This window comes from Pelmatolapia mariae, linkage group LG9, assembly GCF_036321145.2.
Source record: "Pelmatolapia mariae isolate MD_Pm_ZW linkage group LG9, Pm_UMD_F_2, whole genome shotgun sequence".
Taxonomy (NCBI): domain Eukaryota; kingdom Metazoa; phylum Chordata; class Actinopteri; order Cichliformes; family Cichlidae; genus Pelmatolapia; species Pelmatolapia mariae.
This window is the reverse complement of record NC_086235.1, coordinates 7,560,720-7,673,749: the sequence shown is the minus strand read 5'-3', so window position 1 is coordinate 7,673,749 and position 113,030 is coordinate 7,560,720. Positions and strand designations below refer to the sequence as shown.

Sequence of the window (113,030 nt, the reverse complement as noted above, 5' to 3'; positions counted from 1 at the left end):
AGAGCAGCTCACAACCCAGGACCAGCAATTCAGAAATAGGACGTCACTGTTCAAGGACCAGCTCTCCAGAGGAAACGCGTCGCTCCAGCTGGCAGGGGTGCAGGTTCACGATGAGGGCAGATACAGCTGCTACATCAGCACCAATAACAGAGAGAAGGAGTCATTTATCGACCTCAAAGTGCACAGTAGGAGAAACCAAAGTAGTAAATAGTAAAATTTATATGAATATCAAAAAAGATTCTTTTAGAGATCCAGTTAATAACCTGGGGCTTTGTGTCTCCTAGTATATGTAGTAAATGTGTTGTTAAGATGGTAAATTTGGGTGTTTAACAACAAATTATTAAATGTTATTTCAAAATATTAAGTTTGCTTGTTTGTTTGTTTTCTCCTTTGCAGCCCCAGTCAAAGTCAGCATTCAGCATGTAGGAAACAGGATCACCTGCAGCTCAGAGGGCATCTACCCTAAACCTGAGCTCACCTGGTCAACCAGACTTCCATCCAAGGTGAGCTTCAAGAATACAACAACAGTCGAGCAGACCAAGCAGCAGCTCTACAACATCAACGGTTCTTTGATAGCTTCACTCAGTGAAAGTGATCGAGTCTACAGCTGCACTGTGAGCACTCAGAGAAACAGGAGGAGAGCCAGTCTGAGGCAGCTACGTGAGTGTGACCTCTCATATGAAAACTGAAATATTGTTGTATATTTTTATTTGCTTTAATTGTTATGAATTTATGTGGTGCATGTGTTTTTTACCTTTGCTGCCGTGATGCCAGGTCTCTCTTGGACATTACATTTTTACTATCAATTAGATTTTTACCTCGATAAATAAAGGATGAATACATTTTTAAAAATGAACTAGGAAATGAGTTTTATAGCTGCTTTTTGTTGAATATTGAATATTTCCTGTTTTCAGAAGAAAAAAAGATCACGCCTTGAATAAGGCTTCTGCATTGTCTCTGATTAAGAGAAAAAAAATCCTTTATTTTGTGCATAAATGAGCATAACTGACAAAGTGGTATAGATCATGTAAATTTACAATCATACATATGTTTAGGATTATTATTAAATTCATTTTTACTTCAGGTCAGCTGGATGTAAGCTCCAGGATCCCCTTTTCCAAAAGTATGAGAGTTAAAAAGTAAAGTGATATCAAGAGCAAAACAAAGAAATTAGTTAAAAAGACTTCAGCATAAAAATCTAACTTGAATTATCCATGTCACATACCAAAATCAGAGCTGTACAAATTAAATTGTGAAATAGCAGATAATAATAATTACAAATGTACAGATGCTGTAAGAGTAAGCTATGCAATAATTAATCAGCGCTCTTAGCTATCAGCTTGCAGGAGCTCGAGATGACTACTATGCCCAGCTGTCTTGTATACTAAAAGCCATTCCCAAAATGAAGCAAAGGAAAGAGAAAGCTTGAGAGAAATGTGGACTACTGTACAACTGGAACATACTACTGTCTGTTCCAGTTGGTGTGAAAGTCCTGGTGCTAATATGCTGCATTTGGTTTTTCCTAAATGTGACAGTGTGCATTATGGCTGAGGTCTGTAGAGTCTAAGATGTAGTTCTTACAATTTTTTGTTTGTCTATTTTGGGTTTTTTGGAGTTTCACTGAGCATTTCACAGTTTGACCTTAAAAAACACAACCCAGTATAATAGGCTTTGTTTTATATTGTTGTTCTTTTCAGGATGTATTTAAATAATCTCTGATCAGATGACTTTTATTGTGTCATGATATGTAAAACCACCATTGAAACAGGGTGTACTTTTTCACGAACCTTGTGAAATAAGAATGTAAATTTCAAAAGAGATATAGAAAATGTTTTAGACTAATTTTAGACATTTGTATGTTAAAAAAAAATGTTTTCCAAAAACTACTTTCTGTGTCCTGCAGTTGGTGGTACAGTGGTTAGCACATCACCTCACAGCAAAAAGGTCCTGGGTTTAAAACAATCAGCCTGCTCAGACCTTTCTCTCTGGGATTTGTGTGTTGTGTGTCCTCTTGTGTTGTGTGTGGGTTCTCTCCAAATTCTCCAGCTTCCTCCCACAGTCCAAAGCAATGTATGGAGTTAGGCTAACTGGTGATTCTAAATTTGCCATAGGTGTGAATGTGAGCTTGAGCTGTTATCTGTCTTTCTGTGTTAGTTTAGAGATAAGACTACTGGCCTGCCCAGGGTGTGCTCTGCTTCTTTCCATGTGACACATATTTGGCTCCAGCCACAACTCTTCTCTGAATTTAATAAGTAAAGTAAGATTAATGGAATGGACTTTGTAAATTCATACTAACATCTAGACTCAGCCTTCCTCTGAAGATCAGTGAAACTTATGCACTTTTACAACCTACATATATAGGAAATGTTTAAAAATGCTGCTGAAATGTGTGTTTCACTAGTTTAATGTCACCTGCATCATTTTAATTTGTTTTCTTTGGAGATTCAACCACAGCCAGATTATTGTGAGCAGGTCTGGACCCAGTGACAACTATACAGTCTCAGAGAGGTGGAAGCAGCATGTGAAGGGTGTCTCAGAGTCAGGCAACCTCATTTTAAAGTATTTGTCTTCAGATCAAGATGGAATATACTCATGTGAAATCAGTGATGCTGACGAAACAGTCATAACTGAAACGTGTGTGAGGATAAGTGAAGGTAATGTTTAAACTGTTGAAAATTGCTAACATTTTAGCAGCTTATATTTTAAAGATAGGATTCTTGCAAACATATACAAACAGCTTTGTGAAGCATCAAAGAACAGCTCAGTTAACTGGCTCGTTTTTTATTATTATTCCAGGTAATTCGGCGAAGGTTGGCGTCACCATCGGGGTGGTTTCAGTCCTAACCCTGATACTGTGCTATAAAAAGAAAAGAGATAAAACGATGCTCTGGCTTTACTTTGTGATTCATTTTGTGTGGGATGTTTGTTTTGATGTATTCTTCTTTCCCCATTTCTTAGGATAACCAGAAAATGATAAGGTCAAATAGTAATGAAAAACAAAATCATGTAAATCATGTACATAAATATTAAAATGGTCTGATGCACTGCGTGAAATGAACAATACAAAACATTACATTTTTGTTCTGGTTTGGTTTTTTGCTATGAAGATACAGCCAGCTTTCTAACATGAATCCAATGTATCGTCTTATGATTTCTTATCGTCAGATAAATTAACTATAACTACTATTCCAGTTTTACATTTTCTTGAAATTATTGAAGTCAGCTCAGGGTTCAGGTTCAAACACACTCTTCAACATCAATATGACAGGATAACATTACACACACTGAAATGACAACAAAGCAACCAAATTAAGGAATTTTTATTGCTGTACAGAAGTTGGTCTTCATCATGAGTACATTTTTCTGAACCATTTGTTTTCAGATGTGTTAACAGATAAACTTAAAGATAAATAAAGTAAAATCTCCAGTGAAACATCTCCCTCTTTTTATCAGCCACTGCTTCAGTTGAATGTCTCTGAAGGAAAAAAAGAAGAAGACGACAATCACATCTGAAGTGCAAAGTTGACTTATCACACTAAAAAATGTGAGCGAAATGGAAGTGACAAAGTTAACTGCAAGTTAATTGTAATTAGTAATAGTCTTTTAATCTTTTGTAAAATAAACATTAGTGTTGATAATTTTATACATTTTAAAAATTGTTTATAATTTTATAAATTAAGAAATGTTTTTTTGTTCCTTGTCTAGTTACTGTTGTCTCCATGTTCCCTCTGTCTCCCCAGTTAGTCGTGTCTCTATATCTCAGTGTCAGGTCCACGTCTTTGTAAATGTCTCTTGTTTCCTGTTTTATTTTGATAGTCCTTGTCCTGTGTGCAGTGTATCTAGTTTTGCTTCTCCTTGTCTCATTAGTCTGATTAGTCCCAGCTGTGTTTCCCTCCTGTTTCCCATTCCCTCGTTATTCCCTTGTGTATTTAAACCCTGTGTTTTCTTTTGCCCTTGGTCATGTTGTGCCACCTCAGGTGTCACAAGTCACTGTGTGGGTCTAGTTTCTCAGTGTTTTCTTCTTAGTTTCTTATTCAAGTTTTTAGTTTGTTTTGTGCGAGTTTATTTTTATGGAGTATTGTTTCCCAGTGAATAAAGCTGCTATTCTAAGTTTACCTTTTTGTGTTTGAGTCCTGCATTTGGGTCCACTTCCTGCCTGCCACAGCCACACATGACAACAGTGAACACACTGACTTTGACATTTGTCAGATTTTTTCCTTCTTTCTTCTGCTTTTTCATTTTCTCCTGTTGTGGCATGATAGTCTGCCACTGTAACTTTTCCCAAGGCTATCTACACGCTGTTCAATACAAAGTGTAGATAACTGTTGACACACGAGGTTGCAACACACATACCGAGGGAAAAGCACCTGGCTGTGAGTCATCTGCCATCCAAGGCAGCAATGAAAAAAATTGCCCCACCTCTTTGTAATTTCCACAAAAACGCAAGTTGAAATTTGAACGCCACGAGCCAAAGTAGAACTGCAAAAGTTTTCAAATTAAGTACTAGTACTGTTAATACTACTTCTATTACAACTACTAAAAATTGAAATTACTATTCTTATTAGTAGTTGGTGTTAATGTTATTATTAGGCTTGACCCTGAAGTAAACTGGATAATATAAAGTCCTGATTTGTAGTACAGTGCCCTGGGGTCTGGAACTTTACCCTCTTTGTTTTTTTGAACCTCAGTAATTGTAGCTGTCACAGAAGAAAGTAGAGATTATAATCATGTTTTGGCAAATTTGTTTACTCTACTGACAGTGCTGCTAGCTTATTGGTAGACTTGATCTTGATCCGTATAATTGAAATTGACGCGTTTTGCTTTGTTTTTTGGGTGTGATTGGGTGTCAAGAAAAAAAATGTGGTACTGCGTGAGGAATTCAGAAGTGGCAAAAAAATATGTGAGGCTGGTATTGCATATGTATGAGGACAGTAGTGAGGTGTGTGGTTGGAGTGACAGATGAGTTCATTGGGTATTGGCCCCGAGTCCCTCATTGTTTGCAGCGGTGGTGGACAGGTTGATATCTGGCACGACGCTCCACAGACCACGATTTGTACAGATAACATTGTGATCTGTAGTAAGAATAGGAAGCAGATAGAGGCCAGCCTGGAGAGGTGGAAGTATGCACTGGGAAGAAGAGGAATGAAAGTCAGAAGAAGCAAGACAGAAAATGCGTGTGAATGAGAGGCAGACAGGTGGAAAGGTGAACGTGCAAAGAGTAGAAATAGTGAAAGCAGATGAGTGTGTAGCAAAATGAATTTAATATATCAATAATTGATTATTAATCACATTGATAGCCAATCACAGAATATGGTGTTACTATAAATAGTAGCTGCCATCTGAGCATCTCTCAATCTCTCACCTGTTGCCGTATGCATGCAGGCCTTCGGCCACCTGACTTCCCCAGCTGTTACAGGTAGGAGTCATATACAGTGGCTTGCAAAAGTATTCGGCCCCCTTGAACTTCCCCACATTTTGTCACATTACAGCCACAAACATGAATCAATTTTATTGGAATTCCACGCGAAAGACCAACACAAAGTGGTGTACACGTGAGAAGTGGAACGAAAATCATACATGATTCCAAACATCTTTTACAAATAAATAACTGCAAAGTGGGGTGTGCGTAATTATTCAGCCCCCTGAGTCAATACTTTGTAGAACCACCTTTTGCTGCAGTTACAGCTGCCAGTCTTTTAGGGTATGTCTCTACCAGCTTTGCACATCTACAGACTGAAATCCTTGCCCATTCTTCTTTGCAAAACAGCTCCAGCTCAGTCAGATTAGATGGACAGCGTTTGTGAACAGCAGTTTTCAGATCTTGCCACAGATTCTGGATTGGATTTAGATCTGGACTTTGACTGGGCCATTCTAACACATGGATATGTTTTGTTTGAAACCGTTCCATTGTTGCCCTGGCTTTATGTTTAGGGTCGTTGTCCTGCTGGAAGGTGAACCTCCGCCCCAGTCTCAAGTCTTTTGCAGACTCCAAGAGGTTTTCTTCCAAGATTGCCCTGTATTTGGCTCCATCCATCTTCCCATCAACTCTGACCAGCTTCCCTGTCCCTGCTGAAGAGAAGCACCCCCAGAGCATGATGCTGCCACCACCATATTTGACAGTGGGGATGGTGTGTTCAGAGTGATGTGCAGTGTTAGTTTTCCGCCACACATAGCGTTTTGCATTTTGGTCTCATCTGACCAGAGCACCTTCTTCCACATGTTTGCTGTGTCCCCCACATGGCTTGTGGCAAACTGCAAACGGGACTTCTTATGGTTTTCTGTTAACAATGGCTTTCTTCTTGCCACTCTTCCATAAAGGCCAACTTTGTGCAGTGCACGACTAATAGTTGTACTATGGACAGATTCCCCCACCTGAGCTGTAGATCTCTGCAGCTCGTCCAGAGTCACCATGGGCCTCTTGGCTGCATTTCTGATCAGCGCTCTCCTTGTTCGGCCTGTGAGTTTAGGTGCACGGCCTTGTCTTGGTAGGTTTACAGTTGTGCCATACTCCTTCCATTTCTGAATGATGGCTTGAACAGTGCTCCGTGGGATGTTCAAGGCTTGGGAAATCTTTTTGTAGCCTAAGCCTGCTTTAAATTTCTCAATAACTTTATCCCTGACCTGTCTGGTGTGTTCTTTGGACTTCATGGTGTTGTTGCTCCCAATATTCTCTTAGACAACCTCTGAGGCCGTCACAGGACAGTTGTGGAGCTGTTTTGCAAAGAAGAATGGGCAAGAATTTTAGTCTGTAGATGTGCAAAGCTGGTAGAGACATACCCTAAAAGACTGGCAGCTGTAATTGCAGCAAAAGGTGGTTCTACAAAGTATTGACTCAGGGGGCTGAATAATTACGCACACCCCACTTTGCAGTTATTTATTTGTAAAAAATGTTTGGAATCATGTATGATTTTCGTTCCACTTCTCACGTGTACACCACTTTGTATTGGTCTTTCACGTGGAATTCAAATAAAATTGATTCATGTTTGTGGCTGTAATGTGACAAAATGTGGGAAAGTTCAAGGGAGCCGAATACTTTTGCAAGCCACTGTACATGTCGCTGCTGCCTCAACCTGAATTGGCTACACTTGGCGAGATCACCTGCAGATTATTTCCCCTCAAGCCCTTTAATCGATTGCTGATATGTTTTTATTTTGTGCCGTATGTTTATTATTTTACTTGGTAGTAAACAGTTGTGCTTATTGGTTGTAGCTCCAGAAGCCTCCTATTGGCCTCTTTGTTTGCAAATTGGGCATTGTGTGACGAAGTGGTCAAATGGGTTATATAAAAATTTTAATATGACAACGCCACCTAGGGGAATTTCACCCACAGGAAATATAGAGTCTTTTTAGAAACCAGAAAAGAATACACAGGTTCAAAGATGCACAACTGAGACAGATCCAGTATTAACATGTCTTTAATTATATTTGTAAAAATGTCAAAATAAAATAAAGTAAACAATAAAAGCTGAGTGTGGTGCAGCCTATTCTGTAACAGTGTCCAAAATTAAATAAAACTGAATTCAAATTTGAATTGAAATGAACTGGACTCTTCTGTAATCCTTGACATGCACTTTTAATGTACATGTGATTTTCCCCCTTTTCCCTATGTAGAGCTTCTATTTATAAATGAGCATTAAGGCCACATTAAGAAAAGAAACATTTTAGTGATCATTTTGATAATAAAGTCAAAATTTCAAGATTAAAGTCAAAATGATGTATTTGTAGTTGTTTATTTTTTATTTTTTTTTTATGTTTTGCTTGTCCTATCTGACACTGTAATAATCCGAATTATTGTCTGAAGGCCAAGAAAAATGACCAACAGATTTATTTTCCCAAATAGATCATTATGGCTGTTGCCATACTGGGCAACTTGATTGTCATATTTATTTATTTTACTTGTAATAAGTTATTGCAGTCGAAACAGACAGGACTGGGGGATAGGACAGAGAAAGACAAAGAAAAGAGAAGCCGGGAAGAGGCTCAACAAAAGGAGAGGAAAAGAAAAACAGAGGGGAAGAGAGAGAGACAGAAAAGACACTAAAAATCCGCTAGATCACCTGCTGGATGTTTTGTGTTTTCAGAATAATATTTCAGCTTCTGAAAATGTGCATGAGTATGACAACACAATCTCATGCGGTCCCTCAAATATTCATCAGGTCATCCTGAATGGGACTCAGACCAACTACACAATCTCAGAGAAATGCAGCAGAGGTTTTCAGGAGGGAATTTACACATGTGAAGTTGGTGATGCTGAAGAGACGACAAAAACTTTTAGAAAAAGTAACTACCCATTCAATAAATCAAATTAATTAGTTTATTTTGTTTAAGGTTGTTTCAATCTACTGTCATTGAGTCAAAAAAGACAAAGAAACTGATTACTATCTTAATATGAACTGCTGTAGTGCTAAACATTGAATTAAACCAAAAGAATACATATTTTTTCCATTTTTTCCTAGTACTTATTATCTAGTAAACATTTCTAAAATATAAGCAACTCTTGTTACACTCAATCACTTTCTTAATTGTCTGATTACACCATCAACATGATGCCATTTAATGTTAGCTAACATGTTAGCTTTCAGGTTAAGTGCAGCTGTTTAATGCCAGGTTATTAAGAAGCAAAAGTGTTGAAAACAGTGTTATGGTCATGAAGATGTCTATAATGACTCTAATTAAACTGCTGTCTAGTCAAAATGATTTAATAGTGTGTCAGACTGAAGCAGCGTTCAACAACATCCATGACATGAAAAAACAGAAAGCCTCTTTCTCTTTAGATTTAAAGGCACAGTCAATAAAACTAACACAAAGTATACGTAACAAATTATTAAGTTGGGAAATTAAGCAGCTTTGATCAAAGCATTGTGTCTTTAAGGCATAAAGGTGAAATGAAAGATATAATTATTATGGGTTTTTCATTGTCTGAAATGTTCATAGTGAGGCACTGCAACCTTCATTTTTTCAAAACTTTTGGATCATTATTTTCGCAAAGACAGCAAACTGACCTAAAACATTCAACCAGGATATTGAGAAATTAAATAATTTACTATTTTACTTCAAACTTTAACTTTTTTTTTCTGACATCTATTCTGTTTTCTTTTGCCATTGTTATTGATTAAAAAACAAGTTACCAAATTCCACCAATTCCAAAATTTTAAATGTGTTTCAAACAAGAAAAGGGGCGGATTTTCACATGTTCATGATTCTGAATAGTTTGAATTCCTAAATTTGTGTGTGTTTGTGATTTGTAAAAAATGTTGCTTAGACATTCAACCACGGTACCATTGTGACTTGACCTGGAAGTAACAAATACTACACAGCCAAAGAAAAGCAGCATTAGCAGCTGCAGAATGTATCTGTCAGGTAGCTGCAGGACTTATTTTCAGAACATGAGGGAACATACATGTGCAAAGGCAGCGGTGCTGAGGAAACACTAATAATTGATATACTGCTGAGCATAGTTAATATGTCAAGGTAAAGTAGTTCAGAGAACTATTTCAGAGAACTCCACCAGTGTTGCTTCATAGCCATTATAGGATGGGTGTTTGCAGTGGTTTAGCAGCAGTAGTAATACTGTACTATAGACAATCTGCCTACACTGCTGAGCTCTGTATTCATTTTAGACATGTGCTCATAATGTCTCATGAATATAAAACATTATTCAGGTCATACAGTAATGAAAGTGTCATATTCCCTGGAGGGCTAGTGAACTCAAAAGCAGATGAAGAAAATAGTGAGGAACTTCCAGTGTTCATCACAAAACTGCTGAGATCTGGGACTGAGGTCATGAGGTGCCGGGCTGCACCAGTGAGTAGAAGTGGGGTGAAGCATTCCTTCAGAGTGTGAGTTGTTTTTTGAACAATCTCCAGGGATTTGCTCCGACAGGCTCTTCTGACAAGAACACAGAGAGAGATCTGAGGTGGAGAAAAAGACAATCAAGTACTTGTGGGAAAATCAAGCTACAAAACTGACTTGTCACATCACTGGACAAGCTAAGAACAAAAAAACATGAGTCTAGTATGTTATAAGAAAAAGTTAAAAGAAGACAAAGCTTTGAAAAAAAAATTCTTATATTTGTGTTTTGTCCTATTTTTGTAACAATTCACAGATTACCCATAAACACGTCGCATGGAGGGAATCGTAACATTACTGTACTGAAAAGAGGACTGCTGTGGAAAACAATAATGAATCTGTGTATGCCTGATTATGCCTGACAGTTTCAGACCATCACAGTGACAAAGTCTTAGCCGGTTCTCTTTTAAAGAAATAGGAATAACATGCCTTGGGAAACCAATAATTTTCTCTCAAAGATAAACATCCCTGCTTGTGTGAAATGGAGCAGTGACTCTAGAGGAAACACTTTAATGGAGAATATCTTTCAGGTAAACTCTGAGAACAGATTATCCAAAAAACAAACAAAACAAAAACTAAGAAAAATAAACCCACCTGACAAACTCTGGACTGCAATTTAGAAGAACGTCAAACACAATCATGTGTGTTAAAATGCTCTGGTGTCTCTGGTGGATACTTTTGTTATGCAGAAGTATTTTTTTTATTTCTTTAATTGTTAAAACATACACTGAATTGTTATCAAGGTTTAACTGAATAGCAGCTTATACAGACACAGTTTTTTAATTAAAGTACATTTTAGCTACTTTTTCTTTACAATAGAAAATCTTCCTAACTGCTTTAAATAAAAATAGAAAATCATTTTAACAGCACAAAAACATAAAAACAATATAAATGTAGCTAATACAGGTAATGTATCAGGTATGTTGGGAAGTTCCAACATGGCCTCAGGCAAGTATGAAACGCCTTTGAAAAAATGCACGAATCGTAAAATCCTATTCTCCTTGGTGAAAGCAGTGTGCCAAAACCTCAGTGCCTTATTTTTTTGACAATTGTTGTGGTTCATCCAATTCAGTTCAATTCAGTGTTATTTATATACCAACAGATCACAACAACAGTTGCCTCAAGTCACCTGGATGCTGCCTATTTCCAGAGAAGGCGAGAAAAGCATTGAATTTGCTGTCACCACTGTGGGGAAAAGACTGAGTTCAAAATTCTGCTGTGTTATTGCAGCATATCGGACGAGTCACAAAAAGTCACAAGCATCAAAATTAAGAATTTTTTTCCTCCATACAAGACTCAACAACAATCACTAGCACAGAAATGAAAGCGTGTTGCTTGAATATCTGTAGACGATACTGTGTCATGGTTAAAAACAACAAATGCAAACCAGTGTCTCAGATGACATCTTGCTGAATATTCTCTGAGAAAGTAAATTGGATGTTTTTTCTTTGCTTCGAGCAGTGGAGAGCTCATTTACCCTTTAACTAAGAACTAAAATCATCCGTAATGTGGCGATGACACCATCACACTGTGGTAGTAACGTGATGCAGCGGGTTAACGAGGTACTGCACGTTTACCGTTAGTAACTACATGTTCACGTGACTGTGAAGTTTTGTTACTAGTTGTTGTCGCTGGTGCAGCTGCTGACGTGTAGCTTTCATTTAACACATTTTCCTGCATCTATTTCTAGTTTATTATCCTCTCTGAGCTTTTAAACTAAGCGTTTTCGCTTTTGTTTGTTCATCTTTATCAAACACTTCTTTCACAATAAACACTGTGGAGGCCTCGGTTGCGTTAAGAAATTTGATTGGACAATCCAGTGTCAGTACAGGAAATAAACCAATGGGCTGTTTTCAGTGCTTGTATGTTATTTATGCAAGCCTGTAGTCTCTATAATTATATCGATAAAGAAAATAATTAATCTGAAACACCGTGTCGATGCCTGTGTGTCAGGTTAACAGTCCAGCTTTGGCTTAACTTTATATGGAAATCTTCGCTGTTTTAATGAAAACAGAATCTAAATTTCTTATTGATGCTCGTCAGAAAAACCAGAAACTTTCTGCCTGCACTCCAATCTTCACGGGATCTTGGAGGAATGACACGCTCCTTCCAGTCCGTAGGCGGTGCTTTCGCATTTAGTTTTTCTCGTGTCTGGAACGAACGTCTGGAGCGCAGAGAGTCACATCCACAACACATACAAACTCCGGTGTAAAATGTGGAGCTACTTCACGGAGTGCTAAATCCTGCCTCGTACTGTTCTCCGGTGGGTTTCTGCACACAGGCTGTCGGGAGAGTTATGAAACTAATGTGTGGGTGAGTGATTCTCATTTTCTTGTTCCTCGCTGTGGTCTGACTGGGTTTGATTTCATACTTGCTTCTTTCATTTTAAGTTTCTGGCATTTGAGATCTAACTAACTCTGTTACTTGTGAACCAGATCGTCTGGTTCTAGGTTCGAGACTGTTAAACTCTGCTCATTGACATACATTTAAAAAAAAAGTCTGTTTTAATCGTTTGTTGTGTTGATTTCTGATACAGCAACTGAAAAAGTAATGAAATCAGCACACATCTGGGATGTTGTAGAAAATAAACTAATCACCGAAACATGTAAAACACATTTTTTGTTTAATGGTTCGAGTTTCTGTCTTTGTGAGACATACAATTTAAATAATAACTTATTTGTTGGATGTTTTTTGCAGATCAAGTAGAAAAACGTTGGAATCGCTAACAAATGCATTACACTGAGTTCTTTGTTGAACCTCGGAAAAGCAATAGTCTCTTTTGAGTTTGTCCCACTTTTCTCCAAAAGCCACTGACAGATCAGCTTTACAACATTTTCATGGGCCATTTTTTTTCACTGTCCCCAATGAAATCAGTCCAATCAGGACTCAGACAGTTTTTGACTGTGTCACTGAAATTTCAGTGTACACATGTGAACTTACTGTTGAGTTACTTACTCCAGTGTCCTCTGGTCCTTTACCTCACATGCAGCCCCCAATCATAACTGAGCAGGAGAATTTACTTGTTTTCTTCAGGAAGTCATCTGGATTTGTTTTGGCTTTTCTGGATGTAAATTCCATTTCATTCCTTCAGCTGTTGTTGGGCATTTTCTATTTTCAGGACATATTCCTGAGAATTTTCTGACTTCCATCTACTCATATCTACCTGTAATCTTCCTATTTAGGTTATGCTTGCTTGATGTCTTACATACCACTAGCTGGGAAAATCTATAGATAACTTTGCTACAGTCTGTGTTGGATTTCCTTCTTGAACGACTTTATATAATCATTCAGTTTTTTTCAACTGACAGCTTTCTTGTTGGGGTGATGTAGCAGCTAATGAGATCTGTAGACACTCTTTTAACAGCAGACTGTGTTGCATGTGTTTATTTTTGTAGGTATTTTCTGTGAATGCACATTAGACATGTGTGTTTTTATGTACATAACCTAAAACACCTGTCATATATTAAAATTATTTAAACATTTTTAGATATGTTTCACCAAATCACAATGTTTAACATTTGAAGCCACTAAACAAAAATGGTGTCTGTGATTTGTAGCTTTACTTTCTTCCCTGTGTTTCAGGCATGTTCAAACTTGTCTTCAGGTAACACACAAAGAATGAAAAACCCGCCTATCTGGATGTAACTGCCAAACCGAAGGTTAATGTTTTCTGTTCACTGCTGCACCGTCGCATGAAATGTTAAGAAATATGACCAGGGTCTGCTTCACTATGTTTTTGGTGGTCGTGGAGTTTCTGTGGATACTGAGTGTTTCCAGAGGAGGTAAGTGAAGCAAATGCCAGAGCAGCATGATGCCAAAAATATTTACTTTGCTTAAACTTGCCTTTGACATCAGAATATATTCAACTCTTAAGTGTTAATGAAGTGAAACTTTGCTATTTGACTGAGTTTATTAAATCACTACCAAGTATGTACAAGCGTATGCACACATTAATGCACGTTACATAAAAGCAGCATTATCATAGCAAATACACAGCTTTCTTACTTCTGTCAAGACTGACAGTGTGAAAGAGAAACGTGTTGTAAATATTTAAAAATATCACTATGTTTCTATAAATTTGTAATTCACCAGATAATACTGTAACAGCACAATAATTAAAAGTAAATATCTGCTGTAAATGTGATGTCATCTCCCACTAACACAGTCTTTAACTGAATCTCAGACTCTCAGGTCTCCTGTATTTTTATGGAGAGATGCATCTTGCCGTGCAGCTTCAAAGGTGGCTCTGAACCTGTTGTCCACTGGATTAAGACAGAAGGAAACTTTTATGTCCATTCATACTACGCTGAACAAGACCAGCTTGGAACACAAAACCAGCGCTTCAGAAGTAGGACTTCACTTTTCAAGGATCAGGTCTCCAGAGGAAACGCCTCACTCCAGCTGACAGAGGTGAACGTTCAGGATGAGGGGAGATACCAGTGCCACACCAGCACCATCAGTGGAAACACAGAAATGTTCATCATCCTGAATGTGGACGGTAAAGAAATAAATATATATATTTAAAAAAAATTTAAAAATCAAGTGACACCTTCTATGCAGTCAAAGCATCATGATCCATCCATGGAACATTATACATGTTTGAATACTTATTTACACATGTAAAGTAAATACCAACAGCACAATACTCACAAGGTAATGGATAAAAGGCAAAGGCACCTGCAGTAGCACCCAAAAGGCAGAGGAAGATGCTAAAGAAAGGTAGAAGTTACCATATTTTTGGACCATAAAGCTCACCGGATTATAAGGGCATATATAGGCACATTAAGCAAAACAAAACAGATGAGTCAAACTTTACTCAACTCATTCTTCTTGCTTCCTCCACTTCCGTACCATTGATTCATTAATGTTGAATTCTCTCGCAGCGGCTCTATTCCCGTGTTCTGGCCCTGAAAACAGGGCTTGATCTTTAGTTTCATTCTAAAATACTGGACTTGTTTTTCTATGAAGGTTTGAACTTTGAGAGTGTTTAAACAAGAGAGAAATGTGTGAAAATGTTCACGCCTGTCTGAGAAAAGTATATAAAGTGTGTACTGAGGGGTTTTACAGCCTTAAAACATCGATAATAATTGTAAAAAATAAAGTTGGCTATTTGGCGGATTTCACCTATAGCGGGTTATTTTTAGAACCTAACTCCCACGATAAACGACAGAACTCTGTATTTTGTTGAGGTCTGAGATTCAAGAATTACACTTTTGTTTTTTTGGTAAATAAAACATTTTAACATGAAATAAACAGAAAAGACAAACTGACACTGTTGTGTCAAATCTCTTTCTGGCTTTTTTATTAATGTTTTTTCTTTGATATTTTTTTCCAGCTCCAGTCTGTAAAGTTAATCTCCAACAAGTAGGACAAAGGATCACCTGCAGCTCAGAGGGGATCTACCCTCAACCTGAGCTCACCTGGTCCACCAGCCCTTCATCGAGCATCACCAACAACAACACAACAGCCCATCAGACTGACCAGCAGCTTTACAGCATCAGCAGTTCTCTGATACTTCCAAAGAGTGACATGGATCTGAATTACAGTTGTGCAGTCAGCACTCGCAGAAACAGGAAGAGAGCAACCTTCAGGCAACAAGGTGAGTTTAACATCTCATTCTGAAGATAAAACAGTTCCTCCTTTTAAAAGCTTCATTTAGGGAGTTTTTGAAAAGTCGTTGAGGTCATTTTGTTCTTTTTTTCTAAATCTTACATTACTTGTTTTGTATTTCATGCAATCCAAAGGAAATATTAGTCTATCCTTCAGAGTTCGGTAAGTCATGTCTTAGGATAAGTCTCTACAGATATTAGAGAATGGGAAAATTGAGCCACATTGTAATAAGTCATCAGCTTTAACACCCTAGAAAGGCGAAACTAAACATTTTAAATTAGAATCAATTAAAAAAATGTTTTGTTTGTGTGTTTATTCTGTTTTTTCAGCTTCAGTGACTGAGAGCCAGTCTGAAACAACAATCCACTGTTCCCCCTCACACATCCCTGTAACAAACCTCATCTGGAGATTCGACCACAGTCAGATCATCCTGACAAAGACTGACAGTCAGTACACAGTCTCAGAGGAGTGGAAGCAGCATGTAAAGGATGTGTCAGAGTCAGGCAGCCTCACACTGCAGGACTTCTCCTCAGATCAGGAGGGAACATACACGTGTGAACTGGCTGATGCTGTGGAGACTAAAATAACTAATATCCTCGTGAAGATCAATGAAGGTAAATTAACATCATTATTTTCCTTTTTGGGGTGGGGGGTGTAAGCATAGCAAAAACAACGCACTGCAATACACTCAAAAAGCTAAAGGAACATTTTGAAAACACATCAGTTATCAGTGGGGAAAATGTTTTGCTTGATACCTTTACTGATATAACTGAGTAATCTGTCAGGAACACTGTCAATATTTTGTTTTGTTCTTTTAATAAAAATGTTTTTCCCTGCGTGTGATGATGATGGTGGAGTGGACTGAGCTGATTAAAATGACTATTTTCTTCCCTCCTCTTTAAAGATTACTATCACGTTCCACACTGACATTTTTATATCCCCTGGTCCACATTTATTTACAATTTATTTACCCGTTGCCATGGTGAACTGTGCTATTAAAGCTCCATTGATGATGTTTTGCTGTCAGACTCAGAGTTATTCATCACAGAGCTAATAAACTCAAAATGCATTTGTTGAACAGACTTGTTGTCACGAGGGAGCAGGGAGGACTCGGCGCAGACTGAAATCACAGAAAACTGGTTTATTTACACACTCCTGGTGCACTATATACAGGTGAAGGAGAAGGGGGCCAGGGTTCCCAGGGGTACAGGGAAGAATCGGGAAAAGTGTCCTCTCTTACTCCGCCCCACTCGGGCAGAGCGGTGCACTTGGAAAGGTCCTTTCCTCACACACGCCACTCTCACTGCAGCACTCACGAACAGGCTTAGGTGTTCAGATCTCCAAACCAAGCACGAGAAATCTGTATACAGAGAACAAGAGTTAACACAGAAAACTTTCACGAAGAGAGTTCAAAAACTGGCTGAGGCTAAAGTGGCACTGACGAGCGTTACTCAATAGTCCAGCGGCGAGGTGCTCTCAGTCACTGCCTTAAGTAGCGAGAGCAAACAAGGTGAGGAGCCACAGGTGATTGCCTACAGGTGGTGAAGGCCAGGAGCGGGAGCCCACTATGAGCTCCGCCCAGGCAGCGAGTAGAGAGAGAGGAGAGAGACAAAAACAACACATGTAGCCACACAGGGCCAGCCGAGCAGGCACGGGGACCATGACACTTGTTGGAACAGCGCTACAAATCAAGCAACCGAACAAGCAAGATTATTAAACTTGCAAGGAAAAAAATCAGTTATCTGACCTCTTTTTCATTTCAGGGAATTCATCTAATGTTGGAGCAATCGTAGGAGGGGTCATTGCAGTCATTGTAGTTTTAGCCTTATTAGTAACTCTCCTGGTACTGCAGAAAAATCAGGTAAAAAGACATTTTACACACAGTATTTAATTCCATCTTAATATTGTGTTTGTTGTTTGTATTGATGATTTTTCATGGTTTGTAAAACATTCCTCAGGTTACAAAGAAAATGTGTGAAAACTTTGAAGAGTGAAACCAGAACATGATTAAATCTTATGTCTTAAAACACAGAGCAGCTCTCTGTGAACAGTGTGAAATCTAAAGGTCCAAACTGTTCTCTACATTCAGTCTAGTTTCTAGTTTTTTGATATGCTTTAATAAATAATTAATAGATTATTACTAATTCATTTGAATTCAGGATTGAAATTGTTTCACCACTATGCATAACTGATATGATATCATAGAAAATCAAACAGCTGGAATCACTGCATCTTATTTAAATCTGTAGAAGTTGTGCTTCATGATGAATACACAGTATGTGATTGTTTTTATTGTCATTTAATAGAAATGCTGCTTTTCATGAATCACTGAAGCCAGTTTTCCTGTGAGGAAAGAAATGCCATGTGACACCAAACAATATTTACAAAGGAGTCTTAGGGTCACATGAAGGTAAAATAATGTTTTATCAGTTTTTACACTAAAAGTGTGCCACAGAGTGCTGCGACTTTTGTCCAAACTGCAGTATTAGTGAAAAACCTCAACAAGCAGACAAGTGAGGACTTTGATGCTGGGAAGGAAACAGAAAGAAGAGTCTGTCTGCTGAATTCAAACTGGGAGCTGGTTCCACAGGAGAGGATTCTGAAAGCTGAAGGCTCTGCCTCCCATTCTAGTTTTAAAAACTGGGAATCACCAGTACGACTGCAGTCTGACGGCGACGTGCTCTGTTGGGATCATGACTGGTAGGACTGATGGTAGCGCTCACCTTTTCTTCTCCGGACAAGCCTTTTTCCAGATGCCGCAAACAATCGGAAACAGGCTTCATCGGAGAAAATGACTTTGCCCCAGTCCTCAGCAGTCCATTCACCATACTTTCTGTAGAGGATCAATCTGTCCCTGATGTGTTTTTGGAGAGAAGGGGCTTCTTTGCTGCCCTTCTTGACACCAGGCCATCTTCCAACAGTCTTCGCCTCACTGTGCGTGCAGATGCGCTCACACCTGCCTGCTGCCATTCCTGAGCACGCTCTGCACTGGTGACACTTCGATCCCGCAGCTGAATCCTCTTTAGGAGACGATCCCGGCGCATGCTGGACTTTCTTGGACGCCCTGAAGCCTTCTTATCAAGAATTGAATGTCTTTCCTTGAAGTTCTTGATGATCCTATAAATTGTTGATTTAGGTGCAATCTTAGTAGCCACAATATTCTTGCCTGTGAAGCCATTTTTATGCAACGCAATGATGGCTGCACATGTTTCTTTGCAGGTTAACAATGGAAGAACAATGATTTCAAGCATCACCCTCCATTTAACATGTCAGGTCTGTCATCCTAACACAATCAGCCTGACATGATGATCTCCAGCCTTGTGCTGAGTTAAGAAGACGATTACTGAAATGGTCTCAGCAGGTCCTTTAATGACAGCAATGAAATGCAGTGGTAAGGGTTTTTTTGGGATTAAGTTCATTTTCATGGCAAAGAAGGACGATGCAATTCATCTGATCACTCTTCATAACATTCTGGAGTGTATGCAAATTGCTATTATAAAAACTTAAGCAGCAACTTGTCCAATTTCCAATATTTATGTAATTCTCACCATGACTCTTAAAGGAATCACATCCTGACTCACTATTGATCACATCTGGACGTTCACTCAGAGAGACTCTGCTTCAGTTATAAATACACTGGGTGCCCCCATCAGCTCATTAAAGGGGGTACCCATGAAAACCATTCATGGCGTTTTCAAGAGAATTAAAATATTTTAGTAAGCTTTCTACTGTTTTACATTTCAGTCATTTCATATGAAATATGTCTGTTTAATGTGAGGTAGACGAGGACACTGACTTTGTTGCTCCTTGGCTGTTATGGTACAGTGCAGCTTTTTGAGTTTATTATCTAACACTTAATGAAAACACTTATTCAAAAAATATTTTTGTTTATAGTTATTTTTATTATATTTTGTTGTATATATATTTTTTGTTTTTTGCCAAATACAGTATGTTTCACACTTTCAGGTCTGGTCTCTGTTGTTGATTATGTTCTATAGATTTAAATATCTTAGACTTTTTATTTTTTGTATCACCACCTGGTAAATCAGTCCAACTGTAATCCAAGTGTTATTTTGGAGGAAAGACAGAGTGTTTTTGTTTTTCCTTGGATAAAGCTTGATGTCAAGCAAACAACTACGGGATACAACTGAAATACTTATTCACAACATCTTAATTATATACATAAAATAAAACAACCGAAACATGTCGAACCCCAGAAGCAGGAACTATTTAATATACAAAACCTGAGAAACAGATGAAAGGCTGCTGAACATGGATGCACAGCAGGCGAGGAGGAGCTCGGTGGATAGATTCATGTTTATATAACTGCTCGATCATATATTCAGTCAGAAGTAAAACTTCACTTTCCAAGGATCAGGTCTGCAGAGGAAACGCCTCACTCCAGCTGACAGAGGTGAACATTCAGGATGAGGGGAGATACCAGTGCCACACCAGCACCATCAGTGAAATGTTCATCATCCTGAATGTGGACGGTAACAAAACTCTTTTTAAAAAGACAGGAAAGACTAAAGCTGCCATATTTACAACCGACGCAAGAAATTGAACCACAAACAACCTGAAACAACATCATGAACCCGTATTATTAACTAAATAATTGTAATAGTCTGAGTTGTTACTACAATACCTAATCAGTGATGTGGTTATTCAGCATTGTCATTACCAAATCATATGACCTCTGACCTTTGACTTATAGTTGTTAAAGTGTGTCAGAGGAATTCAGCTGAGAGCTAAAAGGACTTTCTGAGGTTTGAAGCCCCGAGGCCTGTCTGTGACACCAGGACTGATCCAGAGTCATTTTTATAACACTTCAAATACATAAAGAATACATGACATGTTACATCATTAATCATTATCTGTATTTAGAAATGCTGTCTCAAAACACTAAGACAAATGTTATATTTTACTGTGGTCTGAGATTCATGTTTACATGATTTTTATTCAATTAAATCATGTTAACATAAAATAAACAGAAAAGGAAAATTGTGACAAAATCTCTTTCTGACTTCTTTAGAAATATATTTTTCTTTTGGTTTTTTTATTCTTTGATATTTTTTTCCAGCTCCAGTCTGTAAAGTTAATCTCCAACAAGTAGGACAAAGGATCACCTGTTGCTCAGAGGGGATCTACCCTCAACCTGAGCTCACCTGGTCCACCAGCCCTTCATCCAGCATCACCAACAACAACACAACAGCCCATCAGACTGACCAGCAGCTTTACAGCATCAGCAGTTCTCTGATACTTCCAAACAGTGACATGGATCTGAATTACAGCTGTGCAGTCAGCACTCACAGAAACAGGAGGAGAGCAACCTTCAGAAAAGGGTTTTAAGTTTGACCCTGAAACCAGAGGATCTTTCTGTCTCTTCAGATTCACTGTAATGGGAGTGATTTCAGTCCTGAGTGATCACACTGATGTTTGCACAGAGCAGATAATTTAGTAAATGTTTTGGCACATTGGTAACAGTGATACAGTTTATTAGTAACGTGGGATCGTTTGTGTTCGGAGTATGAATTGAGATTCCTGAAGCTCTTGTCACACTGGTCACAGCTGTAGTTTACTTCCACATGTGCACGTTCATGGTTGTTACGATGACCTGATTGTGAGAAGCTTTTGTCACAGTGTCTGCACTTGTATGGTTTCTCTCCTGTGTGGACTCGCTTGTGTGTTTTAAGGTTACTTGCAGTGGTGAAGGATGACCCACACTGATCACAGAGGTGCTTTTTAACCCCACTGTGAATCAGTTCATGTCGTTTTAAGTTATGTGATGTGGTGAAGCTTCTCCCACATTCTTTGCAGTATTTCACTTTGTCTCCAGTGTGTCTACGTTGATGTTTTTTTAGGGAGACTTGCCAACTGAAAGTTTTTCCAGAGAGGTCACAACGAAAGTCTTTCCCACCACCACAGTGATGACAGGGTTGAGAACTGGATCCATCTGTGTCGCTCTGCTTCTAAACAAAGACACAAAGACAGTGTAAGTCAGTCCTTCAACACTTTTATCCTGAGCGTCGCCTGAAATAAAGAGCATCTCTGCAGACGTCCAATTACATTTTACTGTTTCAGTTAACACAGATAACAATATAAATACATACCTCACAGTAACTGCACTTGTAGAGTCTCTTTCTGGTGTGGATCTGTTGGTGTTGTCTCAGGTGATGTGGATATTTAAAAGTCTTCTCACACAGGTCACATTTATAAGGTCTCTCCTCAGTGTGGGTCAACATGTGGCGTTGTAACTGCCTGTTGGTTGTACACTGTCTGCCACACTGATCACAGCAGTACACATCATGTCCAGTGTGAATGCGTAGGTGTGTATTTCGGTTCCCTATCTGACTGAAGGTTTTTCCACAAATGTCGCAGCTGTATGCCTTAATTCCAGAGTGGGTAACTAGATGCTTCTGTAAGTAGCTACTGTGAGTAAAAGCTCTGCCACACTGATCACAGCTGTACGCTTTAACTCCACTGTGGATGAGTTGGTGTCTTCTTAGAGCATCCTTCCAGGAAAAAGTCTTTCCACACAAGTCACAGCTGAACGGTCTCTCTCCAGTGTGGATGACCTGATGCTGTTTTAGTGAAGCCTTCTCAGTAAAACCCTTCCCACACTCATCACAGCTGTATTTGTTCTCTCTCTTTCTTCTGTGAGGTTTGTCGGCCTCCTGAGAGCGCTGACTTCTCGCTCCATGTTGGTCCTGCAGTGACAGAGATACAAACAGAGGCAGTGAGTGAAATGCAGTCGTGGAACAAACTGAACCTTCAAACTCCCTCCATTAACACTAGTTTTAAACCTGAAGGTGGAGTGTGGCACCAAACACCTTAAAGGTCTCTTATCCCCACCTGCTGGTAGTAGAAACACATCACATCCAACCTGGTGTTAAAAATAATTCATGACTGTTCAAACGTTTCACTGTAGAAAACATTGGATTCATTTTTGATTAATGGCAATTAAATGTCATTCATTTTCAATCTATATTAATCACATTTCAATTTGCATGAGCAAAAAAACTCAAAAAGGGGAAAATATACACACTTAATGTGTTTACTGCCTGATATCGGACTACCGTTGTGGTGCTTTGGACGTATATTTTTTGGGGTGATGAAACAATATTAAGTCTGTTCGAACATCAATAACACCAATAATAATATTATTAATAGTAATCATAATAATAATAATAATGTACTTCCACAGCATGTCTTTTATCCCAACCACTCTCTGCAGATGGCCCCGCCCCTCCCTGAGCCTGGTTCTGCTGGAGGTTTCTTCCTGTTAAAAGGGAGTTTTTCCTTCCCACTGTCACCAAAGTGCTGCTCATAGGAGGTCATTTGATTGTTGGGTTTTCTCTGTATGTATTATTGTAGGATCCACATTACAATATAAAGCACCTTGAGGCGACTGTTGTTGTGATTTGGTGCTGTATAAATAACACTGAATTGAATGAAAATTGAATTAATAACACTACTACTAATAATAATATTAAAGAATAATAATTGCTTTTGACTTCTTAATGTTTGTAAACACAATTTAAAAATAGTATATAATAAAATACAACACAGTCATATAACAGGTTGGGAGTATGAGAGTTTTAGACGTGACTGATTATTTGGTGAAACTGTGATATTTTCCTCACCTTCTGTGTTGAGCTCATTGTTTCCTCTGTAGTGACTCAGCTGAGTCCAGATGGCTGAAAATGTTCCTCTGCTGCTCCGTCAGACTCTTCTCCTCCTGCTGATCAGCTGGGACACAAAACAGATCTTTGTTAGGCTCCACACTGCACTGAAGAGTCAAAGTGTCTCATATGTTCATCTGACAACACAAAGTACAAATTTCACTCTGATTGGTTGTAGAAATCTTGTGAGACATGTTGTGCTGCAAAGTGAGGTAACTCTCTCACTCACTTATACTTCAGGAGGAACTTTGTGACATTGGCTCTAATATTCTAAGCAGCCCTTTACTATGACAGGGCCAGAAAGTCATATTTGAGGGTTTGGGAGAAGGACCATGTTAAAGGTGGATTGGGGTTTATACACTTTGTTATGATACAGGTAAGGCTGTAAGAGCCTGAGAAGGTGTCCTGAATGAACCTCTAAAACCAGTTTTCAGCTAACGACTCTGCTTCAGTCTGGAAAACAGCAACTACAAGTTTAAAGACTCCATCAACAATTCACACCCAGCCAACAGCCTGAACAGCTCCTCCTGTGGTTTCCACAAACAGGGACAGACCTGTTACTCCCCCACCCCACACTTTCCACACCTTCAGCCCCCCAGTCCCACCACCTCCACCATTCCCTAAAGTTTGATTCTGTTCATCTGGACGTAGCTTTTGCAGTAGGAGAAACGTTTCGTCACTCATCCAAGTGACTTCTTCAGTCTCAGCTGACTGCAGGGGCTTTTTGGCCAGTACAACAGCAAAACTGCTCAGACAGATTGGGATCAAAGGTCAGGCGCAACGGCAGGCTGACGTCACTTGGGCAGCTAAGGCAGTAAACTAACCACGAGAAACACGCCTAGGATTGATCAGGGGGCGTCCCTTTTCTGGGAGGCAGTTGTTAACATCTTCCTGTGCATCACTTTACAGCAGCCAGACTCATTAAAATGAGACTTTGTAGGAGTTCACTTCCTCTCATGTGTTCATCTACAGCAGCTGGACAATAAAGTTTATTGTGACCCTGATACTGCAGCAGATCGCTCTCATCCATTTCCTGTTATCACTTCAAATAGAAATGAGGCTGTAGAGGTTTGGTGCAGGCAGAAAAACAGCTGCAGGGACAATGAAAAGACTTTTCTGCTCCAACTTCTCCCAGCATGCTGAGCTAATGATTAGTTGGTGTTTTTCTCCAAACACTCTCTCACTCTTCTCTCAACGTGTTCACAATAAACTGTGAACAGACACCGAGGAGAGCAGCAGAAGACCTCATTCAGGAGCTAAACTCAACATGAACTGAACTCACAGTAAAGTTAGCTCGGTGCTTACCTTTAGATGAGCCCACAAACCGAGAGAAACTCCGTGATGAAGCTGGAACTCTTTCCAAACACAGGAAACAGATCAGGGAGCAGAGACCCACGTGGTTCACGCTGATCTCAGCTACGATCCAGGAGACAAGGGTGGGCAGATCGATGCAGATATCGATCCAAACGTTGGTTTAGTTTGTTTTATCATCCAAATTCACTATTTTACTCGCTATAGGTGAAAAAGTAGCTCCGTCTGTCATCCCGGAACGCGCTTCTTCTTCTTTATATTGTTGGCAAACAACAAAATGATGAATTACCGCCACCAACTGGTGCGGAGTGTGAACTGGAACATCGACCCTCATATCCTCCCAAACAATTTTCTCTCTTTTAAAAACTAGAATAAGGCCTGATAACTTTCACTTCTTGAGTCCTTTTGCAGTAAATCAATAAGATCCAGTTTCATTTTTATGTTACTGAGGTTTTGGATCAGTTACCTTCTCACAGTGTAATATAACATGTTCTATAGTTTCTTCTTCTCTTTTTTGAATGATTTGAATGGAGGTTATAATCCACCATCACTGAACTGAAACAAATCTCTAAGTAGGAAGTTATCAGTTCAGTTTTTGATCAATTTGAGTGTATTTTACTATGCAGGCTGAGTTTGATTAGATGAGATAGGTTTGCTTAGTGGTTATATTAATGTCATTAAAAAGTTTTTAATTAGTCTTTTTTTTCTTATTAATGCATGCATGTATTTCCTTTTATATATAGCACTAATTTACAATGGGAGTTTCCAAGGTGTGTTATTGCAAGGTAAATGTCATTTAGACTTTTGTAAAAAATATTCTAATTATATCTTTTAACGGGAGTGACTGATTTTAAAAATGGGATTCTTTATGTCTGTGTAATATTTCATTAATCTCTGTTACTCTGTTATTTCTCTCTATACTCAACCTTGAATTTGTTTTTCCCTATAACACACAGTTATACATCAAATATTATAAATCTTACTTTGATAAATATTTAGATCTTCACACATTTCAGGGTCCAAGTGTGGGTCGACTGAAGTGTTTGTTTTTATCCCCACAACATCCTAAACATTTTACTGTTATGCATTAACGGAGCGAAAAATCTAAAACATGTTATATGCATTACTGTCTTCAGCCTCTAGGGGCTGACAGTACTAGTACTATTTAAAATACAAAACCTGAGAAACACAGAGGAAAGGCTGCTGAACACAGATGCACAGCAGGTGAGGAGGAGCTCGATGGAAATTAGGAAATAGTGCTTGAACACAAATTTTGTTTTGCTGGAAAACTGAACAACCCAGTGCATTCAGGAGTTCAAGAACACAGAGCACACAGTCAACACTGAACTCGAGTCTTTACAGTGAGAAAACTCCCACTTTGGAACTAAAAGAACAAAAATGCTTGATTCATTATCATTTCCTTTATTTACTTTATATTTAAAAATATAAAGGATATAATAAAGGCTTATCGTATTATTTTATTATATTATTTTACTGTATTATTTTATTTATCAAAATTGATAGAAAAGACCAATGAGACCATCACATAAACTGATGATGATCTTTATGTCATGGTCCACAGTGGGTGGACCTGGGCAGGGCCACCTCCTCCAGCTCCTGCACACCTGGAGCCAATTGCAGGCAATCAAGCCAGAGTGATTTAAGCCAAACGCTGACCTTCATTCACCGCCAGTTTGTCATCCGCCCATGTTGGGAAACATGCCCTCATGTTTCAGGTTCTCGCTGTGATTTACATTGTTACTGAAACTTTCTTGTGCTGCAATTTCTGGATTCAACTTGGCTCAAACCCTTGGCTCATGCTCTACCTTCAGATTCAGGATACCAAGCAATCATTCTGAAAATCACTCTGTGCCTCACCTGCCTGCCCTCCTGCCATCACACTCCTTCTGAAGACTCCGCATCTTAGGTCGGCCTTTCAACGCCATTCAGCTCCCCTGGATTCTTGTCACCCCCCTCTCAACGCTCTGTTTCCCCTATCGCAAGTAAGAATTGCTATACTTACTACTTACCACTTCAGGGCAACCTCCACTACCTCACTAACTCCACCGTCTCTCTCTTCAGTGTGACTGTATCCTGCCCAGCTCCACTCTGCATCCCAGGCCCCGTTCCCTCTCCACGCTCTGCGTTTTATTGCTTTTTGTCCTTGCCACGTTTCCAGAGCTTAAGCCTAATAAAATATTGTTGAACCATCTGGGTTTCTGTTCTGGGTTCAGTACAGACCACCTGGTCACGTGACACTTTTTTACTTATACAAGGAGGCAACTTCCAAGAACCGACTTGTATATGCCTCAAAAATCAGTGTCGTTCTCAGTCATGTTGTTACAGTTGGTGCATGTGCTCAAAGTTACTATTAACTAAATATTTATAATGGGCTTGGTTGTTACTACAATAATGTGGTTATTTAACATTATCATTACCGAATCATATGACTTCATCTTGACTTACAGTTTAGTTTACTATTCAGCTGAGGGTCAGAGGGACCTGTCTGTAACACCAGAGCTCTACATCACACCTTTAAAAACTATTTACTTTGCCTTGTTTGGTATCATTCTTCTCAGCACAACCTCACATGCCTGAATTTACAGTTGTGTTTTCATGTTGACATACTGTATTAACACAATAGATCTAAAATCAGACAGAAAACATAAAATCCGTGTAGAAAAAGTTATATTATTTACTGTAACAACCACAAACGTGTTTATTGAATCATATTTCATAACTTTCATAACTTTAAAGTCAATTAAATTGTCAATTTTAAAATCCTATGCACAAGTTTTTCAAACAAAGTTTTTGCAGCCATTTACCTTTTTTAAAAATAACCACTTCAAACTATTTACAGAACAGATTTATTTACAATTCAGCTGTTCTGCATTCAATAAGATGCCACACAAATTATTTGTGCCACTCCAAAAAAATAATTTCTGTCCACTATAAAGGAGAACATCACAGCCTGATACCTGCAGGTCTGACAGCAGCAGGTGTATCACTCCTGTTTCTACCTGGAGACAGCAGTCACCTCATTGTTCTGACACACAACACAAAACTATCTACAACACTACACACTAACTACACAAGACAACACATTAACTACACACTCCAAACACGCTAAACGTCACAAATCTCTCACATCTCAAAACTGTCTCTCTCTCTCTCTCTCTCTCTCTCTCGCTGTCATTCCTAAAACTTCTCCCTCTTCCTAAACAACCAAATGTCACGTTGCCATATCATTTTTGATTGGTGGACATGGTGCATTTTCCACCAACACGAACGGGCTGTTTTTTGTTTGCTCATAAGCAGAGAGTGCTTGCTGCGCTGTCCTTAGACAGTAAACGTGACCAAACTATTGAGGAAAAAACGCCGCATATATTGTTTATCATGACTCTGGTTTTACGTGGCCTATCAACACAATTTAAAAACTGGTATATATCACCTTGTTGCTTTGTCATCTTAAAGTGGTTATGTGATTGGCTTACAACGACTACTTTATTCTTCCTCAGTCAAACAGCAGCAGTCATGCGATTATTTTGCCCCATTAGCTCCAGGTGTTGTGCCAAAAAGTGATCGTTTGCAAGAAAGTGAATGCTGTCCGCGGGAGCGCGCAGCTGCTTAAAGCTGTAGCGCCCAGATTACTTACAGCTACTTCTGTGCAGCTGATACAAGCTGCGGTAACCTGAACACAGTTTCAGCCGGCTGTTTGTTGAAAAATAGTAACGCGACGGCGCTGCATTTTCTTGTTAGTAACGGTAACGTTGTAACGACAGAAATAGAAATTAGTTAGATTACTCGTTACTGAAAAAAGTAACGCCGTTCGTAACGCCATTGTTCCCATCACTGGTACTCATGCACGTGCTTAACTCGGGGTGAACACACCCTCAGGTGAACTAACTCTGATCAGCTGTGCTGGAACAAAATGAACTCAGAGTTAATAAACTCTGAGTTCATTTTTAAACACAGAGTTTGTTGAACAGGCTTGTTGGAATAGGGCTAAAAATCAAGCAACCAAATAAGGAAGATTATAAAAACTTCCAAGGAAAAAAATCAGTTATCTGACTTTTGTTTCATTTCAGGGAAATTCATCTTATGTTGGAGCAACTGTAGGAGGGATCATTGCAGTCACTGTAGTTTTAGCCTTATTAGTAGCTGGATGGCTGTGGAATAATCAGGTAAAAAGACATTTTACACAAAGTATTTATTCCATCTTAATATTGTGTTTTTCATGGTTTCCAAAACATTTGTCAGGTTACAAAAAAGTGAGAGAAAACCTTGAAGTACATGAGTATATCTAACATGTGAAAACACAGAGCAGCTCTCTATGAACAGTGTGAAGCAGGGGTGTCAAACTCATTTCCATCAGCGTAAAGAAGTTACATATTTAACTGTTTTTCTACATGATGAAGAAAAAGCTGCTGTCAGCATGACTCTGCATCAAAGTGGAAAGAAATGTGCAAAATTACAGAAAAAGTTCTTGTAGCTTATTGCACAAACGGAAAATAGAAACTTTTCTTTCATTAATTACTTTGTGTAGTATGAATGGCCATAAGGATGGTTTTTATCCGTAGGAAATGCTGTAAAACTTGAAAGTCTGCTTGTGCTTGTTTGCAGTGAGCAGCAGATCAAACAAGTTAAGAATTATAACTGGCTTCAAACACACATTCAGGCCTGTGAGACTCATTCAGACACTCAGTGAGCCACGACTCAGTGTTACAGGCACACATTTCTGTCACGGTCCTGGGTCTGTGTCCCTGTGTTTTGTGTCGTTGGGTTAATTTTATTCTTCAAATTCTGGTTTTCTGTTGTGTTTATTTTTTTATTCATGTGAGTGAGTGATTCGTATCACTACCCGATCGGTACCGGAAACCCGATCGGTACCACACATGCGCAAATCTTACAAATCTTATTAAAGTCCTGTTTGAGGCACATTGGTATATGTGAGGGGGCAAACTCCTCGAGATGGGTGGTGACCATGGTGACCATTTAGAAGTTGGCCATCTTGGATACAACTTTTGTTTTTTCAATAGGAAGAGGGCCATGTGACACATCAAACTTATTGGTAATGTCACAAGAAAAACAATGGTGTGCTTGGTTTCAACGTAACTTTATTCTTTCATGACTTATTTACAAGTTTCTCTTTGGTTCACAGCCATTGACATGTCGAAGATGCTAACACGTGAGGAGCGGATCGAAATTGTGTTGATATCTGGTGAACGCAGTAACCGGGTCATTGCAGCAGATTTCAATGCAAGACACCCTACGAGACCACCCATCTGCCATGCTACAGTTAGCAAACTGCTTGCTAAGTTTTGTGAAACTGGTTCAGTGTTGAATTTGCCAAAATGTGGACGCAAGAAAACTGTCACTAATGAAGAAACACCAGTGGCTGTCCTAGCTTCATTCAGCAAGAGCCCACAGCGTAGCACTCGCTGCATGTCATTGGAGAGTGGCAGTAGTCGAACAACATATTAGCTACTCACAAATGGCACCGTTACAAACTCCAGCTACTGCAGCATCTCAACGAGGATGACCCAGATCGGCGCACAGAATTAGCAGAATGGGCAAAACAAAAATTGGAACAGGACCCAGAAGATTTTGTTCAGTGATGAGGCAAACTTTTATGTGAATGGTGAAGCTAACAAACAAAACCACCGCTATTGGTCTGACACTAACCCACATTGGATGGATCCCTAAAATGAAACAAAAAATAAATAAAAATGAATGAAAAACAAGGAACAGAAATAAAGAAGACAAGGGGGATCATAAAATCTCTAAAAGTGAGGTTCCATAAACAAGACACATAACTTAAATAAGGGGCTAAGAAAAATCAAACTCTTCTAAAAATCTATAGAATTTGATTGCTTGGGGCTTATTTATTAGCTTCAGAGATTTACGGAGCAGGGAGAGTTCGTTTTTAAGCACAAGCCATGAAGGGGGAGATTTAGCATATCGGCATTTATGAATGTAATATTTTATTATAATAATGAGATTGTTAACTAAAAATTCCCTATTTTTATCCTTATGGATTACTCCAATTTGAACATTTTGAAAAGACCAAAAACTCCAAGAGATAAAGAAATAAATAAACTAATAATAAATAAATGAATAGAAAAATAGAAAACGCATATATATACAAATTGTCACATGTGAAATAATTTTTGGAGAGAATCAGGGCCGAGACAGTTTGAATCCATAGCTCAGCGCAAAGAACCAGGAATTAAACTGACTAGAAAAACACATGGAGGCAATGTAGACCAGCTTACACTCAATATTAATCTGAATACAAATACATACATGCAATGAAGACATGCTTACACTGATGAATGCGAATACATGACATAAATGCTAAGTGGTGGAGATTTAACACACTTAAAGCCTGAAGTTGAGGAATAACTCAGGGGAGTTGCATGACAATAGAGTGACTTTTGTGAAAAGGAAAAAGATAAACCAGTGATTAAAAGCTTGAAGTAGTTTTAAAATAGTGAACTGGAAGTGCTCTTGTGCCGTTTGACCAAAAGAAGTGATTGATGTAGAAAGAAAATAAAAATAATTTAATCATGTAGTAATGTTTTAAATATTTCTCCAAAAGTTGATTCTTTTCATCTGGATGTAGCGTTTTGTGGGAGAAACGTTTCGTCACTCATCCAAGTGACTTCTTCAGTCTCAGCTGACTGCAGGTTTCCCCAATCTTATAAACAGTACATTTGCATAATGACTGAAACTAGAACCACTGAAGGAACAATGGGCTGGGAGGTCAGTTCCTTAATCAAAATTATGCAAATTCTCATGACCACTGATCAACCACTGACCAAAACCCACTGATCAAAGCCCACTGATCAATGGCCATGAGTCCCATTCACAGAGAGTTGGGGAATGGCTGCAATCACAGCATTGTAAGATGGTGAAAGATGTACCCTTAGGCCCCCTCCTCGATTCAGAGATGGTCTTTCCCTTTTCACGTAAATGGCCTCCTTGACTCCACGCTCAAACCAGCGTTCCTCCCTGTGTGTCCTCCCTGATGTGGGGAAAATGAACAGAGGGAGTTATTTCAGACCATGTAAGTATTAGTTAAGCAGGAGTAGGGCAAAACTTTTATGGCCCGGAAAGTTCTAATTCCCACAACATATTGTTAGATTAGTAAGCAAAACCTTTGTGTGAGTAAGATTTTTGGGGTTGTTGTTTTAGTGATGGGCTAATTCTGACAGTTAGGTTTGGGTTGTTTTCTTATTTCAATGGAGCGAGTAAATGTTGGCAAACAATTCAAGAGAAGAGAAGGGTGAGAAGGGTGGATGCTTTGCTTTGTTTTGCTTTTGCCAGGGGCAGGAGGAGAAGAGAGAACAGAGGGGAGACTGAAAGGTTCACATGAGCGTGGAGCTGCAGACTTAATCTTTCGGCTGCTGATTTTGGGTTGCTGATGTTTGCTTTAAGAAAATTCTGTTTTATTGACTGGGTTTAGATTATGGTATTATATTATATTGTTGGGAAAATGCTAAATGCTAAAGGGGAGAAAGTTTTTGATATTATTGATGTTACCCATATTATTGAAGTGACAGCGCCACCCACAGGTCTGTGGGTGGCGCTGTCACTTGGTGTTTCGCTCGCTTTGTGGTAGAATATCACTTCCTGTTCCTGCTCAAACACAGTGGTGTTTCTGAGTAGCTTTTCTGCTTAGCAATTTAATTGAAATCTTTTGATACATCCCTTTTTCATAGTATAATCTTAACGTGCTTCATCTGAATCACCCTTTCTGTGTGCTCACTACCTAATTTATAGCCAAAGTATTCACTCACTGTCTCTTTACTGTTTCGCTAGCTTAGCTTAGCTCGTAGCCGACTCGTTAGCACCATGGCTACTTCACCTGTCCCTGTTTTTTTTTTTTTTTTTTTTTTTTTTGTAAACCTGTCCCGTTTGGTTCTTTTGCCATCAGAATTATTGTCTAAAGGCGAAGAAAGATGCCCAACGGATTTACTTTACCAAATGGACCATCCCAGCCTTGCCGTAATGGTCCATTTGATTTACCTTTTATTGTTTATTTTATTTTATTTTATTTTTTTTTACTGCTAGATACGGGACAGGGGAAAAGAAAAGGGAGAAAGAAAGAGGGGGGAAAAAACAAAACAAACAAACAAAAAAAAAAAACAGCGGAGAAGAGGGACGGGGATAAAGGGCAAAAAACAAAAACCAACAAAATAAGCAGACAAAAAATACATATATCGATCACCTGGATCACCTGTTGAGAAAGAAAAAAGAAAACAAGCAGAAGAAAACGAGAGTAATAGAATAAACAACATCACAATGATATATGGGAATATAACACTGCATACTTAATATTAAACATTATTGTGCAGCACGTAAGATCGACAGCGCACAGTGTGCTTTGAGGTAGGAGCCAAAAAGGGTGTAGTTTGTGTGTGTGATCACCTGTGTGTACACCTGTGAGCATGAGCGCGCTTGTATTTAAAAGGTTCCTTAATGTAATGATCTGCTAGAGGGTGTGGGGGGCCACAGTCCCATCCTCCAGGGCATGAAGCAGGTATGGAGGAGATCAAAACTCCAGACATCCAGAGGCCCCCAGAACACAAGAGACCAAGGAAGACCAACAGAGGGGCAGTCGCGCCACTGTCCCAGAAAGAGCTGAGGAGAGTCCCAGATGAGGGATCACTCAGCAGCCGCGGAGCAGAAGCCAGGGGGGGTTGCAGTGACGTGCCCGTGAGCTCCGCCGGCAGCCAGCTGTGCCTGAGTGACCGAGCCCCAGGCCGAGAGGCCGAGGGCACCCCACCCCCGAAGTGGCCCGAGCGAGCCCCAGGTTCCAGGCCCCGATAAGCAGCCACCAAGGAGTGAGCCGGTGTGTACCCGGACGCCCACCCCCGGACACAAAGAACCACCAACGCATCGATGTCTGAGGGCGTCTGCCACCGGCAGGTGAAGTGGTGGGGGGAGATAGGCCTCCAAACCTTGGAGGGCCTGAGATGTCCCCAGAGAGGTGGCGTCTGATACCCAACCTGACATATAGACACAGACATACAGGCACACTCAAATACAAACATCCATTCCCACCCTCATGCTCTCATAGGCAATTACTCCACACTCAACCAACGTGGAGACAGACATAAAGAGACGCTGTACACACAATCACACTCCCCAAGCGTACTCTAAGAACCGGGTCTAGGTACCCTTGCCCCTGGAGGGGGAAACTGCACCCAGACCCAGGTGGTGTTACCCTTTTCCCTGCAGTGGGGAGAAGCAGACTGCCCCGACTCCGCAGCAGCAGGGAGGCCCCACACCCCAGACCCCAGTCGGACGGCCAACTCCTCCTCCTAGCCCCCCCGCTCCAGCAGGCCGCAGAGACCGGGGGTGTGAGAAGACTCCAAACCTCCCTCTACCCGCTCATATGTAGTGTTGATGTATATGTGTTCTAAGGTGCAATTAAAACCCAGGAGGGCATGGAGCTACCTGCCAGAGAGCAGCAGGTAAGCGCATAGCCCCTCCTGATAGCCCTCAATGTCTACGTGTATTTAAAATTGAGAGGTGGGCAACGACGCCAGGGGTGAGGTGTACACCCTGATGGTAATTTGGAGTCCGTGTTGTGAGCCCACCCCCAAGATCCTATATGTATGTGTTATGAGAGTGTGAGTAATGTGAATGTCTAAGTTGTGAGATAAAATTGAGGCAGAGGCAGCCAGAAGGGGACAGAGGGGGGGATGCCTCCTCTGCACCCTGGTGACACACCCCTACCCCAAGGCCCCGCATGTGTGGGTGATTGTGGTGGAGCGGGAAGAGGGAGGCAGCTGGAGATGGGGAGGGAAGAAAGGGAGGGGCAAGTGACCCCTCCCTGGGGCCAGCTCCCCCGCTGACCCCAGTAGGTACCCCCATGCTCTGCAACCCGCCAGGGAAAGGGGGCCCAGGCCCATCCGGACCAGGGCCCAGTGCAGCAGCGCCGCCCGGCCCCACAGAGCCCGGGACAGCCCACCCGACCCCACTACAGAGAAAACTGCACCCACCCCATCATCCACTCATCTTCCAGACTACACAAGACAATAGACGCCCAGGCTGAGATCTTCCTCCACCTCTCCTATATCTCCCCCTCCTGCAGAGAGAATTCCTGAGGAGAGGAAAGCTCCTGCAAGATGTGACAACCTCCCCCACCAGTTGAAGAGTCCCCCAGGTGGCTCGATGCACTGGCGGCGCCCTGCGCCAGGACCGGGCCCCCATATACCCACCCGCCCACAACCCCAGCAACACACCAACCAGGACCCGAGCCCCCGAGGCCCGGCCAGGGCCCCAGCCCAGAGACGGAGCGCCCCCAGAACCTCACGCCCGTCCCGGACCCACCCAGGGGCAGCCAGGCTACCAGGTCAGTAACCCACGTCCGTCAGCACAGACCCTCCCCTAGCCCCGCTGCACGCAGCCACGAGGAAACCGTCACCTAAGAGCCAACAGAGCCCTTAATTGGCCATGACCGCTACCCCGGGTTGAGCCCCCCAAGGAAGATGCTCCTGGGGAACCCCCCGACGCCCTAAGCCTGTCCCTACCCCCACACCAATCACAACAGTAAAGGTGGGACCAAACTATGACCCCCCACCCCCACTAGGTGATGGAGTTGATCAAAGGAGCCCAGAGCAATTGATCTGATGTGGTGGCAGAGGCTGTATCAAGACTAATGTAATCTAATAGATAATTTCTATACTGGTTAGAATTAAGATTATTTTTATTTTTCCAGTTCATGAGGACTGTTTTCTTGGCTATGCATAGGGCAGTGAAAACCATGTGGGCTATATTCTTTTCTGAAGTGACATTATCTAAGCTGCCCAACAAACACACTAAAGGAGAAGTTGGAATGTTACACTTCAGACACTTCGATAAGTCTTCACATATCTCACGCCAAAACTTCTGAACTGGTGGACAGAACCAAAGAGCGTGGATATAATTGTCCAGTGAATTGGTTTGGCAGTGTGAGCAGTTGTTGGTAGACGTAAAGCCCATCTTGAACATCCGATGACCTGTATAGTGCACTCTATGTAGTATTTTGTATTGAATTAATTGAAGACTGGGATTTCTAATTAGATGAAAGGTTTTTAAGCAAATCTGAGACCAGAAGTTTTGGTCTAAGTTAACTGATAAATCCGCTTCCCATTTTGCAATAGGAAGTGATATTGATTCATCTATTTTAGAAAGCATTCTGTATATTTTGGATAGTAATTTGGGGGTTTTAAGAGTAAGAAATTGAACCACACTTGGTGGTGTTTGTAGTTCAACTTGACCCGGTTTAAATTTCTTTTTTACTATGGATTTAATTTGTTGATATTCTAAAAATCTTTTCTTGTTGATCCCATATTGTGTAACTAGTCTGTCAAATGAAATAAATTCTGTTCCTTCTAGTATATGTTCTAAATATTTGATTCCTTTACCACTCCAATCTGAAAAGTTTATCATATTATTGTTTTGTAATATGTCAGGGTTGTTCCAGATAGGTGTACGTTTGCATGGGATTAATGAAGATTCTGTCAACTTCAGAAACTCCCACCATGCTGTCAGAGAGGAGCTAATGTTGACGCTTTTGAAGCATTCATGTCGTTGAATGTTTGAGCTGATAAATGGTAGATCTGAAATCTCTAGATTATTGCAAAGTGCTTGTTCTACATCTAGCCAAGGTTCATCTAAGAGGGTATGTTTTAGCCATCCTGAGATAAATTGGAGCCTGTTGGCTAAGAAGTAGTGCTGAAAGTTAGGTAGTTCTAATCCTCCTTTATCCTTGGTCTTTTGTAGTGTTTTTAAGCTTATACGTGGGGGCTTATTTTTCCAAAGGAATTTGGACATATATGAATCTAGAGATCTGAACCAATCTTGTGGCGGTTTAGTTGGGATCATTGAGAATAAATAATTTATTTTTGGTAAGACCATCATTTTTATAGCGGCAACCCTTCCCATGAGTGATATGGGTAGACATTTCCACCTAGCCAGATCGCCTTCTACTTTCTTTAAAAGTGGGATATAGTTTAATTTAGTTAGATCTGCAAGCTTGGGAGAAACATTAATACCTAAATATTTTATATTTCCCGATTGCAGTGGAGTAGAAGAGGAATTATGGAAGGAGCAATTAATCGGAAGGACTGTAGATTTTGACCAGTTAATTGAGTAATCTGATATTCTTGCAAAAGAGTTTATCAATTCAATCACCCCAGAGATATTGGTTTGTGAATTTTGGAGAAAGAGTAGCACATCATCCGCATAAAGGCTGATTTTATGTTCCACGTTCTTGCATTTTATGCCCTTAATTACTGAATTCTGTCTAATTGCTGCTGCTAGTGGTTCAATAAAAATTGCAAACAGTGAAGGGGAGAGTGGGCATCCCTGCCTGGTGCCCCTCAGGAGACAGAAGCTGGAGGATGTCTGGTCATTTGTTCTGACACAAGCTGTTGGGGAATTATATAATATTTTTAACCAGCTGATGAAAGAAGATCCAAAACCAAATTTGTGTAAAGTTGCAAATAGAAATTTCCAGTTAACTCTGTCAAACACTTTTTCTGCATCTAAAGAAAATATTGTAGTTTCAAGGTTTTTACTGTATGAGTAGTCTATCAAATTAAGTAATCTACGTGTATTTGTTGATGAGTGCCTACCTTTTATGAAACCAGTTTGGTCAGGATGAATTAAGAGGGGGGTTATTTTCTCTAGTCTCTTCGAGAGAGCTTTGCAGATTATTTTAAGGTCTACGTTTATAAGGGATATTGGACGATAGCTTGAGGGATATACAGGGTCTTTGCCTGGTTTTAGCAGGAGATTAATGTTTGCAGAATTCATATTTGATGGGAGTCTGCCATTTTCTTTGATTTCCAACAGCGTTCTGTAAAAAATTGGGGCTAAAATCGTCCAGAATTCTTTGTAGAATTCTGCAGGAAAGCCGTCTGGACCTGGAGCCTTATTATTGGGCATACTTATCAGGGCTTCCTGGAGTTCACCTGGTGTCAGTGGCGAATCCAATGCCATTGCTTGAGAGTCTAATAATTTTGGGAGAGTTATGTTGTCTAAAAACTGATCAATTTCCTTTTTAGATGGGTTTATTTGTGGTGAATACAACGTTTTATAGAAATCCCTGAAGATGTTGTTTATTTGTTTCGGGTCATATACTGTATTCCCAGATGAGTCTTGAACAGCACATAGAGTTGTTTTTTCTTTATTTATTTTTAGCTGGTTTGCTAGAAATTGACCGGATTTATTACCATGTTCATAATTTTGTAAGCGTAGTCTTTGTACTAAGAATTTTGTTTTTTTATCAATTATCTCATTTAATTCTAGTTTTGTTTTGCGTATTTTGTTCAATGTTTCCTGATCTTGGTCGGACGCATAGGCTTCTTCTAGTGATTTGATGGTTTTTTCTAATTCCTGGATATTTTTGTTTTCTTTTTTCTTTTTATGTGATGAGAAAGAAATTATTTTACCTCTCATCACAGCTTTCCCTGCTTCTCCCTGGTGGGGTGAAGGGAGCGCCATGCATCGCAAAGACCAAAGTCGCTCATATACTGTTTGATTATATTTATGGACTGCCAATTACGCTGAGTTCCTGCTGTATTGAGCCTATCCATTTCTTCATTTAGTCCAAGGTTGAGGTCGCCTCCAAGAACAAGTGTGCCATCTAAGTGTTCGGAGATTGCACTGAAAAAACCGTGAAAGAATGAGGGATCATCAACATTTGGACCATATACACTTACAATACATAGCTTTTTATCAAGTATAGATAGTTTAATGATTAAGAATCTGCCCTCTGGATCTATAACTGTATCGAGTACTGTGAAATTAATTTTTTTATGGATTAAAATTGCTACTCCCCTTTGTCTAGAATTATAACAAGCTGAGAACACATTAGGAAACTCAGGTGTTTTAAGTTCATTCGAACCTCTAAGAGGTCTGTGGGTCTCTTGTAAAAGGACAACATCTGCCTGTAGTTTTTTGAGTTGGTTAAATATTTTTAACCTCTTTTCTCTGGAGCCAGCTCCATTTACATTCCATGTAACGAATCTTAGTGCACCCATAGATGTCTGTGTATAACTAGGGGTGTGCGCTGTGTGTGTCGCTTAGACAGGTGGAGAGAATACATCACTTGTTCGTAAATAAAAAGAGGGGGAGAGAGAAAAAATGTGTGGTGAGATGCTCCCTGAGTCTGACTATGTGTGTGCATATTTACTAATATGAGTACGCTTGGTTTAAGTGTGTGTATCCTATACGACTGTGTGCGCTGTCTGATGTAAATGTGCTGCCGTTGAGCGCATGGCTGTGCGTGATCGTGCTGTGCGTATGTGTCCAAATAAAGGATGTTGTTTGTGGATGAGTGTGGAAGCAGGTGATCGAAGCAGTGAAAGAAAGAAAGAAACCAAGGACAAGGGTGAGCAGCATAAAAACAAGAGGGGGAAAAAAGAGAACAAAAAACGAGAAGAAAAAAAAAAAAAAAAAAAAAATCCGGAAACATTCCGATCAAACCATTGACGGAGAGTGACGGTGTTAATTCTGCTATGAAATCACACCTAAGATGTGATTTGATACTAGTAAGTTAAACAGATGTTAATGCAAGTTAGTGTGAGTGGGTGGGGAAAGGGTGTAGCGGATTCTTATCTGGTGTGAAGTTAATACAGCCACGGAGTGATGTCGGGGTCGCGGTGGAGCTGTCCGTCCACGTACAGCCGGTCCACAGCGATGACAGCGCGGGAGCCCTTCTGGATAAAGCTACGTCGGATTGGGAAGAGGACCCTGCGTCGTTCCAGGATCTCTTTGGGGAACTGGTCGTTCACGCTGAAGTCCGTTCCTTTTAATTCCCTGCCGCGGCTTTTCACCTGTTCCTTTTGTTTGTAGTGGCCGAATTTGGCCACGATAGGACGTGGTCTCCCGGCCGCAGCCCGAATGGGGCCGAGGCGATGCACCCTATCAAAGACGATGTTCTTCACCGTGTCCTCCGGCAGCTTCAGGTGGGTTTTGATGAAGCTTTTTACCGTGGTCTCCGCGTCCTCTCCAGCGGCTTCTGGAATACCAGAAAATACCAGATTATCACGCATGCTACGAGCTTGTAGATCAATAACTGTTTCTTTTATTTTTTTATTTTCTCTATTTAGCTGAGTAACATTGTCTGTGAGACATTTCACCGACTCCCTTAGCGTGGCATTTTCAGCAGCGAGCGTTTCCACCTGCTGCTGGCTGAACTCCAGGGACTCTCGCAAGGATTTAAATTCCCGGTGAAGAATCTCCACCAAGGACAGCCTTGCATCGAAACTGGACAGTCGTTGGTCGATTGACTCCAGTATGTCGACAATATCTTTGCCGGCTGGCGATGTTGTGCCGGGGGAATCTGCCGGGCGAAGTCTTTTCGACGACGGCGTGTCAGGTTTGGCCGGGGAAGCTGCACTCTGAGCCTTCTTCATCACGAGATCCTGGAAGTACTGATCAATGTAATCTTGGAGAGCCTCTAAACTCTCCCCGTTGTCCTCCAGGGTGTTGGAGATGATTTAGACAAATGTTGTTAGTTATAAGACAATTGATAAGTGTATTTGGTTATACTGAAGCTTAAAGGAATTTATTCAAATCTAAACTACCATTCGCTTTAATTTTCCGCCAAAATCTCCGGCGTCTGACGTCAGTTACAACATGAGTCGCTTACCTTGTCCGTCACTTCCGTCACTTACCTCTCCCCCGTCACTTGTCCCTGTTGCACTTTCCTGCTCATTGTGTCAGATGTTTAGTTACTCCTCGGCCTCCTTTAGCAGTAATGATACCTGTAACAAATGTAGCATATTTGCAGCTCTGGAGGCCAGGATTACTGAATTGGAGACTCGGCTTCGCACCCTTCATTCACCCGTAGCTAGCCAAGCCCCTGTAGCTGGTGCAGCCGACGATAGCGTAGGCCCCGCTAGCTCTCCCCCGGCAGACCCCAAGCAGCTGGGGAACGAGGGCGGTTGGGTGACGGTGAGGAGGAAGCATAGTCTTAAACAGAAGCCCCAGGTACACCACCAACCTGTTCATGTGTCTAACCGTTTTTCCCCACTAGGCGACACACCCGCCGGGGGTCAAACTCTGGTAATTGGTGATTCTGTTCTCAGACATGTGAAGCTAGAGACACCGGCAACCATAGTCAATTGTCTTCCAGGGGCCAGAGCAGGCGACATTGAAGGAAATTTAAAACTGCTGGCTAAGGGTAAACGTAAATTCAGTAAGATCATAATTCACGTCGGCAGTAATGACACCCGGTTACGCCAATCGGAGGTCACTAAAATCAATATTGAATCGGTGTGTAACTTTGCCAAAACAATGTCGGACTCTGTAGTTTTCTCTGGTCCCCTCCCCAATCAGACCAGGAGTGACATGTTTAGCCGCATGTTCTCCTTAAATTGCTGGCTGTCTGAGTGGTGTCCCAGAAACGATGTGGGCTTCATAGATAATTGGCAAACCTTCTGGAGGAAACCTGGTCTTGTTAGGAGAGACGGCATCCATCCCACTTTGGATGGAGCAGCTCTCATTTCTAGAAATATGGACCAATTTATTAAACCCCCCAAAATATGACTATCCAGAGTTGGGACCAGGAAGCAGAGTTGCAGTCTTACACGCCTCTCTGCAGCTTCTCTCCTCCTGCTACCCCCCCCAAAAACCCATCTCCATTGAGACTGTGTCAGCTCCCAAAAAGACAAAAAACAAACCAAAAACCAGCAATAAAAAACTTAAACATAAAAAATCAAAAAGAAAGAACAATACAGAATCCACATCTGAACCAAAGAGTAAAACAGTGAAATGTGGATTATTAAATATTAGGTCTCTCTCCTCCAAGTCTCTGTTAGTACATGACTTAATAATTGACCAACAAATCGATTTACTCTGCCTTACGGTGTGTTCACACCGAACGCGATAGGCGCGGGCGAAAACGCTCCAAACGCCCCTAATTTGACGCGTGCACATTCGCACCTCAACTCGTGTCCAACAGAAATCCATCGCGCCTCAAAATTGCATCGTCTCACGCGCGTGAACCGGAAATGTGGGAGGAATGTGGGAGGAAGTTGTGCCAGACGGTATCTTTGCTAGATGGCAGCTGTCGAGCTAGCGCTTGAAGAGAGAGTCTCCCTTCTCTATTTACTGTGGAGAGCAGAGCAGCGGCGTTAAGGACGTCCTCGCCGTACCTGGTTCCAGTCCTCCAGAGGCGTGAGCAGTTTGATGAGTTTCACCACTTGCCCCAGGAGCTGCGCCTGGATGACGGCGATGACAGCGATATCACTGTCTTTTCACTTGCCCAGTTTGAGGACCTGCTGTCCCGCGTCGGTCCCAGAATCGCCCGCCTAGACACCAACTACAGGCGCTCAATCCCACCTGCAGAGCGCCTGTCCATCTGCCTGAGGTTAGTAAAAGTGTTTAATACAGTAGTCCTTTATTGATACCTGTGCTAATATATGCTAAACCATCCGTTTATACACTGCTAACATGGCTGTGGTATGCTAACAGTGAATGCCGTCGGTGTTTACTGATAGCAAACTGGTACGGAGACGACTGTTTATAATATTTCTAGTGATACTCGAAAGGTCTCATCAAGTCCCGATTTAATTTGATTTATGCTGTTATCAGTGTTAGCAATGATAGCATGGCTGTGGTGTCTATCAGTGTATGCTCTCGGTGTTTGCTGATATCAAACTGTGGTATGAGGCCCACTGTTGGTAATCTTTGTAGTGATACTCACTCCTTTTTTTTATTTACACCTGGTTTAATTCTGGTATAGTTGAATATTTGTATATAATCCCTGCAGCTGTCAGACTCTATAACAGGGGTCACCAGCCTTTCTTAAATCTGAGAGCTAGATAAATTGTGAACAGTTTGGTTCATCTTTAGTTATATGGTTCTATCTAGCATATTCTATCTTGATATGCTGTCTTATCACAGGTTAATTTTTCAAAAATATTAACAATGATTTAAGCAAGGAAAGGGCTACATGTCAACATACAACTCTTTATTTCTATTAATGTCTTACTTCATTCCTACCTGATTGACATGTCTAGGAATTATGAGTGATTGGCTCACTGTAGTGGTAAAAGTTGCTACCAATCAAATTATGATATGTTAAAGTTAAAACAAAACAACTGTTTTATATTATATCTAATATATATTATGTAATTATCCTTATAATTACAAAATGTTTTATGTAAGATTTGTTTTGTAATTTAAATCTGACATCACAAAAGTGTTTTGGAATTTGAATAATGTATTTTGTAACTGCAGTACACATAATACTAATTTTGAACAATTTTGTCCAGGTCCCTTGCCACCGGGGACTCCTTCAGGACCATCACGTTCAGTTTCAGAGTCGGTGTGTCCACGGTGTGCCAGATCACCCCCCCAGGTAGCGACGGCCATCTGGGACTGTCTAGTGGACGACTTCATGGCTGTGCCTTCACCTGGAGACTGGCGGTCCATCACAGAGGGATTCCAGGAGCGCTGGAACTTCCCTCTCTGCTGTGGAGCTCTGGACGGGAAGCACGTCCAGACAAAGGCCCCTCATATATCATATAGGAGACACACACATTGATATACACTAAATATTTATTTCATTTCTTTTTTTGTGGTGCCCAAATTTATGCACCTGCTTGATTTTGTTTAAACAATTATTGCACACTTTTTGTAATTCCAGTAAACTTCTTTTCACTTCTCAAATATCAATGTGTGTGTCTCCTGTATGATATATTTAACTGACATTTTTTATTGTAACAACCAAGGATTTATACAGGAAAATACTGGCTATTAACAAGGTTCCCCAAACTTTTGCATCCCACTGTATTAGTATATTTTGTCATTAGTATAATATGAAATAAATTCTACATGTGTCAAGTCGTGTGCCAACATTTGCTGTGTAGTAGAACTGAGACATTAGTCATTATAAAAATTTATTTGAAATAATATTACAATTCTCAAACAGAAAAACATAAATATATAAAATATAAGCATTTACAGAGAGACAGGAATAAAAAGGACCCAGCAGCTCTCCAGAGCAGGAACAAGGCTGTGGAGGAAATGCTCCATTGGAGACTGGCGTGGCCTCTTCAGGAACTCCAGGATGGCCAGCTCCACCGCCGATGGACCGTCCTGGGACCCGTCCTGGGACCCGTCCTCCTCTCTGGGCCTGTAAAACAGCACAAAACACAAAGAAATGAGAAGGCTGATGCTAGATTTTCATTTCAACATTGAAAAAACAAAACACAGGATATAATCAGATTGGTTGTAGACATTTAGTAAAGTGATCACAAGGGAATCCCACCGAGTAAAAAGTTATCAGTGCGTGCTGTACATCTGATGCTACAATTACATACCTGTGGGTGCAGCAGCAGGAGCTCAGGGACTGGGGAGCCAGGAAAAGCAACAGGGGATGCTCTGCCGCAGATTCAGTTGGTTCTATCAAGACAATATTAAATGTTAACAGGTTGAATACAATAATCATAGAGAAAGTATATACAGTGGTCCCTCATTTATTGCAGCAGGGGTTGTCAGGATAACTAGCCCCTCGCCACGCACTTTATACACTTTTTCCCCACACACATGAACATTACTCACAGTTCTCACAAGTTGATTCTCAAAGTGCAAAACGTAAAAGTATTATTATGCCGTGTTTTGTCTTCGTCTGCCTGCCACTTTCATGCGCCTTTTTCCCTTGCGGTGCAGGTGTCTATTTCCGAACGAGGGTCATAGTTATGGGTGTTTTTGTGCTGTTTTTTCTATTGGACGTGATGGTTATCAAAACCAAACATGATAAATTTGGCAAGTGCAGGAGACACAGCACGGAGGAGATTTGTCAATCAGGCTGCAGAATGCAATGCTGTACTGTGCAATAAAAAATCTGCGAAGAAGCGAGGCAGTGACGGATGAGCGGGACCACTGTGTGCTGTTTATTAATAAACTATATTCCTATATGACAACATGCATAAAAGCAGAACGGTATTTGTACATCAGTGGGAAAATAGCGGGACAGTAGGCGGGCTTGCTAGCTTTTGCGCGGCTTCATCGGGTCAGTCTGAAAATTAAAAAGAAGAATGAATGAACTTACCAGGTTGCCCGATCTCCTCACTTATGTGCCTCCAAGCTCGGTCCTTTTTATTCCTGTCTCTGTAAAAGTAGCAGCTAGCATCATATAGCTCTGGATGATTAGCCACGGCACTGATGAGCTTTTCCTCCATACTGAATGAAGAATGAAGGGCTTTGGCTGGATCTGCCCCTTTGACCTAGGTCAGAGCCACGTCACCAGGCTCCTGATTGGTTGTCGCGGCGCGATTTGACGCTGGAGTTCAATTTTTCCAACTCGAGCGGTAGAGGCGAAACACGCGTATGCACAAAATGCAACACAAAAATTCACGCGCGTGGTTTTTTTCGCGAGTCAAACGCGCCCCACGCGCTACACTGACACGCGTTTCAGGCGTTTTGGCGTTTTGGCGACGCAAATCTGCCTCCGAATTTTCGCCGGACGCGCAATCGCGTGTCATCGCGCCCTTTCCATTGACTTTACATGTAAACCTGACGCTCTGGCCGCCTCTATCGCGTTCGGTGTGAACACACCGTTACAGAAACCTGGTTGCAGCAGGATGATTATGTTAGTTTAAATGAATCAACACCCCCGAGTCATTCTAACTACCAGAAACCTCGAAGCACAGGCCGAGGGGGCATTGTGGCAGCAATTTTTCACACCAGTCTATTAATTAACGAAAGACCAAGACAGACTTTTAATTCATTTGAAAGCCTGATGCTTAGCCTTGTCCACCCCAGCTGTAAAACTCAGAAACCAGTCTTACTTGTTATCATCTATCGTCCACCTGGGCCTTACACAGAGTTTCTCTCTGATTTCTCAGACTTTTTATCTGATTTAGTGCTCAGCTCTGATAAAATAATTATTGTGGGTGATTTTAACATCCATGTAGATGCTAAAAATGACAGCCTCAACATTGCATTTAATCTGTTATTAGACTCAATTGGCTTCTCTCAAAATGTAAAAGAACCCACCCACCACTTTAATCACACTCTAGATCTTGTTTTAACATATGGCATAGAAACTGAACATTTAACAGTGTTTCCTGAAAACCCTCTGCTGTCTGATCATTTCCTGATAACATTTACATTTACAATGATTGATTACACAGCAATGGAGAGTAGACTTTATCAAAGTAGATGTCTTTCTGAAAGTGCTGTAACTAAGTTTAAGAATATAATCCACCCACTGTTATCATCTTCAATGCCCTGTACCAACATAGAGCAGGGCAGACTGACTCCGTGGTATAATTCTCAAACACGTAGCCTAAAGCAGATAACTCGTAAGCTCGAGAGGAAATGGCGTGTCACAAATTTAGAGGATCATCATTTAGCCTGGAGAAATAGTTTGCTGCTTTATAAGAAAGCCCTCCGCAAAGCCAGAACATCTTACTATTCGTCACTGATTGAAGAAAATAAGAACAACCCCAGGTTTCTCTTCAGCACTGTAGCCAGGCTGACAAAAAGTCAGAGCTCTACTGAGCCAACCATCCCTTTAACGTTAACTAGTAATGACTTCATGAACTTCTTCAGAAATAAAATTTTTATCATTAGAGAAAAAATTACCAATAATCATCCCACAGATGTAATATTATCTACAGCTACTTTTAGTACCATTGATGTTAAGTTAGACTCTTTTTCTCCAATCGATCTTTCTGAGTTAACTTCAATAATTAATTCCTCCAAACCATCAACGTGTCTTTTAGACCCCATTCCTACAACACTGCTTAAAGAAGTCCTGCCATTAATTAATTCTTCAATCTTAAATATAATCAACCTATCTCTAATAATTGGCTATGTACCACAGGCCTTCAAGGTGGCTGTAGTTAAACCCTTACTTAAAAAGCAATCTCTAGACCCAGCTGTCTTAGCTAATTATAGGCCAATCTCCAACCTTCCTTTCATATCAAAAATCCTTGAAAGAGTAGTTGTCAAACAGCTAACAGATCATCTGCAGAGGAATGGCTTATTTGAAGAGTTTCAGTCAGGTTTCAGAGCTCATCACAGCACAGAAACAGCTTTAGTGAAGGTTATAAATGATCTTCTTATGGCCTCTGACAGTGGACTCATCTCTGTGCTTGTCCTGCTAGACCTTAGTGCAGCGTTCGATACTGTTGATCATAATATCCTATTCGAGCGATTGGAACATGCTGTAGGTATTACAGGTACTGCGCTGCAGTGGTTTGTATCATATCTATCTAATAGACTCCAATTTGTTCAAGTAAATGAAGAGTCCTCTTCACACACTAAGGTCTATTATGGTGTTCCTCAGGGTTCAGTGCTAGGACCAATTCTATTTACATTATACATGCTTCCCCTAGGCAGCATCATTAGAAGACATAGCATAAATTTTCACTGCTATGCAGATGATACGCAGCTCTATCTATCCATGAAGCCAGGTAACACACACCAATTAGTTAAACTGCAGGAATGTCTTAAAGACATAAAGACCTGGATGGCCGCTAACTTTCTGCTTCTTAATTCAGATAAAACTGAGGTTATTGTACTCGGCCCTGAAAATCTTAGAAATATGGTATCTAACCAGATTCTTACTCTGGATGGCATTACCTTGGCCTCCAGTAATGCTGTGAGGAACCTTGGAGTCATTTTTGACCAGGACATGTCCTTCAAGGCACATATTAAACAAATATGTAAGACTGCTTTCTTCCATTTGCACAACATCTCTAAAATTAGAAATATCCTGTCTCAGAGTGATGCTGAAAAACTAGTTCATGCCTTCATTACTTCCAGGCTGGACTACTGTAATTCTTTATTATCAGGATGTCCTAAAAACTCGCTGAAAAGTCTTCAGCTAATCCAAAATGCTGCAGCAAGAGTACTGACAGGGACTAGGAAGAGAGAGCATATTTCTCCTGTTTTGGCTTCCCTTCATTGGCTTCCTGTTAAATCCAGAATTGAATTCAAAATCCTGCTCCTCACTTACAAGGTCTTAAATAATCAGGCCCCATCTTATCTTAATGATCTTGTAGTACCATATCACCCTATTAGAGCACTTCGCTCTTGCTCTGCAGGCTTACTTGTTGTCCCTAGGGTATTTAAAAGTAGAATGGGAGGGAGAGCCTTCAGTTTTCAGGCCCCTCTTCTGTGGAACCAGCTTCCAGTTTGGATTCGGGAGACAGACACTATCTCTACTTTCAAGATTAGGCTTAAAACTTTCCTTTTTGCTAAAGCATATAGTTAGGGCTGGACCAGGTGACCCTGAATCCTCCCTTAGTTATGCTGCAATAGACGTAGGCTGCCGGGGATTCCCATGATGCATCGAGTTTTTCCTTTCCAGTCACCTTCTCACTCACTATGTGTTAATAGACCTCTCTGCATCGAATCATATCTGTTATTAATCTCTGTCTCTCTTCCACGGCATGTCTTTATCCTGTTTTCCTTCTTTCACCCCAACCGGTCGCAGCAGATGGCCGCCCCTCCCTGAGCCTGGTTCTGCCGGAGGTTTCTTCCTGTTAAAAGGGAGTTTTTCCTTCCCACTGTCGCCAAAGTGCTTGCTCATAGGGGGTCATATGATATGATTGTTGGGTTTTTCTCTGTATTTAATATTGTGCTATCTACTGTACAATATAAAGCGCCTTGAGGCGACTTTTGTTGTGATTTGGCGCTATATAAATAAAATTGAATTGAATTGAATCAAGGACACATCTAAAAACTGCAGGGACAGCGGCCCTCGTGGACTGAGATTGGGGACCCCTGGTGTTTACACTGTAAGGCAGGGGTGGGCAACTCCAGGCCTCGAGGGCCGGTGTCCTGCAGGTTTTAGATATCATTCTGGGCCAACACACCTGAGTCAAATGATTAGTTCATTACCAGGCCTCTGAAGAACTTCAAGACATGTTGAGGGGGTAATTTAGCCATTTGAATCAGCTGTGTTGGATCAAGGACACATCTAAAAGCTGAAGGACACCAGCCCTCGAGGCCTGGAGTTGCCCACCCCTGCTGTAAGGTATTGTACTTTACATGCAATCATTTTATATCTTTTACATTTCAAATATTGTAGACATATTTAAAATATAGTGTGAAAGACATTAAGTGAAAATTAAAATTTAAAATAAAAGTATTGTGAATGTGATATTACCCATTTAAATGTAATTGACTCAGAGTTTATTATAAATTTTTTATTCAGAAAAATAACTTTATCCAATGTTTTTGCATTCAGTCTATTGCGTTTATTTGACACCATTTCCCCAGCGTTGGAAAACACACGCTCACAGGGCACAGATGAAGCTGGGGTACACAAAAACTGTAAAGCCAGGTGGAAAAAGTTCAGATAAGATGTCTACCTATTCCCTCAGTACGTTAAAGGATCCTCTGATGTTGGAAGGTTTCTCTCCACAAAGTAGTGCTGGACCTCAATGATGGAGTCCACTGTTACATTGTTGGTTTGTCTGCCACAGGTTTTCTGAAATAATAAAAAATGCATGGCCATTTTAGCTTTTGTCATCTACTCCAAATTAGTACCCATGAGCATCAAAATAAATGTACGGATAAGCTGATAATACTGAACTTGCCTGGAACAGGGGACTGCTCTGATGAAGGTCCAGGCTGTGGCTCAGATGTTGTGGGGGCAATTACTGCAGACCACTCCATTTTCACTTGTTCGAGTTCCTCCGCATGTTTTTTGACTATCAATACCTTGATGGTCTGAAGATGAAACTAAATTAAATCAGTATGCAGGACTTAACATCAGCTACCTGATGAGACATTGTCTATATAAACCTTTCTGGTTGGCAAAACGTATGATGGATCAAGGACCTGAACCAGCTCTTTGAACCCCTGACTCTCCACAATACTAAGGGGTTGGCAGTCCTTTATAATAAATTCAGGACTGCCTGGTCCAGAACAGTCTTCCTACATGCTTGATTTCAAAATAATAAAACACATGCTACTCAATGTCTATACAGGCCTACCAGTGTTCATTCTTGGTGTGTTTGTCTCCTCATTTTCATGTTTGGCTCTGTGATGCCTAAACATTGAGGAGGTGCTTTTGTTGGTGTAAGAAAGCTCCACAGAACAGATGCGACATTTAACTTCCATAAAATAAATAAATACACTGCAAGTCACATTGCTGTTTTTGCTATGTTGCTAGATTACACTGAAACAAAGACAAACAGTTACCTTATTTGCAGTTAAAACTGAAGTATTTACTTTTTACAGTAACCTTTATAAGTCTTCATACTCAGAACAAAATGTCACCTCCGTCTTTGACAAAATCAGTAATTGGATTCCAGTAATTGAGGATAATTTTAGAGAAATTTGTGATGAAGACCTAACTATAGAAGAATTTGATTTTGCTATTAAGAGCATGGCATCTGATCGCTCACCGGGACCAGATGGAATAACAACTAATTTCTATAAGCACTTTTGGGAAGATCTAAAATTACTATTGTTCAGTGCGTTAAATGAATGTATAAATCAAAAGGAGCTTATGGTAACAATGAAACAAGGAGCTATAAAATGAATTCCAAAACCGGGGACAGATAAGAAAAAACTAAGTAATCTAAGACCGATAACACTTTTAAATACAGACTACAAAACTTTTACAAAAGTTTTAGCAACAAGACTAAAAACAGGCATTTCTGAAATAATTAGCCCAACACAATCAGGATTTCTCAAAGGACGGTTGATCCAAAATAATATCCGCTTGGTTTTGGACCTTATCGATTATGATTACCTAATTAAGGATGATGGTTTTATGTTGTTCTTGGACTTCCATAAAGCATTTGATTCTATCGAACACACTTTTATTATTAAGACATTTAAACATTTTAGGTTTGGAGATGCATTTCTGGATATGATCACTATGCTATACACTGATATTAATGATTGTGTTTCTCGTTCAGAAGGCACATGTCCCAGGTTCAGGGTGGAGAGAGGTATCAGGCAGGGCTGCAGCATCTCACCTCTTTTATTCATTGTAGCCACTGAACTACTTGCTATTACTGTCATAAATTCAAACATCAAAGGATTAGACATAAATAACCACAAATTAATAATAAGTCAGCTTGCCGATGATACAACAATCTTTCTAAAAAATAAAGAACAAATTCCATTGGCCTTAGATACAATAAAGATCTTTTCTGATGGACTACGCCTGAACCTGGACAAATGTGAACTCATGAGTATCTACAATTGTTCTCACTCTTCTTTGTACAATATACCTGTCAAAAATGAAATCAAATATCTTGGAATTTGGGTAACTAAATGCATGGCTGATAGTGAAGAAAAGAATATTCAGAATACAATTGACAAATGCAAAAAAACTCTAAACCATTGGCTACAGAGAGATTTAACGTTGTTCGGCAGGATAATGTTGACCAAGGTTGAATCTTTGTCCAGATTAATCTATCCAGCTTATTCCCTAGCCATCCCACCAAGAATTATAAAAGACATCAATAAGGTGAATTTTAATTTCATATGGAAAAATAAACATCATTATATCAGTAACAGGGACATTATATCAGTAAAAGACTATGAAGCGGGGGGTTTAAAACCAATCGATTTTGAAATAATGAATGCCATGTTAAAGATTAATTGGCTCCGATCTTTCTTAAAAAATGATAATGAGATCTGGTTCTTGATACCATCTCTTATTTTCAACAAAGTTGGGGGGATCCAATTCCTTTGTTTGTGGAAGAATGGATGACAAAACAAATTTGGTCTGTGACACATATAATGGATGAAAATGGAGATATACTTGAATTAAACAGGTTTAATGAAAAATATGACATGAGTTGCTTATTCGAGCTCTATAAAAAGGTTTCACAGAAAATCCCAATAGTCCTTGTCAATACGATAAAGAACCATTTTTCAAATATACCGACTCCAAATTTACATAAAATTAAATTAGATGGTCTTGACTTGGTTAATGAAAAATGCAATAATCAGTTTTTGAGGAGGTATTTGGTTAACATCTTATATCCAGGTAGGACCAAACATTCACTCATCTTTAAAGATTATAACAAATCTGAGATCTCGTTGATCAGAACCAAATATTTAAAATTTCCAATTCCCCCCAAATTTAAAGAAGTCCATTTTAAAACTACAAAAAATATTTACCCCTCCAATGAATTTATGAGAGACAGATTTAAATTTGTGTTAGACAACTGTTATATTTGTAAAACAACCCCGGAAACAACAGAGCACATGTTTTATGGGTGTGTGACAATCCAGAACTTATGGAAATCCCTCCATGTCCTAATATTGTCCCAGTATGGAAATATTGATTTTTGGTCTTTTCAAAATATTCAAATTGGAGTAATCCTTAAGGACAAAAATATTGAGTTTTTAGTTAACAAAGTATTACATTCATAAATGCCGATATGCTAAATCCCCCCCTTCATGGCCTGCTCTTAAAAACGAACTCTCTCTGCTCCGTAAATCTCTGAAGCTAATAAATAAGCCCCAAGCAATCAAATTGCATAGATTTTTAGAAGAGTTTGATTTTTCTTAGCCCCTTATTTAAGTTATGTGTCTTGTTTATGGAACCTCACTTTTAGAGATTTTATGATCCCCCTTGTCTCCTTTATTTCTGTTCCTTGTTTTTCATTCTTTTTTATTGTTATTTATTTGTTTTTATTTTTTTTTGTATTGGTTATTCATCTTTTTATATTATTATTATTATGTAGATGTGTGTGTATAAATGTGTATGTATGCATATGTATGTGCATATGTATATATGTATGTATGTTTACTTTCAGTTATTGTCGATTTCATTGTGGTGTACCAACTGCACTGTGGCAATGATGTGTATTCCTCTGATTGGGAGAAAAGAAAAAGGAGGTGTGATTCTGTTCTGAATGATTATGTCGCTTGTCTTTTTGAGATGGTCATTGTTATTGTTCTAAGTAAAGTTCATTAAAAAAAAACAACTTTAAAACACAGTTTGGCGCGTTGGCAATGAGCGATACAACAGCTGTATCGATCACGTGACTTTTTCTTAAAGCGGCACGCGCACTGATACAAGCTTCGCTCTGTGAGCTTGATACATGAGCCGGTGCGTCAGTGTTGCTGGACCCATCAAGCTCTACGTTTTATTGCTTTTTGTCCTTGCCACGTCTCCAGAGTTTAAGCCTAATAAAATATTGAGTTCAAAACCTGAGTTCAGTTCACTACAGACCACTTGGTCACGTGACACTTTTTTCAACAACTTCAAGATGTGACAACAAAATCTCTTTCTGACTTTTTTTAGTAATATATTTTTCTTTTGTTTTGTTTTGTTATTCTTAGTTTTTTTGTTCTTTTTTTCAGCTCCAGTCCGTAAAGCCGATCTCCTGCAACTCAGAGGGAATCTACATTTAACCTGAGCTCACCTGGTCCACCAGCCCTTCATCCAGCATCACCAACAACAACACAACAGCCCATCAGACTGACCAGCAGCTTTACAGCATCAGCAGTTCTCTGATACTTCCAAAGAGTGACATGGATCTGAATTACAGCTGTGCAGTCAGCACTCGCAGAAACAGGAAGAGAGCAACCTTCAGGCAACAAGATGAGTTTAACATCTCATTCTGAAGATAAAACAGTTCCTCCTTTTAAAAGCTTCATTTAGGTTTTGAAAAGTCGTTGAACTAATTTTTTTTTAATCGTACCTTACTTGTTTTGTGTCATGGTCCTGGGTCATGTGACCCAGTGTTTTGAGTTTTAGTCTATTTTGATGTTTATTGTTTGTTTCGATTCATTAAGTCTTCTAGCCCATTTGTCCTTATGTTGCCCTTGTATTAAGTCTCCCTTGCCCTTCATGTGTTTTTGTCTGTGTGTCTTATGTTGCCAAGTCATGTTGTCGTTTCTGCCATCTTCCCCTGTACTCAGTCTCCCTGGTTCCATGTCTATACGGTTATGTTAAGTTCATGTCATGTCTTATCTCCATGTCTAATCTTCATGTTTCCTGTTTTACTTTGAAAGTCTGTATTCAATGTCAGTGTATTTAGTTTCACTTCTCCTGTCCTGTCGTTAGGTTCATGTGTGTCAGCTGTGCTCCCATGTGTGGCCACTTCCCCTGATTATCCCTCATGTGTATTTAGTCTCTGTGTTTCATGCAGTCTGTGTCGCGTCGTCTGTGTTCCCACCCTCCATGTTCTCGCAGCCAGTCTGTACAATCTTCGCCATGGTTTTCTGAGTCTCCTTAGTTTATCAGTATCTGTTTCCCAGTTTAGTTTAGGTTCAGTTTAGTCACGCTGTTTCTGCCTTGTTTTCACCAGCCACAATAAAGGCTCGCTTTTGGTTTAAAGTTCACTCCGTATCCTCACTTGTGTTCACACCTGGGTCCATCACGCACACCACCGCACGGTCTGTCACCTCAGATCGTGACAGTTTTGTATTTCATGCAATCAAAGGAAATATTAGTCTCTCCTTCAGAGTTTGGTGAATCACGTCTGAGGATAAGTCATTAGAGAGAGTAGAGAACAGAGAAATTAAGTCACATTGTGATAAGTCACCATCTTTTATACCCTAGAAAGGTGAAACTAAAAATTTTAAATTAGAATCAAATAAAAAAAAATCTTTCTGTTTTTTCAGGATTAGTGACTGAGAGCCAGTCTGAAACAACAATCCACTGTTCCTCCTCACACACCCCTGTAACAAACCTCATCTGGAGATTCGACCACAGTCAGATCATCCTGACAAAGACTGACAGTCAGTACACAGTCTCAGAGGAGTGGAAGCAGCATGTAAAGGATGTGTCAGAGTCAGGCAGCCTCACACTGCAGGACTTCTCCTCAGATCAGGAGGGAACATACACGTGTGAACTGGCTGATGCTGTGGAGACTAAAATAACTAATATCCTCGTGGAGATCAATGAAGGTAAATTAACATCATTATTTTCCTTTTTGGGGTGGGGGGTGTAAGCATAGCAAAAACAACACACTGCAATACACTCAAAAAGCTAAAGGAACATTTTGAAAACACATCAGTTATCAGTGGGGAAAATGTTTTTGCTCGATACCTTTACTGCTATAACTGAGTAATCTGTCAGGAACACTGTCAATATTTTGTTTTTTTAATAAAAACGTTTTTCCCTGCGTGTGATGAACTGATGATGATGGTGGAGTGGACTGAGCTGATCAAACTGACTATTTTCTTCCCTCCTTTTTAAAGATTAATATCACGTTCCACACTGACATTTTTATATCCCCTGGTCCACATTTATTTACAATTTATTTACCTGTTGCCATGGTGAACTGTGCTATTAAAGCTCCATTGATGGTGTTTTGCTGTCAGACTCAGAGTTATTCATCACAGAGCTAATAAACTCAAAATGCATTTTTAAACTCAGAGCTTGTTGAACAGGCTTGTTGGAATAGGGCTACAAATCAAGCAACCGAACAAGCAAAATTATTAAACTTGCAAGGAAAAAAATCAGTTATCTGACCTCTTTTTCATTTCAGGGAATTCATCTAATGTTGGAGCAATCGTAGGAGGGGTCATTGCAGTCATTGTAGTTTTAGCCTTATTAGTAACTCTCCTGGTACTGCAGAAAAATCAGGTAAAAAGACATTTTACACACAGTATTTAATTCCATCTTAATATTGTGTTTGTTGTTTGTATTGATGATTTTCCATGGTTTGTAAAACATTCCTCAGGTTACAAAGAAAATGTGAGAAAACTTTGAAGAGTGAAACCAGAACATGATTAAATCTTATGTCTTAAAACACAGAGCAGCTCTCTGTGAACAGTGTGAAATCTAAAGGTCCAAACTGTTCTCTACATTCAGTCTAGTTTCTAGTTTTTTGATATGCTTTAATAAATAATTAATAGATTATTACTAATTCATTTGAATTCAGGATTGAAATTATTTCATCACTATGCATAACTGATATGATATCATAGAAAATCAAACAGCTGGAATCACTGCATCTTATTTAAATCTGTAGAAGTTGTGCTTCATGATGAATACACAGTATGTGATTGTTTTTATTGTCATTTAACAGAAATGCTGCTTTTCATGAATCACTGAAGCCAGTTTTCCTGTGAGGAAAGAAATGCCATGTGACACCAAACAATATTTACAAAGGAGTCTTAGGGTCACATGAAGGTAAAATAATGTTTTATCAGTTTTTACACTAAAAGTGTCCCACAGAGTGCTGCGACTTTTGTCCAAACTGCAGTATTAGTGAAAAACCTCAACAAGCAGACGAGTGAGGACTTTGATGCCGGGAAGGAAACAGAAAGAAGAGTCTGTCTGCTGAATTCAAACTGGGAGCTGGTTCCACAGGAGAGGATTCTGAAAGCTGAAGGCTCTGCCTCCCATTCTAGTTTTAAAAACTGGGAATCACCAGTACGACTGCAGTCTGACAGCGACGTGCTCTGTTGGGATCATACGGTACTATAGAGTTATTAAGATGTGATGGGGCCTGATAATTCAAGGTTTTGTATGTTAAAAATGTGTTGAACAATTTCTATGATAAGTTTGAATACTGTAATTGTTTCTGATTATATCTCAGATTTTCCCTGCTGGTTCTTACATATCACCCAATAATTTTAATCTCAAACTTCTTGGATTAACTGGATGTTTATTTGGGAGTTTTTAGAACAACCTGATTATAAATGAATTACAACAGTCAAGCCTGGAAATAAAAAAATAAATGTGAACAAAATCTAATTCTAAAGCAGACTTTCACTAACTCTGCACAAAAATTTGCAGTTTTACATGAAATATCAACTTTATATTGACATTTTTACATTGGTGTTGAAATATTTTTATCGTCTGTAATTATTTTTTCCATGTAATTCTCAAAGCAGTATTAATATGTTCAGTTTAATGAGTACAGTTTACTTTAGATTTTTTAAATATTTTAAAAACATCTTCAATGCCAACTTTGAATGCTCACATTGTTTCTGGAATCAAATTAGGAGCTGAAATACAACCAAATTTCCCCTTTCTATTCTAAATAATTTTGTCTCTCATGTAAACTCAACAGGAACTTTCATAGATGGAAAACCTGCTTTAGATCTGTTTTTTGAAGTCATCTGGCTAACTCGTGATTTCAGTGTGAATGGTACCACAGTTTGAGCACTTTGCATGGATGTTTTTATGCATCAGACTCTTGTTTCTACTCTGGATTTAAACAGTAAAGACAAAAGCAGGGATAGATGAACTGGAACAGAGGCAGCTGCTTTGTAAGTGACCAGTACAGTCGTGGCCAAAAGTTTTGAGAATGACACAAATATTAGTTTTCACAAAGTTTGCTGCTAAACTGCTTTTAGATCTTTGTTGTCAGTTGTTTCTGTGATGAACTGAAATATAATTACAAGCACTTCATATGTTTCAAAGGCTTTTATAGACAATTACATGACATTTATGCAAAGAGTCAGTATTTGCAGTGTTGGCCCTACTTTTTCAGGACCTCTGCAATTCAACTAGGCATGCTCTCAATCACCTTCTGGGTCAAATCCTGACTGATAGCAACCCATTCTGTCATAATCACTTCTTGGAGTTTGTCAGAATTAGTGGGTTTTTGATTGTCCACCTGCCTCTTGAGGATTGACCACAAATTATCAGTGGGATTAAGATTAAGATTCCAGGCCACGGACCCAAAATTTCAACGTTTTGGTCTCCGAGCCACTTAGTCATCACTTTTGCCTTATGGCACGGTGCTCCATCGTGCTGGAAAATGCATTGTTCTTCACCAAACTGTTGTTGGATTGTTGGGAGAAGTTGCTGTTGGAGGCCGTTTTAGTACCAGTCTTTATTCATGGCTGTGTTCTGGGGGCAAAATTGTGAGTGAGCCCACTCCCTTGGATGAGAAGCAACCCCACACATGAATGGTCTCAGGATGCTTTACTGTTGGCATGACACAGGACTGATGGTAGCGCTCACCTTTTCTTCTCCGGACAAGCCTTTTTCCAAATGCCCCAAACAATCGGAAACAGGCTTCATCGGAGAAAATGACTTTGCCCCAGTCCTCAGCAGTCCATTCACCATACTTTCTGTGGTAGATTAATCTGTCCCTGATGTGTTTTTGGAGAGAAGGGGCTTCTTTGCTGCCCTTCTTGACACCAGGCCATCTTCCAACAGTCTTCGCCTCACTGTGCATGCAGATGCGCTCACACCTGCCTGCTGCCATTCCTGAGCACGCTCTGCACTGGTGACACTTCGATCCCGCAGCTGAATCCTCTTTAGGAGACGATCCCGGCGCATGCTGGACTTTCTTGGACGCCCTGAAGCCTTCTTATCAAGAATTGAATGTCTTTCCTTGAAGTTCTTGATGATCCTATAAATTGTTGATTTAGGTGCAATCTTAGTAGCCACAATATTCTTGCCTGTGAAGCCATTTTTATGCAACGCAATGATGGCTGCACATGTTTCTTTGCAGGTTAACAATGGAAGAACAATGATTTCAAGCATCACCCTCCATTTAACATGTCAGGTCTGTCATCCTAACACAATCAGCCTGACATGATGATCTCCAGCCTTGTGCTGAGTTAAGAAGACGATTACTGAAATGGTCTCAGCAGGTCCTTTAATGACAGCAATGAAATGCAGTGGAAGGGTTTTTTGGGATTAAGTTCATTTTCATGGCAAAGAAGGACGATGCAATTCATCTGATCACTCTTCATAACATTCTGGAGTGTATGCAAATTGCTATTATAAAAACTTAAGCAGCAACTTGTCCAATTTCCAATATTTATGTAATTCTCACCATGACTCTTGAAGGAATCACATCCTGACTCACTATTGATCACATCTGGACGTTCACTCGGAGAGACTCTGCTTCAGTTATAAATACACTGGGTGCCCCCATCAGCTCATTAAAGGGGGTACCCATGAAAACCATTCATGGCGTTTTCAAGAGAATTAAAATATTTTAGTAAGCTTTCTACTGTTTTACATTTCAGTCATTTCATATGAAATATGTCTGTTTAATGTGAGGTAGACGAGGACACTGACTTTGTTGCTCCTTGGCTGTTATGGTACAGTGCAGCTTTTTGAGTTTATTATCTAGCACTTAATGAAAACACTTATTCAAAAAATATTTTTGTTTATACTTATTTTTATTATATTTTGTTGTATATATATTTTTTTGTTTTTTGCCAAATACAGTATGTTTCACACTTTCAGGTCTGGTCTCTGTTGTTGATTATGTTCTATAGATTTAAATATCTTAGACTTTTTATTTTTTGTATCACCACCTGGTAAATCAGTCCAACTGTAATCCAAGTGTTATTTTGGAGGAAAGACAGACAGTGTTTTTGTTTTTCCTTGGATAAAGCTTGATGTCAAGCAAACAACTACGGGATACAACTGAAATACTTATTCACAACATCTTAATTATATACATAAAATAAGACAACCGAAACATGTCGAACCCCAGAAGCAGGAACTATTTAACATACAAAACCTGAGAAACAGATGAAAGGCTGCTGAACATGGATGCACAGCAGGCGAGGAGGAGCTCGGTGGATAGATTCATGTTTATATAACTGCTCGATCATATATTCAGTCAGAAGTAGGACTTCACTTTCCAAGGATCAGGTCTCCAGAGGAAACGCCTCACTCCAGCTGACAGAGGTGAACATTCAGGATGAGGGGAGATACCAGTGCCACACCAGCACCATCAGTGAAATGTTCATCATCCTGAATGTGGACGGTAACAAAACTCTTTTTAAAAAGACAGGAAAGACTAAAGCTGCCATATTTACAACCTACGCAAGAAATTGAACCACAAACAACCTGAAACAACATCATGAACCCGTATTATTAACTAAATAATTATAACAGTCTGAGTTGTTACTACAATACCTAATCAGTGATGTGGTTATTCAGCATTGTCATTACCAAATCATATGACCGCTGACCTTTGACTTATAGTTGTTAAAGTGTGTCAGAGGAATTCAGCTGAGAGCTAAAAGGACTTTCTGAGGTTTGAAGCCCCGAGGCCTGTCTGTGACACCAGGACTGATCCAGAGTCATTTTTATAACACTTCAAATACATAAAGAATACATGACATGTTACATCATTAATCATTATCTGTATTTAGAAATGCTGTGTCAAAACACTAAGACAAATGTTATATTTTACTGTGGTCTGAGATTCATGTTTACATGATTTTTGTTCAATTAAATCATGTTAACATAAAATAAACAGAAAAGGAAAATTGTGACAACAAAATCTCTTTCTGACTTCTTTAGAAATATATTTTTCTTTTGGTTTTTTTTATTCTTAGTTTGTTTTTTGTTTTTTTCAGCTCCAGTCCGTGAAGTTAATCTCCAACAAGTAGGACAAAGGATCACCTGCAGCTCAGAGGGGATCTACCCTCAACCTGAGCTCACCTGGTCCACCAGCACTTCATCTAGCATCACCAACAACAACACAACAGCCCATCAGACTGACCAGCAGCTTTACAGCATCAGCAGTTCTCTGATACTTCCAAACAGTGACATGGATCTGAATTACATCTCTGCAGTCAGCACTGGCAGAAACAGGAAGAGAGCAACCTTCAGAAAAAGAGATTACGCATCCATCTAGTGCAGGGGTAGGCAACCTTTCTGATGGCGAGTGCCATTTAAAATTTCCTCAGAAGTCAGTGTGCCATATGATTGCATTAGCAATAAATTTAATAACGCTCTATATGAACAGTTACACAATATATAGAACCACTTTATAGAATTATATTTGTTTGCAGATGTTGGCAGCTGTCAGCGAATAGTTATCAGCTATTTTGAAACAAAAAAAGACACTTTTTATCCATAACAAGAACTCCATAACAGCAAATGAATTGTACAACAGAAAATACAAATGCTATTTATGGTCTCCTCACAACAATGATAAGAAAAATAAACTCAGCCAATATGGCATGTCTGTTAATATAGAGACACACATGTTAATGTGATCTGTGGTCTCCCACTCAGAGACACAGGTCTCCGAGTGTCCAGCATTCAGACGGCTACCTGAGGACACTCATGTGAGAGAAAATCTGCTCACACAGATATGTAGAGCCAAATACTGTCAATAAGGCCTCTGCAATGTTCTGAAGACAGTTAAACTTGTCAGGTAGTGATGTCCAGCAGGTGAAAATGCAAGCTCCATGAACACGCACAGCTATACACAGCTGTGGATTCCAGCTGCTTCGATGTTGCATTAACTGGCAATTACTCAGCCAGCATTTTGACTACAGACCGGCCCACCAGGTATTAAAGCCATAAAGCCTTTGAATGAAAACAAACGCTGTTGTGACAGTGATGTACACTGTCTTGTTGGTATATGTATGATTTCTATACATTTTACATCACATAAAAACTTCATATAATTATTTAATAACAGCCAGACATTTTAAATGAGAATAAGAAAGTATTTCTTTGTGCCCCCCTTTCCCTGTTAATGCCCTACCTGGCCCCCTGGCAAAGCTTTGCTAGACCCGCCCCTGCACAGTTACCAGCTGTCAGCTACTTAGAAAAGGATCCTGGTGTTATTTGTCTCTCAGAAACAGCTCATAACTTCCCTTCAACTCATTCATGTCACCTAAAAGGTAAAGCTGTTTCTCCATCACCTGTTCAGCTCTGATGATTCAGTAAGGACATCTCCTGGTTTCATCTTCATGTTTCCCTCTCACCACATATCCAAACCGACATCATGACCAGCAGCTTTACAGCTGTGGCTCCAGCAAACATCAGCTGATACTAGAAATTAATATTAAATAAATTCTAACAACAGCTGATCAAGCTTAAACGTGCTGCTGCTGTTTAACACGACATCGGCTGGTTTCCTCTTTCTGGCGCAAAGTGGGCGATAAACAAAAAAGAGAGAAAAGCCGATCAGCTGATCATTGATCAGTTTCATGATTGAAGTAGCAACAGGAGAGAGAGGGGGAGAGAATGAGAGAAGAAGAGGCAGCTGTGCAGCAAAGACACAGAATAAATCCAGCTTTGTGTCTTTTTCATTGTAGCTGAAGTCCGGGACAAACTGTGTTCCTTTTCAGCTCATCTAATTTCTCTGAATGTGGGACGATTCCATTTTTTAAGGAGCCGTTGGCAACTCTACTAACTAACCTTATGAATAAAATGAAGTTCAACATCAGTAACGTCATAGCACTGACCCAGCTGTATAGAAACTCCGTCATGCTAGCTAGTACACAGTATGAGTTATTGTAACTGACTGTAAAAAGTCAGCACAACGAAAATAAACTCCACCTAAACTTGGTTTATATCTGACCCAGATAGACTGCAGGTCATAACTTCTTACCTGAAGTTCAGTTCACCTGACACTCGGACCGGCCCCGCCTCGGGTCTCTGCTCCTCCTGCCTCCCTTCTCCCTCATCCACCTGCTGGCCTCCACCACTTGCTAATGTTACTGAATCTGTGGAAGCTCCGTAGCCACCGCCAAACAACTGAGTTATTTTTACACACCGGCCAACATCTGGCCAACCCACCACCTTTCATTGTTTATACCGTTACAAAAAAAAAAGAAAAAGAAAAAAGCATCGGGCCACCGAGCAAATGCCCGGTATGCCCTATGGTCGTGCCATCAGTTAACCCTTCGCGTGCCAACTGTGGAACGCGTGCCTAGGGTTGCCGACCCCTGATCTAGTGGAACATTTTCATCAGATCTTTACAGGAGATTCCATCTGAACTCTGTGGAGCCTGATCTCAAGGGTTTTAAGTCTGACACTGAAACCAGAGGATCTTTCTGTCTCTTCAGATTCACTGTGATCCAGTGATGGGAGTGATTTCAGCCCTGAGTGATCACGCTGATGTTTGCACAGAGCAGACAATGAGGTGAATGTTTGGGCACATTGGTAACAGTGAAACAGTTTATTAGTAACGTGGGATCGTTTGTGTTTGGAGTATGAACTGAGATTCCTGAAGCTCTTGTCACACTGGTCACAGCTGTAGTTTCCTTCCATGTGTGTACGTTCATGCTTGTTACGACTACCTGAATGTGAGAAGCTTTTGTCACAGTGTCTGCACTTGTATGGTTTCTCTCCTGTGTGGACTCGTTTGTGTGTTTTAAGCTCACAGGCAGTGGTGAAGGATGACCCACATTGATCACAGACGTGCTTTTTAACCCCACTGTGAATCAGTTCATGTTGTTTTAAGGAACTTGGTGCGGTGAAGCATCTCCCACATTCTTTGCAGTATTTCAGTTTGTCTCCACTGTGCTCACGTTGATGTCTTCTTAGGTTGCCTTGCCAACTGAAAGTTTTTCCACAGAGGTCACAACGAAAGTCTTTCCCACCACCACAGTGATGACAGGGTTGAGAACTGGATCCATCTGTGTCGCTCTGCTTCTAAACAAAGACACAAAGACAGTGTAAGTCAGTCCTTCAACACTTTTATCCTGAGCGTCGCCTGAAATAAAGAGCATCTCTGCAAATGTCCAATTACATTTTACTGTTTCAGTTAACACAGATAACAATATAAATACATACCTCACAGTAACTGCACTTGTAGAGTCTCTTTCTGGTGTGGATCTGTTGGTGTTCTCTCAGGTGACGTGGAGATTTAAAAGTCTTCTCACACAGGTCACATTTATAAGGTCGTTCCTCAGTGTGGGTAAACATGTGGCATTGTAACTGCTTGTTGGTTGTACACTGTCTGCCACACTGATCACAGCAGTACACATCATGTCCAGTGTGAATGCGTAGGTGTGTATTTCGGTGCCCTATCTGACTGAAGGTTTTTCCACAAATGTCACAGCTGTATGCCTTAATTCCAGAGTGGGTAACTAGATGCTTCTGTAAGCTGCTACTGTGAGTAAAAGCTCTGCCACACTCGTCACAGCTGTATGCCTTAATTCCAGAGTGGGTAACTAGATGACTCTGTAGTTGGCAACTTTGAGTAAAAGCTCTGCCACACTCGTCACAGCTGTACGCTTTAACTCCACTGTGGATGAGTTGGTGCTGTTTTAGAGCAGCCCTCCAGGAAAAAGTCTTTCCACACAAGTCACAGCTGAACGGTCTCTCTCCAGTGTGGATGACCTGATGCTGTTTTAGTGTAGACTTCTCAGTAAAATCCTTCCCACACTCGTCACAGGTGTATGTTTTCTCTCTCTTTCTTCTGTGAGGTTTGTCGGCCTCCTGAGAGCGCTGACTTCTCGCTCCATGTTTGTCCTGCAGTGACAGAGATACAAACAGAGGCAGTGAGTGAAATGCAGTCGTGGAACAAACTGAACCTTCAAACTCCCTCCATTAACACTAGTTTTAAACCTGAAGGTGGAGCGTGGCACCAAACACCTTAAAGGTCTCTTATCCCCACCTGCTGGTAGTAGAAACACATTACATCCAACCTGGTGTTAAAAATAATTCATGACTGTTCAAACGTTTCACTGTAGAAAACATTGGATTCATTTTTGATTAATGGCAATTAAATGTCATTCATTTTCAATCTCTATTAATCACATTTCATTTTGCATGAGCAAAAAAACTCAAAAATAATAATTATGTGTTTACTAGGGATGGGTACCGGTGTCCGGTGCCATGATGGCACCGGTTCTGAAATAAACGGTAGTAACCAGACCGAAAAGCAGCGCACATTTCGGTGCTTTATTTCGGTGCTTTTTTTTTCCTGAGCCAATTCTAGCCAATCATTTTACGTTTCCGAGGATAGTAGGCGGGTCCAGGTAAGTGCTACAGATTAAAAATGCCCAAGGCTGAGCGGTCAAAAGTCTGGCTGTACTTCTCAGCAAAAGATGCAAACCCAGCACCGTGCAACAAGTGCTTTAAGGTGATACTGTCAAAGGAGGTAACACCTCGAATCCGACGCATAGCTTTTTTTTTTTAAAGCCGAGAAATGCGCCGTGTTTAATAGCTTGCTGCGAGACCTCACACCGTGCACATCTACTGCGGGTGTGGTGCCTGTTATCGGACCTGGAGTTAGCAACATCCCCCAAAAACCCAAAGAGGAGAGTCCTGGCCCCTAGCCCTGCCAGTGTAGCAGAAATGATGACGGATGATGATGGCAGCAGCAGCCGTTCTTCTCTGCGTGAGTAGCTTAATGTTGTTCGTGTGTAATTTACGTTGAGTAGGCTAACCACGTTATTAAATTAATGCATGTAAGGTGAACTAGCAAACACCGTCGTAGTTACATGCGGCTGTCTTCTTGTTTGATGGCAGGTACTCCCTTCACCCTGGACAAAAAGGCTAAAATGACGAAAGAAAAAGTAGAAAACATTTAAACATGAGAGGTTTTTGGAAAAAGTTTGTGTTTTTTCCGTTGTTTAAGCACTGCTTCCAGCCAAGAGTGATACCATATATGCCCTATAGCTGCAGAAAAGGCTAACATTGTTATCTTTTTACAAAAAAAACAGCTGAACATGAGAGGTTTTTGGACCAATTTTGTGTTCTCCATTCTTTAAGCACCGGTTTGAGCACCGTTTAAGCACCGGCACTGTTTCAAAAGTACCAGTTTGGCACCGGTATCGGATAAAACCTAAACGATACCCATCCCTAGTGTTTACTGTATGCCGTTGTGGTGCTTTAAACGTATATTTTTTGGGGTGATGAAACAATATTAAGTCTATTTATACAGCAATGATAGCAATAATAATATTATTAGTATTAATAATAATAATAATAACTAGAAAGCGAAAATTTCAGAAGAAATTTTAAGTGTGCCTATGCCGCTGGTAAACAGTGTAGTTTGCCATTCATACAGCTACAGAGAGCAAAACTCAGCAGAGCAGCCATTCTCCACCATGAACTATGGTAAAAACAAACACCGCTCGCACCTCACAGATGACAGCTTACAATTTTGGGTAAAGATGAAGTGACTTTGTACAGCCCCGATTTGCAGACGCTGTGCACATAGTTTCATGAGCAGAAGTCCCATTGTACCACGGCAGACCCGACAATGTTTGCATGAACACGCTTTGAAGCATTACGTTATGGACCACTTTTCACACATAGTTGGTGTACCCACACAGCCGACTGTAGCTTTTCAACTCACAGCCCGACACACACCCAAAAAACAGCCGAGAGAGCACAGACTACGCCAGAGAGGCGTGATTGCAGATGCCGCTCAGGTGGGTCCACCTCCCCTGCAGCGGCACTGCAGACCACGCCCCGCCACACACATCAATCACGTAAAATAAATATTTATGCACTTTTGCATTCACTTTTTGTTTTTTGTTATTTTTACACAGTGTTCTGAATGATTAACAATGGTCTACAGCCAATCTTGTGTATTATTATACAAACTTTGGTTGTAAGATGCCCTACCTGGCCCCCTGGCAAAAGCTTTGCTAGATCCGCCCCTGCACAGTTACCAGCTGTCAGCTAAATAAAAAAGGAGCTTGGTGTTTATTTCTCTCAGAAACAGTTCATAACTTCCCTTCAACTCATTCATGTCACCTAAAAAAAAGGTAAACCTGTTTCTCCATCACCAGTTCAGCTCTGATGATTCGGTAAGGTCATCTCCTGGTTTCCACCAAACTACACCTAAACTCGGTTTATATCTGACCCAAATAGAGTGCAGTTCATAACGTCTTACCTGAAATTCAGTTCACCTCACGCTCTGACCGGCAGCCGTCTGCTTCTCCTGCCTTCGGTTTCCCTGATCCACGATCTACCACCGGTTGATCGGCGGTCGCCTCGCCGCCTCGTTCCCTGCATGCTCTGTCTGACACACACCGGTGGATAGCTGCCCTCGGTTGTAGCTCCGCGTCAGCGACCACCAAACAACTCAGTTATTTTTTCCACATCGACCAGCATCTGGACAATCCACCGCCTTTCACTGTTTGTACCGTTACTAAAAAAAAACCCTCATCGGCTCATAAAAACGAAAAATAAGTCCAGCTATGACCCTGAGTCAAAAAGACAGCCAGTTACCTAGCTGGCTGTCTAGCTCTTTGCAGGCACCGAAACCATCATAGCTAATATGGGATGTCTCGGTAACACGAGCACATATTTGAAGTTTACATCTGGCCAATCCACCACCTTTCACTGTTTATACCGTTACTAAAATGAATAAATAAATAAATCATTTATTTATTTAAAATAAGTCCAGCTGTGACCACGAGACTTTACGAAGGACCGGGTGTGAAACCAGAGTAAGCCGCTCTCACTGTCATCCAGGCCGGCTGTAGCTTGTTAGCAAAGCCGCGCTAGCCACACTAGCCAGCTAGCCTCAAGCAGAAACGACATCGTCAGAACATTGTCGCTAATATGGGATGTTTTGACAAAATGAGCAGATATTTGAAGTTTACACACCTATATTCTCGCCTGAAAATATCTTAAAAGTTTATTTTGTGACCTAGAAACAGTATTAAGAGGAAAATAAAAACTAAGTGATGGCCGCCATTGTTTGACTCGGCAGAGGCGTGCTATGAATTGTGGGATATTGAGTTTTCCACCAAGCATTACCGTAACTTTTGAATGATTTGCGCAACCTTAAAAATTCCAATGGCTCCTGAAAGCAGCGACGCTGTGCGCACCGTTGATATTGTCATCATTACGGTAATCCAAATAAGGGTAGACAGGCCGTACTACTCCCGGCATACCACTAGAGAGAGCCAACACACCACAAATGAAGTTTGAAATTTGTATCAGTGGGACCAAAAGATGGAGCCAACACACCACAAATGAAGTCTGTTTCTATGGCGCCAAAAGAAGAATCTTTCTAAATTTGCACTAAAATATTAATATTTAAAAAACTATAAAAGTCATAAACACCAAAAGTGTATACCATACTAGTCCAGCTCCAGCCGCACAAAATGATCTAACATATGTAACCCTATTGTCAAAACTGTTTGGCAGAGAAGCGCGGGAAAATTTTCACTAAAATATTAATATTTAAAAAACTATAATAGTCATAAACACCAAAAGTCATAGCACACCATTCCTGATCCAGCCGCACAAAATGAGGTAACATATATGAAGCTTGTCTCAAAACTGCGAGGCGAGATTCGCTGCAAAATTTCAGGCGGAAACTGAAGAATAATAATAATAACTAGAAAATTTGCATTTCCTGCGAAAATGCTGTGTGGATGCCTTAACGCTGAAGCTGTCTGCTGAAAAGCTGAAAAGTTGCAAAAAGTTGCATGGTGGTGGAAAAAAAAAAAGTCACCCTGAGCAGGATTTGAACCTGGCCCTCCTAGTCCAAAGGCAGCTACTCATCTCACTGAGCTAAACGCATTCACACAAAGAAGAGGTGGAGACACTGATAATGCTGCTGAAATTAGCAGAAGCTGCTGAGAATTGTGCTGATGAGAGGTGAAAAGGCTGACAATTTTGTAGAAAAGAGGTGAATCAGCAGAGTTTCTGCTGAAAATATATTTTTTTTCTGAAAACAGCCAAAAAAAACCTGGAATTTGTGCTGAAAAGGGGTGAAAAAAATGAAAATTTTGCTAAAAAGTGGTGAGGAAGCTAAAGTTTACCAAATCAAAGTATTTGTGCCAAAACATAGTATTTCTGCCATATTGTGGTAATTGTGCCACAAAAGTTATTACAGTAAAACATGAATACGGATTAAAGATGAAAGAAACTGGCAACAAATTCCTCCACTACAAACCAGTCTGATACCACTACTTTGCAGTCTTCACGTTTACTAAGGCACTACCCAAAAGGCGCCACAAGAGGGCACTCCAACACAAGAGATGACCTATGTACACTGATGCACTTAGTAACAGTCAGCCTCCTACTTTGCCACTACGTAATACAGCGGAAATACAGTAGCAGAAATACAATGTTTTTGCAGAAACACTGTAATTTCACTCAAATACTATGAAATAGCAGTAATACTATGATTTGGCAGAAATACTATGTTTCAGTACAAATACTATGACAAAGCAGAAATACTATGACTTAGAAGTAATACTATAACAAAAGGGATTCCTCAAAATACTATGAAATTGCAGTAATTCTATGATTTGGCAGAAATACTGTACTTCGTACAAATACAATGCTTTGGTAAAAATACTATATTTTGATTTGAACTCTATGATTTAAAAAAGATGAAAGCATTGAAAAAGGTGAAAAGGCTGAAAATTTTGCAGAAAAGAGATGAATCAGCAGAATTTCTGCAGAAAAGACGCAAAGAAGCAGAACGTTGCACTGAAAGAGGTGAATGAGCAGAATTTCTGCTGAAAAGACGCAAAGAAGCAGAACGTTGCACTGAAAGAGGTGAATGAGCAGAATTTCTGCTGAAAAGAGGCAGAATTTCTGCTGAAAAGAGGCAGAAGGTTCTGTATGTAGAAAAAGAAACACAATGAACCATGTGTGAAATAAATAAAGAAATGAAATGAAAGAACAACCTGATTCTGCTCAAATTCACCAATCAGAGCTACTGCCTCTGTCTGCTTCATTAGACTGGGTACTTGTATGTATTTCGGTCCATATTAGAAAAGCTGCTAAAATGATAAAACTTTGCAGAATTGTAATAAATGATCAATATAAATGACAGGTCTGTGATAGTGTTCAAATTTGTAATGAAAAAATAATGTTGAAGCAAGGGGGGATTGAACCCACGACCTTTGAGGTGCAGAGCCGTGTCATTACTGATTGTGCCACCTGGGAAGGGGGCGGGCAGCTGAAAGACAGACATTTGGGCAGTCAGAAAATAGATCGCGGTGAGCGGCGAAAAGCGCCGTTTTTTGGAGTTACAAAACGTCGTGTAACTCAAAAACTAGGAGGGCTAGCAGCATAATTCTTGTACTGGGTGAATCAGCGGACTTTGGTGTATTTTGACTGCGATTTCCATAGCTCTTTGTACCTCCGTCGCGGAGATATGACGAGAGAAGAAACGGCTTCATTTTCAGAGTGTGAGAACTGAGAGGAGGACAGATTTCCACCCCTCAAACAAACGTAATTTATGGCTCAACGGTAAGATGAATGTAAAAACTGATTCCACTGTGAGTGTCAGCAGTGTCTGAAGATATATTGGCACAAGCCTCATGTCCTAACTTTGCTTTGTTAATTAGATATGGCGATTTGAAAATGCCTCCTGTTACAGAATTTCAGCTCTGAATTTCAAAACCTCCACATAGACTTCGAATGGGGACTAAGCAGACCATGTGTCACTTCGAGGCAAATTGCGAAAAAACAGTAAATGTCACAATAAAGATAGTAATATTGTCTGAAAGCCAGCAAAAATACCTACGTTTTGATGTATAATTTGTGGGGGTTGAGTGGAAATTGAGCGAGTAGCAAGAAGTTGTTTGGACATGAAGAGAAAATTCAGAAAAGACCAGCTCTCACTCTGAGTTAATTGCATAGCAACCATAACAACGCATGTATTTTCTGAAAAATCACAATTTTGCAACTGAAAACTTAAAGAGGTATAAAATTAAAACGGTAGAAGATCTGAAAAAGCAGAATCATACAGGAGTAGCCCAATAATCTGAGAACATTTTAAAGTTTGAATGGAGTTTCTGGGTGAAAGTATGAGGAAGTAGTTAAGTTTCAAAAACAAGCAAGATTTAGCAGAATTTCTGAAGATTTCCATTGATTTCAATGGGACAAATTAAAGGAAAAAAGTGTAATATTTTAAAAAGTATAATAGTAATAAACACCAAAAGTCATAGCCATCATTAGCAGAAAGAGCAGAACAGTATAGAGTTTGAACTGAGAAAATCGGCTGAAAACTGAGGAAGTAGTTAAGTGCCAAAAAGTGTACGGAAGCAACTAGAGGAATAATAAAGAATAAAGAGAAACAGGAACTCAATGGTGTGGAAGCCCTTTAGGGCATCCACACAATAATAATAATAATAATAAATCCGACGAATAGTAATATGTGTGCCTCTTGGCATAGGCACACATAATAATAATAATGTACTTCCACAGCATGTATTTTATCCTGTCTTCATTTTTTCGCCCCAACCGCTCTCTGCAGATGGCCCCGCCCCTCTGTGAGCCTGGTTCTTCCGGAGGTTTCTTCCTGTTAAAAGGGAGTTTTTCCTTCCCACTGTCACCAAAGTGCTTGCTCAAAGGGGGTCATATGATTGTTGGGTTTTCTCTGTATGTATTATTGTAGGATCCACATTACAATGTGAAGCACCTTGAGGCGACTATTGTTGTGATTTGGTGCTGTATAAATAACACTGAATTGAATTGAAAATTGAATTAATAACACTGCTACTAATAATAATAATAAAGAATAATAACTGCTTGTGACTTCTTAATGTTTGTAAACATAATTTGAAAATACATACTACATTATAATATACAACACAGTCATATAACAGGTTGGGAGTATGAGAGTTTTAGACGTGACTGATTATTTGGTGAAACTGTGATATTTTCCTCACCTTCTGTGTTGAGCTCATTGTTTCCTCTGTAGTGACTCAGCTGAGTCCAGATGGCTGAAAATGTTCCTCTGCTGCTCCGTCAGACTCTTCTCCTCCTGCTGATCAGCTGGGAACACAAAACAGATCTTTGTTAGGCTCCACACTGCACTGAAGAGTCAAAGTGTCTCATATGTTCATCTGACAACACAAAGTACAAATTTCACTCTGATTGCTTGTAGAAATCTTGTGAGACGTGTTGTGCTGCAAAGTGAGGTAACTCTCTCACTCACTTATACTTCAGGAGGAACTTTGTGACATTGGCTCTAATATTCTAAGCAGCCCTTTACTATGACAGGGCCAGAAAGTCATATTTGAAGGTTTGGGAGAAGGACCATGTTAAAGGTGGATTGGGGTTTATAGAGAAAGGCGTTCAGAAGCGGAGACAGGGACTGCTACAGAGGGGCCAAGTACAGGTTCACTAAAGAAGTGGACATTGCTACACATCAGCACTCTGAGAAGATGCAGCAGCAGATCTCAGAGAATGACTCGGCCTCTGTGTGAAAAAGTTTTATGAATATCACCAACTACAAGCCTAAAACCCCCACTCCACTGATGACTTGCTCTTGGCCAACACCCTCAACAACTTTTACTGCCGTTTTGACGAGCCATCAAGCAGTCGTCACACCTCCAACAGCCCCAACAATGGAGACACTTATTCCCCCACCTCTCCCCCCACCATAGAGCCATCACCACCATCAAACACTTTACCTACAATACCCCCCTCCTCACCCCACACCATGGAGGATTCCACACCACCTTCTCCCACTACAACACTTCATATTCATGAAGCAGATGTTAGGAAGCAGTTTAAGAGTGTCAATAGAAAATTTTATTCTAGTGGTCAGTATAAGCTTTTAATGATATAAGTTTGCATATGATAGAATACTGATGTTGACCTTTTGATGACTTAGACTGTTGTTCACTACAGGACTGTTTTATAAATTCTTTCTTACAGCTGAACAAGCTGTTATTATTTCACTCCTGCCAGGAAGAGGAGAGCTGGACACTCTTATCTGACACTCCCTAACAAGAAGAGGGGCCGCGTCCTTCTGAATCTCACAACACACACACATACACCTGAACCACTCTTATCCTCACTCCCTACACACTAACGTTTCTCTGCCTATGAATAGACGTATTCACTGTTGTATTACTTTTGTATATAAATAAAGACAAGTGCAAGAACAGAGCGCGCATCGCAGGGCCCCCACTAAGGTGTGAGCGTTCTGTGATCGCCCTTGCAAGTAAATGCTGCAGCGTCTGTGCGTTTCTACCCTTAGACTCTTAGCTGAAGAAGTGTCTTTAGAATAAATCTCTTGACATTTATTTTGGTCCTTCGTAGCCGGATCAGAAATATCAGAACTGTTATCTGTGACTCTGTTCCAGGATCTGGCACACTGTTTCCTGACGCCGTGGACCCAGCACCGAAGACTGTGCACAGCCCTCTTAGACGAGGAGGACCTGGGACGTTCGAGTCCGGGCCAGTCTGGTCCACGGCGGTGGGATTCAGTCTGACGATCCGAACCACCAGTGAGACGTCTGAGGGTGAGAAACACTATTTTTGATATATAAAACGGCCGCAAAGGTTTAAAGAAACGTGATAAATTAGGTTTAAGTTCGCCAAAAAAGGAACTGTGTTTAGACTGGTTTTAGAGGTAGCCAAAATTACTTCGTGACAAATTAAAATACGTTTAGGCAAATTAAAACACGTTGAGACAAAGGAATTAAAATAGGTTTAAGTTCGCCAAAAAGAACTAAGTTTAGACCAGTTTTAGAGGTAGCCGAAATTACCTCGTGACAAATTGTTAAAGAAACGCGTAAAATAGGTTAAGTTCGCCAAAAGGAACAATGTTTAGACTGGTTTTAGAGGTAGCCGTTAAATACTTCGTGACAAATTAGCGCGCAAATGTCTATGTGTGTATGTGTGTAGAAGTAAGTTGATTTTACAGCACAATACGCTGCTGAACTACTTCTGTTTTTGTTTTCTTTGCTGAGGCTCACGTACCGGTGACAAAGGAGAACGGTTGAGTTTCATCTCATAAAACTGATACCGCTTCACTGTTAGAAGTGAAGTCGAACGGACGGCACCTGATGTACGGGGCTTGCAAATTGATTATGAGCATAAGATCAGTTTATATGCGGATGATGTTTTAATATTTATTTCTGATCCAGAGACATCACTACCGGCTTTACTTAACATTATTGATACATTTAGTCAATTTTCTGGTTATAAAGTAAATTTGACTAAGTCAGAGGCTATGCCAATTGGGAGCCTTAATTCAGTGCCAACTGGACTGTCTTCCTTCCCCTTCAAATGGTCCCCCACAGGTTTTGTATACTTAGGGATATTTATAACTCCAAAATTTAAACAAATGTATAAAGCAAATTTTGTCCCTCTGTTCGAGAAGGTAAAGCAGGATTTGGAGAGATGGAATTCCCTACCCATTTCCTGGCTAGGACGTATAGCTTTGATTAAGATGAATATTTTGCCTCGACTGTTATATCCTGTTCAAATGATTCCAGTTATATTTTCAAATAGGGTGATGAAGGATCTGAATGGCTGGCTAAGCTCTTTTATATGGAGCAAACGCAAACCAAAACTTAAGATGGCTACATTGCAGCTCCCGAGTTCAGTAGGGGGTTTAGATTTACCAAATATTAGAACATATCAATTGAGTACTCACATGTGCTATATTCATGACTGGGTCATAAATAATTTACACTCTATCTGGTTGGGGATTGAAACCTCTCTTTCAAAGTATCCATTAAGGGATTTACTGTTCTTTAAGAACTTTAAAGATATTAGATTGAGCTGTGATAATCCAGTCACACTTAATACACTTAAGGCCTGGTGGTCAGTATGTCGAATTGAGGGAAGGTTGAAGTTAACATCTGTGTTTACCCCTATTGTGAATAATCCTGACTTTCAACCGGGGATGTTAGATATAGGTTTTAAGGAATGGAAGAACAAAGGAATTCACAGACTGAGGGACTTATTCTCTGACAATGTAGTTATGTCATTTGACCAAATGGTTGAGAAATATTCTCTCTCCAAACATGACTTTTTCCGTTACTTACAGATAAGGCATTATATCTTACATAGTACTGACTTTAGTGAGAATCATGAAGTCTCTCCTGTTGAAAAATTATTATTTTTAACAGACAAAGAGGTACCTGTGAAGATATTTTATAAGGCTTTATATTCTGTACCTTCAGTGATGTCACAGAAGCTTAAAGGCACATGGGAAAAGGAGTTAGGTATAGCAATTGATGATAAAGAGTGGAAAGATGTCTGGAGCTATGCCAAATCAATCTCAGTTTGTAATCTTACTAAAGCAATGCAGTTAAAAATTATACATAGAATGCATATATCCATATTTCGCAGACATCAGTATAATCCTACCTTTTCACCCATGTGCCTCAAATGCAAGACAGAAATTGGTACCTTAACTCACAGCTTCTGGTCATGTTTGAAATTGCAAGAATATTGGTCTAATGTGTTATCTGAAATGGAGAAGATTTTCTGTTGTGAATTGGAGATGGACCCTATGTCTCTCATACTGGGCCTCCCCAGTCGGCGGTTAATATCCAAGAATAATAGGAGATTGTACTGTGTTCTCACCTATGCGGCGAGGAAGAATATACTACTCCAATGGATTAATGAAAAAGCACCAACTATTAAAGGTTGGCAAAGAGTAGTGTTGGATCTAGTGCCATTGGAATATCTTACATGTGTACTGCATTCAAAAACAGATCAATTCTTTAAGTTGTGGGAACCATACTTGAATTATGTGGAACCTGATGTTTCTAATATTATGTTACAAGGATTCTCTTGAGTGTTCAAATTTCAACGTACTACTGGGACTACAGGTATTGCACTGTATTGTATTCTCTTTTTATTTATTTATTTATTTATTTTTAGATGGACCTGAGCTGGTGTTTTGTGCTTAGTTGTCAGTCTGTTTATTTGTTTGTTTTTGTTCTGTTTTGCTTATTTGTTTGTTTATGTTTTTATTTATTTATTTTTGGTTCTGAATTGTATACTTTATTATGTTATGCAATTATGTACTATTTGTGAAAACAGAAAAAACTAAAAAAACATATTAAAAAAAAAAAGAAGAAGAAGTGAAGTCGAAGGCCGTATCAGTAAACCACTCTGAAGTCAAGCGTGCCAGTGACGGCCCAGCAAAATCGTTGAACATGGAGAATAAACAAGCAAAATTAACACCTGATGAGGAATGTTTAGAAAAACAACAATCCGGAGCAGGAGTAATCCAAAAGACAGGGAGAGGAATGCACAAGGCAGGAGCAGGGGGTAGAGGCAGGCCTAGACACACACCAAACAGTGGTTTTAGTACTACATGCTGGAGGTGTGGAAAAGAGGGACATTTTGTACGTGACTGTAAGAAACAAAGCAGTTCAGACTAGGAAGAACATAATAATCCCTCGTCAAGTAAAAGATTAGAGATCAAAGTTTAAAAAGGGCTGGATACAGACCCAACTTAATACATATAAACACAAGAGGAATAAAGTAGAATAAACAAAAGGTTAAATTAAATTAGAGCTTATCTCTACTGTATTCAAACTAATAATAGGAAGGATAACAACCTGCATATTGGTATTAACAATGAAACAACGACCATGCCCAGAATGAATAGAATGAATGAAAGCAGATAATTCACACGAAAACATATTAAATAAAATAGAGAGATGCATAAGGTATGTTAAGGTTGTGTCATTGTTCAGCCAAGGTAAAGGGAAATGTCTCCAGCTTGGGAGGGGGTGAAACTGCAGATCACCCGCAGCCTCTGGTGGATACAAAGTAAAATATAAATAAAATATTGTAATATATTATTGCTGTTATATATATAAAAAAAGATAATAACATTAATAATGACATAATATTAATATGAAAAGGCACCTCAGTCAGTTATGATGTGAGGTGGATAATTGTTAAAAGTAGTCTGCATCAAGCTTAAGGTTTGCTCAAATTCAGCACAATGACATATGAGATGAAGAAAATAAAGAAAATATCTAAACTAATTAAGTGCATAGAGGCACTTGACTTGCTTGAAAACCTGTTATCCTAGATGAGACATTGCTGAAATATAGAGCACACCTATACTAACTACTAACAAGCTAAACCCTGTATACAACAGCTAAAGCTACACAATTGAGAAGCTGAATTAAATATGTGGACACTGCTAAGCTGATGAGCAGGTTACACATTTTTTTAGAGCAGGAGCTGCATAAGAACACATCAGAGGGAGGGAAACAGCTATTAAAGCTCAAACATGCAGCTGTCTGTGGGCTCAGTTTTTTCCCCTCATACTTCTGATTTGTCTTTGGTAGCAGCTTTTTGCTTTTTGACTTATGTGTGTAAAGCGATCAAGCCATCAGTAAAATGCTTTTTGTTTTGTTTTTTGTTTTGTTGGTTTGAAAAATGAATAAATTTGTGATCATACTGGCACATAATGATTAGGCATATGATTTACTAATGCAGATGCAATAACTTTATTCTAAAATTCAAGGAGAACAAACAAGAACAACATCTTCAGTTGTGTCTTGTTGTTGTTCTCTGTGTAGTGTGCTGAGTTTTGTTTTTTGTTTCTTTTGTTTTTTGAAATGTTGCTTGAGTGATGAGTACTGTAACTTCTGGAGTAGCTCTCACCATGCGTCCTTGATGATGACAAGTCCAGAGCCAGCTGAGAGCTGGGTTGCCTGTTTTTTGTTTTGAATTTTAATTTTTGTTTTGAAAAAAAAAAAAAGGGAAAAAAGGGAGGTTTTGTGTTTCTCAGCCAAGAACAACTACAATTTCATTTTCTGTTTTTGAGAAAGGAGAATTTAAAATAATAATAATAATAATAATAATAATAATAAAACAAAGAGTGATGTTTTGCTTAAGTGTTGAAGCAGGCTAATACTGCAACATACTGTCTAGTGCATGATCTGCGAGAAATATATGAAATCATCTTATTTATCTTTAAATAAACTCCAATTATGGAGACCTGAAGTCACATACTTAGGGCACACCCTCAGGTGGAGGCAGAAAGCTACTAAACAAAGAAAAGAAGCTATACAAAATGCGCCACAGCCACAAAACTAAGCATTCACATTCTTTCTGACTCTTAGTGAGCCTGAGTTATGACCTTGGCTCCCTGTTTTTCTGCTTCCACCAAAGGTGGGGGTGACGCTCCCGTGGCATGTGCTCTGTTCTCTTTACTATCACAATGAGGCCCCTACTCTCTGAACACAATACTCTTTTCATAACTCAGCAGTATGAAATGTCATGAAACAGTGTAACTCACTCACAGTAAATCAGCAGTATAGGATAATACAAACCTATCTAATAAATCGAATGATTTTCACATTCTTTTAACTCAGAAGTATGATGCAAACTAAAATTACATACTGATTACACAAGAAGTATGATGTGGCCTACAGCAGTATCATGATTCACTCATTTTGATTACAGGTATAATGTAATATATGACAGCATAACAATCTCACAACTGCTACAAGCACATTTACCTTCTTAAAGTGAAAGGCAACTGTTAAGAAAATGCTCTTTTGGGTGAGACAGGCCCAGAGGCCCTGCATGCAAGCGTACTAACACACATACATGTAATGAAGAACAGCTTACACTATAGCACACACTATACATTTGCCTATCTCTCTCATTGGTGTTAAAACAGGGAAAACTTAATAGTTTTGTTATCAAATGCTGAATTTATCCACTGCTGACATTTAACTCTCCAGCTTGCAGGACAATAGATGAAACGTTTGTGAAAATAGAAAAGAAAAGAAAAAATAAAAGAGAGTCTGGTATGACCAAGCAGTAATCAGACAAATTTAGTTGGTAATACAACAAATTGTGAGATGTTTTCTGCTGATTGAACAACACAAGTGATTACTGAAGATGTTCTTAAGAATTTAAATATCTACCTGTGTTGTCCTGTCAACTTGGTGGGTTATGAGTTGATTATATTGTGAGGAAAAACAAAAAAAAAGGGGGAGAGAAGGCTGACACAGGGCCTGGCCCAGTGTTTCTCCCCTCTCTGAATAACACAGCCAAAACAACATAATTTTCCTGTTCGTCTGTTTTTGTTTTGTTTTTTCTCTTTATGCTTGATTACAGGCTGCTTTGCCGGCCCTGAAAGCCGAAGCTGACCTGGACTCCTGCTCTAACCTCTATCATCTTTGACGTGACCCTGACCAAATGCTGCAGCAGCTGGACCCATAACAACAATCTGAAAATGTCAACAGTGCTACAGGAAAGCGATCTCATGCAGCAGAGACGGAGAGCGTTAAATCCAAGGCCCGTTTCACTACACGGGGGAGATTTCCAGATAGCTTCAGCTGACAGAGCTGTGACGGGACGCCCATTAAGCCCGAATGAAAAGTAAGGCCGAGCAAAAGAATGCTGACCTTGATAACTCTGCATTAACACTGTGCGGGACAGTGACGGACCAACACGAATGATCGGGCAGCAGAAGAAAGGGCGTGCCAGAGACAGGAGGAGCAACTGAGGTCAATAGGCACCTCAGAATGGACAAAACACAGAAGAAGATGCCGGTTTCACCTGCGGTGAGCATGGACACTGGAGAAACGACTGCCCCAATTGGGGCCAGAACCAGGACAGACTGAACTTTGAGCAGCAGCAATGGTCGCAACCGGACTGAGAAGGAGGAGGGCAGGATCCCAGGGTACGCTTCAGGCCGTGGTTTACCCAAAACACCAGAACAGGAAAGTGATAAACACACCAACATACACACACCTGAACAGACGTGCACTCGTTGATTGAGTGAGACATGACACACACACACACCAGACAATGTACACTCATCAAACATGACTGATGCCCTGAACGCCTTGAGACAGATCCAGCAGGCCCAAAATCAGGACTATGTAAATAATACAAGTGACTGCTATAAAGACTACTACTCCCTTTTCACTGTGCAATACTTTTTGTTAAAAACCAACGGTGCAATAGACTTCAATACTTGAAATACTTGCAATTCCCTTGTATTATTATTATTATTTATTCTATTTATCCCTTTTGTATACTCTTGTTTATATATGTCTCTGTATTTATATATATAGTATTCTGCTCACATTCTGTAACTTCTGTCTGTGATCTTATCTTACTCATTGGAGTATTTTTACTTTTATTTTGTGTTTTTGTAACATGTATCCAGCCATGTTTAAAGCTCATGATTAACCGCATAATTGTTTCCACTGTTGCTGCATACATAGCTGTGACAAATGATGATGATGATGATGGCCCCAACCTGTTGGAACATGAAGACTTTGTGTGATTAATGATGGTGTGATAGAAAATGTACAACAAGATGTTACATACTGATATCCCACTTCAAAAGTTATACTGACAACTAGTGCTGGGCGATATGGAAAAAATATTTATCACGATATGAATTATTTTATATCACGATAACGATATATATCACGATATACCACCTGACCTGTGGTCATCTGGAAAGTATGCAGTCTGTAAACAGCGAGTGGAGAGGGTGCAGTCTTTGTTTTGAGTTACTGTAAAGTATGTCGCAAATCCGGGTGCATGTAAAGCAGTACCATGTTGCAAAACCACAAGACAGTTTCTTTGCGAAAAATATCATTTTTTTATACTTTATTTTCTCTTGCATAAAGTTCAGAGTATGTATAGTGAGAAGACAACACTAATATATTTGCACAGGCTATTTAACCCTTTAAGACCTACCATAGAACCAAGTCCGCCAGAGCTTATCTTTACATTTATTTATTTTGAGTGTCTTCATAGTTTTATTTTTGAGATACACAAATTTTTATATATAAATGAAAATAAATGCAAATTTGCAAAAAAACAGCATGTGCATCAAAATAAACTATTTCCAACAGTGTAATTTGACTTCTAAGCATCCCAGAAACGATACAGAAGAGCATAAAGTCAAACATGACTTTTAAAAACACCGACATAGACTTTGAAGCTTAAAAAACTACATTTTCCGCGAAAGTGACGTCACTTCCGGTTTCGGACAGGTAATGGCGGACATGCGATAGTTGCGCTGACTTATATTCCAACTAGGAAGTGTTATGAACAGCTGATCGGATCGGCAAAGCCTGTTTCTGGAATATTATGTTTTTGTTGCTGCAAGTCTGGAATATTATGTTTTTGTTGCTGGAAGTCTGGAATATTATGTTTTTGTTGCTGGAAGTGCTTTTTATGCAATTTTTGCAAAGCTATATGTGGAAGAAAACCGTGACCTAGGGCAAGCTAATGGAATAAGATGTAAGTACAACCCCTACGGTTTCATATGCAACAAAAAAAAAACATTATTGCACTACCTTGGTTACAGTTCTACAGGGATTTAAAAGTAGTTAGGGAAAACGGAGTGTGCCTGCTCTGACCGGTTGTAAAGGGTTAATGATATATTTTATGTAATAATTTGTAAAATTCGGGTTAGAAACGATAGAAACGATAGAAGACAAATGGCACGATAGACACTTTTCTATCGTCCACACGATATATATCGTCATATCGCCCAGCACTACTGACAACAGGAGGGAATGTCAATAGAAAAATGTATTCTAGTGGTCAGTATAAGCTTTTAATGATATAAGTTTGCATATGATAGAATACTGATGTTGACCTTTTGATGACTTAGACTGTTGTCCACTACAGGACTGTTTTATAAATTCTTTCTTACAGCGATAATAGCTGAACAAGCTGTTATTATTTCACTCCTGCCAGGAAGAGGAGAGCTGGACACTCTTATCTGATGCTCCCTAACAAGAAGAGGGGCCGCATCCTTCTGTATCCCACAACACACACACATACACCTGAACCACTCTTATCCTCACTCCCTACACACTAACGTTTCTCTGCCTATGAATAGACGTATTCACTGTTGTATTACTTTTGTATATAAATAAAGACAAGTGCAAGAACAGAGCGCGCATCGCAGGGCCCCCACTCTGGTGTGAGCGTTCTGTGATCGCCCTTGCAAGTAAATGCTGCAGCGTCTGTGCGTTTCTACCCTTAGACTCTTAGCTGAAGAAGTGTCTTTAGAATAAATCTCTTGACAAAGAGTCTGAATGCTCGGAAAGCTCCTGGCCCAGACGGCGTGTCTCCTGCCACCCTCAGACACTGTGCAAACAAGCTGGCCCCAGTGTTTTCTGGCATTTTCAAAGGACCATGTTAAAGGTGGATTGGGGTTTATACACTTTGTTATGATACAGGTAAGGCTGTAAGAGCCTGAGAAGGTGTCCTGAATGAACCTCTAAAACCAATTTTCAGCTAACGACTCTGCTTCAGTCTGGAAAACAGCAACTACAAGTTTAAAGACTCCATCAACAATTCACACCCAGCCAACAGCCTGAACAGCTCCTCCTGTGGTTTCCACAAACAGGGACAGACCTGTTACTCCCCCACCCCACACTTTCAACACCTTCAGCCCCCCAGTGCCACCACCTCCACCATTCCTAAAAGTTTGATTCTGTTCATCTGGACGCAGCTTTTGCAGTAGGAGAAACGTTTCGTCACTCATCCAAGTGACTTCTTCAGTCTCAGCTGACTGCAGGTTTCCCCAATCTTCAACAGTGCATTTGCATAATGACTGAAACGAGGACCACTGAAGGAACAATGGGCTGGGAGGTCAGTTATTGAGCATTAATATGCAAATTCTCATGAACATTGATCAACAACCACTGATCAAAGCTCATTGATCAAATGCTGTGATTGCAGCGACTCCCCAACTCTCTGTGAATGGTACTCATGGCCATTGATCAGCAGTCTTTGATTAATGAGCCTTGATCAGTGGTTTCAGTGCTTTCCTTCCTGCTTTGACTGCAGCTGTGTTTGACACAGGAAGACATTATTACATTCTTCACACTCTCCTGCACATTAACCAGCACAATATATTTTTATTCTCTGTGCTTTCAAATATGAACACTGTTTACTTTCATCTCTGTTTCATTAGTTTTTGTTAACATCTTCCTCTGCATCACTTTACAGCAGCCAGACTCATTAAAATGAGACTTTGTAGGAGTTCACTTCCTCTCATGTGTTCATCCACAGCAGCTGGACAATAAAGTTTATTGTGACCCTGATACTGCAGCAGATCGCTCTCATCCATTTCCTGTTATCACTTCAAATAGAAATGAGGCTGTAGAGGTTTGGTGCAGGCAGAAAAACAGCTGCAGGGACAATGAAAAGACTTTTCTGCTCCAACTTCTCCCAGCATGCTGAGCTAATGATTAGTTGGTGTTTTTCTCCAAACACTCTCTCACTCTTCTCTCAACGTGTTCACAATAAACTGTGAACAGACACCGAGGAGAGCAGCAGAAGACCTCATTCAGGAGCTAAACTCAACATGAACTGAACTCACAGTAAAGTTAGCTCGGTGCTTACCTTTAGATGATCCCACAAACCGAGAGAAACTCCGTGATGAAGCTGGAACTCTTTCCAAACACAGGAAACAGATCAGGGAGCAGAGACCCACGTGGTTCACGCTGATCTCAGCTACGATCCAGGAGACAAGGGTGGGCAGATCGATGCAGATATCGATCCAAACGTTGGTACTACTTTAGTCTCTTTGAATGAAAAAGCAGCTCTCTGTGCAAACACCTCCTCTCGTGGAGGTCCTCACTTTGTTCTGCCCTCTTCCTTCTTCTTCTTCCTCGAAATTGTATTTGTGGTTGTCAAACAACAAAACTTTGCTTTACCGCCACCAACTGGTGTGGAGTTTGAACTGGAACGTCGACCAGCAACAATTTACTCTCTTTTAAAAACTGGAATAAGGCCTGATAACTTTCACTTCTTGAGTCCTTTTGCAGTAAATCAATAAGATCCAGTTTCATTTTTACTGAGGTTACTGAGGTTTTGGATCAGTTACCTTCTCACAGTGTAATATAACATGTTCTATAGTTTTCTCTTCTCTTTTTTGAATGATTTGAATGGAGGTTATAATCCACCATCACTGAACTGAAACAAATATCTAAGTAGGAAGTCATCAGTTCAGTTTTTGATCAATTTCAGTGGATTTTACTGTGCTGGCGAAGTTGTTTTGATGATTTTAGGTTGTCTTAGTGGTTATATTAATGTTATGAAATTGTATTTTATTTTTTATTAAGGCATGTATGTATTCCCTGTTATATATAGCACTAATTTACAATGAGAGTTTCCAAGTTTTGTTATTGCAAGGTAAATGTCATTTATAGCTTTTTAAACATATTCTAATTATATCTTTTAACAGGAGTGACTGATTTAAAAATGGGATTCTTTATGTCTGAATAATATTTCATTAATCTCTTTTACTCTGTTATTTCTCTCCATACTCAACCTTGTTTTTGTTTTTCCGTATAACACACAGTTATACATCAAATATTATAAATCTGACTTTGATAAATATTTAGATCTTCACACATTTCAGGGTCCAAGTGTGGGTTGACTGAAGTGTTTGTTTTTATCCCCACAACATCCTAAACATTTTACTGTTATGTATAAACAGGAGTGAAAAATCAAAAACATGATATATGCATTACTGTCTTCAGCCTCTAGGGGGCATTATTGTTCAGGAAGTACATTCTCCTCTGGCAAGCTGCTAAAAGCGCTTCTTTAACCAAAGACTGTAAATAGACAACATAACAGTTTAGAAACAGTAAAACCGAACAGATTCACAGAAGCCAAAGTGATACTAAAAAAATAGGTATACACCTTGTGTCAAAATTTGATTGATGACCCTAGCCTTGACCTTTTGACCCCACCGGAAGTGTGTAATATGATCCATAGGCGTGACGAATTGCACGACACAACTGTATAAATAAAAGTCGCAGACAGTAATGAGACGCAGCTTGCGTTTCATGACTGCCCTCGCGAGTGAAATCAACTGCAGTGTTTGTGTTTTCTAACTCAGGTGTCTCAGCTGAAGAACGGCAGGGTGATTTAAAGAAATCCCCTGTCACAATTTAAACACTGTTTGAATAATCAAAGAGATATTTATAAAGGACAGACTTACCGGGAGCTGTTTTGTCTCTTTTGCATAAGCCACACCAGAAACGCTCTGTGCGGATAGCAAAGTCTGCGCTGTGGGAGTGTCTGGACCCTCCACGCCGCACAACCTCGCACTGGTCCCCAGGGGCACGGCAAACTTGTAAGCCCTAGTTCCGGCTCCCGAAAAATATGCTTGAGTTGTTCTTGTGTCCAGCAAAAATGAGTTCTGCTATGTTTTATTTTTAATGTTACTGCGTTAGCACAATTTAAGTTTAAAAAATTATTAGTCTATTAAATGAATGGCATCTTGTTAGACCGGGGACGGGGGCTTAAAAAACTAATACAGTGTTTTACATCTTGTGCACACTTCAATGAAACTCGAAAAGCGGGACACACAATATGGAGATGATGACTCGGCATTTGTTAGGGAGGAGTGTAAGTATAGAGAGGAGGAATTCCCATTCATGTACTCTGCAATGCGCATTGTGTCCTTGTAATGTGTTTTACTTTTTTCTAAATAAATAGCTGTGAAAAAACCCATCAAAGTTGAGGTAAGTATTCACCACAGTATCGTGTTTTTTATTATTAGGGTCAAATTTCTCTTTGTGTAAAAAATTAAGCCAACATCCACGTGTCAAAGGTCGGTTCTACAAAACAAGTCAGTCCCTGAAGCTTATTTGTGCCACAGTTGCTAACTCAGTGACTGCGTTTTAAGGAATGTTTTGGAACCTGTCTGATCTTAAAAAACTAACTTTGTTGTTACATTACAGCAATATTGAGGAAAGTTTTAACGGCTGATCATGGAGCAGGATGAAGGTCAAAGGGAAACTCGCTGCCACGCTTCCGGTTATGCTTCCATCCGGCGTAGTCATCCAGCCAGTCCGTGCTATATCGCCCCCCTGGCCCGGAGTGGTATAACGTTTTGTAGAAAAGTTTGATCGATTCTCTCTCTTACAAAAATTAATAAATTCTCTGGGGGTTTTCTTCTCATACGTTTATGGTACGAGACGGAGGAAGCGTCCCGATCTCTCGGAGGTAATTTACCGGGATGAACCGGCGATCGTCAGACTCCTTCTTGATGTGCGTAAAACAAGGCCGTTTTCTTTTAGGGTTTCTGTCTATTGAGAGAACCTGTTGTAAAAGTGGCTCAAAATAATGAAGAAAAACTCTTTACTTTTGGTCTGATAAGGAGTGGCTGCACAAAACCAAAATACCTCATCGGGGTGTTTTAATAAAAATATTTGGGATAGAGTTCTGAATACGGGCGCAACGCTTTTTTTCCACTAAAGCTTACTTTACACATACGAGGTGGGCGCGCTGTAGGTTATAAGCATTAAGAAATACTAATATTGATTAGAGGGGTTGTTGACTCCTCCTTGGTGTGTGTAAAACAAGGCCATTTTCTTTAAGGGTTTCTGGTTATTTTCTGCTAATGAGAAAACCCGTTGTAAAAGTGACTCAAAAAATAAAGGAAAACTCTTTACCTCACAAAACCAAAATACCTCATCCGAGGATGAAATTGTTTTTAATGTGTATGAAATTCTTTGCACGGGTGTCGGTACTTTGCTAGGTTACAAGCATTAAGAAATACTAATATCGATTAGAGGGGTTGTTTTTATGGGTGACGTTTTGTTGACTCCTCCTTGGTGTGTGTAAAACAAGGCCGTTTTCTTTGAGGGTTTCTGTCCATTTTCTGCTAATGAGAAAACCTGATGTAAAAGGAGCTGAAACATGAAGAAAAACTCTTTACTTTGGTCTGAGAAGGAGTGGCTGCACAAAACCAAAATACCTCATCCGAGGGTGTGTTAATTGTTTAAGTAAGGCCGATTTCTGAATATGTGTGAGGTGCTCTTTTCACTAAGGGATATATTTTTTTTTAACACATACAAGCAATGGTGTAGCTTGCCTCCACCAAGCGCTATATATATGTATTCCGTTACCAGTCAGATAATCTTAAAGGTTTTTTATTTTATTGCGTCTGTAATATAAGAAAGCAAAATAAAGCCGCTATTGAAAAAAGAAATAGTTCTTTACTGAGAAAATTGTCATAATACTGAAACAGAATTCAAACTGCTGTCTGTGGAAAACTAACTGCTGCTATGTCTCTCTATATACCACTGACTCAACAGCTGCGTCACCCCCATGTCTCAGGAATGCCTCCCTCTCTGATCACCAGATCTCTTCCCCGTCCAAGTACAGAGGAACGCAGAGCTGCAGAATAAAAGGTTCCATCTCGTCTGCGCATAGAAGAGTGTGCGCCGCCCTCTCCGTTTTTATTCTCCTCCCTTAGCAGACCCCCCTCCCTCTAAGGGAGAAAACTTTTTTTTTCACAACAGGTGTCACAACAGGTGTCACAACAGGTGTCATGCTTATGGATCATATTACACACTTCCGGAGTTTCCCCCCTCCCCTCTCCGGATGCAATTCGTCACGCATATGGATCATATTACACACTTCCGGTGGGGTCAAAAGGTCAAGGCTAGGGTCATCAATCAAATTCTGACACAAGGTGTATACCTATTATTTTGATACTACACATACAGCACTGACAGTGATGACAGACAACATTACAGGTCAGTTTCAAAAACAATAGCACTAATACAGGGTTAAAGTTTATGAAACTGATGAAAGATTTCATTACCTTTTAAAATACTAGTACTATTTAAAATACAAAACCTGAGAAACACAGAGGAAAGGCTGCTGAACACAGATGCACAGCAGGTGAGGAGGAGCTCGATGGAAATTAGGAAATAATGCTTGAACACAAATTTTGTTTTGCTGGAAAACTGAACAACCCAGCGCATTCAGGAGTTCAAGAACACAGAGCACACAGTCAACACTGAACTCGAGTCTTTACAGTGAGAAAACTCCCACTTTGGAACTAAAAGAACAAAAATGCTTGATTCATTACCATTTCCTTTATTTACTTTATATTTAAAAAGATAATGGACATAATGAAGGCTTATCGTATTATTTTATTATATTATTATACTGTATTATTTAATTTATCAAAATAGATAGAAAAGACCAATGAGACCACCACATAAACTGATTATGATCTTTATGTCATGGTCCACAGTGGGTGGACCTGGGCAGGGCCACCTCCTCCAGCTCCTGCACACCTGGAGCCAATTGCTGGCAATCAAGCCAGAGTGATTTAAGCCAAACGCTGACCTTCATTCATCGCCAGTTTGTCACTCACCCATGTTGGTAACTGGTGCTCATGTTTCAAGTTCTCGCTGTGATTTACCTTGTTACCGAAACTTTCTTGTGCTGCAGTTTCTGGATTAATCTTGGTTCAAACCCTTGGTTCATGCTCTACCTTCAGATTCCGGATACCAAGCAATAGTGATGGATAGATGAGGCCTCGTGAAGCGTTTCAGCACATTTCCCAAACTGTATCGGTACTGCGTCGACACAGTGTTGCTGTTTTGCTCCATACTGACACCTGCTGGACCTTAAATATTATTGCAGGCAACTTATATGAGACTCACAACAGACACTGGCTGTATCCCAATTCAGGGTCTGCATCCTTAAAGGCTGCATTTTAAGGCCGATTATGTCACAGCGGCGCGCCGAAGGCTGTCCCAATTCAAAGGCTGCTCGAAATCCGGCCCTGAAATGCGGCCTTCATTTCCCTGAATTTTAAGGCTGTGGCGATGTAGACTTCGTGGCCCAACATATCCCACAATTCATAGCGCGGCAGTCACTGTGGATAATTTTGCCGCAGACGGCGGAAGCGTACCGGCTGAAGAGTAAACTGTTAAACGTAAGTACTGAATATTATGTCACTTATTTATGTGCAAATGTTTAATGAGGAACATTAAAACATTACTGTTGGCCACATGTTGGCAAAGTTATTTGCCATTAGAGATGTTTGTACTTTTCAGCGTTTACTTGGTTTTAAAGCCTTTAAAATATAATAATACAGTAGTCGACTTTAATCTTACAGAGAATGTGATGATTTTGTGGATAATTAAAGTCAGTCATATATCCACACACATAACAAGCTGAAAGTCAGTGATGCTGCTCGGTTTGCAGTCCTGAATATCACGGCACAAGCAGGATTCACTGCACTGTTAATGTTAGCTATGTTATATTGCTGCCTCTGTTCGGTGGTGTCGAGCCAAACGGACTTTAACGTGTGTTTGAACGAGCTGACGGTTCACTCGTTAAGCTGAAAGAAAGATGCTTTAATCACAGGAGTCACACATGTGTCCACTGTACCATCTGGGAACTCTTCTTGTTTAGCACTCGTAATAACACAAACACTAAATCCTCCTTCTCTTGTGCTGTTTTGTAGCAGTGTATACACCTGAGACTGTCACCTGTCTGTCTGTCCTGCACTCTCTCTCTTTTTCTTTCTCTCTAATTGTGGAATAAAAGTATGAACATGTGTTTATAAGTTACACTTGTGTTTGAATCCTGCAGCTTATCACACATTTGATTTCCATGTGTGACAACTGCAAGTGTCCAGGGTGAGGACAGACTGAGGGACCCACTGCTGCACATCATCTGTGAGGCTTTGCACCCCTGATGATCCACCAGGACAAACTCAGCAGTGTGTGAGGAAGAGGAGGAGGAAGAGCCAGCAGCAGCTGACAGATGGAGAGACTAGACAGACTGTTCCCTGTTTGTGAAGGACTGCTAGGAAATTTATAAATCACTAATTGTCTGTCCTGAATCAGTCTTATTAGGTAATGTTCAAATAATGTTATCATTCCAGTGTTTTCAGTGTGGGAGAAAGTACTCAGGGCTTTCAAGTTACACACTATGAAAGGCAGCAACAAGTTTAATATTCAGAAACCTAAAGTATGTATCAGCAGCAGAATGGAGCTAAAAATAAATGTTTGTTTCAGTTCTATGAAGCTTTGAGTATTTTGGATTAGTAGTACTGCTGTATTTGTTGCATCATATTGTTGTAATTGTTTATATGCTTTATGTGTTCTGAGGTAAGTTGATCTATAGTGTTACATCATATTCTATAAGGATGTTATGTGTTTGTGTACTTTCTGCCCAGTTTGGCCCATTTAGCAGAAGTCAGCCTGTTTAAGGCTCTGATATCTATTCTGTATGACTTAAAGCAGTTATGACATGGTCTGATTTTCTCACCCAATAAAGGAATATTTAATATATCAGTCTACTCTTCATTCTATCAGAAACAGTTTTCACAGCTCGTACGTTTTCTTTTTACACATATATGTAAGCATTGAGCCAAATTTAGTAATGCCAACATATTAAACGGACAATATTTGTCTCTTATATATAATACATCTACATATACACTGTCAAAGATACTTGTCTTTAAATGAAGATTTAAGGTGATAGGAAATATAAATAACTGCAACTTGAATCTTTACTGAAGCTCAGTATTAGACACAGAGTTCACTCACATGAATTTCACTCACATGTGCTGTACCAGTGTAGCTGTACCAGTGTACCTGCACATGTGATGTGACAATAGAAGTGATTTGATTTGAGAGTTCAAACTCACTGCTGTAATAACTTATAATGATTAATATAATAACTATAATATTGGCCATATTATATTTACACTGACTTTAGTCTGATGAACAACATTAGCTAATTGTTATTTACTAGCTAATCTTAAATGACTGTACAGTACAGAAATGAAGGCCAACAATCATGTTTTACTGTCCTGTGGTCTCAGCCTCAGATACTTATTAAATCACACAAAGCTCGTGTAGAAACAAACACACGAACAAAATATGTTCTCCTTCACTTCTGTCAAACAAAGCTGTATGAAACGTTTCCAGCGGTTGGTGTTATGGTTGCTAGGCAACCTGGGCAGCGCGACGGAGGCTAGACCGTCCCATTTCACAAGCCTCGTACTTCCGGTCTTAGCGGTCTTTGAGTACGCGGCCCTTGAGGATCGTTGAGGCTGCGTACTTTAAGGCTGCAGACCCTGAATTGGGATACAGCCCCTGATTCAATGACCTAGTCATACGTGTATACCAGGGGTCCCCCAATCTCAGTCCACAAGGGCCAGTGTCCCTGCAGGTTTTAGATCTCACCCTGTGTCAACACACATGAATCACATGATTAGCTCTTTACCAGGCCTCCGGAGAACTTCAAGACATGTTGAGAAGGTAATTTATCCATTTAAACCAGCTGTGATGGATCAAGGACACATCTAAAACCTGCAGGGACAGCGGCCCTCATGGACTGAGATTGGGGACCACTGGTGTTTACACTGTAAGGCAGGGGTGGGCAACTTCCAGGCCTCGAGGGCCGGTGTCCCTGCAGGTTTTAGATATCATTCTGGGCCAACACACCTGAGTCAAATGATTAGTTCATTACCAGGCCTCTAAAGAACTTCAAGACATGTTGAGGGGGTAATTTAACCATTTGAATCAGCTGTGTTGGATCAAGGACACATCTAAAAGCTGAAGGACACCAGCCCTCGAGGCCTGGAGTTGCCCACCCCTGCTGTAAGGTATTGTACTTTACATGCACTCATTTTATATCTTTTACATTTCAAATATTGTAGACATCTTTAAAATATAGTGTGAAAGACATTAAGTGAAAATTTAAATAAAAGTATTGTGAATGTAATATTACCCATTTAAATGTAATTGACTCAGAGTTTATTATGAATTTTTATTCAGAAAAATAACTTTATCCAATGTTTTCTATTGCGTTTATTTGACACCATTTCCCCAGCGTTGGAAAACACACACTCACAGGGCACAGATGAAGCTGGGGTACACAAAAACTGTAAAGCCAGGTGGAAAAAGTTCAGATAAGATGTCTACCTATTCCCTCATTACGTTAAAGGATCCTCTGATGTTGAAAGGTTTCTCTCCACAAAGTAGTGCTGGACCTCAATGATGGAGTCCACTGTTACATTGTTGGTTTGTCTGCCACAGGTTTTCTGAAATAATAAAAAATGCATGGCCGTTTTAGCTTTTGTCATCTACTCCAAATTAGTACACATGAGCATCAAAATAAATGTACGGATAAGCTGATAATACTGAACTCGTCTGGAACAGGGGACTGCTCTGATGAAGGTCCAGGCTGTGGCTCAGATGTTGTGGGGGCAATTACTGCAGACCACTCCATTTTCACTCGTTTGACTTCCTCCGCATGATTTTTGACTATCAATACCTTGATGGTCTGAAGATGAAACTAAATTAAATCAGTATGCAGGACTTAACATCAGCTCCCTGATGAGACATTGTCTATATAAACCTTTCTGGTTGGCAAAACGTATGATGGATCAAGGACCTGAACCAGTTCTTTGAACCCCTTTGAATCCTTTATAATAAATTCAGGACTGCCTGGTCCAGAACAGTCTTCCTACATGCTTGATTTCAAAATAATAATACACATGCTACTCAATGTCTATACAGGCCTACCAGTGTTCATTCTTGCTGTGTTTGTCTCCTCATTTTCATGTTTGGCTCTGTGATGCCTAAACATTGAGGAGGTGCTTTTGTTGGTGTAAGAAAGCTCCGCAGGACAGATGCGACATTTAACTTCCATAAAATAAATAAATACACTGCAAGTCACATTGCTGTTTTTGCTATGTTGATAGATTACACTGAAACAAAGACAAACAGTTACCTTATTTGCAGTTAAAAGGTCGAAATGATCGCACACAGCAGAAACTTTTCTTTTTCTTTCGGGCTCCATTTTGTTATGGAGAGAGATGTATTTTATTTTATTTTTTTTATTTTTTTTATCGTTGCAACTTTGTTTATTTTTTTGGTGGCGACTCATTGGTTGACAAATGCAGATGCGGTACCTTTTAAACACATTTATAGAACCAAGGGTGCTTATTTGCGATCCAAAGCCAAGTGGATAGAAGAGGGTGAAAAGAACACTGCCTATTTTTGCAATCTAGAAAAACGTAGACAAGAATATAATTCAATATGTAACCTAATAATCAACGGAGAGGAATGTACAGACCCTAAACGCATTTCAAATGAAGTATTTACTTTTTACAGTAGCCTTTATAAGTCTTCATACTCAGAACAAAATGTCACCTCCTTCTTTGACAAAATCAGTAATTGGATTCCAGTAATTGATGATAATTTTAGAGAAATTTGTGATGAAGACCTAACTATAGAAGAATTTGATTTTGCTATTAAGAGCATGGCATCTGATCGCTCACCGGTCATTGTTATTGTTCTCAATAAAGTTCATTTAAAAAAAAACAACAACTTTAAAACACAGTTTGGCGCGTTGGCAATGAGCGATACAGCAGCTGTATCGATCACGTGACTTTTTCTTAAAGCGGCACACGCATCGATACAGGCTTCGCTCTGTCAGCTTGATACATGAGCCGGTGTGTCAGTGTTGCTGGACCCATCACTACCAAGCAATCATTCTGAAAATTACTCTGTGCCTCACCTGCCTGCCCTCCTGCCATCACACTCCTTCTGAGGACCCCGGATCTCAGGTCAACCTTTCAACGCCATTCAGCTCCCCTGGATTCTCGTCACCCCCCTCTCAACGCTCTGTTTTCCCCCACTGCAAGTAAGAATTGCTATACTTACTACCTACCACTTCAGGGCAACCTCCACTACCTCACTAACTCCACCGTCTTCTCTCTTCAGTGTGACTGCTCTGCACTCTGCATCCCAGGCCCCGTTCCCTCGCCACGCCATGCCACGCCACGCCACATCAAGCTTGCTTTTTGCTTGCTTTTTGTCCTTGCCACGTTTCCAGAGTTTAAGCCTAATAACATATTGAGTTCAAAACCTGAGTTCAGTTCACTACAGACCACTTGGTCACGTGACACTTTTTTTCAACAACTTCAAGATGTGACAACAAAATCTCTTTCTGACTTTTTTTAGTAATATATTTTTCTTTTGTTTTGTTTTGTTATTCTTAGTTTTTTTGTTCTTTTTTTCAGCTCCAGTCCGTAAAGCCGATCTCCTGCAACTCAGAGGGAATCTACATTTAACCTGAGCTCACCTGGTCCACCAGCCCTTCATCCAGCATCACCAACAACAACACAACAGCCCATCAGACTGACCAGCAGCTTTACAGCATCAGCAGTTCTCTGATACTTCCAAAGAGTGACATGGATCTGAATTACAGCTGTGCAGTCAGCACTCGCAGAAACAGGAAGAGAGCAACCTTCAGGCAACAAGGATTAGTGACTGAGAGCCAGTCTGAAACAACAATCCACTGTTCCTCCTCACACACCCCTGTAACAAACCTCATCTGGAGATTCGACCACAGTCAGATCATCCTGACAAAGACTGACAGTCAGTACACAGTCTCAGAGGAGTGGAAGCAGCATGTAAAGGATGTGTCAGAGTCAGGCAGCCTCACACTGCAGGACTTCTCCTCAGATCAGGAGGGAACATACACGTGTGAACTGGCTGATGCTGTGGAGACTAAAATAACTAATATCCTCGTGGAGATCAATGAAGGTAAATTAACATCATTATTTTCCTTTTTGGGCGTGGGGGTGTAAGCATAGCAAAAACAACACACTGCAATACACTCGAAAAAGTAATGGAACATTTTGAAAACACATCAGTTATCAGTGGGGAAAATGTTTTTGCTCGATACCTTTACTGATATAACTGAGTAATCTGTCAGGAACACTGTCAATATTTTGTTTTTTTAATAAAAATGTTTTTCCCTGCGTGTGATGATGATGGTGGAGTGGACTGAGCTGATCAAACTGACTATTTTCTTCCCTCCTTTTTAAAGATTAATATCACGGTCCACACTGACATTTTTATATCCCCTGGTCCACATTTATTTACAATTTATTTACCTGTTGCCATGGTGAACTGTGCTATTAAAGCTCCATTGATGGTGTTTTGCTGTCAGACTCAGAGTTATTCATCACAGAGCTAATAAACTCAAAATGCATTTTTAAACTCAGAGCTTGTTGAACAGACTTGTTGGAACAGCGCTACAAATCAAGCAACCGAACAAGCAAAATTATTAAACTTGCAAGGAAAAAAATCAGTTATCTGACCTCTTTTTCATTTCAGGGAATTCATCTAATGTTGGAGCAATCGTAGGAGTGGTCATTGCAGTCATTGTAGTTTTAGCCTTATTAGTAACTCTCCTGATACTGTGGAATAATCAGGTAAAAAGACATTTTACACACAGTATTTAAATCCATCTTAATATTGTGTCTGTTGTTTGTATTGATGATTTTTCATGGTTTGTAAAACATTCCTCAGGTTACAAAGAAAATGTGAGAAAACTTTGAAGAGTGAAACCAGAACATGATTAAATCTTGTGTCTTAAAACACAGAGCAGCTCTCTGTGAACAGTGTGAAATCTAAAGGTCCAAACTGTTCTCTACATTCAGTCTAGTTTCTAGTTTTTTGATATGCTTTAATAAATAATTAATAGATTATTACTAATTCATTTGAATTCAGGATTGAAATTATTTCACCACTATGCATAACTGATATGATATCATAGAAAATCAAACAGCTGGAATCACTGCAGCTTATTTAAATCTGTAGAAGTTGTGCTTCATGATGAATACACAGTATGTGATTGTTTTTATTGTCATTTAACAGAAATGCTGCTTTTCATGAATCACTGAAGCCAGTTTTCCTGTGAGGAAAGAAATGCCATGTGACACCAAACAATATTTACAAAAGGAGTCTTAGGGTCACATGAAGGTAAAATAATGTTTTATCAGTTTTTACACTAAAAGTGTGCCACAGAGTGCTGCGACTTTTGTCCAAACTGCAGTATTAGTGAAAAACCTCAACAAGCAGACGAGTGAGGACTTTGATGCTGGGAAGGAAACAGAAAGAAGAGTCTGTCTGCTGAATTCAAACTGGGAGCTGGTTCCACAGGAGAGGATTCTGAAAGCTGAAGGCTCTGCCTCCCATTCTAGTTTTTAAAACTGGGAATCACCAGTACGACTGCAGTCTGACAGCGACGTGCTCTGTTGGGATCATACGGTACTATAGAGTAATTAAGATGTGATGGGGCCTGATAATTCAAGGTGTTGTATGTTAAAAATGTGTTGAACAATTTCTATGATAAGTTTGAATACTGTAATTGTTTCTGATTATATCTCAGATTTTCCCTGCTGGTTCTTACATATCACCCAATAATTTTAATCTCAGACTTCTTGGATTAACTGGATGTTTATTTGGGAGTTTTTAGAACAACCTGATGATAAATGAATTACAACAGTCAAGCCTGGAAATAAAAAAATAAATGTGAACAAAATCTAATTCTAAAGCAGACTTTCACTAACTCTGCACTAAAATTTGCAGTTTTACATGAAATATCAACTTTATATTGACATTTTTACGTTGGTGTTGAAATATTTTTTTCATCTGTAATTATTTTTTCCATGTAATTCTCAAAGCAGTATTAATGTTCAGTTTAATGAGTACAGTTTACTTTCGATATTTTAAATATTTTAAAAACATCTTCAATGCCAACTTTGAATGCTCACATTGTTTCTGGAATCAAATTAGGAGCTGAAATAATTTTGTCTCTCATGTAAACTCAACAGGAACTTTCATAGATGGAAAACCTGCTTTAGATCTGTTTTTTTGAAGTCATCTGGCTAACTCGTGATTTCAGTGTGAATGGTACCACAGTTTGAGCACTTTGCATGGATGTTTTTATGCATCAGACTCTTGTTTCTACTCTGGATTTAAAGAATAAAGACAAAAGCAGGGATAGATGAACTGGAACAGAGGCAGCTGCTTTGTAAGTGACCAGTACAGTCGTGGCCAAAAGTTTTGAGAATGACACAAATATTAGTTTTCACAAAGTTTGCTGCTAAACTGCTTTTAGATCTTTGTTGTCAGTTGTTTCTGTGATGAACTGAAATATAATTACAAGCACTTCATATGTTTCAAAGGCTTTTATAGACAATTACATGACATTTATGCAAAGAGTCAGTATTTGCAGTGTTGGCCCTACTTTTTCAGGACCTCTGCAATTCAACTAGGCATGCTCTCAATCACCTTCTGGGTCAAATCCTGACTGATAGCAACCCATTCTGTCATAATCACTTCTTGGAGTTTGTCAGAATTAGTGGGTTTTTGTTTGTCCACCCACCTCTTGAGGATTGACCACAAGTTCTCAATGGGATTAAGATCTGTGGAGTTTCCAGGCCATGGACCCAAAATTTCAATGTTTTGGTCTCCGAGCCACTTAGTCATCACTTTTGCCTTATGGCACGGTGCTCCATCGTGCTGGAAAATGCATTGTTCTTCACCAAACTGTTGTTGAATTGTTGGAAGAAGTTGCTGTTGGAGGCTGTTTTAGTACCATTCTTTATTCATGGCTGTGTTCTGGGGGCAAAATTGTGAGTGAGCCCACTCCCTTGGATGAGAAGCAACCCCACACATGAATGGTCTCAGGATGCTTTACTGTTGGCATGACACAGGACTGATGGTAGCGCTCACCTTTTCTTCTCCGGACAAGCCTTTTTCCAGATGCCCCAAACAATCAGAAAGAGGCTTCATCGGAGAAAATGACTTTGCCCCAGTCCTCAGCAGTCCATTCACCATACTTTCTGTGGTAGATTAATCTGTCCCTGATGGGTTTTTTTGGAGAGAAGTGGCTTCTTTGCTGCCCTTCTTGACACCAGGCCATCTTCCAAAAGTCTTCGCCTCACTGTGCATGCTGATGTGCTCACACCTGCAGCTGAATCCTCTTTAGGAGACGATCCCGGCGCTTGCTGGACTTTCTTGGACGCCCTGAAGCCTTCTTATCAAGAATTGAATGTCTTTCCTTGAAGTTCTTGATGATCCTATAAATTGTTGATTTAGGTGCAATCTTAGTAGCCACAATATTTTTGCCTGTGAAGCCATTTTTATGCAACGCAATGATGGCTGCACGCGTTTCTTTGCAGGTTAACAATGGAAGAACAATGATTTCAAGCATCACCCTCCATTTAACATGTCAGGTCTGTCATCCTAACACAATCAGCCTGACATGATGATCTCCAGCCTTGTGCTGAGTTAAGAAGACGATTACTGAAATGGTCTCAGCAGGTCCTTTAATGACAGCAATGAAATGCAGTGGAAGGGTTTTTTGGGGGATTAAGTTCATTTTCACGGCAAAGAATGACGATGCAATTCATCTGATCACTCTTCATAACATTCTGGAGTGTATGCAAATTGCTATTATAAAAACTTAAGCAGCAACTTGTCCAATTTCCAATATTTATGTAATTCTCACCATGACTCTTGAAGGAATCACATCCTGACTCACTATTGATCACATCTGGACGTTCACTCGGAGAGACTCTGCTTCAGTTATAAATACACTGGGTGCCCCCATCAGCTCATTAAAGGGGGTACCCATGAAAACCATTCATGGCGTTTTCAAGAGAATTAAAATATTTTAGTCAGCTTTCTACTGTTTTACATTTCAGTTATTTCATATGAAATATGTCTGTTTAATGTGAGGTAGACGAGGACACTGACTTTGTTGCTCCTTGGCTGTTATGGTAAAGTGCAGCTTTTTGAGTTTATTATCTAACACTTAATGAAAACACTTATTCAAAAAATATTTTTGTTTATAATTATTTTTATTATTTTGCTGTATATATATTTTTTGTTTTTTTGCCAAATACAGTATGTTTCTGTCAAGAGATGTATTCTAAGACACTTCTTCAGCTTCAAATCAGAGAGGAGAAACACACAGTTTTACTTGCAGCAAGGGCAGTCACAGAACACTCGCACGGAAGTGAGGGCTCCGAGACTCGCGCCCTGCCACTGCCCTGGTCTTTCTTTATATTGGTTCAGTGTGTGTGTGTGTGGGGTCAGAGTGTGACCCCATAAACGACTTCCCTAAAACTGCTGGTCTGGAAGTCCAGCAGTTCATCTAAACAAAAGGCACTTAGACTAAAACAGACATAGATACGTTTATCCTACCATAAAACAATAAGAGAAGGTATGCCCCCTCCCATACTCCCAGGATGTGGGTGTGAATGCCAGAACACTCTGGAATGCACAAAATGCCTTTGCAGACTATTAACGATCAAACCTCTAACTACATGACATTGATTATACAACTCTAAGCATATATGGAAACTTACATCATTAAAAGATTATACTGACTACTAAGTACAATTTTCCATTGACATTTTCACACTTTCAGGTCTGCTCTCTGTTGTTGATTATGTTCTATAGATTTAAATATCTTAGACTTTTATTTTTTGTATCACCACCTGGTAAATCAGTCCAACTGTAATCCAAGTGTGATTTTGGAGGAAAGACAGTGTTTTTGTTTTTCCTTGGATAAAGCTCGATGTCAAGCAAACAACTGAAATACTTATTCACAACATCTTAATTATATACATAAAATAAGACAACCGAAACATGTCGAACCCCAGAAGCAGGTACTATTTAATATACAAAACCTGAGATACAGATGAAAGGCTGCTGAATATGGATGCACAGCAGGCGAGGAGGAGCTCGGTGGATAGATTCATGTTTATATAACTGCTCGATCATATATTCAGTCAGAAGTAAAACTTCACTTTTCAAGGATCAGGTCTGCAAAGGAAACGCCTCACTCCAGCTGACAGAGGTGAACATTCAGGATGAGGGGAGATACCAGTGCCACACCAGCACCATCAGTGAAATGTTCATCATCCTGAATGTGGACAGTAACAAAACTCTTTTTAAAAAGACAGGAAAGACTAAAGCTGCCACATTTACAACCTACGCAAGAAATTGAACCACAAACAACCTGAAACAACATCATGAACCCATATTATTAACTAAATAATTATAATAGTCTGAGTTGTTACTACAATACCTAATCAGTGATGTGGTTATTCAGCATTGTCATTACCAAATCATATGACCTCTGACCTTTGACTTATAGCTGTTAAAGTGTGTCAGAGGAATTCAGCTGAGAGCTAAAAGGACTTTCTGAGGTTTGAAGCCCCGAGGCCTGTCTGTGACACCAGGACTGATCCAGAGTCATTTTTATAACACTTCAAATACATAAAGAATACATGACATGTTAAATCATTAATCATTATCTGTATTTAGAAATGCTGTGTCAAAACACTAAGACAAATGTTATATTTTACTGTGGTCTGAGATTCATGTTTACATGATTTTTGTTCAATTAAATCATGTTAACATGAAATAAACAGAAAAGGAAAATTGTGACAACAAAATCTCTTTCTGACTTATTTAGAAATATATTTTTCTTTTGATTTTTTTATTCTTAGTTGATTTTTTGTTTTTCATCTCCAGTCCGTGAAGTTAAAGGATCACCTGTTGCTCAGAGGGGATCTACCCTCAACCTGAGCTCACCTGGTCCACCAGCCCTTCATCCAGCATCACCAACAACAACACAACAGCCCATCAGACTGACCAGCAGCTTTACAGCATCAGCAGTTCTCTGATACTTCCAAACAGTGACATGGATCTGAATTACATCTGTGCAGTCAGCACTCACAGAAACAGGAGGAGAGCAACCTTCAGAAAAAGAGATTATACATCCATCTAGTGGAACATTTTCATCAGCTCTTTACAGGAGATTCCATCTGAACTCTTTGGAGCCTGATCTCAAGGGTCTTAAGTCTGACACTGAAACCAGAGGATCTTTCTGTCTCTTCAGATTCACTGTGATCCAGTGATGGGAGTGATTTCAGCCCTGAGTGATCACGCTGATGTTTGCACAGAGCAGATAATTTAGTAAATGTTTGGGCACATTGGTAACAGTGAAACAGTTTATTAGTAACATGGGATCGTTTGTGTTCGGAGTATGAACTGAGATTCCTGAAGCTCTTGTCACACTGGTCACAGCTGTAGTTTCTATCCATGTGTGTACGTTCATGATCGTTACGACTATGTGAATGTGAGAAGCCTTTGTCACAGTGTCTGCACTTGTATGGTTTCTCTCTTGTGTGGACTCGTTTGTGTGATTTAAGCCCCCATGCAGTGGTGAAGGATGACCCACACTGATCACAGACGTGCTTTTTAACCCCACTGTGAATCAGTTCATGTTGTTTTAAGGAACTTGATGTGGTGAAGCTTCTCCCACATTCTTTGCAGTATTTCAGTTTGTCTCCACTGTGCTCACGTTGATGTCTTTTTAGGTTGCCTTGCCAATTGAAAGTTTTTCCACAAAGGTCACAACGAAAGTCTTTCCCACCACCACAGTGATGACAGGGTTGAGAACTGGATCCATCTGTGTCGCTCTGCTTCTAAACAAAGACACAAAGACAGTGTAAGTCAGTCCTTCAACATTTTTATCCTGAACGTCGCCTGAAATAAAGAGCATCTCTGCAGACGTCCAATTACATTTTACTGTTTCAGTTAACACAGATAACAATATAAATACATACCTCACAGTAACTGCACTTGTAGAGTCTCTTTCTGGTGTGGATCTGTTGGTGTCGTCTCAGGTGATGTGGATATTTAAAAGTCTTCTCACACAGGTCACATTTATAAGGTCTCTCCTCAGTGTGGGTAAACATGTGGCGTTGTAACTTTGTATGTGTTGTAAACTGTTTGCCACACTGATCACAGCTGTACACATCATGTCCAGTGTGAATGCGTAGGTGTGTATTTCGGTTCCCCATCTGGCTGAAGGTTTTCCCACAAATGTCACAGCTGTATGCCTTAATTCCAGAGTGGGTAACTAGATGACTCTGTAAGGTGCCACTTTGAGTAAAAGCTCTGCCACACTGATCACAGCTATACGCTTTAACTCCACTGTGGACGAGTTGGTGTTGTTTTAGGTGACCCTTCAAGGAAAAAGACTTTCCACACAAGTCACAGCTGAACGGTCTCTCTCCAGTGTGGATGACCTGATGACGTTTTAGTTCAGCCTTCCCAGTAAAATCCTTCCCACACTCGTCACAGGTGTATGTTTTCTCTCTCTTTCTTCTGTGAGGTTTGTCGGCCTCCTGAGAGCGCTGACTTCTCGCTCCATGTTGGTCCTGCAGTGACGGAGATACAAACAGAGGCAGTGAGTGAAATGCAGTCGTGGAACAAACTGAACCTTCAAACTCCCTCCATTAACACTAGTTTCAAACCTGAAGGTGGAGTGTGGCACCAAACACCTTAAAGGTCTCTTATCCCCACCTGCTGGTAGTTCTAACACATTACATCCAACCTGGTGTTAAAAATAATTCATGACTGTTCAAACGTTTTACTGAAGAAAACATTGGATTCATTTTTGATTAATGGCAATTAAATGTCATTCATTTTCAATCTCTATTAATCGCATTTCAATTTGCATGAGCAAAAAAACTCAAAGGGGAAAATATACACACTTAATGTGTTTACTGCCTGATATCGGACTACCGTTGTGGTGCTTTGGACGTATATTTTTTGGGGTGATGAAACAATATTAAGTCTATTTATACAGAAATGATAGCAATAATATTATAAGTAGTAGTATTAATAATAATAATAATAATAATAATAATAATAATGTACTTCCACAGCATGTCTTTTATTCCAACCACTCTCTGCAGATGGCCCCGCCCCTCTGTGAGCCTGGTTCTGCTGGAGGTTTCTTCCTGTTAAAAGGGAGTTTTTCCTTCCCACTGTCACCAAAGTGCTTGCTCAAAGGGGGTCATATGATTGTTGGGTTTTCTCTGTATGTATTATTGTAGGATCCACATTACAATAAAAAGCAGCTTGAGGTAACTATTGTTGTGATTTGGTGCTGTATAAATAACACTGAATTGAATTGAAATTGAATTAATAACACTACTACTACTAACGATAATAGCTTGTGACTTCTTAATGTTTGTAAACATAATTTAAAAATACATAATATATAATATGCAACACAGTCATATAACAGGTTGGGAGTATGAGAGTTTTAGACGTGACTGATTATTTGGTGAAACTGTGATATTTTCCTCACCTTCTGTGTTGAGTTCATTGTTTCCTCTGTAGTGACTCAGCTGAGTCCAGATGGCTGAAAATGTTCCTCTGCTGCTCCGTCAGACTCTTCTCCTCCTGCTGATCAGCTGGGACACAAACAGATCTTTGTTAGGCTCCACACTGCACTGAAGAGTCAAAGTGTCTCATATGTTCATCTGACAACACAAAGTGCAAATTTTACTCTGATTGGTTGTAGAAATCTTGTGAGACGTGTTGTGCTGCAAAGTAAGGTAACTCTCTCACTCACTTATACTTCAGGAGGAACTTTGTGACATTGGCTCTAATATTCTAAGCAGCCCTTTACTATGACAGGGCCAGAAAGTCATCTTTGAAGGTTTGAGAGAAGGACCATGTTAAAGGTGGATTGGGGTTTATACACTTTGTTATGATACAGGTAAGGCTGTAAGAGCCTGAGAAGGTGTCCTGAATGAACCTCTAAAACCAGTTTTCAGCTAACGACTCTGCTTCAGTCTGGAAAACAGCAACTACAACTTTAAAGACTCCATCAACAATTCACACCCAGCCAACAGCCTGAACAGCTCCTCCTGTGGTTTCCACAAACAGGGACAGACCTGTTACTCCCCCACCCCACACTTTCAACACCTTCAGCCCCCCAGTCCCACCACCTCCACCATTCCCCAAAGTTTGATTCTGTTTATCTGGACGTAGCTTTTGCAGTTGGAGAAACGTTTCGTCACTCGTCCAAGTGACTTCTTCAGTCTCAGCTGACTGCAGGTTTCCCCAATCTTCAACAGTACATTTGCATAATGACTGAAACTAGAACCACTGAAGGAACAATGGGCTGTGAGGTCAGTTATTTGAGCATTAATATGCAAATCCTCATGACCATTAATCAACAACCACTGATCAAAGCTCATTGATCAAATGCTGTGATTGCAGCGACTCCCCAACTCTCTGTGAATGGTACTCATGGCCATTGATCAGTGGTTTCAGTGCTTTCCTTCCTGCTTTGACTGCAGCTGTGTTTGACACAGGAAGACATTATTACATTCTTCACACTCTCCTGCACATTAACCAGCACAATATATTTTTATTCTCTGTGCTTTCAAATATGAACACTGTTTACTTTCATCTCTGTTTCATTAGTTTTTGTTAACATCTTCCTGTGCATCACTTTACAGCAGCCAGACTCATTAAAATGAGACTTTGTAGGAGTTCACTTCCTCTCATGTGTTCATCTACAGCAGCTGGACAATAAAGTTTATTGTGACCCTGATACTGCAGCAGATCGCTCTCATCCATTTCCTGTTATCACTTCAAATAGAAATGAGGCTGTAGAGGTTTGGTGCAGGCAGAAAAACAGCTGCAGGGACAATGAAAAGACTTTTCTGCTCCAACTTTCTGCCAGCAAACGCTCAACTTCTCCCAGCATGCTGAGCTAATGATTAGTTGGTGTTTTTCTCCAAACACTCTCTCACTCTTCTCTCAACGTGTTCACAATAAACTGTGAACAGACACCGAGGAGAGCAGCAGAAGACCTCATTCAGGAGCTAAACTCAACATGAACTGAACTCACAGTAAAGTTAGCTCGGTGCTTACCTTTAGATGAGCCCACAAACCGAGAGAAACTCCGTGATGAAGCTGGAACTCTTTCCAAACACAGGAAACAGATCAGGGAGCAGAGACCCACGTGGTTCACGCTGATCTCAGCTACGATCCAGGAGACAAGGGTGGGCAGATCGATGCAGATATCGATCCAAAAATTGGTACTACTTTAGTCTCTTTGAATGAAAAAGCAGCTCTCTGTGCAAACACCTCCTCTCGTGGAGGTCCTCACTTTGTTCCGCTCTCTTCTTCTTCGTCCTCGAAATTGTATTTGTGGATGTCAAACAACAAAATGATGCATTACCGCCACCAACTGGTGTGGAGTGTGAACTGGAACATCGACCCTCAACTCGTCCCAAACCATTTATTCTCCTTGAAAAACTGGAATAAGGCCTGATAACTTTCACTTCTTGAGTCCTTTTGCAGTAAATCAATAAGATCCAGTTTCATTTTTATGTTACTGAGGTTTTGGATCAGTTACCTTCTCACAGTGTATTATAACATGTTCTATAGTTTCTTCTTCTCTTTTTTGAATGATTTGAATGGAGGTTATAATCCACCATCACTGAACTGAAAGAACTGAAAATAGAAAGTCATCAATTCAGTTTTTGATCAATTTGAGTGAATTTTAGTGTGCAGGCTGAGTTTGATTAGATTAAAGAGGTTTTCTTAGTGGTAATATTAATGTCATTAAATAGTTTTTTATTAGTTTTTTATTTTTTATTAATGCATGAATGTATTTCCTTTTATATACAGCACTAATTTACAATGGGAGTTTCCAAGGTGTGTTATTGCAAGGTAAATGTCATTTAGAGATTTGTAAACATATTCTAATAATATCTTTTCTTTTAACAGGAGTGACTGATTTTAAAAATGGGATTCTTTATGTCTGTGTAATATTTCATTAATCTCTGTTACTCTGTTATTTCTCTCTATACTCAACCTTGTTTTTACTATTACACAGTTATACATCACATATTATAAATCTTACTTTGATAAATATTTAGATCTTCACACATTTCAGGGTCCAAGTGTGGGTCGACTGAAGTGTTTGTTTTTATCCCCACAACGTCCTAAACATTTTACTGTTATGTATAAACAGGAGTGAAACATCTAAAACATGATATATGCATTACTGTCTTCAGCCTCTAGGGGGCATTATTGTTCAGGAAGTACATTCTCCTCTGACAAGCTGCTAAAAGCGCTTCTCTAACCAAAGACTATAAATAGACAACATAACAGTTTAGAAACAGTAAAACCGAACAGATTCACAGAAGCCAAAGTGATACTAAACATACAGCACTGACAGTGATGACCAATGACTGTATAAAAGAAAAGATGGACGACGCGACAGCTCCCCAAAAATGAAGCCAAAACATCTCTATCGCCCCCTGGTGTCTGGCTGCAGTATAGGTCATAAACCCCGCCTCCTCCATATTAACGGATGGGATTGGGGTCAGACTAAAATAAATTAATTCTCCTCAGATAATTTTTTTCAAGGGATGCAATCTGCCAATTTAAGTAGTTCTTATCACAGTAATTTGTGTTCAAGGGGTCACTTTTCTCATAAATATATTATAGTTATTAAATAGATCCTTAAAATTTGGGGTGAAACGTCATGATGACAGCTTTGATTGACAGCTGCAGTTACGGAGAAACTTGCGCTTCTTGCATAGAGCAGGTGTATTCGGGAGAGAAGCCGAGAGAAGAAGCTAACATCAATATTTCGACTGGGTTTGAAATTATCAAGATGAGTTGTTCAGCAGTAAACTGTACTAACCGACCTCAGGGCTCTGATGGATCGTTGCAGTTTTTTCGGTAAGTCTAAATTGTGTTTCATAAGCTAATAAATGATTGGTTTGCTAGTTAGCACAGGTATTGCATTGAATATGTATACAAAGCAGTGTTAGCTAGCAGTTCTTTATTTAATTTAAATAAATAGCATTAAAAAAATTTCTAATAAATTTGGTGTTTAGTCAGATTGTTTGAACCGTGTTAATAGGTTGTGGTCATCTACCCACCACGGTCACACCACAGCCATTTTGCTGCACTGGCTATCATAAGCTGTAATATATTCGCTTGATGTTTTAAAAATTGACAACTACAGCATTCCCGCCAACATTGCATAGTAAATACAGTTTGCTAATCATGTTTCGATAATCTTCAGATGACACTGTTCTGGCATTGACCTTAATATCTGTGATATCACTTCAGCTAATTATCTTGCCCTGTTTTGTTAATGCAAAAGATTAAATAAAAAGCTTCTAAGTATGAACGCATGGCTTGCCCACATAATAAATGATGCATGTGGTTAGCGCCAGAAATACTGTTAGGGTTAGAAATATTATTTTATTAATGTACAGTGGGAGTTGCCGATTGTTACGACACCACTGGCTACTACCTGGGGCTGCAGGCCCGTTCTCTCTGTTGTTAATTGGCTGTGCGAACCGGTGTCTCAGATTAACTGGTGATTGCGAATACATGGATAGACTTCGGCTACGTTCACACTGCAGGTCTTAATGCTCAATTCCGATTTTTTGATCAAATCCGATTTTTTTGTCTGCTTGTTCACACTACAAATAAAATGCGACAGCAAACGCTCTCCAGTGTGAACGCTCAAAGCGGCCCGCATGTGCAAAAGAAGATGTCACACACAACTTGCTCTGTTTAGACCGAGCAAACAATATTGTTTGACTGATGGCCCTTAAAATAAAGACTTCAGACTTTACGTTTCACAATTTTTGCTTTAAGTTATTTTGTTATTTACATAATAATGTAGATAACCTAATAATTATCCTTATTGCTGTTTTAGAGGAGCGGTGCTTCAAAGGATAGTTGCAGGTTTCTGTCAGAATCTGCAGATTATACAGTACAAATAAAATGTTCACGTTTCTCCAACGTTGTCTTCCCAACAGTTTCACTAACATCTACACTGGATGGCCAGGAAGCGTTCGCGATGTCTTCTCGGGCGCTGATAATCGGCGTCTGTCTCGTGTCACTGACGTAAAAGACGGATTTAATGCGACCTGACCATTCACACAGCAGTCGCTTTCTAAAACATCGGATATGTATCGGATTCAGTATCACATACGAAAGTGACCCAGATCGGATTTGAAAATATCGGATTTGTGCCGTTCACACTGTCATACCATGATCGGATATGGGTCGCATAGGGTCAAAAAAATCGGATTTGATGCGCTTTCACCTGCAGTGTGAACGTAGCCTTCGTTTCAGGAGACACTGCCAACAAAAGGGAAATAAACGCAGTGAATAACTCTTAATTAGTGAATAATTCGTCTTTAAAAATTACTGTTTGGGCTCGTTTGCTTGAATAACTACAAAAAATGAATGACAACACCACGGAACAGAAGTTTGATACCATCATGGAGAGGCTCGCGGCTATCCAACGGGAGATCGAGAGACCAGTGTCGGAGTGTTAAAGAAGAGCTTTGAAATTCTCCTGGGCTGCTCGCCGAAAAGAAAAATTAACGACATCAACATGCGGACACCATGGCGTCAGCTGCGGGTCCAAGGCTGGTGCCGAACAAAAACAATTCCCTGATAACGACTGTGTGTTGACTATTCTTCCCATTCTATGCAAGGCCACCTGGGTTGGCTGGCAGACTGTTTACTTAGCCTGATAGGGCGAAGGACACTGTCCCAGCTGAACTCTGGACACGCACACACATACACTTACACTGAAAAGCAAGCACTTATCCCCCCCCCTTTCCAAACGCCTTCGATGCTTTTTTTTTTTTTCCTGTGGGGGAAGACGGCGGGTCTGTGTGCCGCGCTGGAATGGTAGCGCTGTGCAGGATGACTGCTGTGTTTTCCTTCGGACTACTCCTCACCCCCTACCCAACCCTGTGGCTTGTCACGTGCTCCAATGTTGTACTGTGGACAATTATGTGCTCTCTGTGCAGAGGAGTTTTTTTGTTTCCTGTTCTCATGCTGTCCTCCCATAGGTGCCCAGCATGAGCAGAGGTCTCTTTTTTCCCTCTTGCATTTTTTTTTGGTGGGGGGTTTCAGTTTTCCTTTAGGTGATGCAGCAAGACTGAACCAGTGGCTGGCTAACATGAGAAGGAAGGACTGGACACCTGGGCCATCATCTCGTCTTTGCAGTGCTCATTTTGAAGAAATTGACATCATCACGGACTCAAAGGTTAATAAAATCTATAACTATACAATATGTAATATTATAAAAAAATAACATTAAATATAAAGTTCCTCATTCTTTTTTTGTGCTGCTTTAGGAAATCTGTCACCTCAGCAGCACAGCAGTTCCAACTATTTTCAGTTTTCCATGTATTCAGGCGAGGTCAACTGGGAGAGGAGCAAGACGTAACATTTTAGTAAGTACTGGCACAGAGGTAAGTGGCTCTCCAGGTTTATCAAGCAATGTGTCAGGGAACAGTAATGTTGGTCAAACACATGCAAAATTCGACCACGACATCACATCAGGAGACCATAGTTATGCATTATTACCAACCACATTAGCAGAAACAGGCTGGATTCAAGAGGATCACTGCTACAACCTTGAGTCTCCAAAGTCGTTAAAGCGTAAAAATCAGGCTTCAGAAGAGATGCTAACAAAATACAGGAAAAAGCTGAGATTGCAATGCCAAAAGTCTAGGCGTTTGAAGACAAATGTTTGTACCTTAAAGGATGTGACCAAAGAACTCAAGAAAAAGCTCTTGATCTCAAATCAGTGTGCATCTTTGCTTGAGTCAATCAATGAAGTTCCAAAACACATCTTGTGTAAAATCCAAGAGGGGAAAAAGTCAGCTAAATATTCTGAGGAACTGAAACAGTTTGCCACCACACTTCATTTTTACTCCCCAAAAGCATATGAGTATGTGCGAGAGAATTTTAATAAAGCGTTGCCACACAGTCACACCATTCGCACTTGGTACAGTAGTGTCTCAGCTGATCCTGGATTTACTGTAGCATCTTTCAGAGCTCTAACAAGTCACGTGGAGGCAAACCGAGAACAGGGAAAGGAGATGGTGTGTGCTCTAATGATGGATGAAATGTACATCCACAAGATGACTGAGTTTGCAGGGGACCAGTTCCATGGCTATGTAGATATAGGCACTGGTGAAATTGACAACACGCTTGCCACCCAGGCTTTGGTCCTCATGGTTGTGGCTGTCAATGAGTCATGGAAAATTCCCATTGCGTACTTCCTCATCGATGGTATGGATGGATCCGAGAAGGCCAATGTCATTCGGGAAAGCCTTAGCAGGCTTCATGAGGTTGGTGTTAAAGTTGTCTCCCTTACATGTGATGCCCCTACGGGTAACCTCGCCATGATAAGGGAACTTGGCGCAGAGTTAAATATCAACAGCATGAAGCCCTACTTCTTTCATTCAGAGAATCCCACACAAAAAGTGCATGTGATCCTGGATGCATGCCATATGCTAAAGCTTCTTCGTAATGCCTTTGCATCTTCAATGGAATTTGAGACAGAAGATGGGAGGAAGATTAAGTGGAAGTACTTTGAAGCCCTTAATAAACTCCAAGATGAAGAGGGTCTGCGACTAGGTAACAGGCTAAAAATGGCTCATTTATAGTGGAGAAAACAAAAAATGAAAGTCCACCTAGCAGCACAGCTCTTCAGCAGAAGTGTAGCGGATGCAATGGAGTTCTGTGAACAAGGCTTGAAATTGGAGGAGTTTAAAGGTTGTTCTGCAACTGTGGAGTTTGTGCGCACTGTTGATGCCGCTTTTGATGTGCTCAACAGCCGTAATCCTCTTGGAAAAGGTTACAAAGCTCCAATTAAGCCATCAACTAAACTCAGGGCTGAGTCAATCTTGAAGGATGCAGAAACCTTGCTTCGTGGGTTGAAGGTGAAGCACTATGACAAGATGGTGCCACTTCACACAACAAAAAAGAAGACTGCCATATATGGCTTCATTGCTAATGGCATAAGTGCACTTAACATTTATAATGATCTTGTTGAGAGGACCGATGCCCCGTGCAGGTATCTTCTGACCCACAAACTGAGTCAGGACCACTTAGAGCTCTTCTTCGCTGCCATAAGAGCAAGAGGTGGGCACAATGACAATCCTAATGCCAGACAGTTCAGGGGAGCCTACAAACGTTTACTTGTTAGGCACCAAGTCAAAACGGGTACAGGCAATTGTTTACTTCGAGACAACACATACATTCTTGACTCAACATCTGCAGCTGTAAATGTTGCTCGCAGAATGGAAGTGCACTTTGTTGAAGTAAATGACCCTGAAGATAACTCGATTCCTGACCTCCCAGATGTATGCAACCTGTCTGAATACAAAGAGGCAGTGATCAGCTACATCGCAGGATTTGTAGTAAAGAAGATCAAAGACAAAATCACCTGCTTGCCTTGTTCACAGGCCTTGACAACCGAAGATGCTGTGCATAGTTTTATTAAGCAGAAAGACAGAGGTGGTCTCCAACAACCGTCACCAGACATGGTTACTGTGTGTATCACAACAGAAAAATGCATTCAGAGGAAAATCAAAACCAATGGAGGTCAGCTACCCAGTGGACATGTAGTCACAGCAACCATTGTCACCCAGGTTCTGGAAGAATGTGCTGAAAAAAACATTTTCCCTCATCTTCAAAGCCATATGCTTGACACATGTGTTGAAGTGAACCACATTCATATACTTGTGAAAATGGCCTCCACGTGGTATTGCAAAGTCAGATTTAGTCACCTTGCAAGACGAGAAACTGAAATGGCAAAAACGGGCAAGTTGGTTCGCAGACAGATGACCAAACTGAAATGGATCAGTTTGCCGCCTCCAATGGATCTGCTAGAGGGTGTGGGGGGCCACTGCCCCGTCCTCCAGGGCATGAAGCAGGTATGGAGGAGATCAAAACTCCAGACATCCAGAGGCCCCCAGAACACAAGAGACCAAGGAAGACCAACAGAGGGGCAGCCGCGCCACTATCCCAGAAAGAGCTGAGGAGAGTCCCAGATGAGGGGTCACTCAGCAGCCGCGGAGCAGAAGCCAGGGGGGGTTGCAGTGACGTGCCCGTGAGCTCCGCCGGCAGCCAGCTGCGCCTGAGTGACCGAGCCCCGGGCCGAGAGGCCGAGGGCACCCCATCTCCGAAGTGGCCCGAGCGAGCCCCAGGCTCCAGGCCCCGATAAGCAGCCGCCAAGGAGTGAGCCGGTGGGTACCTGGGCGCCCACCCCCGGACACAAAGAACCACCAACGCACCGATGTCTGAGGGCGTCCGCCACCGGCAGGGGAAGTGGTGGGGGGAGATAGGCCTCCAAACCTTGGAGGGCCTGAGATGTCCCCAGAGAGGTGGCGTCTGATACCCAACCTGACATATAGACACAGACATACAGGCGCCCGGCCAGGGCCCCAGCCCAGAGACGGAGCGCCCCCAGAACCTCATGCCCGTCCCGGACCCACCCAGGGGTAGCCAGGCTACCAGGTCAGTAACCCACGTCCATCAGCACAGACCCTCCCCTAGCCCCGCTGCACGCAGCCACGAGGAAACCGTCACCTAAGAGCCAACAGAGCCCCTAATTGGCCATGACCGCTACCCCGGGTTGAGCCCCCCAAGGAAGATGCTCCTGGGGAACCCCCCGACGCCCTAAGCCTGGTTACTTTTTAATGCTAGATTTAACTAAAAATATAGTGTTTTAAGATAAAGGACAAGTTAAGTCTTGTTTTGTGCAGGGCTGATCAAATTACCAACTTAGAAGAATTGTGTAGCAAAATGTGGTAAATGTCATACAATTAACAAGAAAGCAGAGAAAATAAAGACTTATAGTTTGAGGCATAAACGTCTTAACAAACTGATGCTAATTATTCTCTCCTCTGTATGTGATTTTTAGGAGCCGTCTTCAGATTGAGACCTCCGTGGCATTTAATGACATGATGGACCTGCCATTTATTTGAAATGCTGATTTATTTCTGGCACGCAGACTGAGGGGAGCCAGGATCATACCACCAACCTTCCAAGCAGTAGATGACCTGCTCTACCTCTTGAGCTACAGCCACCCCAAATTAACAATATAAGTCATTCTTTAGTAATTAATAAAATAACAATGAAATTCAAAAATACAAAGGCTAAAACACCACATTATGTTTCTTAAAAGAAACATGCAACTGCATGGAACAGTGATACGTTGAGGATAACAGTCACTGTCTCAATATACATATAATTGGCTTCTCTTAAAATTGTTATCCTGCTAATGATAGAACTTACATGCGGCTTTTACTGTTGTTTCACTATGCTAGCATAAAGTGCCATGTATTTAAGTTCCAAACTTGTTAATCGTAGACTGCAGCTTCTCTTTTATTTTATGAAAGCTGTAGATGGAATTTTCTTGCATGTTGTCTTTAACAGCATTCAATAAAACAGTGTAATGAAAAGCAATGGTGTTTCAAAACACCATTCGTGGCTCAAGAGTTGGGAGTTTGTGGCTCAAGAGTTGGGAGTTCGCCTTGTAATCGGAAGATTGCCGGTTCGAGCCCCGGGTTGGACAGTCTCGGTTGTTGTGTCCTTGGGCAAGACACATCACCCGTTGCCTACTGGTGGTGGTCAGAGGGCCCGGTGGCGCCAGTGTCCGGCAGCCTCGCCTCTGTCAGTGCGCCCCAGGGTGGCTGTGGCTACAACGTAGCTTGCCATCACCAGTGTGTGAATGTGTGTGTGAATGGGTGGATGACTGGATATGTAAAGCGCTTTGGGGTCCTTAGGGACTAGTAAAGCGCTATATAAATACAGGCCATTTACCATTTCTAAACAGTCTACAAATTTGCTGAAAGTAAAATGCAATATTAAATCGAAATCATGCATGTCAGAGATGATTTAAAAAAATATTTATTACAAGAACATTCAACAGTAACAAATTTAGAGAGAATGACAGTAAAAGAAAGAAGAAGGGGAATTACTGTGACATCATTGAAACGTGGGATGGCTGCTCTGGAATTTAAAGAACAATTAACAAATTAAAAAACAGCATAAAGAATAAAATTCCTAAAATTCCACAAGGCAATATTATTTAAAAATACATCATTTCCCAAAGGGGTGAAATGAACTCCATCATGCAAAAACTGGTCAGGATTTCTATGCTTTATCTGTGGATGATGTACAATGCAACCACAAACAGACAGAATAAAAGTAGTCATCACACTGTTTACAAAGCGTTCAGCCTTGTCCACCTTCTTTGGATTAACACGCCTCCACTGACATCGCTGGGTGATGGCAGAGAAAATAATTTTCATCTGCGGGAACTGCTGGTGGAGATCGCGCAAGTCCTGCTTGATTGTTGCCACAAGCCTGATGCTTTTGACATTGCCAAGGTCATTTCCAGCATAGTGGATCAGCAGGACATCAGGTATCGCTCTTCCTCGAAGGCATTGGAAGAGAAAAGGGATCAGGTTTTGCCAAACCATCCCACCCTTGCCAAACCAATGGACCTGCGCATCTAGACCTAGGTTGGTCCCGGTGGTCTCTCTCGCTCGAGCTTCCACACGGCGGATGTAGCTGTCCCCAATGATGTAGATCATAGGTTCTGTTGATTGTGAAATTAAACAATTTGTATAAAATGAGTTGCTGATTTTTTTTGAATTTATTTTTGGTAAAAGTAATATTCACTGTTTTTGTAATTAACAAAGCAGCGGTGTCACTTACTCTTTGCTTGGGCAGAAGACGCTGACGTTAAGGTCTCCATTTTTGATTCCTGGTCTAACAGCAGAATAAAATAATTCAATATACGTTTGCAAAAGCAGCGGTGTATTAATTGCCATTTGCTAGCATGGTGAGACACGATGGTCGTAACCATAAAATATACTGTATGCACCACGTTTTAACAGGTATGTTGTTGCTGATTTTTAAAAATTACTTGGGAATTTCTTAGTATGACTTTGTTGTAATTACCTTGTTTTAA

At 40.2% G+C, this 113,030-nt stretch overlaps 2 protein-coding genes across 4 annotated transcripts; both read right to left on the bottom strand.

Annotated features, from left to right (window-relative positions):
• Window positions 1-19,378: 19,378 nt before the first annotated feature.
• Window positions 19,379-103,355, bottom strand: LOC134634047 (zinc finger protein 883-like). Of its 2 annotated transcripts, none has more exons than XM_063483082.1 (5): window positions 103,133-103,355; window positions 101,553-101,658; window positions 100,018-100,614; window positions 21,569-22,165; window positions 19,379-21,424 (listed from the first exon to the last, which is right to left on the bottom strand). In XM_063483082.1, exons 2-5 carry the CDS (start codon window positions 101,568-101,570, stop codon window positions 20,849-20,851), a joined length of 1,788 nt encoding a protein of 595 aa, XP_063339152.1. In that variant the 5' UTR covers window positions 101,571-101,658; window positions 103,133-103,355; the 3' UTR covers window positions 19,379-20,848. The 2 variants fall into 2 exon arrangements, with proteins under 2 accessions (XP_063339152.1, XP_063339151.1); XM_063483081.1 differs by having other exon boundaries at window positions 20,390-21,427.
• LOC134634048 (zinc finger protein 883-like) lies at window positions 58,522-82,394 on the bottom strand. Of its 2 annotated transcripts, none has more exons than XM_063483083.1 (4): window positions 82,137-82,394; window positions 70,688-70,793; window positions 62,877-63,557; window positions 58,522-62,735 (listed from the first exon to the last, which is right to left on the bottom strand). In XM_063483083.1, the coding sequence occupies exons 2-4, from the start codon at window positions 70,703-70,705 to the stop codon at window positions 62,049-62,051; spliced, it is 1,386 nt and encodes a 461-aa protein (XP_063339153.1). In that variant the 5' UTR covers window positions 70,706-70,793; window positions 82,137-82,394; the 3' UTR covers window positions 58,522-62,048. The 2 variants fall into 2 exon arrangements, with proteins under 2 accessions (XP_063339153.1, XP_063339154.1); XM_063483084.1 differs by having other exon boundaries at window positions 58,522-62,732.
• Window positions 103,356-113,030: the final 9,675 nt, after the last annotated feature.

What these genes read in the sequence shown, in the direction of transcription:
- LOC134634047 (XM_063483081.1), bottom strand. An exon ending in ACAAGTGCAGTTACTGTGAG is followed by an intron (nt 22,166 to 100,017) that starts GTATGTATTTAT and finishes CTGTCACTGCAG; the next exon opens with GACCAACATGGAGCGAGAAG. An exon ending in ACAAGTGCAGTTACTGTGAG is followed by an intron (nt 21,428 to 21,568) that starts GTATGTATTTAT and finishes GTCTTTGTTTAG; the next exon opens with AAGCAGAGCGACACAGATGG.
- LOC134634048 (XM_063483083.1), bottom strand. An exon ending in ACAAGTGCAGTTACTGTGAG is followed by an intron (nt 62,736 to 62,876) that starts GTATGTATTTAT and finishes GTCTTTGTTTAG; the next exon opens with AAGCAGAGCGACACAGATGG.